Source organism: Cibotium barometz, chromosome 55 (genome assembly GCF_041138505.1).
Source record: "Cibotium barometz isolate CiBa-2024 chromosome 55, ASM4113850v1, whole genome shotgun sequence".
Taxonomy (NCBI): Eukaryota; Viridiplantae; Streptophyta; class Polypodiopsida; order Cyatheales; family Cibotiaceae; genus Cibotium; species Cibotium barometz.
Window position 1 is genome coordinate 2115356 of NC_141100.1, and position 112134 is coordinate 2227489.

The window sequence follows — 112134 nt, forward strand, 5'->3', positions numbered from 1 at the left end:
TCTTTTTATCTCTCCTCTCTCCTGTTTCAACTAGATCCAAAAAGTGGACTAAACTGACCCAAAAATGGTCAAAAAATTGACCAAACTGATCTGGGAAATTCTAGAATCAGTTGGCTTGGTTAGAAGCTCACTTTTTCCTATAAATAGAAGCCTTCCTCTTTGTTGAAGCTTAATAGTTTTTTTGCACTGTTACCCTACTTCTCCCAAGAGCCGAAAAACTATAAATTTACTCATAATTCATTAGTTTTTTGACCTTCCATCTTCTAAAGATTGGTCCACTCTTGTTTCAAACAAGAGTAGAACCCTCAAACCATCAAGCCAAAGGAAAGCTCTCAAATTCCTTCGTAAGTTGGAGATTCTTCTCTTTTCTATTCATTTTATGGTTTTTTATGATTTTTGTCTTCTCTAAATTGAATATGATGTTATGCCTCATTTTGAAAAAAGGCATTCCCCTCTCTTCTTTAGTAAATCCAACCATTCTTATCCTAGATGAATGATTAATGGATAAAATCAAGTTTTTTATAATGTTTCTCTTTGATAAAGTAGAAAATACTTACATTAGAATGATTTAAATACTCTTGGTGAATTTCTAATTAATTTTAGAGAGTTAAAAACTGAAAAATGGTCAGCCATATAAAGGAGGTTATGGCAAAATTTTCTAAAATTGCGAAAAAAAAGTTTTACTTTTTTTAAATTTCAAAAGAGTAATTCCCATCGTATATGTATTCTTAAAGTGTTATTTTTCATCCTAGGTATAGAAAAATGCATACTAAAAATATTTTATTAACAAAGTGTCACTTTCTTTAGAATTAAATTCTATGCATAGAAGGAAGCATATTGAAATTGTTATTTTGATTATAAAAGTGTTATTTTCATCATAAATGATTTTTATGCATAAATGGATGCATAAAAGAAATTCTTTTATATTAAAAGAGTGATTTTCATCATAAATGATTTGTATGCATAAACATATGCATAAAAGAATTTTTTAATATTAAAAGAGTGATTTTTATCATAAATGATTTATATGCATAAACATATGCATAAAAGATTTTTTTTATATTAAAAGAGTGATTTTCATCATAAATGATTTGTATGCATAAACATATGCATAAAAGATTTTTTATATATTAAAAGAGTGATTTTCATCATAAATGATTTGTATGCATAAACATATGCATAAAAGATTTTTCTAATATTAAAAGAGTGATTTTCATCATAAATGATTTGTATGCATAAAAGATATTTTTTTATATTAAAAGTATGATTTTCATCATAAATAATTTTATGCATAAATAGATGCATAAAAGAAATTCTTTTATATTAAAAGAGTGATTTTTATCATAAATGATTTGTATGCATAAACATATGCATAAAAGATTTTTTTTATATTAAAAGAGTAATTTTCATCATAAATGATTTGTATGCATAAACATATTCATAAAAGATTTTTTATATATTAAAAGAGTGATTTTCATCATAAATGATTTGTATGCATAAACATATACATAAAAGATTTTTCTAATATTAAAAGAGTGATTTTCATCATAAATGATTTATATGCATAAACATATGCATAAAAGATATTTTTTTATATTAAAAGTGTGATTTTCATCATAAATAATTTGTATGCATAAACATATGCATAAAATCATAAAATATATTTTTTTATTAAAAGTGTGATTTTCATCATAAATGGATTTTATGCATAAATTAGATGCATAAGAGAAATTCTTTTATTCTAAAAGTGTAATTCCTACTAAAATGGATTTATGCATGGAAAGATGCATAAAGAATTTATTTTAATCCAAAAGTGTTATTCTCATCAATTTTGATTTTATGCATAAATAGATGCATAAAGAATTTTATTTTTAATTCAAAAGAGTTATTCTCATCAATTTTGATTTTGTGCATAAATAGATGCATAAAGAATTTTTTTTTATTTTAAAAGAGTTATTTTCATCAATTTTGATTTTATGCATAAATAGATGCATAAAGAATTTTACTTTTAATTCAAAAGAGTTATTCTTATCAATTTTGATTTTATGCATAGAAAGATGCATAAAGAATTTTATTTTTAATTCAAAAGAGTTATTTTCATCAATTTTGATTTTATGCGTAGAAAGATGCATAAAGAATTTTATTTTTAATTCAAAAGAGTTATTCTTATCAATATTAATTTTATGCATAGAAAGATGCATAAAAGATTTATTTTTATTTCAAAAGTATTATTTTCATTTAAATTAATTTTATGCATAAAAGATTTATTTTTATTTTGAAAGTGTTATTCTCATTTAAATGGAATTTATGCATAGTAAAATGCATAAAAGGTTTATTTTTAATTCGAAAGTGTTATTTTCCTTAAAATTGAACTTATGCCTAAATAGATGCATAAAAGGATTTTTATAAAAGTATTATTCCTACTATGTCTTTATGCCTAATTAGATGCGTAAAGAATCTTTATATCAAAAAAAATAGAATTCTCTTACATTCAATAAATAGATATGATGAGATGTAATAGGAATCAGATAGATGTAAATGGATGGATGGAAGTGATATAAATCAGATAAATGTAAATAGATGAATGGATGAGGATGTTTGTGAATGTGAATGTGAATGTGAATGTGAATGTGAATGTGAATGTGAATGTGAATGTGAATGTGAATGTGAATGTGAATGTGGAATGTGGATATGGATGTATGAATGAGGATGTGGATGTGGATGTATGAATGTGGAAGTGGAAATGGATGTGTGGATGTATGAATGTGGATGTGGATGTGGATGTATGAATGTGAAATGTGGATATGGATGTATGAATGTGGATGTGGATGTGGATGTATGAATGTAGAATGTGAATGTGAATGTGAATGTGAATGTGAATGTGAATGTATGAATGTGGAATGTGGATATGGATGTATGAATGTGGAATGTGGATGTGGATGTGGATGTATGAATGTGAATATGGATGTGGATATGGATGTGTATGTATGAATGTGGAAGTGAAAATGGATGTGTGGATGTATGGATGTGAATGTGGATGTGTGAATATGGAATGTGGATATGGATGTATGAATGTGGAAGATGGATATGGATGTATGGATGTGGATGTAGATGTGGATGTATGAATGTGGATGTATGGATGTAAATATGGAATATGGATGTGGATTTTGATATAGATGTATGAATGTGAATGTGGAAATGGATGTATGGATGTGGATGTAGATGTGGATGTATGAATGTGGATGTATGGATGTAAATATGGAATATGGATGTGGATTTTGATATAGATGTATGAATGTGAATGTGGAAATGGATGTATGGATATGGATGTAGATGTGGAAATGGATGTATGGATGTGGATGTAGATGTGGAAATGGATGTATGGATGTGGATGTAGATGTGGAAATGAATGTATGGATGTGGATATGGAACGAGCCATTGGATACTTTAGTCAAGAATGCCAAACCTATCTCAATGGCCGAAGCAGTAAGAATGGCGAAGGATTTCGCCAAAGCCTTTGATGTCAAAGTCCCGCCAAAGCCAGCACCATCACCTTTCAAAAGGTTTTTACTCCCAGAAGGTGATTCCAACCTTCCTCCGCCTAAGAGATATCAGGGTCAACAAACCCAGGATATGGGAAGTTCCAGAATGGAAGAAATGTCCTTTTTCCGAAACTCAATCCCCTGGATTTCAACTTCAAAAGTTCCACCCTTGAACAAGAGAGTGAAATGCTATAACTGTCAAGGGTTTGGACATCGTAGCATGGATTGCCCAACTCCTTTTGGATCAAGGTTTTCAGGGCAGGAAAATCAGGGATCAAGATTCCAGACTCTAGCCCCTTCCGTCCATAATAATCAAGGTTCTATCCGCTAAAATCGGGGAAATCCCACAGGTACACTCTCTATCCAACCTGCAGTTTCAATCCAAGGTAATGCAAGACCTCCACCACAGAATAGAGGAAGTCAAAGAGAGTTGTTCCCGAATCGGCCGTCCACTTTCAAAGCAGTAACGCTGGAAGTGATTAAACAAGAAGAAGAAGAAGATGAAAGAGATCATACTCTGCCTGCGAGATGAGGACATCTCGCATTTTTAAAGTAGGGTAGAATGTAAGATTCCTCCCCAGCCTCTCAGGATGTCCAGTATCTTCCCCTGTAATCAAATCCCTCTTCAGAAATATAAAAGATCTTGTTTCTACCAATTTTGGGCTAGAGAGAGAAAATCTTCTAGAGAGTGATAATTCAGTTTTTAAATATTTTTGGATAGAAAAATATCTCATCTTATTCAAATAAGTTCCCCTGAAACAGAAGTTCAAAAAGATTTTCAGAAGGTGCATTAGAAATTAAGTATAATCTGTTCAAGAGGCATTATCCTAAGGGTCCAGATTTTTAAAAATTTTTAAATTAAGGTTCCTATATACCAATAAGATTCATCCAAATGTAGGGAGGAGATAAATAGAAGAATAAAAGAAAAATCTCCCAAAAATGAGTAAATACTCACATAAGATGAAGAGTTGACTAAGGACAAGGTTAATAGTTAAAAAAGAGAGATATTTAGATGAAATGATGCATTTTTGACACCTCAGTATGGGGGAATTCCCCTCATGAAGGAGGCGCCTATTTCATATGTGGGAGAGTTTTAAAGTCCCAAATAATGAGATATTTTTATCTCTCCTCTCTCTTGTTTCAACTAGATCCAAAAAGTGGACTAAACTGACCCAAAAATGGTCAAAATTTGACCAAACTGATCTGGAAAATTTTAGAATCAGTTGGCTTGGTTAGAAGCTCACTTTTTCCTATAAATAGAAGCCTTCCCCTTTGTTGAAGCTTAATAGTGTTTTTACACTGTTACCCTACTTCTCCTAAGAGCTAGAAAACTGTGAATTTACTCATAATTCATTAGTTTTTTTACCTTCCCTCTTCTAAAGATTGGTGGCCACTCTTGTTTCAAACAAGAGTAGAACCCTCAAACCATCAAGCCAAAGGAAAGCTCTCAAATTCTTTCGTAAGTTGGAGATTCTTCTCTTTTCTATTTATTTTATGGTTTTTTATGATTTTTGTCTTCTCTAAATTCAATATGATTGAAAAAAAGGCATTCCCCTCTCTTCTTTAGTAAATCCAACCATTCTTGTCCTAGATGAATGATTAATGGATAAAATCAAGTTTTTCATAATGTTTCTCTTTGACGATAAAGTAGAAAATGTTTACATTAGAATGATTTAAATACTCTTGGTGAATTTCTAATTGATTTTAGAGAGTTAATTTGAAAAATGGTCAGCCATACAAAGGAGGTTATGGCGAAATTTTCTAAAATTGTGAAAAGATACAGCAAGCACAAGAAGAGGATAAGGCTAAAGAGATCAAAGCCAAACAATTATTGAACAAAAGACTGATACATGTCAACATGGCTTCTGTGACCCTTTTGAACAAAGGGGAACTAAACATTGAGCCAACACAACTCAAGGGGGGACTTACTACAGCTAAAGGCCATACAACAAGCATTGCATTAATAGTACAGGGTCAAGTCATGACTTGATCTCATATGAAACTTGGGTAGCATTAGGTAAACCACACCTTGAACCCACTGATGCGCAAGTTCTTAGCATTCAGCCGAGGGATTTTTAAATGTTAACATTTCCATAAAAAATAATTCCTTGGTTTGGGAAGGTGTTTGTCATGCCTGCATGTTCCATGGAAGAAGAGATGATTCTAGGAAGATCCTGGATCTATGCCAGTAAATGCAATATCCAATGGGAAGAATGAACAACATCGATAAGCATAGACGAGAAGGTCATGTCCATACCCCTATGGAGCTTGACAAACAGAGGGAAGCACATCATAACTGATGAACATACAACAAGGGAAATGGCCACACCTCAGAGGATAGACCCAGAAACCATTCCGCGACGCTTACCCACATAATACTCTACATCTGAGGGTATATAGGAGTGGGTGCCCAAGAATCAACTAAAAGATAAACCAAACAAGATGGACACCATAAATGATAAAAGGAACCCAAGAAGAGCCTACAAACAATTCAAAAGTGAGACCTTGTAGACTCAAACCAATTGGCAGGACTCTAAGAATCCAAAGAGACCTCAAGGAGCCCGTGAGCAATGGGTCCGAAAGGATTTACTGTGGCGAGCACAAGGATACTATCAAGGCAATGAAGCAATATGGGTACCCAAAACCCACTCAGTGGGGCCAATACCACAAACAGGGCGAGTCATAAAAAAGAGGATGGTAAGAGCGTGCAACATGAACTCCCGACTCAAGCCAACACCACACCAAACCTTGTGTGGAGGAAAAAGCAACCCCAGCCAAATGGGTTGGGAATTTTCAAAGCAACAAAAGTATCCACTTTTGCTCTATAGAACTGAACAGGGAATTTAAGGGTAAACACAAAGAAATTCAGCAAGGAGATGCAAATGGAAGCCCTCCACAACTAGACACAACAACAAAATTGTTCATTTGGGTGGAAGGAACAATAAAAAATCTCACAGGGAACTAAAACGACTGCATATCAACAAATGCCCAAAAGTGCCCAGGTGACCCCTTGGTTCTCATGGCGATAAACAAAAGGTATCCAATGATTGCACAAATGGGTACAAGGTAAGCAATGTATCATTCACTCATCATGTGCATGTTTGACTAGCATAAAGGAAAAAAATGAGAAAATTTTGATCTTATGCATTTCACGTGAAACTGCAGAAAAAGGATTCACGCCGTGAACCACATTACAGCCATTCACACTATGAACCACCTTACAGAGTTTCACCCCATGAAAGAGTTCAAAATAGCTCATGACATGAAACGGTAATTTTTTGGTAGCCAATCACGCAGTGCCATGTGGCATTCTTCATTAAGATAGCCGCCCTGTATGATGGCTGCGTTTTTCATTAAGATAGCCGCCCTGTATGATGGTTACATTCTAAAATCGACTTTCTTTCCCTTTTTGTCATTTTGCATTGTGTGCATCTAGTGATCGTTTGCATTCGCTTCCCTGTGCATCTTCCAAGCTCGCCATTTCTCTTTATCGATTCTCGACTATTCATTCGAGGTGAGAGCTTGATCCTCGTTTTTTCTTTACTTTTATTTTTCTTTTTTGGTTGTTTGTTTTTGTTTTTGTTTTCGTTTTGTGTTCTTCAAAACACAATGCACATTAAGTGGTAACACAAATGATCGGGCCTTCACGATTGATTCAATCAAAATATTTACAAAAGATTGGTGTCTCCTCATACACCAAACAAACTTAATCAAATGATTAAAAATATTATCTGTACTTTCACGAACAATATGTCTGCACTTTCATGAATAATATGTCTGCATTTTCACGGCCCGAGCCTCACGGCCAGAGCCTTTCATAGAAACTGTGCCTGCACTTTCACAAAATAGCTTTTCACGGCCTGAGTCTTTCACGAAAACTATTCTATGTTTGCATTTTCACGGCCTGAGCCTTTCATGGCCAGAGTCTTTCACAGAAACTGTGCTTGCACTTTCACGAAATAGCTTTTCACGGCCTGAGCCTTTCACGAAAACTATTCCTGCACTTTCATGGCCAGAGCCTTTCACGAAAACAATTCTTGCACTTTCATGGCCAGAGCCTTTCACGGAAACAATTCCTGCACTTTCACGCGTGAGCCTTTCACGGCCAGAACCTTTCACTGACTAACACTTTCACGGACTGAGCCTTTCACAGAAACAATTCTTGCACTCACGCCTGATCCTTTCACGACCAGAACCTTTCACGGACTAACACTTTCATGATTGACACTTTGTTATGGCTCACCCTAACCCTCCTTGAAACACATCCAAAAAGAGATAACCTGATGAACTGCAACTGTCTGAGGATCTTTCCACCAATAGCCAAGCTCGTAACCCTTTAGGTCTCCAAGCTATACAACTCCTTGAGAAGTAATTCCACCACGTCTCCCGCGAGCGTTGTCACACCGTTGTGTTGCCTGAGATTCTACAGCTGGACTACACTGACTAGTCCACACCTATCCACTCCTCTTAGCGTGTTCACATTATGGACCGCTTGTATATAGTCTATTATGTGTGTTAGTCACTTTATCTTCTTTACAAACCTCTTTTTGTTGTGTGAAGAAGAAGAAGAATTTTCAGCCTCTCACCTTGTGTGTTCTCTTTTGGGGTTTGTGTGAGTGTGTGTCTGCTTGCAAGAGCTCAAGCTCTCTTCTCCCCTGCATCTTTTCAGACATTCCACCATAGAGATGAACTTTCAACGAAATAGTTGGTAGCATATTTGACTTTATCCTTCTCAAAAACATTTCCCCAGAAAAATAATCGTCAAGTTGACTAAGCCATGACAATACGATCTTTGGTTCCTTCTTACCATCGAAATTCTGAAAAGTGAAAGCTTTGTGGCTAATCTTGCTTTCCTTCTTTCCTGCTTGTGCTTGGAAGTAGCTTGTATTGTCTTGCATATATGATGCCCCTCAAAATCTAAAGAATCGAATCCAAAAGACAACCTTCTTCTTTTCTTGCGTGAAATTCTTCTCTCAAGTTCTTCTCTTTGACTACGCTCACTGACGAGTTGAGCTTGAAGTGCATTTAATTGACCTTGGATATTTGGTGGTAGAGGATAGGTTGCCATTATAGAAGAAGCAAGCAAAATAAAATGGGAGTGAAAAAATAAAATAGAAAAATAACAAGATTATATGTCCCCCGTGTATTATTAAAAGAAGGTTTGTTGAAGCGCTCGAAGTCAATAGAATAATAAAAATAATAATCCAATATTGTCTTGATGTCGATAATTCAGAAAGAAGCCTAGAACAATAGTTTTTGTACCAAAATTTAGAAATTGGAGAGTCAAGAACAAAGAAAATTTTATGGCATTATGAAAACTCTGTAGCACGATTGAAAAGAAACGAAGAGAGACAGTTAACTTCTTCCTTTTGCCAATGGGAGGGACTATCCCTTTCTACAAAAATTACAACCTTTGATGACATCAGTAGTGATGACTCAAACCTGAACTACACCAAAGGGTGTTCCCACATTTCCACACAAGAGTACTTTTCAAACTCCAATACGTGGCTTTTCATACAACTTTAAGGTACCATCACACCCATATGTATATGGGATAACTCACATACGCACAACCATGATTACAACTCATATATCCAGGCAAACCACCCTGCTATACATATACCTCGAGTCATAAGAGTTCACCGTCTCGGTGAACAAGTATTTTAAAAGAAAGGTACATATGTAATGCCAATGCTGATTTCGATGTGACAAGGAGCACATCCATGGTGTTGAGATGTCAAGCTCAACATGAGCTGACACTCACGAGACGCCTGCATGACTGTTTGACATTTACATCACTGGCGAGTTTGGTAGCTGGCACCGACATATCTTCACAAGAGATTGCTCAACATGAGCTGACACTCACGAGACGCCTACATGACTGTTCGACATTTACATCACTAGCAAGTTTGGTAGCTGGCACTGACATATCTTCACCAGAGATTCTACAACTAGACTACACCGACTAGTCCACACCTACCCACTCCTCTTAGTGTGTTCACATTCTGAACCGCTTGTATATACTCTATTATGTGTATTAATCACTTTATCTTCTTTGTAGACCTCTTTTGTTATGTGAAGAAGAAGAAGAATTTTTAGCCTCACCTTGTGTATTCTCTTCTAGGATTTATGTGAGTGTGTGTGAGCTTGCAAGAGCTCAAGCTCTTTTCTCCCCTGCATCTTTTCACATGGAAGAGGTGTCCATGTAGCAAGAGATTGTTCGTGTGCAATCAAATTTGTAGGATCACTTAGGAGACAAAGGATAGAAGATAAACCATAATGCCAAATCAGACAGAGAGAAAGAAAAGAATATCCACCACAAGATATAAAGAGATGAGGGAAGAGAAATCCACCACAAGATATAAAGAGAGTGAGGAAGAGAGAGAGAGAATGTTAATCCCATTTTGGATTAACAAAGATGCTCCTCCAATTGAGGACATCAACAAGCGTGATATAAAGGCACTATAAAAGTTGTACATTTTAAGATACTGACCACCCAAGGCCTTAGTAAGTTTTGAACACCCAAGTGTGAATAAAGACCAGTTGTATAAAAGACAATTCTCATAATGAAATGACACAATCCCCCTTCGTGCTATGAGAGCTCGTCTTTGTCTTGAGAGAGAGAGAGAGAGAGACACACACACACACACAGAGACACAAAGACACAGAGAGTGTACTCTAGTGCATGTTCCTCTTTCATGCATGTGTGAGAGAGAGTGAGAGGTAGATTGCCTTGCATTGTGGTGCAAGCGACTCCACGGTGACAGCGTGGAAGTGGAGATCAGAGGAGTGGAGCTTCCAAAGCGAGCTTGGGGAGTCTCAAGGGACGTGAGCTCGAAGCATTGGTAAGTACCCAACGATTGTTAATACATGATCATCCAGCATTCTTCCACCATTGCGAGTCACAGACTCCTATTGTTACAATTACCCACACATGGAAAAGCCAACCCCAACATGGCTTCCCATCTTGCAACGCGTTCCGCACACTGAGCATTGAGAACCTGTCTTTGGTCAATGTGGTCTGAATAGGTTTGAACCTTGCAAACTGCTACCTGCCTTTGTGACATCGCCATCACTATCTCTTTTTAGCGAGTGATCGATCTACAACATTTCTCCACACAACACAACCACCAACCCACGATGTCAAAAAAGTTCAAAAGGGCAGAGCGAGGTTTCCCTCTTTTAACTGCTCAATAGACTCCTCTCTAGCATGGCCATTTTTTACTTCTTCCTTAACTTGACCTCCTTTCTTTTTCAAAGGAGGTATGGAAATCACATTCCACTAGGGTAGATTCAAACCCAACACCCCCACTTTGGGAGGCATGGGCACTACCACTGAGCTATAGCCCAAGAGGCTCTTATGATGCTCCACTTACTCAACCTCTTTTTGAAGCTCTCGAGCTCTTATGCAAAAATTTGTAGGGTTGTCAGCTTGCCTCTAGTGTTCAAACCCCACAACATGAAGTGGACATGACGCCTACCACTAGATTGACCCACCCTCTGTTACTCATTATACCATGCCATCATATGCACAAGGCTAAAATTGTAAGGATCATATGCACATAAGGCAACAACATGACCCTAAACAACTCTCCTCATGGCCTTGCAAGCCACTGCCCCAACAGGTGAACTTTTCTTTAGCCACATCAAAAGAGAAGGCTTTCCATGTGTTAGTAGGTGTAACATGTTTTTTATGTGGAAGCTTGGATAAGTCAAAAGACTGTGAAAACACATCCAAAACTCTAACTATCAATAAGAAACATGTGGTGTTCATTTCATTAAATTATGTTGACATAGAATAAGGCCCCAAAGAAGGGCTGATCAGGAGACCAATAGTTCTGTACACATTGGTGAAATGAAGCCCAGGGTAAAGGCTTGTAACAATAATCAAATATGATGATCAAATGAGCTTTGCAGATCATCCAATCTCTCGGTTTCGCAGTTAATATAAAACCATCCATAATGTGCAAGGAGGGCCGAAAAGAATTTTTATAAACAAACTCCTGCAAGAAACAGCAATGAGTCATTCCTCCATTTCCACTTTGAACACTAGGTCAAAACGGTTCCTGATTACTTGACAATATTTAAGGAATACCTTGATGAGCACCCCACAGCATACCGGCTATGGCAATGCTTACTTTGCTATGATTCGCTGCTGTGCAGATGACTGCTCCTGTCAAGACCTTGGGGCACATCATAAACATCACCAAATGGAAGATCAAAATCAGAGACCTCTTCCACGATACTACTAGTATATGCCCTTCGGGAATGCATCAAATCCCAAGCTCTTTCCTGATCCTCTTCGCTATCCAGAAAGGACTCATAGCTGCTTCCAGCAAAATGTCCGGCCCCATAGATAGGAGGTTCTAAGAAGCTTCCGGGAGCCATTGTTGATGGCTGCCCTTGGTGTAGCCACCACTGATGCACCTCATCCTGCTTGGGAAAAACGGAAGGTTGGCCCAACAAGTGCTTGTAAACTGCATGATCGGATGCTCCTAAGTGGACTTCTACCTTGTCCATGAGATTTTCTTCTTGATGCATCCTACTCATTGAAGAGAGAGAGGCGGCCTGGCCTGCCACAGTTCTATCAGGGTCCAAATCCTGCGCACAAGCTGAATGGTCCGATACTCCCACATGCATGCGTACCCTCTCAATGGTGTTTTCTTCTTGATACATCCTGCTGCTCATTGCAGCAGTACGTGATGAATCAACACAATAAGATGGATGACCCTCTTTATCTCGGTTGCTGGCTTCGATATCAGTGGCTTTTTTAAAGCCAATTTGACAAGAATGAGAGGTATAAAACCGATCAACAAGCCAATATAATTGATCTGGTACCAGCTTATTTCCCAAAAATAAGAAATCTTCCCTAAGCTGACCAGATTTCCCTTGCACATATTGCTCCTGAACACTGCTACTGCAGGATAGTGGCCATTTAAATCCATATCCAGGCTGCGTAAGTAGTGAAAACATGCTGTTGTCTAATCTAGGGACACGAGGTCTTGCCAGCTGAAGAGAGGGGGAAATATTGGCCAGCTGTGATTCGGTACTTTGGACTTGAAAATCGGCAAGAATGGAGAGAAACTTTTTTCCATTGAAATCCGGTTCCCAATGGAGATAGCTGCTTTGGAAACTGTAATAAACATATGCGGAAAAGTTAAACATAAGCAGAAAAGTTACATCTCAATACTTGATCTAAAATAGGAAAGCAAGACATAACGATGAGCCTTTGAAAACTGAAACAGCATTGAGCTTTTACCTTAGAAAAGATTTCTCCATTTTTCCCTGGCAGCTCCTCCTTGCTTTATTTGTGTGGAAAGGTGAGCCATAGTTTCGATTTCCATGGTGCTCAAAGTCAAACACGCTCAAGCTATAAAAGAAAAAAATGAACATGCAATCAAAAATGCCAACTTGTTACATTCTGAGCACAGCATCAGGCCTCAGCTAGGACAGAGCAGAAGGGGGTAAGACCTGACTCACTTGAACATTCTAGAGGATTTCAAAAGCAGGCATGTTTCTAGCGCAGTAATGGACACATTCTCAGCAATGCATTGGAGTTCAAGGGATATGACCCACCTGCAAACATCGCCAACACCCTCAATGTGCACTGTGAATTCTCGTATGAACTGCAGCACATCCTCTACATACTGCATACGCAAGAAGATAGGCAACAAAATATTCTTCACCTGTTATCTACAAGCTGAAAATGTAAGGCTTGAAACTCTAAAATAAAAGCTGTGCATTAAAAACATCAAGATGACAACTCTTGTTCCACTAGAATGAGAAGCATGCCACAAATCAGGTATGCATTCTCATCTCGACTTCAATGTTCCCCACTCGTGATGGAACCTCAAATTCACGAGTTGTGAGGCCCCAATTTACATGGAGAAGTTAGCGCATCCTTCTATTAGTCAGAAAAAGAACATCTGCTCCGAGCAGGACTACAAAACTATCAAGAGGTAACAGGTACATAGTTTAAACAAAGATTGATTTTTTCTGTTGTTTTTAGGGACCACAAACACCACGGCCTATGGTGCCAAGTAACACAGCCTTTCCCTTGGGTAAGGAAGGGGCCCAAGCTCCAGGTGCAGGAGAAGGCCACCTCGCGTTGCTACATCATCTGCTCCGAGAGTCGGGTATTCAAGGGAAACCAAAAGCTAGTTGATGACCTTATGATGCTCTACAAGGAGAATCTCACACTTTCAGAGGAGACCTTTGGCCAGCCAGACTACAATTGCTTGCTTTTTTGTTCAACTGCACCTACCTACTGGACATTTGATTAGAAGTCTAGGAGCAAAAATATGGCAGGTTGTCGCAGATGCTGGTGGGCTGCAAAGCAGAAAAGATAGAGAAGGACCCACAGGTTGCATAGATGGCCTTTTTGTGTGTTTGGAAACCAATATTGGAGCTGTGCATTGCCACTAAGGTTGGCCCAGTGTAGGACTTGTAGATCTGTGTTTAGCACGTAGAAGTCTACATTTTACCTTAAGGATACTAACACTCTCTGCATATGTTATTTTCTAAGTACAGAAATCCATTGAGCATCATCATGACAGGTGAAGCCAACCATAGAGCGAGAGTGATTCGTAATAAAAGAATGCATGAGAACTATAAACCACAGCTTGGTGAAAGGGTGCTACTAACTTGAGGCTCTCCTTACAACCCTTTGGGCCTTAGTAGAAAAAATGTGATCGAAGATAAGGGGGTTTCACTTTTAAAATGTCACTATTACACTTTTTAGGTGTAGCCTCTATATTGAGGGTCATGGCAGTATGTTCTTAAAAAAGTGCATCTTTTATCATCTTAAGAGATTTCAAGCGAAGGCATTTAAAAATGCGCCTTGATGCAAAAGTGAGCATGACTGGCAGATCTACTCCTAACATTAATGCTACATGCAGGAGTGTGTGCATGTGACATCCCCTCCATTTAACTGGCTAGAGAGAGGTACATAGACCCCTAATAGCAGGCCATAGTGGGATGGTAGTGGAGTCCTTGTCTAACCACACGACCTCACGTGCCTCTATCCTAAAACTTGGTCTGTTGTTCGGTTCTTCACTTTTTTCTGTCATGTTTCTTTGCTGTTAGCATCATGTCAATTATGCATTTTTTTTACAAAGTAGCATCATGTTAATGACCATCGTGGCCAGCTGCAGCACAAGCTGAGGGAACTGCAAAACCAAACAAGGACGGGTTTTGAATACTTATGCATAAAGATCTTACTTAAATTTTCCTGCTAGAGCCAGCCTCCCAGAAAAATTACTAGGTCTGAATAGGGCTGGCTACATACAGCCCTCTGGCCATCCTACTCTTCCTTGACTGCCCATAGCAAGGGCACATGTTGTCCACCAAACTACTTGTGAATTTGTACCTTAACCAGGCATCCTTTACTCAGACCTCGTAATGTTTCCTGCTAGAGCCAGCCTCCCATAAAAATTACAAGGTCTGGCTACATAACAGCCCTCTGGCCATCCTACTCTTCCTTGCCTGCCCATGGCAAGGGCACCAAACTACTTGTAAATTTGTACCTTAACCAGGCATCCTTTACACACGGCCTCCTTATGAAAAGTGGGACACAGTTCCCTTGTGAAACTTGGAGCCTTGTGTTGATCGGCTCTTCCATGCCTGCCCCCTTTGGCTGCTCTAAGTTTCCCTTTTGATGGGCACTTTGTTAGCAAGTGGAGAGAGCGTTTTTTTGTGTAAGTAGTGAGCCCCCAAGTTTTGATTGGCCATCCAAAACAACCTAGCTTCGTGTACCCAACATTAAATTTATATTTCAGAATAGGAACTCATTTAGGGCCCAATGCCCTTCATAGTCAACTACCAAAAATTGTGAGTGATCTCTGTTAATTGATCTATGAGCCAAAGCTTAGGTTGTTAAAGCACTCGTAGGGATACTTTGTGTATTGCCAATGCCAATTCCAAGTCGATCTTATACATAATGAAAAACAAAATAAGATAAAGCTCTTCAACTAGAATGCTTGGGCAGTTAGGATTGTGTTTTCTTAATCAGTATGTCCGTACTAACTTTTGTGACTTCATGTGAGCTTGTTAAAAATGATCATAGCTAAGCTATATTGTTTTTGGAGTAGAGGATTAGTTTTTCAGAGCTTCTCTCTTTGTTTTAATTTTTTCTACTACTCCAAAGCAAGTGTACACGTGTATTGACCCCCAAAAAAAGTGTTATCTGTACAGACTAATCCAAAGAGTATATACACCGCCCAAATCCATAAGAAAAGTACAGGAATGGGTGTTGGGGTATCCTGAAGAGGTATCCATTTCTCCAAGGCCTCTATAGAAAGCCTTGCACTCCAACATTTGTTCCCCTTGGTGCACGATGATGCGCAAAAATCCTGGAACATGGCGTTTGTATCACCACTAGCAACTTAGCTTCTTGCAAATGGGGTCTAGTGTTTTCTCTCATCGTCAAATTTCACCATAGTGGGAGTGGTCATGTTTTTCCCTGACCACAATAAAGCCATCCACTATGTGAGAGGTTGAAGGCAACAAGCAAAAGCAGAGAAGAGACTTGGAGTAGCCAACAATGATCCAACACCTAAGCAAAAATGATGAAGTTATTAAATAGCAAAAAACATGTTCTTATATACAGCACAAATAGCCAAGTCGGCCAAGAGAAGAAACCCACGATTGGTAAAAAATACCTACGACTTGGAAAAGTGCCTAAAAATGTGTGAAAAAATACCCATGACTAAGTAAAATACATCAAATAAAAATGCTGCACAAATGGTGCAATAAATGGAATAAATGCTAGAGATGAACACAATTCAACAACTCCTCTCGAGTCTCAACTCCAGCATAGTGGACTGACTCCCATACAGGTCAAGAGCTGATCAATAGAATCTCGAGGAAGAGGTTTAGTGAAGAGGTCAGCTAGGTTGTTATAAGAGGGACGATACTCCAGAGAAACGATGCCGTCAGCAACTAGCTCATGGACAAAGTGAAAATGGACCTCAATGTGTTTTGTCCTGCCATGAAAAGATGAAGTTCGAGCCAACGTCACGACACTCTGATTGTTTGTAAGAATGCAAACAGAGGAGTTTGAAAGAACATGAAGATTACTCATCATCTGCATCTCACAAAAAGTATCCAAATAGGCCTGGTACTCAACCTCAATAGAAGGAATTGAGACTGTATCCTGCTTCTTGGACCACCAAGAAATGGGAAGAGAAGGAGTCCACTCCTAAGAGGACTGAATTTAAGGATGCACATGCAGAAGAATAGGCTGCAGCAGATGCACGTTATGAGGATGTAATACAGCAGCCAGAAGAAACTTGGACTAAAGCTTGGACTTAGAACTTGGATTTGGACTTGGACTTGGATTTGGACTTGGATTCATTGGACTTGGAATCATTGGATTTGGATTTGGACATTGGACCTGGTACTAGCCCGGTGAGAGATACTTGTGGGTCGTCCCCGTGGTGTGCTCGACATCAGAGATCTTGTGCCTCAACATCGACAACGACTTGGATATCCTACATCAGCATATTTGTGTGTTTAGTATTCATTGATTGTATTGATCCTGGCCAACGTGCCCGTGGATTATTTCTGAATAAATTCCTGAAAGGAGGCAGGGCCTGTTCCACACTCAGTGTGGTGTTCTGTGCAAGATCCCTATTTCCTTCTTTCTCTCCCCTCTCTCTTTATATCTTGCTCACCAACTTAGGATTACGGAGGTTAGTAGAGGGATAACTCCCGTGTGTCCAGCCGACCGCTGAGCTACCGAAGAGAGATGCAGAAAAGAAAGGCTTTTGACAAGAAAAGAGAGGAATCTGGGAATCTGGCCGGCGCTTGAATCAACACAAGGGAAGGGACCTAAGTCGGCATTATATCTTTATATAGTTATCTCTTGGACACCTGGTTGCGTATGTCACGGCAAGCCCCGCTAGGTTTACAGTGGTATTAGAGCAAGATTTCTCTTGAAGAAACTTTCTTGAGGTGACAGAACCATGGCAAGAGTAGAGGAATATCAAGGGCCTAATGAAGGGAACAATAGTGAGGCCAACCCAAGACTTCAAGATGGAAACCAAGAACGACAATCTATTTCTCATGAGACAGCAGTCATGACACCGACAGAATACCGAGATTTTTAGCAGTTTAGGTACTTTCTCCAAGATGAAGAATTCCTAGCTTGGAGAGCCAAGAAAGAAGAGGACCAAAGAAGGGCTCAAATGTTTGAAGATTTCATCAAGGATCGAGCCACCAAAGCTGAAGGAGTTGAAGCTGCTAAAGCCTATCTTCGGGCCAAAGGAGTCACTATTGCAGAAGGATCTAGAGCTACCCGGTCTATTTCTCATAGAGGAGACAACTTCTTCAGGACAGGTAAGGGAAAGAAGGAACACTTGGCTGCAAGTTGCCCCGACAAGCCAAAGCAAGAAACCACAGAGATCGGAAGATCATCAAATTGACATCGTGCCAAGAAGTTCATCAAGAGGATTGTAGCGGATGCTAGACCATTGCAAGTTTTGACAAAGAAAGCCGTGGGATCTTTGTGGATCAAAGCTGAAACAGAACCCTTTTGAAGCATTGAGACTTTATGCTAGCAAAGGATTAGTGTTGGTTATTCTAGACCTTTTTGTGGTTGAACATGATGAGATTACATTGAACCAAGAAGGCCATGTTGTGGCCTATGACCGTCAAAGACAACAAGGTAGCAGATGCATTTTCTCGGCTTCACTTTGATGAAGGATCCTTATGCTACTAAAGAGGATTTCAAAGATGTTTTGGAACAGATTGCGTGTTAAGGAAACCCTACCCTAACTTGTCGTGGAAAGCTACCTATCCGCTGAGCTCGAGCATGGCTCAAGAGCTCCATCGTAGCCGCTTGTCACCGTCGTCCTCCCGCACTCCAGGTCACACCGAGGCGGTTGCTCTAATCCAACGGATGATGCAAGCCTAATCGTGTGGGATCTCCGCGGAAGAGGATCGCGATGGTTAGCCTAATCACTCAAGAGAGAGAAAGAAAGAAAGAAAGGAAGCTGTATTAACGTCTACTAGAGGCCGAACTCCACCTATGAGACAAATCAATGTACACCTGTCAATGTCTTCTGGATGTCCAAAAAAAAAGGACAAAATCAACATGAAATAAACTATGAAAGTACTGAGCTAGTGGGGGGGTGTGATGGATGGCTAGAGGCTCAGTAGAGAGAGAGAGAGAGAGAGAGAGAGAGAGAGAGGGAACAAGTGATTAGCAATAATCACTCCCAAACCCTAACCCTAAGCACACCACATGCTAGATTAGAGTTGCAAGAGAGAGGGAGTGTAAGATCCCTGTCCCCACGCGCAACGGATTCGGGGTGCTAGCAGTGGAAGTAGCACATCTTGCGCGGGGCAGGGTCCCACACTCGGGGCCTCGCCCACGGATATCCGGACAGGTGACTAATTCCTCGATTCTTCCAAACCGAACTCGAAAAAACTTCTCTTGCCCGGAAAGCACGGGCGATTCCACCAAGATAACTTTTCCCTAACGTAGTCAAAAGCCTTAACTAACTGAGCTCATCTGACATAACCCGTAAGTCCCATAGTCAGATCAGGGAAAAAGATTGTACTTAGATCATAAAGACCAACGCTTTTTTCCTCATTGAGAGGCACAGCCGTTGATTCTTTTCCATAGAACAATTTTTGTCCGAGATTTACTTCATCTATCGAACTAAACAGAAATTGAGTCTTGATTTACGGATCCATCAGTCCAGCCTAACCCCATCCAGTCCCATAGGTTAGCCAACCGCCTAACCACTGTAGTGATGGGATCCAATTAGGAATTTGGTTAGGTTTTGTCCCGAGTACACAGGGAAAAGAGTTCCCAGGCCCCCTAGCCGGATTTTCAAGCAAATTTAACTCCAGTCACACCACTTATACACCCAATATGAAATTGCCTTTTTCCTAGATTCAAATGTATTTAATTCAGTCATTTAATGAAATCATAGTATTACTGATCATAAACTTCCAAGTATCCGGTTGAATCTTAATTTCCAATCATTCCTTCATCGGAGTATCTATGGCATCATTGGTAACTAGAACGCTCACCACCTGTTCACTCAGGGGCCTTTTCTATAGTTCCTAGCTCATAGTACCCGACAGATAATCACTTATAAAAATCAAGATGGAATCCTCGTTGAAGATCAGTAAGATCAACCAACAGATCCATATAAGAGAGCTATGGACTCATCAGTTGAGGACTAGCAAGGTCAATCAACTAGATCTATACTCGGTTTCAGAAAACAACTCTTACTCCTTGTTCCAGTATCTTCCACGACGCACGTATGGGTATCTTCGGCGACCCAGAGCCCGAGCACTGTATGGTCAACACCCTCTAGGATCCTTCGCAGGTCACCTAGCGCTTCACTCATAGGCCGCTTCCTTGGTCCCTCATCCACGGTACCGGAAGCTCACCATTTAAATCGAACCGAGACTGGTCAAGACCTCGGCCGATCTTGCTACGCGAGACATCCTCCATTGACTCTCCGTCAGCAGTTGCAACTTTATCAGTTAGATCTCAACGATCTTAATCACAAGACGGTCAAAATGCTTCCCCAGCATTCTTGACATAAAACGGTCATTTACAAACAGGTTACAAATACAGTTTCTATAATGAACTCACGTCTTTCCAGATTGTTCACATCAATCCATATTACTTAACCCAAATCCAAATCATATGTGTATCCATTCTTATAACCAGATACATCATTTTCCATTCCATCACATCAGATTCATTCACTTCACATAACATCCATTCCTATCTTTTTTAATTTACATTACGTCTCATCACATCCATTTCTCATTACATCTCATTCGTTCACATCTTATATTATTCATTCACATTCTGATTCACATGACATCTCATCTCATCCATTTGCTCATATCGACTTCATATCCATTCACATACATTTTTGCATTCATTATTTCACACACATCCACATTCGTACTTCCACATTCACATCTATATCCATACATCCATTTTCACATCCACATTCATATATCCACATCGATACATCCATTTCCACATCCATATTCATACATCCACATCCATATTCATACATCCACATCTACATCCATACATCCACATCCATATCCATACATCCACATCTACATCCATACATCCACATCCACATCCATATCCACATCTACATCTACATCTACATCCATACATCCATTTTCACATCTACATCCACATTCACATCTACATTCATACACACATCCATATTCATACATCCATATCCACATCCACATCCATATTCACACATCCACATTCACATTCACATACATCCACATTCTTACATCCATATCCATATCCATATCCTTATCCACATTTCATATCTACATTCATACATCCACATCCATACATCCACATCCACATCCACATCTACATCCATTTTCACATCCATACATCCATTTTCACATCCACATCTACATCCACATCCATACATCCATTTTCACATCCACATCTACATTCATACATCCACTTCCATACACACATCTATATTCATACATCCATATCCACATCCACATCCATATTCACACATCCACATTCACATTCACATTCTTACATCCATATCCACATCCATATCCTTATCCACATTCCATATCTACATTCATACATCCACATCCATACATCCATTTCCACATCCATATTCATACATCCACATCCACATCCACATCCACATCCACATCTACATTCATACATACATATCCATATTCATACATCCATATCCACATCCACATCTACATCCGTACATCCATTTTCACATCTATATCCACATTCATACATCCACATTCACATCTACATCCATACATCCACATCCATACATCCATTTCTACATTCCCATTCATATAACCACATACGTCTTCACATCTATTCTTTTACATCACATCCATTCTCGCCATATCACAACCCATATACATCTTATCCCATCAGATACACTTCTTACCTCATCTCATACGCATCTTATCACATCCTAACTCATCTTGTCACATCCTAACTCATCCCATATGCATCTTAGCACATCCTATCACTTCTCATACACATCTTATCACATCCTATCACTTCTCATACGCATCTTATCACATCCTATAACTTCTCATACGCATCTTATTAGGCATAAGGACAACTTTACTAGGAATAACACTTTTATAATAATCCTTTTATGCATTTTACTATGCATAAATTTCAATTTAATGAGAATAATACTTTCGAAATAAAAATAAATCTTTTATACATCTTTCTATGCATAAATTTTCATCTTAATAAAATTAACACTTTTAGAATAAATCTTTTATGCATCTATCTATGCATAAAATCAAAATTGATAAGAATAACTCTTTTGAATTAAAAATAAAATTCTTTATGCATCTTTCTATGCATAAAAGCAAAATTGATGAGAATAACACTTTTGGGTTAAAATAATTTCTTTATGCATCTTTCCATGCATAAATCCAATTTAGTAGGAATTACACTTTTAGAATAAAAGAATTTCTCTTATACATCTAATTTGTGCATAAAATCCAATTATAATGAAAATCTCACTTTTAATTTAAAAAAAACCTTTTATGCATATGTTTATACATACAAATCATTTATGATGAAAATCACACTTTTATAAATAAATATTTCTAGTATACATTTTTCTATGTCTAGAATGAAAATAACCCTTTAAGAATACTCATACGATGGGGATTACTCTTTTTAACATAAAATTTAATTACTAGAAATCCTCTTTTTCTTAATTTCTCAATTATGCATAACATAAAAATCAATTTCTCCATGATTACAATGAAATTCTTTCAATTAATCTAGGATGATAATGTAGGCATATGCTCACTTATAGTAGTGCTATGTGTGAACAGGGCTTAACCAAGGGCACTTTTTCCCATGTGGTTTTTCCCCTTGGACATCAAGTGTGAAAGGACACTCAACATATAATATTTTGTACTTCTATATTATATGGATGTGGCACACATGCAAGGGTTGACTTGCATTTTGTGGATACCACACTTTTGGCTCTCTCTCTCTCTCTCTCATTTCTGTGTGTGAGCTTCTCAACCTTGCACCTAACCCTAATGTGCAGGTTTGTGTGTGTGAGTGTGTGAGTCCAACACCCAACATTTGGTATCAGAGCTGGGAGCTGGAGCTAGCCTTGGAAATCTGCTGCTGAATAAATTACTGCAAAATTCCGTCGACTGCGAATTTCCGTCGACACTGTGTTTTTCCGTCGACGGACGTCCGTCCGCCTGTTCCGTCCAGTTGCTCCACCGTCCGGCCGCCAGAGACGGGCGGCACTAGTGGGGAGCCCACCACCTCCGCCCAGTCTCACGGGCGGCACCGCCTCTGCATCCGGCGGTTACACTCCAGCAACCGGCGGCGCTCCTGTCCGGCCTCTGCATCCGGCGGCGCTCCTGTCCAGCCTCTGCATCCGGCGGTTACACTCCAGCAGCCGGCGGCGCTTTCTCTGCAGCCGGCGCCGGCCAGCTCCGTCAGCGCTACAGCCGCCGTAGTTCCGTTCCGTCGACGACTGGCACAGGCCCGTCGCCCCTCCGTTCCGTCGACGTCCCAGTGTCGCCCTGCACTCCGTCGAAGTAGCCGCCGGCAGACGACTCCGTCGCTCCTGCCCGGCTCCGTTCAGGCCGACTCCGTTTCAGCGCCCGTCTGCTCCATCGTCGACTCCAGGCACCGGCGTTTCCCCACCGCTCGACATTTCTGCTCCGGCCGCCGTCCATCCTCCAACAGTCGACTTCAGGCACCCGCACTGGTCCCAGCCCGCCGGCACACCCTGCCCGACTCCTACGCGTCCGTCTGCTGTTCGTCGCCAGCGACCTCAACTCCCAACGCCAGCAACTCGTCGCCTCTTGCTCGCCCGTTACAGGCCATTCTCGCTAGCCCACCTCTTCGCTAGCGATTCCAGCGCTGGCCTCTCTCTTGTTCGACTACAAAGCCCGCCTCTGCTGGTCCGCCACCACCGCCCAGAGCACACCTCCGCCAGCTGCCACGTCATAGGTGAAGAATCACCTGCAGCTCAGTGTGCTCTCCACCTGCATCGACTCCCTCCAACGCCTTCCCCTGCAAAACGACTCCCTTCAACAAGGTCTCTTCCCGGCTGCCCAGGTACTTTTGTTTCAGCAAACAGAACAATAAACATTTGGTTTGCAGGCAGATTTTGCCAGGAAGATTTGTAAGCTTGCAGGTGGTACAGGATTCAAGAAATTTGGGGGATTTCTCAATTTCAGGAAAAATTGATAAAATTGAACATGTTGCTTTGCCTACAATTTGGGGGTTTTTGAAATTGAGGTCAAAATCAGCAAATTGAACCTCTCTTATTTGCAGAAATTTGGGGGTTTTCAAAATTGAGGTCAAAATTGGCAAATTGAAGCTCTTACATTTGCAGAAATTTGGGGCTTTTCTGAAAATTGGCCAATTAGATGCACATTGAAGCGATTGGAGTGCATAAAAATTGGGGATTTTCTGATTGGAGCATGTAATTGGGCATTACAGCTGCGATTTGTCGCGTATGTATACACATTGAGTGTAATTGGACAATTTGGTGCAGGTTTACACTTGCTTTGGTTTGCAGGCATACATTTGCACAGGACATTTGGTTGCCTGGCAGTGCACATTGGTGCTTGGTTTGCTTGCAGATATATTTTGTTGACATGGCACAGAATGCTACAGATGTATTTGGTGTGCTCACCCAGGAGGACAAGCTGGATGGATCTAATTACTCCCTATGGAGTTTTATGATCCGTAATTTGCTGGTAGCCAAAGGGCTTTGGGGCATCGTGTGTGGTGATGACACACGCCCACATACCATTCAGCCAGCCACGCCTCAAAGGGGAGGTGCTCAAAGAGCTCCTGATGTAGATCCTGCTCCCACACAAGAGCAGAAGAGATGGGACTCTAGAGATGCACAGGCCATGTCATTGATAGCCCTTTCAGTGAAAAGGACTATTATTCCGCACATTCGTTCATGCAAGACATCGAAGCTTGCATGGGACACATTGGAAGCAATGTATCAGGTACGCAACGAGGCAAGAGTTGCCTACTTGAAGAGGCAATTGGATCTTCTTTCTATGGATGAGGGTGACTCCATGGCAGATCATCTCACCAAAGTGAAAGATTTGCAGGAACAATTGCTCAACATTGATGAGGTTATCCCAGACAGACAGATGGTCACCAACACTCTTCATTCTTTACCGCCTTCCTACTTGGGCTTTCACACCTCTCTCAACCTCTCGATGAGAGGAGGTGGTGATCCCGTCACTTTTGAAGAGCTCGTGGGTTTACTCTTGCAGGAAGAGCAAACGAGAGCAAACATATCGAGCAACCGTGGTGGAGAAAAGGCATTTACAGCCAAGGATAAGGGTAAAGCAAAGAGCTTTAAGCATGGGGGACAACAGTCTAGCAAGGCTGGTCGTGGACAGCCCTCTTCTAGTGGTGAAAAGTCTGACAAAGGGGATGCAAACAAGCCCAAAAAGAAGGGCAAATGTCACTACTGCCATAAGCCTGGACACTACATCAGTGAATGTAGGAAAAGGATTGCAAAAGAGAAAAAGAAAGAAGCAGGCAATGCAGTAGCAGACTCTTCGGATGACAAAGCACAGCAATCAGCTAATGTAATCCAGGAAGAGTACACTTTTTTGGTCACATGCACTAGTGACACACCAGGTGCTTCGGACACTGATATGTCTTGCATTGCATCTGACAGACAGAATGCATCATGGTATTTTGATAGTGGTGCTTCGAGCCACATCACATCATGCAAAGATGTATTTCAGCACTTGGTTTATGCTTCAAATGGCCGCACTGTATCATGTGCAGATCATACCACATATCCAGTAAAGGGAATTGGTAATGTCATACTTATTGCAGCCAATGGTGCCAATATATGTATGAAAAATGTATTGTATGTTCCAGGGATAAAGAAAAATCTGCTCTCCGTCTCAGCCATAAACGACCAAGGTTTAAAGGTTGAATTTGAAGATGGGAAGTGTTTGGTAAAAGACCCATCAAAGGGTTATGAAATAGTCACTTCTGGAACACGATACAAAGGCTTGTATAAGCTGGACAGCTATGACAAGCGCACTTATGATGCAAATACAGTGGCTGCCCACACTCCTGCTATGCATGATGCAGAGCTATGGCATGCTCGTTTTGGGCATGTAAATTTTCAGAGTTTGATGCTTTTGCAGAAGCATCATATGGTTGATAATATGCCGCCTCTTGAGTCTCCACCGAGACATGTATGTGAGGGGTGTATTTTGGGAAAGATGCAAAGAAAACCATTCCCCAAAGATGGAGCTGTTAGAGCTGAAAATAAATTACAGCTCATACATAGTGATGTATGTGGTCCAATGCGGACACCATCCATAGGGGGGCATCTTTACTTTGTCACATTCATTGATGACTACTCCAGGTTTGCTTGGGCTTACCCTTTGAAAGCAAAAGAAGATGTGTTTACATGCTTTCGACACTTTGTAGCAATGGCTGAAAATATGTGTGCATGTAAAGTCCAAACACTCCGCTCAGATAGAGGTGGAGAATACATGTCAAATGCATTCAAGGATTATATGCTTCAAAAGGGCATCAAACACCAATGTACTGTGCCTTACACACCGCAGCAGAATGGTGTAGCTGAGAGGAAAAATAGATCTCTCATGGAGATGGCAAGATGCATGGTAAAAGCACAAAAGTTGCCTCACAAATTCTGGATGGAAGCTATAATGTGTGCAACTCATGTGTTGAACAGGTGTCCAACAAAAGCTTTGAAAACCATAACACCATTTGAGGCTTGGTATAGCCGAAAGCCAACAGTGGATTATATGCGTACATTTGGGTGTTTGGCATATGCACATGTGCCAGAACAACTCCGAACAAAGCTTGATGACAAAGCAATTAAATGCATTTTTGTGGGCTACAGCAATGAAAGCAAAGGATACCGTCTTTATAATCCAACTACACGAAGGATTTTTGTAAGTAGAGATGTGGTATTTGCTGAAAATTCAGAACAGCCCATGGTCAGCTTGTATAAAAGCAATGATACAGGCATACAGGACATGTTTGATGGACTTTTACCCATTGCAATTAGGGGGGATTCAAATCAGCCAGCCCCTACACAAGAAAATCCACATGTAGAACATGTGGACCAGCCAGCCATTCAGCCCCCTTCTGTAGAAGAAGTGGAAGATCTTGTCAGGGAAGAGCAAACAGCCATAGACACAGCCAAGTCAGTGCCAAGATGGTTGCTGAAAACTTTGCAAGAAAGCAAACTTGCAGCTCCACTCACAGGTAGAACAAGGGCTAGTTCCAGCCATGCCTTGAATGTACATCGTGGGGAGTCTGCATTCGCAATGGGTGGTCTCTTTGATTCAGAAGAGCCTTCTTCTTATGAAGAAGCACATGAGAATGAGCATTGGTTGCAAGCTATGCAAGCTGAAATTTCTTCTATCATGAAGAATAATACATGGGATCTTGTGGAATTGCCTAAAGGCAAGCATGTAATTGGCACAAAGTGGGTGTACAAAGTCAAAAGAAAGTCTGATGGTACTATTGACAGGTACAAAGCAAGACTTGTGGCTAAAGGCTACTCCCAGAAAAAGGGAATAGATTATGAAGAGACTTTTGCTCCTACTTCGAGAATGACCACAATAAGATCAGTGATTGCACTGGCTGCCCATAAAGGATGGAAAGTGCATCAATTGGATATCAAAACTGCATTCTTAAATGGGGATTTACAGGAGGAAGTATATGTAAATCAGCCCATTGGTTTTGTAGTTCCTGGTGAGGAACATAAAGTATGCAGGTTGCACAAAGCATTGTATGGGTTAAAACAAGCTCCAAGAGCTTGGTATGATAAGATACATGCTCATCTAACCAGCCAAGGTTATGAGAATAGTCCAGCTGAAACCACATTGTATGTAAAGAAAACCGATGCCGATATTCTCATAGTCATCTTGTATGTAGATGACATGCTCATTACAGGTACAAGCAAAGAGCAAATTTCAGATTTCAAAGCTGATTTGAAAGCTGAATTTGATATGTCAGATTTGGGGCCTTTACACTACTATCTCGGCATACAGTTTATGCATACAGATGATGGCATTGTTATGCAGCAAACTAAGTACATAAAAAGTTTGCTAAAAAGGTTTCACATGGATGAATGTAAGCCCATTTCTACTCCGGTAGAACCAGGTGTACGGCTTACTATGCATGATATTGGAGAGCCTTTTGAGGCTGGCCTTTATAGCCAGGCAGTGGGATGCCTCATTTACTTGTGTAACACGAGGCCAGACATATCTTTTGGGGTGTCTTTGTTGAGCAAATTCATGCACAGCCCAGGCACAAAGCATTGGCAAGCAGTCAAACGCATTTTTCGTTATCTTAAGGGTACCCTGGATCTTGGTTTGTTCTATCCCAGGGGGGACAGCTTGCAGCTTTATGCATACAGTGATTCAGATTGGGCTGGTGATTACGATACCAGGCAATCCACCAGTGGGAATTGTTTTTTTCTTGGCAGCTCATGCATATCTTGGTTGAGTAAAAAGCAACCCACTGTTGCTACATCTACTTGTGAGGCTGAGTACAGGGCAGTCTTTACAGCTACAGTAGATTGTGTATGGTTGAGGAGACTATTGGCTGATCTTCGTGAGTGTCAGCAGACACCCACCACCATTCTCACTGATAGCCAGAGTGCTATGGCTGTGGCACGAAATCCAGTATTTCATGCACGTACCAAGCACATAGAGATTCATTATCACTATGTCAGAGAGAGGCTACATGCAGGGGAGATCAGTTTATCTTATTGCCCTACACAGGATAATATTGCAGATCTATTCACAAAGGCTTTATCTCGAGAAAAGTTTGAAGCTTTCCGCAAAGCTTTGGGCTTACTCTCATACAGAGAGTGATCTGCTACCTTGTACAGGTTCACACTTCCACTACAGGGGGGATTTGTAGGCATATGCTCACTTATAGTAGTGCTATGTGTGAACAGGGCTTAACCAAGGGCACTTTTTCCCATGTGGTTTTTCCCCTTGGACATCAAGTGTGAAAGGACACTCAACATATAATATTTTGTACTTCTATATTATATGGATGTGGCACACATGCAAGGGTTGACTTGCATTTTGTGGATACCACACTTTTGGCTCTCTCTCTCTCTCTCTCATTTCTGTGTGTGAGCTTCTCAACCTTGCACCTAACCCTAATGTGCAGGTTTGTGTGTGTGAGTGTGTGAGTCCAACACCCAACAGATAATTCCTAGAATATGGTAGGAAGTCCTCTTTTCATGCTTTGAATGAAATTATTTTATGTGTAATTTTTATAGAAATTTTGTCATAGCTCCGCTGTTATGACTGATAAATCTCAATTATTTTAAAGGATAAAGCTTATCATTAAGAAAATGATTAGAATGATCTCTAATTGGATCATTAACCCATAATGGATTGAATCATCAATATTCATCAAATACATAAACTAAAAGCATAGAAAAAAGCCATTAATTTGACCTGAAGCATAGATTAATCTTGGATTAAAGAAAAGCTTTATGAAAAGCTTCATTTGGATTGAGAATAGCTCATGACTTATTGGCCCATAGGAACCTTAATTTAAAATTTCGAAAAAATCTTGACCCTCGGGATAATGCCTCTTGAGCAGATTATACTTGATTTCTAATGCACCTTCTGGAAATCTTTTTGAACTTCTGTTTCAGGGAAACTTATATTAATAGGATGAGAAATTTTTCTATCCAAAAATATTCAAAATCTAAATAATCTCTCTAGAATATTTTCTCTCTCTAGGCCAAAACAGGTAGAAACAAGATCTTTGATATTTCTGAAGAGGGATTTGACTACAGGGAAAGATACTGGACATCCTGAGAGGCTGGGGAGGAATCTTAGAGAGAGAGAGAGAGAACACTCCACTTCTATTGCACAAATGAGAGAATGAGTTACAAACAAGAGAAATTAGCTTTTATAGTTCCAAGCCTTTTCCCACTAGGCCGCTCGGGAGTAAGTGACCCGAGACGCCCAAAACATAGTTACAAGACTTTTCTCTATGGTTTGGCCAACTAACCAAGATCCTCTTGTTTGTCCTTTGAAGCTCAATACTTGGGAACATCTTGAGGACGTTTCCCTCATCAAATGACGAGATTTACAATATAGCATGGACGCCCATTACATAAGTGTACGGACATAGTTGTCATAGGAATGTGTTTACCAATATGTGGTTAACATACTCCCTTCCTAAAGTCGATCGCGTCCTCGTGATCGGTGAGGGGTTGTCGAGGCACGCGGGGAAGTGTCGCACTTGGTTGGTTCTCCTGTCTCTCGGAAAATGAGAGGAGATGGGGAAGTTAGTAAGATGGAAAGAAGTTAGTGGAGTACTAGCAATTACGTATCCAGCGAGTCAAATGGGCTCTCATGAGTTTGCTTTTTTGTATGTGCCCAGTAGTACTCTTTTTTTTAAACCTTTATAAAATTGCCTTTGTGACAGGACATCCTCGTTAGAGGAGTCAGAGTACTTGAATGAGTAGACTAGCATGGAAAACTTAATGACCAATATCCCAGTCATAGAAACATGGGACGGGGAACGGGGACGGGGACGGGGAACGGAACGGGGACAGGGCAAAAGGCCATCCCGGGGACGGTGAAAAAAACGGCAATCTGAAAACGATTGTTTTTTTGCAATTTTTTTTAACACACTTGATTTACACTTAGAAACCAAGACATTAAGCACAAAACTGCACCAAAAAGAGGAGAAATGCATAGTCGTATTAGCAAAAAACTAAAAAGGGGCGCCGATGGCGTGATAAACAAAAGTGAGTGTACAATCTAAACAAAAATGCCAAATGGCATAATGAAAGGCCCAAGGAGGTGTACACTCAAGGCAAAATGGAGGTGTACACTCAAGGCAAAATGACTAAGTGCCAAGATACAAGATTGCTAGCAAAAAAGTGGAGCAAGAGTCGAGACTCCAGACTCTAGACTCAAGAGACTAGGCAAGAGGCTGAAAAGGGTGAAGATCAATCGTGACCTCCTCAGTGAAGTCCTCCATAGGCTGGTCCTCAAGTGGAGGCGGAGGGGGAGGTGGGGGGGACAATGCCTCAGGCACAACCTCAAGCTCCTCTAAAATCTCGGCACTCTACCGATCAGAGAGATGTGGATCCTGTTGTGCCTGCTCCCATTCGGTGAAAGGATCTGCCTTCTTTGTCAAGCCCTTGCAAAGCATTCGCAAGTTAACACTGACAAATACCAAATCATTTGCACGTTGTACACCAAGGCGGTTCCTCTTCTTAGAGGCAATGTGGCTATAAACTGACCAGAGTTGCTCTAGGCAACTGCTACTGCAAGCCTACGAGAGTACGCGCACAGCAAATTCCTGCAACTTTGGAGTTTCCGCACCATAATCCTCCCACCAAAGTGCAGACCCTATCTTGAAGCGGTCCACCTGTGCATCTGCCAAACCAAAAGCCCCCCGCTTCTCTCTATAAATCTGCAATTGGTCCTTGATTGTGCGGCGATCCTCCTCACTAGTGTAAAGGTGATCCAAGGTTTGTCGAAGGCCTTTGCCCACCTCTTTGTCCTTGTGTTGCCCTTTGCCTTGAAACTCGGGATCAACAATGTAGGCAGCAGCATGGAGGGGAGAGTGGTAGGCTTGCCACCTTTTCAAACATAGAGATTTGACCTGTTTATAGTGAGGCTTGACTTTGAACATTGCTTTTAGCTTCTCTATCATGCGATCAATTGCCTCGTACACTTTGCCAATGCATGGTTGAGTGGAATCCACTACCCTAAGGAGATCAATAATCGGTTGCACCATCTCCACAAGCGCCTTGGCCTCCTCCCACCATGCCGCATCGTCCGCCCTTTCCCTACAAAATTTGCCGACCGTCGTGGAAGCCTCTGAAGTGCGTGCAAACTCATCACTGAGGAAGAGTCCCCTCAATGCCGCGCTACATGTACACAAGCGGCCTAGCATGAGAAAGTTGAATGCAAACCTCGTCTCAGAATACTTAAGAAGAGAGAGGCTTGACTTCTTGGAAAACTCGTGCTGCACCCTTTGATGGTTGAGGACAAAGGTCACTATTTTGTTGGCACCCTCAATGACAGGTACAACCCAATCCAAGGCCCCTATGTCTTTGATAAGGTTGTTGAGGCAATGGGCCATGCAAAAGCACACGGTGAGCACAGGCAGCATGCTTGGGTAGCCAGAGGCGAGTGTCGCTGTCATAGTAGCCTTGTGCTCGTAATAACAGGTGGTCAAGGACTAGCCAACGTTGAAGCTTTATCTTAGGGTTGGTGTTTGTTGGCTTAGTTGGCTTTTTGCGCTTGGGTTTTAGAGATGGCCGTCTAGGGATCCATCGTTCTATGTAGCCATCGTAGAATCCCTAAGCGGCTAGAAGATTCTTGGATACCCACCATTGATTGTCATGATAAAGATATGAGGTCGGGGTGCTTGCAGTGTGGGTGGTCGAGGATGTAGAGTTGAGGAGCAATGTCGACGACGAGGCTGTCATTGGTGGGTGGTGTCCACAGTGGCCGATTGACCGGCATAAGTGAGGCATGGGATGGGGGAATAGGGGACACTACCGGTGATGCGGAGGGAGCGTGAGAGGGAAGGGCAGTCGAGGGTAAGGGTATGTGGATGATTTCCTCTTGGGGACACAAGAGGACTGTGGCCTTTTTACCATTGATTTTCATGGTGGTCGTTTCTTCACGCCAATTGATTTGGCAGTGAGTGACATCAATCCACTCTTTTCCAATAATAATTCGGCCTTGGAGTGCCCCTGCATCAATGACACGAAATCTACACTCCAAATGGTTATTTCCGATAGATATTTTAGGAATGAAATACCCAACACTCATTAGATGCATAAGTGTCTTCTTTTGTTAGTGAGGGTTTTCCAAGAGCTTCCCACGCCTTCAAGAATATGAGATTGGTGCGGACCATAGGATATATGTGGGCTTGCCACTATTGTAGACCATTCTCGGTCAAGAGTCCAATCCATATTCTTGGTGGGTTGAGTTCTGGTGGTAGTTCAGGGGCAGTGGAAGACTTAACGAGTTATTGTGGGGGGTGAGGAAGTACTCTTTGTGGAACTAGTTGGTGGGGGCAGAGAGTCGGATTCGATACACTCCCCATCCCAGAGGATCATTGTTACCTTGCCCTGTGGAAGCTTGAGGGTAGCTGTGTTGTCAGTGGAGTTGATTGTACTTGAGCGTTTTGGACCCACCTTCCTCCAGGGATAACTTCTTCTTTTGTTTCACATGTGGAAACCGTATAAAACTTACAAGCCAATGGGTTAGTTACATTATGTATAGTTTGTGTAAAAGACCTAAGGCTTTGTATGCGTTGTCCACTAGGCAATTGAACTTTGGCATGGGCAATTTTAAGAGATGGTATACCCAGAGAGACCCATGTTTCCCATGGCGAAAGATTATGGCTAGCTGTGGGACACAGCAAGGCATGTTTCTACAAGACGGGAAATCTATCCAGAACCGAAGGGTGGTTGTTTCAGGTTGTGAAGCTACACTTACACACTCAAGGTGTTAAGCGAGGCAATGGCTTTGTAGGGTTCATGAAGAGTTTGGCCATTTGGGAGCACGAATTGTGTGCCGAGTTTGCGACCTAGGAGGGTGTCAAGTGTAACAAGGATTTTAAGCCAATCATGGTTGACTTCGTCACTATTGACAGAAGTGACCGTGCATGACACCCGCGCGTCATCAAGGGCTCGATGACAAGCATCGCAAACCAAGTGATCATTGCTCCTGACGGTGGTCACAGAGTCTTCAACAAAGGGAGAGTTGGCCATGGGATGTGAGTGCCAGGTACATAAATTGACCTTAAGCCTTTGAGACTGTTTGCGGAGGTAAACATGATGCAGGTCCCAGTCATGGATTAGTCGAATTTGTCTCATGAAGGGTCGACCCAAGATGGCATCATAGGCAGCATTACGAAAGTCCATGACCACAAATGTGAGGTGGAATGCCATGTCATACACTTTGATCTTGAGGTCATGCACTAAGCCCATGGGTTTTGCAGAGTTCCCGTCCGCAAGCTTGATCACCAATTTGGTGGAGTCAAGGCATGGTTGGCCCCAGTTTTCCCAACATGTTTACGTGAGGATACTTAACACCAGTACCTCTATCCAGGATACCTTTGACCACATGTCTGTTATAGGAAATGGACAATGCTACGTTTGTGTCATCACCTTCAAAGTATTGACCCATCGCATTGACGTGAATTGTAGGTGTGCCTTTGGGTTGTGGGTTGTGGGTTGTGGATTGTGGTGATGGAGTAAGTCTGGATGACGGGGCTCAGATTCGTCCGAAGAATCTGGGTGGCACCCTCCTCCACAGAAGCCTGCAGTTTGTGTTTCATCCAATCCTCGATCATTCCATAAATTTGGACTACCTTTTAAAAAGGTTCCAATGGGCATTTGGATTTGGGAGGAAACGAAGGCAAAGAGGCCAGCTAAACTTGTACTCTGAGTTATTTTTTACAGGTTTTTGCCTTGTCTATCACTTCTACTTCTCCTACCCTATCCTCCTCAAGCTCAAGCAAGGTATGTCTACTGTTTTCATTTATCTCCTATATGTAAACAAGCTTTCCATGAAAGCTATCTTTTGAGTATTTCCTTTCTCTTCTCTCTCTTTTAAGTTTTTCTTTTCTTATTTTTTCCTTCTTCTTCTTCCCTAATTAAGAGCTCTCCATTAAAGCTTCATATGGTAAGAGATCTTGATTTTCTTAATACTTTTTTTCTTGACTAGGTTTAATTTTGGAGTTTTCAACACATACAAGCCTATCACTCCTTAACCCTCTTCTTTGCCCTCAAATTACTCTTAATTGGTGAGGAGTTTAAGCATGGGGATTTGATAGGTGGATTAGCAACGTTTATGCTAATCCAAAGACCAAATCAGTGCTAATTCTTGCGAATTAAGATCTAATTGGAGTAAACTAAGCATATATTTGAGTCAAGGCAAGTGTTTAGAACACTAATGCCACTCCAATTAGTCTAATTGCAAGCAATTAGACTCAATTTTATAGTTTTTTGCTCTCTTTAAGTCCACTAATCACACTAACCAATAGGTTATTAAAAATTAAGAGTTTATGGTTTTTTTTATTCTTTTGTTTGATTAGTATTCTATCTAGTAATACTAACCTATCTATGCAAAGGGATTAAGCAAAAGAAAAAGAATTAACCTAAAAATTAACAAAAAGAGTCTAGGTTTAAGCAAAAACCCTCTTGATTAAACTCTCCCCTTGCTTCAGACTCCCTTGGCTGTCCTCTCCCATGGAGTACTTCAGCACTTTGTGAATAATGAGATGATCTAACCTTTTGCTAGCCTATGCTTTTATAGGACAAAAGGAGGCTGGTCAGTTTGCTAAACTGGCTGTAAGTCAGCTGATAAAGCTCCATGACCTGAATTTAGCATCATAAAGGTGGCGCCTTTTCACACGTGGCCCCCAAGGGCTGGCCGACTATGGCCTGAGTGCCCAGATGTTGGCCGACTTGCTGCCCAGCCCACTATCGGCTGGTTGCTTGGGCATGGGGGCCTCGGCCCCTACGGTGGCCCACAAGGGCTGCCCACCTTGTAGGCAAGGCCCTTAAGGCCGTATGGGGTGGCCCATAGAACTACCCCTTTGCCTACCTGTCCACATACTAATGTATGCTTCCAACACGATTCCTAAACCCTAACACTGGTATCCCAGGCAACACTCAGTACACCTCTACATCATTCTAGAGGGTGACTCACAATACGGACTGGCACTGCTCGTGTGAGACATGCACACATGACCATGACCATGTACAGGAATCCTACACTGTAACATGCGGAAGCTTCGAGGTCGAATCGGTAACTTCAATGCTAAGAACTCAACAATCTTTTACGACGAATATAACGCACAAAATTGAAGTAGATGTGCAGAAAATAGAGGGAGGGAGGGAGAAGAGGACACAGTATTGGGTCCCAAATACCCTCTGTAGGGCCCCCACCACCACGAATGGTGTGTTTGCTTTATTAGAATGATGCAAATCAGAAAATAAAGACTGAATCTTGACCTTCTTGGCTGAGGTAAAACCTCTACCCTTGACCTTCAGAATTCACCTTGCGTTTACTCCTCCTTGGCTGTCCGGGCCCCTTGAGTAGCTTCAGCACTTTGTGCACAATGAGATGAATGAATCATTTTCTTGGCTGGGCTTTTATACCTTTTCTCTAGCCCTGGTCGGCCAGATTACTAGAGTCGGCCAGCAGCAAATATGCTCACAACTAGGGAAAATAGCCAAACTATGCAATTAAATGGTTTCACACGACATAAGTGGCTGGCCAAATATGCGCATGGCTAGGACAATGCCCAGGCTGCTGGGCAGCACAGCGCATGAGTGTGGGACTGCCCCCCACACCTGGCCGACCTGCTGGGTAGGGCTTATGGCCCTGTCAGCTGCCTGGCCAGGCCCCATAGAGCTGGCCGACAGCCTGCCCAGCCCACACTAGGGCTGGTGGGCTCAGCATGGGGCCTTCTTGGCCCCTTGGGGTGGCTCTAAGCTTACCCCTTCCCACTGCTAAGGCTCTAATCTCTGATCTGGGGTAGTCCATATGGGCTGGCCCCTTCTTTACATGCAACCTACATGCCTACACAAATGTCTGGCACCTGGGCAGACCAGATACTCAGATCACATATCATTCCAGAGGGAGACTCACAGCACGAACTGGCACTGCTTCATGTGCAGGACAATGCACACCTAACCTCGAACGCATAGAGTGGAACCCTAGCTGACTCGTCCCAGAGTAGGCTCACATGGGACCAGTTTCCACTCCAGGTCTTCACCTTCCTATTCAGATATGTCCACGTGGCATCCAAGTGCGGGATGCACGTGACATCCCCTTCTGCTTAACTTGACGGAAGCTGCATAGCCTCCAAATAGTCCATCAATAAAGCCGGATAGTCGTCGAAGAACTTTTTATCAAGCCATACCGCTTCGTGGGTCCCTTGGTCGTGAAACTTCATGAGAAACTATCTGTCTTTGGCCAAAGTCATGCTTGAAGCAGTGCAAAAGGATCTGTTCTGGAACCATCGCTTCGGCTTCGTCAACTATATCTGGTTCCACTTCGTCTTTCACTTCTGAAGGGATTGGACCTGCATATGCTTTTGGCCAACTGACATGGAACACACCATGCATAGTCCAACTCAGAGGTAGCTTCAACTTCATTGAAACCTCGTTAATCTTTCTCTGGATGGGAAAAGGTCCGAAGCTCCTAAATGATACTGTGGACATCGCTTGCCCACCTGTTTCAATCTTTGCTTCATGATCTAAAGATAGACCCAATCTCCTTCCAAGAACTTCATATCCCTTCGGTCTTTGTTAGCCTATCAAGTGTAGGCCTTTCTACTTTAGCCAACCTCTCTTTCACTGACTCCAAAATCTCCTGATAAGACACTGTTGTTCTGTTCGCTTCAGGTACTGAAGACGACGTTCTGGTCAATAGCGACTGGAATGGTCTTCCAACGCTGCTTCATATGGAGTCCTGCCAATAGTTGAAGAAAAGGAATCATTCAAAGCAGCCTGAACTAAAGGCAAATACGATTCCCACTTACCTTGCTAATCATGGACTTATATAACACTTCAGCACATCAAAGGCCAACTGCTTGTAGATTTCTATCTGGCCATCAGTCTGTGGGTGAAATGCACTGGAAAATTTTAATTTAGTACAAAAATTATCATACAATGCCCTCCAAAAATGACTAGTAAACTTGGCATCTCGGTCTGACGCTATGGTCCTAGGGATCCCGCCAATCGGGTACCAATGCCGAATGAACAAATAGGCAACATCTTCGGCGGTCACATTGACCCTGCAAGGGATAACAAATTCACTAAATCTATCAACAATAGTCAAGCACTGAGTATTACGCTTACCCAAACTAGGAAGCAAATTCGTAACAAAATCCATGGATATATCTTGGAAAGGTCCTTCAAGAATCGATAAAGGTTGTAACAACCCTATCTTCCACGAGAAGCTTTCACTTTCTGACAAATGTCACACTGTTGCACATGTGCAAACACATCTCGCCTCATTCTTGGCCAATAATACTATTGTTCTAACTTCTCCAGAGTTGAATTAATTCCCCGATGATGACCACCAATGATGGCGTCATGGACGTCATGGAGAAGAGGTGTCCTGAAGGACTTCATGACACAATGTCGGTCTTTGTAGAAAAGCCAACCATCGCGTATCAAAAAGTGGCATGGTCCGATGGCATCCAATGCCTTTTTCCACTGTGTATCGAATTCCTCAGAATCCACGTGCGTGTGCTTCATGTCATCTAGTCTCGTACCAGTGAGGTTGAGTCTAGTGGTCTGAATCAAAGTCACTTGTCCCTTCCTGCTCAAAGCATCGGCCACTAGGTTGGCCTTTCTCGATCATACCACCAAATTACTAGAAGATTTGGCTCCAGCGGTATTGTCGGTCACTTTACTGTGCACATAGCATTGTCTCAATCCAGCATACACGGCCATAAAGGAAATGTTTCCAATGTTTCAAGGCCTAAAAGACTGCTAGGAGTTCCTGATTGTAGACCAAGTAATTACCTATGTAGCCAAAAATCTTGAGCAATTCGTTGCACTCATACTCCTAGTCATGGGCGCCCTTCTACTTATCTTCGAGCTCCCAGCTAACGATTGCACCAACCAAAGCACTGGGATCCAAAGAACTAGGGACAACCGCTGGGATCTGAGTGGGAGCTAGGCTCACCACTGAAGTCGTGAAGGCAAGTGTCCTTTTGTATGATAAAAGGAGCACCTATCCTCCTAAACATACGAACCTCCCATTGGATTTGCGTATCCAAGCCATAAAGGAACTGCCCTTTCTTGTCCTTGACAAACAAGTCCAACTGCAAACATAACTTTGAAATCTTATTGGCAAACTAAAGGACCGGTTGCGCGTTTTGATGCGCCCCCCTAAACTCGTCTTCAAGTCGCTCAAGGTAATGGGGTGGTAGAAAACACCGCTTAAGGTCGAGGACAAAAAACTTGTTCCAAACATAAGCTATCATACCTAATCTGGTGTGGGCATGAGCCCACCGGGTCCACCAAGGAATGGCCTCACCTTGCAAATACCAACTAGCTAAGATCACTCTGTTAGTATCACTTTTTCGAAAATATGCTTCAAACTGATGCAACCAGGAATAAAGAGTTGTGGGATCAAGTTTACCATTATACTTATTGAAGTTCATTTTCTCAGGAAAATGACTCAAGAAAGTCCCTGGTGTCATTCTTGCATCCAAAGCCGCAAGGTATCTTTCGTATTCCACGCGTCACCTAGCGTCGTCTTGTGCAGCAGCATGGGATACTACCGCACGGTCTTCCATCTGTCGAATCTCCAATGCACACATCTACAACTCGAGCATAGAACTCAGCTGCAGTCGTGACCCTTCCAAAGCGCAATCTGACCATCCACTGTGTGTGGGAGACTTCCGAAGGCTGAAAACCAAGAGTCACACCGAAAGGGGGTGGTCCACCTGAGTCTAGAAACCAACCACACAAGCGAGAAAAAAAAATGGTTTTTTTCTGGCTGAATCTTCACACTTGAAGAAGGCTCTGATACCAATGTAGCATGCGGAAGCTTCGAGGTCGAATCAGTAACTTCAATGCTCATAATTCAGCAATCTTACAAAAGGTGTATTTGCTTTACTAGAATGATGCAAATCAGAAAATAAAGACTGAATCTTGGCCTTCTTGGCTGAGGTAAAACCTCTACCCTTGACCTTCAGAATTAAACTTGCGTTAACTCCTCCTTGGCTGTCCGGACCCCTTGAGTAGCTTCAGCACTTTGTGAACAATGAGATGAATGAACTGTTTTCTTGGCTGGGCTTTTATACCTTTTCTCTAGCCCTAGTCAGCCAGATTATTGGAGTCGGCAAGCAGTAAATATGCTAACGACTAGGGAAAATAGCCAAACTATGCAATTAAATGGTGTCACACCACATACGTTGCTAGCCAAATTTGCACATGGCTGGGACAGTGCCCAGGCACAACACATGAGTGTGGGACTGCCCCCACACCTGGCCGACCTGCTGGGTAGGGCTTATAGCCTTGTCAGCTGCCTGGCCAGGCCCCATAGAGCTGGCCGACAACCCCCCCAGCCCACATTAGGGCTGGTTGGCTCAGCATGGGGCCTTCCTGGCCCCTTGGGGTGGCTCTAAATACTCTAATCACCTGACACCATTCTAGAGGGAGACTCACAGCACGGACTAGCACTGCTTCATGTGCAAGACAATGCACACCTGACCTCAGACACATAGAGTGGAACCCTAGCTGACTCGTCCCAGACTGGGCTCACATGGGACTAGTTTCCACTCCAGGTCCTGCACCTTCCTGTTCAGATATGTCCACATGGCATCCAAGTGCGGGATGCCACGTAACATACACCTAACCCTAAATGCTTAAGAGTGAATCTCTGACTGACTCATCCTGGACTAGGGCTCACAAGGAGCTAGTTACCACTCCAAGTCCTACAAGTGTTGTAAAGGTATGTCCATGTGGCATCCAAGTGCGGGATGCACGTGACAATCCGGATGTAGCCATTACCAAGAAACTGCACATTGGGCTAAAAAGGTGCTCAATCATTGGCCCCTTGGCCAGGCTGATTTTGCACACATGTTTAGGCTTCCCAAAATGATCCAAAACTGCCCCTAAGTTGTAGGATTATGAATGTCCACCTGTCACCAAAATAATTGGTGCACGTGAGACCTTATCATCTCTTCTATGCAAAGATGTCTTGTTGTATTTGCATTCTTATACATCTGTATTGTAGGTGTGTTTTCAAAGGGCTTTTAACCAATGTTTTCTCATCATACCTAATGATGAGCTGTAACGCAATATAGCAATTAAGAACTCGCTTTTGCAGTTAAAGATGAAAAGCTTAATGGAAACAAGGTACACAAATTTATGAGATTTACCTTTGGGAGGAGGAAGAACAGGGTGTATGGAGTCACAAAGATAGAGATCAACTCCTCTAGCAACGTCATGCCAGTATACTGTAGCAACACACACACACACACAAAAAAGTTGAGTCTGCTTGCAAGAGAGGCTACCAAAGTCACTCCCTTGATTTAAGTGCAAATAAAAGTGGCCATGTGTGGTGCAGTATGCAATTAAGCATGTTCAAATATAATCTCACAATCAACCCACACAGACCCCACCCCACCCCGCACCCCCGCCCAAAACACACACACACACACACAAAATACTGGTTGCAAAACAGAGAATACCTGAAAAAGAGATTCAAACTCAGCCCGAACGCTATCTTTGTTCTCAGATCCTCGCCAATGTTTTGGCATGTAGTGAGTGAAACAAGCAACAAGCCTTAAAGATTTCTCAGGTTCAAAAACCTGAAATTCTTCTATTATAGCAGACCGGCTTATTGCTGTTATAGTTCCAAAAACAGCTGCAAACCAAAACAGGTTGCGGCCAAAAATCTGCAGGCCAGCAGAACAGTCAAATAAGTCAGCAAATCAAAGCAGCATTAAACATGCTTAGCATCACTAATTTGAAAAATTAAATTCATTCTAATCATCATATTATAAAGAGGATCTCAATGAAAGAAGGGCAAGAGTATACATGGGCCTCAAGAAGAGATTCATCAAGAAAGGCGACAATGAGCAAAATGGCTGCAAATCCTCCTGCCACAAAGGATAGAAACTTTGCGAGCAGTGATAATATCATAGAAGGAAACTGCTTCATATACTCCACTGCATGCATGTAGCTACAATTCAGCCTTTGGCTGAACATATGATCCATCTAAATCAAATTACAAGTCAAAACAAGTCAATACCATAGCCCCATGTTATTGAATAATGAAAAAACCCAAATTTGACACAAACAGACACAAAATCAAATATTTTGTAGGGGTGAGAAAAAAGGACCTCATTAAACTCTCTAAAAATCCACTTGGCCAGGTTGGACCATCTGCGTGAAGTCGCTGTGCTTGGATGATGATAAAATTCTTCCGCATGCCGTAAGAAGAAGTAGACAAACATGAATATTATGAGGAACGGAGACAAAAGCAGCATTGCAAACCCCACTCCCATCAATCTTCTCCGCAACCCAGTTGGGTTGTTTACAAAATCCTTCCGAACAAGGAAATTTCTGCAAGTGCTCCGGAATCAAAGCGTCAAATGTTTATTGCGATAAAATAAATATCAATAGTTAGGTAGTAGACAATTAGAAGAAATAAGGTATCTCAACACCAAAACTGCCAAGGACAATTAAGATATACACAAGAGAATATACAAGGATGAGGGCAAGATGAGTTGGAGAGGAGAGCTCGATGAAAAGAGCACTTTCACTTTAGTGTGAATAGATGTACAATCATCCCAACCCATGAAAGACAATCCCCCTTGGTCCCAAACTCAGCCTAGTGCCTTATATATCACACAGTCCACTGTAATAACATTAAAAACATAGCAGAACTACGAAAAGGTATAGCTGTCATGTGCAAGCCATGTGCATGGTCATTCCAGGAGCTAATCTCTGATTGACAACAGGAAAAACACATGTTTTGGGCATGAGCCAGACTCAATGGTGTCCAGGAGAACATAGGAGAGGAACAGGAACCTGCCGGCTGCAGCTACAGAGCTGGCCGACACAGTCTTCAAGTCGGGTTGATGATGATGCTGGCCAACAGCAGGTCGGCCAGGCCTCTTGCACCAAGAGAGGCTACAAAAGGGCTATGCCAAGTTATTAGGAATCATTCACTCCTCTAGGGAGTTGGATCAGTAGATTAGCACTCTATGAGTCAAGACCACCTTTTGTTGATGGCAGCCTATGGCTGGCCCAGACATGTACACCCTTCTTGTACTATATGAATATACTGAAACCCAGCTATCTCTCTCTCTTCTCTCCTTCTCGCTTGCTTGCGTTTTGCATTAAGTTGTTCCAAGATGGTGTTTAAGCTGAAAGAAGACTCCCAGAGCTTCCGCATGTGACAATAGCTACCACTAAGATTGTTGCCATCATACTAGAAGGATTAAAGATTTGAGAGGGACCTACTCAAAGTTTTGACAATCTTGGTGGAGCATCAAAGTTGGCTGTGACTTCCTGTTTGAAGGCAAGTAGGGGATGTCACAGGCATCTCATGCATGTGCCATGACTAGAGGCCATGTGCTGTTAGCAGTCATCTCCTGTCCGTACCATATTACTTAGTGAGGGCCTCTGTTGTGGGTGTGCCCGCCCAGGAGTTCTCTCCATTTTTTCCAATGTTCTTCCCTGTTTTTTGGTCATGCGGGCTGTCTGTTTCTGGCCGACTTGTCTTGTGCTGTTGGCCGACTTTGTCAGGAGTTGGCTGACTGATATACTGCTGACCGACTGGTTTTTCTCAGTCATGGCATATCCAAGGGCTGTCGGCCCAGTTGCTACTGGCCGACTGCATGCCCTAGATAGTATATATGCTTGGCTGTCCCCCACACCAATTTTTTGTACCGGATTTTGTGTATATAGCAGAGTTTATACAGGTTCTCTCTCTCTACACTTCTGCGTTTTCTTTCTCATTGCAGTTGTCTCATTTTCCGTTGTGCATTCCGACATGGTATCAGAGCCCCAGGTGGCTTGAAGCTTGGAGACAGTGAGACAGCTTGAGGGTTTGCTGTTTTTGGTGCTGATTGGAGAATTTTTGGGCTGTTTGGGACTTGGAGAACGTGTCATGTGCACAGTGTGTATCTACCGTGTGCTATACGCATGCAAGACTAGTTTCAAGGCTTGGGGAAGCTTGGAACTAGGCAGGCTGATTGACGAGCTGAGTTAGGGATATACTAACGGGCGGGCACCCAAGTATGGATGGGCAGGCGGCCAAGTGTGGACGCCCGATGACCGGCCAAGAGCCTATAAAAGAGGTTAGTTATTGTATTATAGAGAGTCTCGCGAGTTTGTGAGAGCTCTATGGTCTTGGAGCCTGGATCTAGTGCAGACGTGCACCTGCTTTATGCAGCCGAGGCCAACAGCAGTCTCGAGGCCCGCGAGGGCAGCTTCGTGGCGGTATGGGACGTCGCGAGGAGGAGATTGGTCGGTACGTCATCCTAGTTAGCTCAGCTCGTGGCTCGGTGGGGACAGCCAAGACTGTGGGCTTGCCCACGGCTGTCATGGTTGGGAGGTGAGTCAGGCCTGCACCCCCTTGCTTGTTTGTTTGTTCGTTTGTTTGCAGGATTCGAGTTTCGAACCAAGTTCGATCACGAGGGGATCCGTGGGGATTTGACAGTGGTATCAGAGCATACCTCGTGAACGAGCAAGTCGGTAGGTAGAGAAGAAGAGGTCGAAGAAAGGTATGTGTTAAAAAAACTTGCTGTTTTTTCTGTGCATACTGCAGTTTTCAGATTTTGTATGTGTTTTTTCTTCATCAAAGACACCCATGTTGATGGGGAGATGGTAGGTTTAGAAGGGTTGATTGATTTTGCAAAGAAGAAGCATGTTTGTGTGTGCAGTCGCATAAACTGCAGGGAGAGAAACAGAAAAACGAAAAAGCAAGTTTGCTTTTCGTTGATTGAACGAGCAGAGAGAGAGCAAGAGAAGTGCTGGATCACTTAATCGCTGACGAGTGGGTTGGCAGGCGGGAGTCTTGTTGACGTGTTGCAGGCGGCTAGACTTGCAGTCGGCCAAGCATGTGAAGGCGCCTAGGCCGGGTGCCCAAGCCACGTGGCCTTGTGGCCAGGCTAGCGCAGCCAGCCCAGGCAGTGCCTAGGCCAAGCGGGCACCGCCAAGGCCTGCCCAGGCCTACGCAGGCGCCCCAACCATGCCTACGCAGCCTAGCGCAGGCGGCTCAAGCCAGGCCGGCCAGCGCTCACGCCAGGCCAGGCCGGCGCTCTTGCCTCGATGCTCGGCCCATTCAGGCGCAGGCGCAGATTGGCGCAAGAAAGCAAGCCGGCAGCAGCAAAGACGGCGACCACGGCACGTGTGACGCCTGCAACCAGCCGACGGGCGAATCCAGGGGGAGAAAGAAAAAACACTAAGGAAAGCTTTCGTTTTTTTTAGCTTTCAGTTTTTTGAAGTTTAAAATTTTTTTAAAAAAAAAGTTTTAAAAGAACCTCCCCTCTCCAAGGTTTCAAAGGTTTTAAGATGTTTATTTTTTTAAAAAAACAATAGAATATATATATCCATATATATATATATATTCATATATATATATATATCCATATATATATATATATATTCATATATATATATATTTATTTATTTATTTATTTATTCAAGAAAAAGAAAAAAAACACAAAAGCTAAAGCAAAAGCTAAGCCTAGCTTTTCGAGATTTTTGGCTTTTGGGAAACCTTTATAAACCCCTCACGTGGGCTTCTTGCCACACATCTCTCCAAGTTCTCAAGTTTTCAAGCTCTCAAGCTCTCAAGTTCGCTCGCACTTTTGTTGTGCAAAGATCGAATTTTCTCTCCACGTACACTCTTCACGATGTCGACCCAAGAATCAGAGTTGGAACCCCTTGTGGAACGCGAAGGCTTGCCGGCTACAGAAGGAACCGATGCCGATCTTTTTGACGATTTTGTGTCAAAATCCGATTTCCAAGAGTTCAAAGTAGCTCTCGAAGCTTCTTCAACGAAACGTCAGGCACAAATCGCAGCTCAGATGCAAGCTTTGCAGAACTCCATCGCTCTATTGACCACTACCCTCTCTACTTTCTCGGGTATGGATACCTTGGCTTCAGCTTTAGGCCCCAATATTACTCCGGAACCGTTCGGAGGCGAGCAAAAGCAGCGAACCAAGGAGATCGTGGACACGTGGCTACACAAGTGGCAAGTTCACTTTCAGTTTCATCCATATGATGATGGAAAGAAGATCCAATTAGCAGCAGGTTTCCTGTCCGGCAAAGCTTTGCTTTGGTGGAAGGAACTGAACCCTAAGCCAACGACTTGGGCACAATTTGAAGATATCTTCAAGAAAGAATTCCTCAAGAGAGAGGATGACTACGATGTTGTTGCCCGGTTTTCAGCTTTGACCATGACCTCGCAGCACCGCACTTATGAGGTCTACCTCCAGAAGTTTCGTGACTTGCAGATGAAAGCTACAAAGATGGATCCCACTACTCTTTTGGGGTTTTTCGTAGCTAGTTTACCAGACTCGTACCGATTACAGGTTAAAAATAACAAATGTAAAACATTGGACGAGGCCATTCATTCAGCTCGTATCTATGATGATACGATGGTCTCTTCCAAGTCGAAACCCGTTACCGAGCAGGGGAACAAGTATAAAAGAAAGTTCTCCGCACCTATGGCTAACACGAATGAAGGCAAGTCTTCGGACCAACCTTCGAAGAATTCAAGTTCGACACCAGCGAAGAAGAAACGACTCCTTCGGGCTTTGAAGCTCAAGAAGGAAGGACGTTGTTTTATCTGCGAAGAAAAAGGACACATGCGTAACGAGTGCCCGAAGCAAAAGGGTGCCAAGACAAACGCAGGACCCAAGCCAAAGGCAGCTAACCAGTTCTCTTTGACAGGTACGTCAATTACTGTACTTTCTCGCCCTAGTACTTGTTCTGATTGTCTGTTCAATTCTAAAGTATTTGGCATGCATGATCTTCTCCGAGTTTATGGAGAAGTCAATGGCCATAAAATTCACATTCTGTTAGACCCTCGCAGTTCGCATAACTTTGTTAACTACAAACTTGTGCAGAAATTGAGTCTTAATGTCACATGCACTCTGCACTAAGTGCATGGTGACAAGATGGCTCATCATCAGAAGTGCATCATTTGTACAGTTGTAGAACCCAATAGGATGATATTTGTCGTACGCCGTGACCCCATTGTACATCCTCAGTCCTAGATAAGTCAGGCACGAGCTACGTAGGTCATTCCTCAGCCTTAGTGGGTCAGTCAGTCAGTCAAGTCCCTTAACCCACTTGGAGAGAATCATTCATGCATGTAAAGTCAGTAGAAGCCTTAGGGTTTGCATCAGAAAGCACTCTGCATCTTGCATCATATGCATACATATGCCTGTGCATCATTTAGAACATCCCCAAAGCCTTAGGGAATTTACTGGGATTTATCTGGTATTTTTCCCATATTTATTAGTATTTATTTATCATTATTTGCATTATTGGGCATTTATAAATATTAAGTTTATTAAATGACCAACCTCCAGTTAGTATAAATAGGCTTGCCTAGAGCCTCTTTTGCTCATTCAGTCTTCATTGTGCTAAGAGCTCTCCTCTCTCTCTTGCTTTCAGCATAAGACTAATCCATGCCCTAGTGCCCATAAGCTTTCTTCTCCAGCCCCTTGAGATCCATAGCTTCAGCCCAGCCTAGGTGCTTGTCCTTAGCATCAGTTCATACCCTAGAATCAGCATACATCCTCAGCTCAGTTCCACGCCTGAAAACCAGTAGCAAACAGCCTGCATATCTGCGTTTTGGTACAGCCTTACAGCAGTCTACCTGCGTTTTGCTCCAGCCGTACAGTTTCCAGCCCTACAGTCATCTGTTGCTGCTGCGTTTCAGTCCATCAACACTCCCAGACACCTGCGTTTCTGTCCACAGCAGAATCCAGCCTTGAAGCAACAGTTTACAACAGTTTCCAGCATTGAAACAGTTGTTTGCATCAGTGTCCAGCCTTCTCTGCATCATCAACACATTCAGCAGTCATCTGGTGAAGGTAACTCAGCATTCATATGTGTTTTCAGCATTCTAACAGTGTGTAGAACAGTCCACCTTCTTCTTCTTTGAGCCTCAGGTGTGCAGCCCTTCCTCATGCCCTTGGGAGGAGTGCATAGGCTCAAGATCAAGTCATTGAGGTGTTTCTACAGCAGTGTACAGATCAGCCATACTCCGATCCTCCGAGATCTTGCGTTTGGCTTATCTACAGTCCAAAGTCATTCTCTCTAAAGTAATAAAGCAAATACTATCTCGTTATCGGGATAGGGGGCCCTTCAGTGGGTAATTCGGGACCCAATCTGGTGTACAGTGTTCATATCTCTCTCTCAACTCTTTAAAGTTTGAAGTAAATGAAATGGATTGCTAAACTCACGAAACTCAAGATACAGAAGACGGTGTGAGCATATTGTGTGACAGGATCAACCAATACAAAGACTTCCGCTGCATATCACATTGGTATCAGATTCAGATAGTCCACACACACCGTATCCTAGCGTGGGGGCATCCTCGGATGGTTAGATTGCGTTCCGGCACGACCACCGACTTCAGCATCATGTCTACACGAGAGAGTACTCATCAGCCGGAAGACGTCTCCCCCGAAGGAGACCTTGCTCTTCCGCCTACAGCAGACAGCATAGCTCTTCTTAGAGCTCAGAACCAGCTACTCATGGAGCGTCTCCAACTCTTGGAGGCAGCAGCAGCACGTCCTTCTACACCTCCAGCAGCACCCGACTACATCTCCCTCTTCTTTCAGATGGAACAACAAAGGAGAGAGGACGAGGCCCGAAGGAGAAGAGAAAAAGAAGAAAGACGGGACTATGAGGAAGCCCAACGCAGGATCGAAGAAGACCGGCGTCAGGCTGAACTCGCCGCTCGGGAACACCAACGTGAGATTGATCGAGAACGTATGCTACTCGAACACCAACGGGAAAAGGAGGCCATACACTTGAGGTATCAGCAGCTCTCCTCAGTCTCCCCAGTCATAGGTGTCACCAGCCAGCAGCCCGCAGCAGCAACCACCATCATTCGCAGTCAACCGAATTTCAGCAAGTATGATGGTAAGTGTGATCATTCTTCAGTTAATCAATTTGTTCATCAATTTAATGCTCATTTTCCATTAGCTAGGATCACAGACCCTCAAGACAAAGTCCACTTAGCGGCTCCCCATCTCACTGGTGAGGCAGTCACTTGGTGGCAGCATTGGTCTAGTATTCATACTGACCAGGCCACAGGTGTCACAGCCTTTGACTGGGACATCTTTGTCCATGACCTGAAGACCAGATTTCTCCCGCCCCAGTACATGACCGGTCTGAAAGACGAGTTCTATGGACTCAGACAGAACGGTTCCCCAGTGCTTCAGTTTTCCGGTAAGGTTATTACTTTAGCACAGCAGTTAGGGTTATCTGAGCAGGCCAAGATGGTGCAATTCATTCGTGGATTGGACTCCAACATTCGGTTCACAGTTCGTAACTTTGAACCAAGTACATATGACCGGGCTCTAACTCTCGCTCAGAACGAAGAAATGAAGCTCAACGGGGGCAAGCCCAAGCAGACATCTCAGTCCAGTACCAAACCCCAGCAGCAGCAATCAGCTGCACAGTCAGGGAAAGGTAACGCATCTTCTAAAGATGCTAAGAAGGACAGCAGTAATAGCTCCAGTTCAGGGGGTAAGAAGGACAAAGAACCTAAGAAAACCCCTGATAAAAAGGCTAAAGCAGGCATTACTGGAGGTTATCTTCCTCCAGAGGAGCAAAAGAAGTACCAGTCAGAAAATAGATGTTTTTTCTGTCATATTATAGGGCATGGTAAGAAGGATTGCCACAAATGGCAAGCGGCACAAGCTGCCAAAGCTCCTTCTGCCACAGTTGCCACAGCCTCCCCAGCTCCTCCAGCCCCGCCTACTACCTCAAATGCAGTTCAACTTTTACCTTCCATGCATCCTATGCCATCCGTGGTATTTGATGCTAAGCAGGAGGGTGAGAGCGATGCTGCTCAGAAGAGCCTTATCCGAGCTTATGGCTCTGCCCAGGGCCGACAGTTTGTAGTCCTTTTCGATATGGGTAGTTCTGAAGACGCCATCTCTCCCCAGTTGGCTAATAAATTGAACTGCACTTTAGTCCCATATCATTTGGATGTGGACGGGTTTACACCTGGTCTTCGCACCCACATTTCCCAGAAGGCACAGCAGTTTGCCTTTGAAGTTCAGAAGGCCTCATTTCAACGAGATTTCATCGTCTCCCCTCTGTTAGGGTGCGACATGATCTTAGGAATTCAGTGGTTCCGTCAGTATGAGCCTATTCCCGATTGGGGGCAGGACACTTTTACTATTTGTAAAGGTTTTCCTGAGCCTGTCATGATTCGTGGGGATAGAAGCATTCTTGGCATTCCATTGATTTCGCATCTCCAGGCCCGACGAGCTATCCGCAAGGGAGCAGAAGGAGCACTCCTTTATGTTCGTGCTCAAACAGACCCTCCCTCATTAGTAGCATCCCTTACATCTTCAGTCCCTCAGTTAGCAGACCTCCTATCCAGACACCAGGACATTATGCTTAGGGACGATCTCCCACCCAGTCTCCCACCCTCTCGCCTTGAGGACCATCACATTGATTTGGTCCCTGGATCAGACCCTCCTAGCAGGTTTCCCTATCGTCTTTCCAAGACTTTAGAGGGCGAGTTGGAAAAGCAGTTATCTGAGCTTCTCCGAGCCGGATTTATTCGGCCTTCTTCCTCCCCATTTGCTGCACCTATCCTATTTGTCCAAAAGAAGGACAAGTCTGCACGCCTTTGTGTAGACTACAGGGCATTAAACAAACTCACTATCAAGAACAAGTTTCCTATGCCCAGGATAGAGTACATTTTGGAGCGTTTAGACGGTGCTAAATTTTTCACTAAGATCGACCTCAAGAGTGGTTACCATCAGGTCCGCATTTTTGAAGCTGACATTCCAAAAACAGCTTTCAGGACAGAGCGTGGTCACTACGAGTTCGTAGTCATGCCTTTTGGGCTTACAAATGCACCCGCAACGTTCAATAAGATGATGTCTAGGATTTTCGCAGTCCACATTGGGAAGTGTGTTTTCATATTCCTTGATGACATACTAGTCTTCTCAGCCACTGCGGAGCAGCATGAGAAAGATGTGGAGAAAGTCTTGCAACTTTTGCGAAATAATCAGCTCTACATAAACGCCAAAAAGTCTATCTTTGGTGTTAAGGAAGTTCAGTATTTGGGCTACATCATCGGTTCCGATGGGATTAGACTGGACCCCTCAAAGGTTCAAGAGATCTTAGATTGGGATATTCCTAAGACCGCCCAAGAAATCCGTTCATTCGTAGGTCTTTGTCAGGCCTATAGTACCCATGTGCATCAGTTTTCCAACCTTGCAGCACCTCTTACCGACTTACTCAAGGGGGTGAAGACTCGCAAGCAGAAAGTCTCAGTTACAGGTGAGGCACTTGATGCATTCCGTGCACTCCAGAAAGCTGCCTCAGAAGCACCTGTATTAAAGTTAGCATCATGGGACGAACCTTTTGAGGTCATCACCGATGCCAGCAATGTAGCCATAGGTGCAGTCCTCCAGCAGGACAATAGACCCGTGGCTTATTACAGCAGAAAGGGGTGGCACCAGTCTGGCTCCCGTCCATGTTATGCTAAAATATTGGCCCCTTCACATGAGACACTGGCCTGGCCTCAAGTGAACGAGACACAAATCTGGAGATGGACCAAATGGTCGGACAATTGGTGACACCACTCCCGAGTATCCTTTGCGGAGAATCTTCCAACCTCCTCCCTGCCTGAAGAGAATGAAACATCGGTGTCCATCACCTCCAGGTGCACAAAAGCCGGAGTTTTCATGATTGCTGTTGGGGAATCTTCACCCTTCTCAGACTTCCGCTTGGGACACTGCCTCCAATAGTGGCCTTTCTCGCCACAATCATTACAGGTCCTCTCTGCCTTTAGTTTCTCGCGGTCAATAACGGACTTCTTCTCAGAAGACTTCTCCGATGAAGCCTTCCCTTTGCCCGTGTTACGGCCTTTCGACCGTTGGTCAGTCAAGGCCTCCGAACCTCCACCCTAAGGAGGGTTCGTGAATCGTTCCTCTTGGTCCAAGACCATGGGCACAAGCTCCTCCCAGGTGATGGTACTGAGCCTGCCACACCACTGGTAATCGAAGACGAGTAAAATGCTGAGTACTGAGAAGGCAAGTGCGACAGCAACATTATGGCCATGTCCTCTGACGATATCTCCTTCCCAGCCTGCAGAACTTCCTGCTGAAGAGCTTGGAGCTTGTTAATATGCTCCCGCATCGTCGACGACTTTGCAGGGCTCATAACCCGCATCTGCACTTCCAAGGAAATCCTCTTCATGGGCGATACCCTATTGTAAAGAGAGGCCAAATGCTGCCATATACCTCTGGCGAGCGTCGTATGCTTAACATGATTGATTACCTGCCGTGTGCAGTTGAGAAAGATAAACGAATGGACCCTGGCGTTGACACGGTCCCACATCTGTGTCTGAGCCTCCCGGTCCTTTCGGATCGACGGTAACTCCCCTTCCTCTACTTCTGGCCGTGGAACCCCAACAACAACGAAATCAACGAGATCGTAAGACTCCAGAACAGATTCCATCATAACCTTCCATATGCCGTAGTTGTTCCCGTCCAACTGACGGTCCACCGGGAACGTGGGGAGTGTCGGGATCTTCACATGCCTCTCGGCCATCTCAAACATATCTGCCATTGTGGGGATGTACTCTGAAAAGGGTGGGTCAATGGGAACAAAGAAGAACTAACACCTGCAAGTGGCTGTCCAGCAAATCAGCCCGCCGTCCTCTTGCTTCTCCTCTTCTCAAACAACAGTCCCGAACAGTCCACCAATCAGCAACACAATGGTCCCCCTCTTGCTCACACAAATCCCAAGATCTATCTAGAGCCTAGGCTCTGATACCATGTCAGAATACGTAACGGAGATGATGACCAGATCTGGGAACACGAGCAAAACACAATGCAGAAAAATAACAGCACAAGAGATAGAGAGGTAGAGGCGTGTAACTCTGCTCTATATACCCAAAAGAATCCCGAAAATGATACAATAGTGACAAGGGGGCTGGGGGCCATTTTATATGCCCCCCCAACAGCAGTCGGCTTGCTGTAGGGCAGCCGACAGGATCATGTCCACACCACGATTGGTAATAAATCAGTCGGCCAGTACTGTGAACAGTCGGCCAGCACCAAAAAGGTGTCCACACAGTCAGCCATCACGAAGAAGGTGTCCACATAGTCGGCCAGCATCAGTAAACTAATGCAGCAGCAGTCGGCTATAGACAAGGATAAATCAGGGCTGCCACCCAAGCCACAAAAAAATAGGGAAAAATACGGGGAGTGAGGAAAAATGATAAACACCTACAGAGGGCGGGCACACCCACAACACAGGCCCTGGTGTACATATATAGACAGGAGATGACTTCTAACAATTGGGTATCTAATGTTTGTGTCTAAACCTCAAATGAACTGTTTGAGCTTAATTTCTTGAGTTTGTAAAACTTGTCCTCAAGATTGGTCATATATTGTGGTGGAAGAAGACGGGCTTTGAGGTTAGCCACGAAAGTAGCCCAATCAAATTGGAATCGGCCTGTGAGAGGGTCTGTGTGAAGTTGTGACCAGTGCTGCCACCAAGTAACAACTTCCCCAGTGAGTCGGGGTGTTGCCACATGGACTTTATCTTGTGGATCTGTAATTTTAGCTAATGGAAAATGTGCTTCTAATTGATAAATAAATTGAGTAATAGCAGCATGATCACACTTACCATCATATTTACTAAAATTTGGAGAGGTTTGTATGAGAGTGGTGGTAAGGGTGGTGAAGGATGAGGTATTCAGAGCTATCGAAGGGAGAGATGCCAGAATCTGTGCCATCGTCTGTTGATGTGGGATTTGCGTAGCCGTCTTTACTGAAACTCTCGGTTGGCGGCTTCCTGATGGCGCTGGTCTTCCTCATACTTGCGTGTGGCTTCCTTATCCCTTTGTTCCTCCCATAGTTGGAAAAAAACGTGTTTTTTTGAAAAAATAAAAAATGTGTATGTTTCAAAACTTTCCAATTTTTGGGACGCGTTTTTTTAATGGCAGCTTTTTTATTTAAAAAAATAAAAAAAAGTTAAATTTTCTTTTTTGTGACCCTTTTTAAAAAAAACAAGAATGCTCAATGTTGAATGGTCATTGGTAAATCAATATTAAAGCCGACATTGCTGCCACCAGACCCATGGGGACCTTGTCAGAATGCGCAATGGAAGACTAATGCACGTAGGAGACGCATCACCATCGAGCTGACGAGTAAAATGCTGAGTACTGAGAGGGCAAGTGGGACAGCAACGTTATGGCCATGTCCTCTGACGATATCTCCTTCCCAGCCTGAAGAACTTCCTGCTGAAGAGCCTGCAGCTTGTTAATATGCTCCCGCATCGTCAACTACTTTGCAGGGTTCATAACCCGCATCTGTACTTCCAAGGAAATCCTCTTCATGGGCGATACCCTGTTGTAAAGAGAGGCCAAATGTTGCCATATACCTCTGGCCAGCGTCATAGATTGCCTGCGGTGTGCAGTTGAGAAAGATAAATGAACGGACCCTAGCGTTGACACGATCCCACATCCGTGTCTGAGCCTCCCGGTCCTTTCGGATCGACGGTAACTCCCCTTCCTCTACTTCTGGCCGTGGAACCCCAACAACGACGAAATTAGCGAGGTTGTAAGACTCTAGAACAGATTCCATCATAACCTTCCATATGCCGTAGTTGTTCCCGTCCAACTGACGGTCCACTGGGAACGTGGGGAGTGTCGGGATCTTCACATGCCTCTTGGCCATCTCAAACAGATATGCCATTGCGGGGATGTACTCTGAAAAGGGTGGGTGGGCGGGAACAAAGAAGAACTAACACCTGCAAGTGGATGTCCAGCAAATCAGTCCGCCGTCCTCTTGCTTCTCCTCTTCCCAAACAGTCCCGAACAGTCCCGAACAGTCCACCAATCAGTAACACAACAGTCCCCCTCTTGCTCACACAAATCCCAAGAACTATCTAGAGCCTAGGCTCTGATACCATGTCAGAATACGCAGCGGATATGATGACCAGATCTGGGAACACAAGAGGAAAACACAATGCAGAAAAATAACAGCATAAGAGAGAGAATGGTAGAGGCGTGTAACTCTGCTCTATATACACAAGAAGATCCCGGGAATGATACAATGGTGACAAGGGGGCTGGGGGGCCATTTTATATGGCCCCCCAACAGCCGTCGGCCTGCTGTAGGGCAGCCGACAAGATCATGTCCACACCACGACTGTAAAATACACAGTCGGCCATCAGCAAAGGGGGTCGGCCAAGCATCAGGGAAGTCCACGACTCATGCAAATCAGTCGGCCACCTCCAGAGTCTCCACAGATGCAGTCGGCCAGGAGGTTCAAGGTCCTCCTGCCACTACAAGACTGCCTCCCATGCCACAGAAAAATAGGGAAAAATGGGAAAACACCTAATAAGAGCGGGCACACCCACAACAGAGGCCCTGGTGTATATGTATAGACAGGAGATGACTTCTAACAATCATAGCCTCACAATGAGCTGTGGCTCTCCTAAACTACCTTGCACATGTCGGAATGCATAGCGGAAAATGAGACAATTGATCTGAGAAAGAAAACGCGGAAGTGTAGAGAGAGAAAAGCTATATAAACTTTGCTATATACACAAGATCCGGTACAAAAAACTGATGTGGTGGGTAGCCAAGCATATATACTCTCTAGGGCATGCAGTCAGCCAGTAGCAACTGGGCTGACAGTCCCCAGATATGCCTAGGACTGAGAAAAACCAGCCGGCCAGCACTATATCAGTCGGCCAGCTCCTGACAAAGTCAGCCAACAGCATAGGACAAGTCGGCCAGAAATAGATAGCCCCCATGACCAAAAAACAGGAAGAACATGGAAAAAAATTAGCAAAAAATGGAGAGAAATTCTGGGCGGGCACACCCACAAGAGAGGCCCTCATTGAGTAATATAATACAGACATGAGATGACTGCTAACACCCCCTCTCTGCTCCTGGATGTGGAACCAACCCCAGTGAGCTGAAGTGTTGCCGAAGCATCGCCTGAGGTAGAGACTTCGTGAAGAGGTCCGCCGCATTGTCCTCCGTTGAACAATAAACAAGCAAGATGTCACTAGCCAAAATCTTCTCACGAACAAAGTGATATTGTATCTCTATGTGCTTGGTCCAGGCATGGAAGACTGGGTTTTGAGCAATAGCTATACAGCTCTGGTTATCGCACTGGCTCCTTCTGTGGAAACCCAATCTTGCCAAGTAACCTCCGCACCGACAACCTCGCAAGCAGCACCACAAGCAGTCCGGTACTTTGCCTCTGTAGATGACAAGGCAATAGTTGGTTGCCTCTTGTTGCTCCAAGAAGTAGCTCCTGAGCCAAGGGTAAATCCGTAGCGTGATGTAGATCTCCTTGTGTTTGGATCTCCTTCCCAATCTGAGTCACTCTAACCTTGGAGTTTGACTCGTTCCTTCGTTCCCCCTCTAGTGTCATAGAAAAGTCCAAGATGCTTTGTACCATGCAGATACCGCAAGATCCGCAATCCTACGTCCTAATGAGTCTTCAAAGGTGTCTGCATGAATGAGCTCAATAGTCCACTGGAAAGCTCAAGTCCAATCTGGTGTTTAGCAACCAAATCAATGAACCCCAAGCTTCCGATACAAGGAGACACACAAGGATCATTAACTATGAGTTTGGTATCGGGTCCATCGGTGAAGAAATAGGCTTGCAGTTCTCCATCCCAAAGGTCTCTAGCAACTCATGAACATACCGTTGCTAGGAAACAAAAAACCCCCTCTGGGTTTGCGAAATCTCCAGTCCCAGAAAGAAATGGAGTAAGCCTAAGTCGGTCATCTCAAACTCCTTTGACAAGGCAGCCTTCGTCACAGCTATGTGCTCCACATGACCACCAGTGAGAATAAGATCATCCACATAAAGGATAATCAATGTGACCATAGCGCGTTCCCGAAAGAGATACAAGTTAGGATCTGCAATTGATCTCTGAAAACCTTTCTGTAGAAAGAAGGAATCAATCTTCTGATTCCAAGCCCTGTGAGCGTGCTTAAGACCATACAAGGCCTTCTGTAACTTGTAAACCATCCCCTTTGATCCTGGAACCTCAAAGCCTAGAGATTGCGGCCACCGTTGAGAAGAGGCAATGTACAAGAACTGTCCGAAGTGCGGTCATCCTCGCTGTCGGTTTCTCAATGGCTTCAAGTTTCACTTGCATGGCCTTATGTTAGCAGTCATCTCCTGTCTGTACACTATATCAGGGCCTCTGTTGTGGGTGTGCCCACCCGTTTTAGTGTTTTCCCATTTTTCCTCACTCTCAATCTATTTTCCCCATTTTTCGGAGGTGTGGTTGAGTTGTCGGCTGGCCCCAGATGTTGGCCGATTGCATGCTCGGAGACAGTGGGACGTCGAGGGTTTGCTGATTTGAGGTGCTGATTGGAGACTGTTTGGGTTGCACGGGACTTGGAGATCGGGTAGAAGACTGCCATCACCGTTGGACAGCCACCTTACATATTATTTGTAGCCTCCTCTTCTTCTTTTTTCCCACCCACCCTGCCTTCACAAGACCTTGTGAACCCTTGAGATGGCTGAGAAGCACGTGAAGATCCCAACACTCCCCACATTCCCGGTGGACCGACAGTTGGACGGGAACAACTACGGCATATGGAAGGTAATGATGGAGTCCGTTTTGGAGTCTTAAATGCACAAAAGTTGGAGTCTTTGTAGCCAGCTGAAGAATCAACACTTTTCTCGGTACTCTGCTAAGCACACTTGCTCCAATAGTGACCCTTCTAGCTACAATGGTTACTGGTCCACTCGGCCTTCAAAGCATCACACTTTGAGTTGGGTTTCTTCTCAGAAGACTTCTCCGATGAAGCCTTTCCTTTGCCCTTGTTGTTGTTGCGGTCTTTCGATCGCTGGTCAGTCAAGGCCTCATAACCTCCACCCTGTGGAGGGTTCGTAAACTGCTCTTCCTGGTTCAAACCATCGGCATAAGCTCCTCCCATGTGATGGTGCTGAGCCTCCCACTGGTGATCAGAGAGGAATAGTAAGCGGAATACTTAGAGGTCAGATGAGACAACAAAGTGATGGCCATATCCTCTGAAGATATCTCCTTCCCAGCTTGAAGAACCTCCTGCTAAAGAGCGTGGAGTTTGTTGATGTGCTCTAGCCTCCCGCGTTGTCGAGGACTTTGCAGCATTCATCACTCGCATGTGCACTTCCTAGGAAATCCGCTTCATGGGTGATACCCTGTTATACAGAGAAGCCAAGTGCTGCCAAATCCCTCGGGCCAGCGTCATGTGTTTGATATGATTAATCACCTGGGGTGTGCAATTAAGGAAGATGAAAGAACGCACATGGGCATTGACACGATCCCATAACTGTGCTTGAGCCTAGTAGAAGGTAAGAGCTCCCCATCCTCCAACCAGTGTTGCAATGAAACACGTTTCATTCCATGTGAATGAAACGAAACGTTTCATAGGAAAGAAACGCGTTTTTTTCATGATGCCCGGGAAACCTACGTTTTTTCAACGTTTTCTATCCAAAGAGCACGTTTTTCGAAAAAACGTCTATAGGCGACTGGGAATGATTGAAGGAGCTCTTGCCTTGCACAAATCAGCTCCTACCAGCTCCTCCCGCACTTCCGAGGTTCCGTGCCCGCTAACTCTCAGGTTAGTTGTGTTGATTTGTGCTTTTTTCTTCGATTTTGTAAAAAACACAGATTTTGAAATTTGGGGGTTTTCATGCCAGGGTGCCAATCCAGCCCTGCTTTTGTCAAGATGCCTCGCAATAAGGATGCCATGTGGGCCCATGTCACTTCCCTATCTAAATATGGTGGTTCAGGCACACAAAAGTGGAAATGCAATTTTTGCGGGATTTGATCAGGAGGGTCCATAATCCGTGTTAAGGCCCATTTCACAGGTTTAACCGGGGAAGGCATTGGTGCATGCAAACTTGTGCCTGCAAACATCAAAGCTGAGCTACAAGAATGGAAAAGACAGCAACTGACAGGACGTGGTTGTGGGCCTATGCTTGAGGATATTGGGGTTAGTGAGGATACATGTGAGGCATCAAAGAGAACACGGTTGGGTTCAGAGGAAGATGCACAGAGCCAAGGAGGATTTGGGGGTGCTGGTAGTTCCACTCCAACGGCAACACGAACTCCTTTGCCCGCAGCACCCAAAGCCTCTCTAAAGAGAGCAAGCATTCAAGCAAGCATGCAAAAGCAAGCAATTAAACATGCAACTAGGGAACTCACTAGGCTTTTCATCCGATGTGCTTTGTCTTTTCACATTGTGCGCACACCACGGTGGAAAAAGGCCATGAGGGCAATCAGCCGCATTGGATGTGAGTGGGAGGGACCCTCCTATGAGACCTTGCACACTAAAGAGCTCAGAAGAGAGCAACAAGCAGTGGAGGTGGAGATGGAGCCATTAAAAGCCACTTGGAGCAAGTATGGTTGCACATTGTTATGTGATGGGTGGTCAGGTATGCAAGAGGAATGTGTACAATATTTTGGTGTCCTCTTGCAAGGGCACCATGTTTTTGCGTGCCATTGATGCATCTATGCCTGGGACTGGTGACAGGAGCATTTATATGGTCACACCTCCACGAGGCTATCATGGAGATAGGTCCACAAAACATAGTGCAAGTGGTCACAGTCTAGGCTATGGACTCCATGTGCATCCCATAGCCTAGACTTGCTCGTTGAAGATCTTGCCAAGATTAGGTGGATTGTTGACATCTTTGACACTGTGCGTAGCTTGGTGAAGTTTGTTACCAAGAGGCCCAAGGTCTTGGCAATGTTTTGTGCAAATAGTGACCTTGAGCTTTTGAAGCCCTCAAAAACCAGGTTTGCATATATGTTCATTGTGGTTGAGAGGGTAGTGAGAGTCCGATAGGGACTCATGCGCACAGTGGTTAGTCGAGAGTGGATGAGCTGGGAGGACCATGAGCACCCGAAGGCAGTTGCTTTTGCACGCAGAGTGATGCAAGAAGATTGGTGGAAGGAGGCAGAGGCTTTATTGAGAGCTCTTCAGTGTTCTTCGCATCACTGACATGGAGGGCAGTACTCTTGGACTCTTGTACGAGTTCATGGACCGGATCAGAGAGGCTCTTAACCGATGCACTCTCTTGACATATGAGAGGTACTGAACTTCCAACTAGTTGCCTTCTTGTTGTGACTTGTAAGTTGTATCGTACTATGATCTATCGTAGCTTTGATCATTCATGGCTAATTTTCAGGGTTGAGGACATTCGACGGGTTTGGAATGACCGGTGGGATTGGTTCCATAGACCAATCCACGCGGTTGCCCACATATTGTACCCTCTCTGGCGTAGTGAGGCCCAAAATATTAATGAAGAGTTGGAAGATTGATGGCAAGATTACATTCAAAAATGGACAGGAGACGTGGAGCTCATGAGACGCTTGGAGGATGAGCAGCTAGTGTATCGGAATGCCAGCCACGCATTTGGTAGACAGCCTACATGCATGCGAGAGACACAGCTTCAGCCAGTCTCATGGTGGGAGAAGTATGGGATCAGTAGCCCTCACTTGGTGAGTACAACTCTAAAAGACAAGTCCGTTATTTACATAATACATTGATCAATGATGATTATACTTAGACTTTAGTACCCTGTACTTACAAAGTTTCTGTATTTTAATGGCAGAAACGCCTTGCCATTCGAGTCCTCTCACAGGATTGCAGTTCGGGTCCTGCGGAGAGGAACTGGAGCACATGGGCCCTCTTCCATACAAAGAAGAGGAACAGGTTGTCTACTGCTCAGTTGGAGCGGTTGGTGTATTGCCATTGCAATCTCTGCCTAATTGAGCAAAACTTCTAGAAAATGAATGAAATGTTTATGAAACGCGTTGCATGAAATGCCTGGCAACTATGCCTCCAACTTTGGCCTTGGAACACCAACCACAATGAAATCAGCCAAGTCATAGGACTCCAAGACAGACTCCATCATTACCTTCAAAATGCCATAGTTGGTTGGTTCCGTCCAACTGTCGATCCATCAATGTGGGGAGAGTGGGGATCTTGACATGCTTCTCAGCCATCTCAAGGGTGCACAAGGTCTTGTGAAGGGAGGCTGGGTGGGAAAAAAAATGAAGAAGAGGCTACAAACACTATGCAAGGTGGCTGTCCAACAATGATGGCCGCCTTCTACTCGTTCTGTCAAATCCCCACGGATCCCCTCGTGATCGAACTTGGTTCGAAACTCGAATCCTGCAAACAAACGAACAAACAAACAAGCAAGGGGGTGCAGGCCTGACTCACCTCCCAACCATGACAGCCGTGGGCAAGCCCACAGTCTTGGCTGTCCCCACCGAGCCACGAGCTGAGCTAACTAGGATGATGTACCGACCAATCTCCTCCTCGCGACGTCCCATACCGCCACGAAGCTGCCCTCGCGGGCCTCGAGACTGCTATCGGTCTCGGCTGCATAAAGCAGGTGCACGTCTGCACTAGATCCAGGCTCCAAGACCATAGAGCTCTCACAAACTCGCGAGACTCTCTATAATACAATAACTAACCTTGGCCACCCTTTTATAGGCTCTTGGTCGGTCATCGGGCGTCCACGCTTGGCCGCCCGCCCGTCCATACTTGGGTGCCCGCCCGTTAGTATATCCCTAACTCAGCTCGTCAATCAACCTGCCTAGTTCCAAGCTTCCCCAAGCCTTGAAACTAGTCTTGCATGCGTATAGCACACGGTAGATACACACTGTGGACATGACATACTCCCCTTCCTCTAAGAGCTCACTCCTGAGCTCACTAAAAAGCCAGGGTAATCTCTCTGAAGAGAAGTCAATGTCTCCCATGTAGCGTCCTCCTCAACACGATCCTTCCACTTGATCTTGTATTCCGTGATAAGCGTACTACGCAATCTTCGTTCACGAAATCCAAGAATCTTTTCAGGTTCGTGCGGAACAAATGTCATGTCCTCGACATCTATAATTTCTTGAGGAGTAACTAACTGATCTGCTCCACCCAGTACTTCCTTAAGTCTACTGACATGAAATACAGGATGAACTTTCACATGAGAAGGCAAATCCAATTCATATGCAACTGAATCAATCCGTCGTGAAACACGAAATGGTCCACAGTATCTAGGGGATAATTTCGGAGATCTACCTGTCCGTAAAGTCTCGGAATCTTTCGGAACTCGCAAATACACCATCGTTCCTTCAGAGAACTCTCTAGGTGAACGATGTCTATTAGAATAAAACCTGTCTCGGTCTTGAGCACTTCTAATAGATTCCTTTCCAACTTGTAACATTTCCTGCATATCTTGCAAAAAATTACGTGCTGCATCATGCTTAAGTCCTGAGAATCCTACTGTAACAGGTGATCTAGGTTGAAAACCGTACATAAGCATGAAAGGACTAAACCTTGTACTCGTATGCTTAGTACTGTTATATGCAAATTCTAACATAGGAAGATAATCCTCCCATGAACTCTGTCTTTTGGATACATATGCCCGAAGCATATCCTCCAAAATCTGATTCACTCTTTCAGTCTGGCCATCAGATTGAGGATGATCTGAGTGTGAGTGAGAGACAGTGTGGAGCACGCGAAGAAACAGAAGAAAAACGTGTGGAGGCCAAGAGCAAAACGATGGAGCTCAAAATATGAAGATAAGTTTGTTACAAAACTTAGGGCATATAATAACCCTAACTGGTGCCCGTTTCACATAACGGTAAGTTGGGCGCCTTATTGGGCGCGGGGAAAAAACCTCACTTAAAGTGAGTAAAAAGTGCCCGGCCGGTCCTAATACATTGGCCACTGCCCATAATAATGTCAGGACATTATTTCTAACACCCCCCTGCAGTGCCAATGTGGGTACAAGGCATGATGTCAATCACCAAAAGGAAGTAAGCCTAAAGCTTTGCGGAAAGCTTCAAACTTTTCTCGAGGTAAAGCTTTGGTGAAAATGTCTGCGACATTGTCATGTGTTGGACAATAGATCATGCTGATCTCCCCTGCATGAAGTTTCTCTCTGACATAATGATAATGTATCTCTATGTGTTTCGTTCGCGCATGAAACACAGGATTCCGTGCTACTGCAATAGCACTCTGACTGTCAGTGAGAATCGGAGTAGGCTCCTCCAATATAGGATGAAGATCTGCCAAGAGTCTGCGTAGCCAAACACATTCCACTGTCGTTGTGAAAGCTGCCCTGTACTCAGCCTCACAAGACGAGGTAGCTACTGTAGATTGTTTCTTGCTCAACCATGAAATGCATGAGTGTCCCAAAAAGAAACAATTACCACTGGTAGACTGCCTTGTGTCGAAGTCACCAGCCCAATCTGAATCACTGTATGCATGTAAATGCAAGTCACCCCCCCGGGAAACATCAAGCCATAAGACTTGGTGCCTTGCAAGTAACGAAACACACGCTTTACAGCTTGCCAATGAAGCTTTCGTGGGCTGTGCATATATCTGCTCACCTGGGATACTGCATACTGAATATCCGGTCTGGTGTTGCACAAGTAAATCAGGCACCCAACAGCCTGACAATAGAGAATAGCATCAAAAGATTCACTGCCATCATGTACTGTAAGTTTCAGCCCTGGTTCCATAGGAGTGGAAATAGGCTTACAATCTTGAAATTTGAATCTTTCCAACAGTCTCTGTACATACTTCGACTGTAACATAAAGATACCCTTCTCACTTTGTATGAACTGTATGCCCAAGTAATAGTGCAACATACCCATATCTGACATGTCAAATGCAGATTTGAGTTCGGACTTAAAATCTGAAATTTTATCCGCATCAGTACCTGTGAGCAACATATCATCTACATAAAGAATGATTATCAAAATATCCCCCCCATCTCTCTTGATGTAGAGGGTGCTTTCAGTTGGACTGTTGGTGAACCCCTGGCTAGTCAAAAATGCATCAATCTTTGCATACCAGGCACGCGGTGCTTGTTTTAAGCCATACAAAGCTTTCCTCAACTTGCACACCTTGTGCTCTTGACCAGACATAGCAAAACCAAGTGGTTGTATCACATAAATCTCTTCCTCAAGATCACCATTCAAAAAGGCTGTTTTTATGTCCAACTGATGTACAAACCAGCTATAATGTGCAACCATAGCAACAACAACACGGATGGTGGTCATCCGAGAAGTGGGGGCAAAAGTTTCTTCATAATCTATGCCCTTTTTCTGAGCATAGCCCTTAGCAACCAGCCTTGCTTTGTACCTGTCAATGGTACCATCAGGTTTGCGTTTAACCTTATAAACCCACTTTGTACCAATTGCCTTCTTGCCAGGAGGCAAATCCACCAAATCCCATGTATGATTCTTATCAATAGAATCCAATTCAGCTTGCATGGCCTGCATCCAATGCTGATTTTCACTTGCATCTTCAAAACTCTCAGGTTCCTCTTCATCCATAATAGAACTCACCCAAGCTGACTCTGAAAAGTGAGAGCTTTCAGCCTCACGTGTACTCCTACGTGTCCTACCTGGTAATGGAGCAGCAAGTCTACTCTCTTGAAGAGTCTGTATAGCCCAACGAGGAATGGTTCTAGCTTCTTGCAAAGCTGTCCTCTCTTGTACAACAATATCCTCTTCTGCTTGCTGTATGTCAGGCTCAGCCTGGGGCTGATTTAAAGCATCAAACACACGAGGTGGTGGCTGCAAATTCTGAAATTCAGCCGGTATATCAGCTGTGGTTCCTATGTCAATGGGTAACAACCCTTCAAATACATCAAAAGACTCCTGACGTTGCTGAAATTTAAATTCAGCAATGGGTTGTGCTGAATTCTCTGCAAAAACAACATCTCTGCTCACAAAAATCCTCCGTGTAACAGGATTATAGAGACGGTACCCTTTACTTTGACTGCTGTAGCCAACAAATATGCACTTTATGGCTTTATCATCAAGCTTCCCACGAAGCTCCTGTGGTACATGTGCATAAGCTGTGCATAAGCCAAGCAACCAAACACACGAAAATAATCAACACTAGGTTTCCGATCAAACCAAGCTTCATAGGGTGTAACAGATCTGAGTGCCTTTGTAGGGCACCTGTTCAACACATGAGTGGCACACATAAGAGCTTCCACCCAAAACTTATGTGGCAATCCCTTTGCTTTCAGCATACACCTGGCCATCTCCATGAGTGACCTATTCTTTCGTTCGGCTACACCATTCTGCTGAGGTGTATATGGTGTAGGACATTGGTGTACTATGCCCTTCTCTAAACAAAAAGCATCAAATACTTTAGATAAGTATTCCCCCCCTCTGTCAGTTCTGAGAGTCTGCACTTTTTGTCCTGTTGCATTTTCAACCATGTTGACATAATGTCGGAAATGCATAAAGACATCAGATTTGTTCTTCAAAGCATACACCCAGGCATATCTGGAAAAGTCATCAATAAAAGTAACAAAATACCAATGACCTCCCAAGGATTGTGTCCTCATTGGACCACATACATCACTGTGAATGAGCTGCAATTTGCGGACAGCTCTAACAACTCTATCCTTTTTGAAAGCCTGACGATGCATCTTTCCCAAAATACATCCCTCACACACATGTCTGGGAGGAGTCTCTAAATTAGGTAGGGCATCTACCATTTTCAGCTTCTGAAGTGCCATGAGACTGCCATAGTTTACATGCCCAAATCTGGCATGCCACAACTCTGCATCCTGCATAGCAGATGTAGAGGTAGAAGCAACACATGCACTGTGCCTCTCATAAGGATCAAGACGGTACAAACCGCGACATAAGGTCCCTGTAGCAACCAAAGCAAAGTCACTTTCCCTGTCACGGACCATACATTTAGTATCCTCAAAGGAAACAACCAGCCCTCTCTTTGCAAAAGAAGACACTGAGAGAAGATTCTTCTTTATCCCAGGCACATACAATACATCCTGAAGGAGAAACTCTGAGCCATTAATGTCTGTAAGCATAACATCCCCTGTGCCCTGAACTGGATAAGAAGCATTATTTGCACACGTAACCTTTCTGCCACAAGAAGAAGGTACCATCTTGCCAAACAAATCCTTTCTGGACGTGATGTGCCTTGAGGCACCACTGTCAAAGAACCATACATCACCACTTTCACTCACACTGAGTGAATGAACCTCATTTGAGGGATCATAGCTGCAAGTAAAGAAGCACCAATCCTCTTCCACAAGGTTGGCTGTGGCATCATCTTTCTTGTTATCCACATCTGAAGAGTCTTCAACTGAATTACCAGACTCTTTCTTCTTTTCCTTGGCTATCCTCTTATAACATTCATGAATATAGTGACCTGTCTTCTTGCAATAATGGCACTTACCCTTCTTTTTAGGTTTCTGTGCATCATCCTTCTCTTTACTAGATGGCTGTCCTGATTCTGACTTGGGCTTATATGCACCAGATTTTCCTTTGCCCTTGTTCTTGGCAAAGAATGCTTGCTCACCACCCCTATGCATGACATTTTTCCGAGTCTGCTCTTCCTGCAACAAAAGTCCAACCAATTCCTGAAAGGATAGAGGGACAGGATTACCCCTCATGGACAAGTGAAGAGATGTATGAAAACCCAAATAAGAGCTCGGTAAAGAGTTAAGTGTAGTGGTGACCATCTCAGCATCAGAAATGATTTCATCAATATTCAAGAGCTGTTCTCTCAAATCCTGAATCTTCGTAAGATGATCCTGCATAGAATCACCCTCATCCATGCACAAGTGTGATAGTTCCCGCTTCAAAAAGGCAACTCTAGCCTCATTGCGAGCCTGATACATGTGCTCCAAAGTATCCCATGCAGCCTGAGATGTCCTGCATGAACGGATATGCGGAATAATGGACCTCTTAACTGAAAGTGCAATCAAAGAGAGTGCCTGAGCATCCCTGGAATCCCACCTAGTTTGTTCCTGTGTAGGTGCCTGAGGAGCTGGTAGTACAACCTGCTGCCTGCCATGTTGTGGAGGGGTAGCTGGGGCCACATGCATAGGCCTTGCCTCAGCTCCACTTACATAATTCCACAAATTCTTTGCAACTAGCAGATTCCTGAGCATAAAGCTCCACAGGGAATAGTTGGTTCCATCCAACTTATCTTCCTGGGCTAAAAACCCAAACACATCAGCAGTGTTCTGTGCCATGAGAGCAAACTGTAACCTGCAAAAGAGACTGACTGCACAAGAGTCCACAAATATTGCTCGAGACTGTCTGTTTCACACAGATAGACAGCACAGCAACAAAAGCCCCAAATTTCTGGTGGCTCAAATTTCTCTGATTCCCACAAAAAACCTGTGGGAGCTGTCACAGATTGTGCAGCAACATAAAAACAGCAAAAGCCCCAAATTTCGGACTTGATTTGCTGACAAAATTCACAGTTAAGCTCCAAAATACAGCAGGTAGACTCACCCGAGTTGCTGCTGCAGATTGCTGGGTATGAACTGATGCAGAAGACAGTACAATGCTGTACGGAAGGCTGTACGGACAGCAAACAGCAACCAGCAGGTGCTGTACAGAACTGTACGGACAGAAAACAGCAAATAGAGCTGTACGACAGCTGTACGGCTGCTGTACGATCAGAAAACAGCAGCAAAACTGGTCGTACAGACCTGTACGAGCAGAAAAACAGCAACCAGCAGCCACACGTGCTGCACAGATGCTGTACGGCCTGTAGAAAAACGACCAGCACTGCTTTTTGCACCAGAACAGTGCCCGAGACACACAGGAAGTAGTCGCCCAGGTCTGTAGGAGGAGGGCGACCTGTTTTTCAGCACCAGAAGCAGGCGACCAGCACAGTAGAGAGTGTTTCTTCGCGACGAAAGTGCTTCACCAGCAGTAGGGAAGGCGGGAGCAGGAACAACAACCAGCTCTGATACCAATTGTGAGTGAGAGACAGTGTGGAGCACGCGAAGAAACAGAAGAAAAACGTGTGGAGGCCAAGAGCAAAACGATGGAGCTCAAAATATGAAGATAAGTTTGTTACAAAACTTAGGGCATATAATAACCCTAATTGGTGCCCGTTTCACATAACGGTAAGTTGGGCGCCTTATTGGGCGCGGGGAAAAAACCTCACTTAAAGTGAGTAAAAAGTGCCCGGCCGGTCCTAATACATTGGCCACTGCCCATAATAATGTCAGGACATTATTTCTAACACTGAGGAACTCAAATTCAAAGTTGTTTCCAACTTCTCAAAAACAAGTTTCCAAAAGTCACTCGTAAACTTAGAGTCCCTATCACTGACTATGTCCTGCGGTAACCCGTACAGTCTAAACAATTGCTCGATAAACTGCCGAGCTAATTGCGTAGCTGTAATAGTCTTCCGGGTCAGTAAAAATCTAGCCATTTTTGTCAAGCGATCTACCACAACCCAAATAGAATCGTGGCCTTGATGTGTTCTTGGCAATCCGGTAATAAAATCCATGGAAATACTTTCCCATTTATTACCTGGGATTTGCAAAGGATGCAATAACCCAGCCTGTCTAAAGCGTTCAGCTTTATTTGCCTGACAAATTTGACACTTGAGAACATAATCTTCTACATACCCTTTCATCTTCAGCCAATAAAAAGTGTGTTTCACTAATGATAGTGTCCTGTGTACCCCAGGGTGTCCAGCAGAAGGGGCGTCGTGACACTCCCTCAGAATCTTGGACCTAATGTCCGGGATCTGTGGTACACAAATTTTGTCATTACGGAATAGTAAACCATTCTGAATCATCCACTGACCTCCTGCAGCCTGAATGGTAGACTGCGCAGTCACCGAGTCTTGGTCAATCAATGAGCTCTCGTCCTGGATCTTCTGCCAAAATGGACCAAAATAACTATCAGTCCTGCAAAGCCCTCTCAATGACTGAAATAAGTCAGTAGAAATCTCGGTGAACGACAAAGTATTCACCTCTCTAATCCGACTAAGCGCATCTGCAATATTATTCATGGACCCTTTCCGATAATGGATCTCAAAATCAAAATCTTGCATTAACTCTGCCCAACGAGCTTTCCTTCCTCGAAAAAACAACAAAACCGCGAAAAGAACGAAATTGTTTCACTGTTCGCGGTATAGGCCAGTCCAAAACCTTCTGAACTCGGTCATAGTCAATGCTCAATCCATCTCTAGTGATCTTGTGTCCCAAGTAAATGATGTCGGTCATAAAGAACTCACATTTACTGAACTTAGCACATAGTCGATTCTGTCTCAAAATAGATAAGACAATCGTGAGGTGTCTGACATGATCCTCAAGAGTACGGCTATATATCAAAATATCATCCAGGAACACCACCACAAATTTCGTTCATGAAAAAGATCGTTCATCATTTGCTGGAAAGTGGCTGGAGCATTGGTTAACCCAAAAGGTAATACGAGAAACTCGTAATGGCCATACCTAGTCCGAAAGGCGGTTCTTTCGACATGCCTTTCATGAATACGTATCTGGTGATAGCCAGTACGTAAATCTATCTTCGTGAAATATTTCGCTCCTGCTAACCGGTCAATTAGGTCATCTGATCGAGGGAGAGGTTAACGGTTCTTAATGGTCAGCTTGTTCAATCTCTTGTAATCTATACACATTCTCCAAGTATTGTCCTTCTTGCTCCTAAGTAATACAGGTGCACCCCAAGGTGATTTACTTGGACGGATCTGGCCCATCCTCAAATAATCTTCGAGTTGTTTAGCCAACTCATCTTCCTCAGCTTGGCTCATCCTATAAGGTGGAATACTCACAGGATGAGTACCAGGGATCAAGTCAATACGATGATCTACTGCCCGTTCAGGTGGTAAACCCGATGGCAGTTCCTTAGGAAATACGTTTTGAAACGAATCAAGTACCTTCTGTAATTCCTTGCTTTCAAACACACTTAATTCATTCACATCCATGGAAGGGATGAGAAAAGAAGAAAGTGGAATCAATACACAATGGAAAGCGGTATACAAAGAAGAATTCATTATATTTCCAAAATCAATTGTATTTACAAGAGGTCCCTGAGAGGGATGAATACAATCACCTAAAATACTATACTTGGTGTCTCTATGCTGAAAAGAAAAAATATGACTAGACCAATCTATCTGGACGTCAAGAGTCTTAAACCACTCAATCCCTAATAACAAGTCTACATTTTCCAGATGCATGACATAGCATTCCAGAGTATCTTTGTAGTCCTGAATCTGGATTGGAAGCATCTCGACCTTGCGATCCCAAACTTGTCTTCCCGCAGGTAGACGTACCTCATAGGTATAGTCACTGAGTGTCGTGTCAAGTGTGATATGCAGCGGAAGTCTTTGTATTGGTTGATCCTGTCACACAATATGCTCACACCGTCTTCTGTATCCTGAGTTTCGTGAGTTTAGCAATCCATTTCATTTACTTCAAACTTTAAAGAGTTGAGAGAGAGATATGAACACTGTACACCAGATTGGGTCCCGAATTACCCACTGAAGGGCCCCCTATCCCGATAACGAGATAGTATTTGCTTTATTACTTTAGAGAGAATGACTTTGGACTGTAGATAAGCCAAACGCAAGATCTCGGAGGATCGGAGTATGGCTGATCTGTACACTGCTGTAGAAACACCTCAATGACTTGATCTTGAGCCTATGCACTCCTCCCAAGGGCATGAGGAAGGGCTGCACACCTGAGGCTCAAAGAAGAAGAAGGTGGACTGTTCTACACACTGTTAGAATGCTGAAAACACATATGAATGCTGAGTTACCTTCACTAGATGACTGCTGAATGTGTTGATGATGCAGAGAAGGCTGGACACTGATGCAAACAACTGTTTCAATGCTGGAAACTGTTGTAAACTGTTGCTTCAAGGCTGGATTCTGCTGTGGACAGAAACGCAGGTGTCTGGGAGTGTTGATGGACTGAAACGCAGCAGCAACAGATGACTGGCTAAGGACAAGCACCTAGGCTGGGCTGAAGCTATGGATCTCAAGGGGCTGGAGAAGAAAGCTTATGGGCACTAGGGCATGGATTAGTCTTATGCTGAAAGCAAGAGAGAGAGGAGAGCTCTTAGCACAATGAAGACTGAATGAGCAAAAGAGGCTCTAGGCAAGCCTATTTATACTAACTGGAGGTTGGTCATTTAATAAACTTAATATTTATAAATGCCCAATAATGCAAATAATGATAAATAAATACTAATAAATATGGAAAAAATACCAGATAAATCCCAGTAAATTCCCTAAGGCTTTGGGGATGTTCTAAATGATGCACAGGCATATGTATGCATATGATGCAAGATGCAGAGTGCTTTCTGATGCAAACCCTAAGGCTTCTACTGACTTTACATGCATGAATGATTCTCTCCAAGTGGGTTAAGGGACTTGACTGACTGACTGACCCACTAAGGCTGAGGAATGACCTACGTAGCTCGTGCCTGACTTATCTAGGACTGAGGATGTACAATGGGGTCACGGCGTACGACAAATATCATCCTATTGGGTTCTACAACTGTACAAATGATGCACTTCTGATGATGAGCCATCTTGTCACCATGCACTTAGTGCAGAGTGCATGTGACATTCCCTCCTGATTAGCTTGGCGGCAGGTTCATGGCTTCCAAGTAGTCCGCCAATAACTGGGGGTACTCCTAGAAGAACTCCTCGTCGAGCCATACGGCTTCGTGGGTGCCTCGATCTCGGAACTTCGTATAGAACTGACGAATCCGTCGACCGGAACCATGCTTCCATCGATGAAGAAGGATCTGTTCAGCTCAATAACTTCTGCCTCGTCTACCACGTCTGGCTGCTGTTCATCTGAAACATCAAACACTTCTGGACCAACATATGGTTTTAGCCAAGAAACATGGAAAACATCATGCATTGTCCAACTGGCAGGCAACTTTAACTTCATTGAGACATCACTTATCTTCTTAACTATTGGAAAAGGGCCAAAACTACGGAAAGAAAGCTTGGGACAACGTTTGCCCACTTGTTTCAATCTCTGCTTCATGATACGCAAATAGACCCAATCCCCTTCCTTGAAGTGGACATCTCGTCTAGATTTATTTGCCTGTCTGCTATATGCTTCCTGAGCTTTGGTCAAGCGGTCTTTGACTGACTCAATGATCTCGGAAAATGCTACCGTGGTTTTATTAGCCTCTAAAGATGGAGACACCATTCTCGTCAAAAGAGAAGAAAAACGGCGACCAAAGGCTGCTTCATATGGAGTCCGTCCGACACTGGATGAATGCGTGTCGTTTAAGATAGCTTGGACCAACGGAAGATAGTGCTCCCATTTGGACTGCTGGTCATGACAATATGACTTGAGGACATCAAAGGCCAACTGATTATAAATTTCTGTCTGGCCATCTGTCTGGGGATGGAATGCACTAGACAACTGCAACTTAGTTCCAAAGTTTTCAAATAATGCCCTCCAGAAATGCGAGGTAAACTTGGAATCTCTATCTGATGTTATGGTGCTAGGCAAACCACAAATTGGATACCAATGCTTGAGAAACAGACGGGCTACGTCCTCGGGTGTGGCCGTATGCTTGCATGGGATGAGCATGCAGAACTTACTAAAGCGATCCACAATGGTAAAACACTGAGTGTTACGGGATCCAGTGGATGCTGGTAGAGGCCCTACAAAGTCCATAGATATGTCGATGAAAGGTCCGTCGGGGATAGGCAAAGGTTGAAGTAAACCTGCCTTCTTTGTATGGGGAACCTTGACTTTTTGACAAATCTTACAGGCTTGTACATGTGCATAGACATCACGCCCCATCTTTGGCCAATAAAAGGACCGTTCTAATTTCTCGAGGGTACTGTTGATACCCCTATGTCCTCCAACTAAGGAGTCATGGGCATCGTGGAGAAGAGCGGAACGCTTTTCTCGAGTAACACAGAGACGGTTCTTGTAGAACAACCAACCGTTCTGTACTGAATAGTGGCCAGGCTCAGAAGTGAGGGCCAAACTATACTGAGTACCAAACTCAGGGGAGTTGACATATTGGTCTTTCATACTATCTAAGTCCTTCCCCGTGATTTCGAGAATGGTAGCTTCTTGGACTGCCTGGATGCTGGACTTTCGACTGAGAGCATCTGCTACTGGGTTATGCTTACCAGGGATGTATTCAATCATACCTCCGAACTGTTGGAAGATTTGACTCCACCTGGCTTGTCGATCACTCCACTGGGCACTTGGCATAGTCTGAAGCCACTTAAGTGCTTGGTGGTCTGTTTTCACTGTGAAAGCCTGTCCATAAAGAAAAGGCTTCCAATGTTTGAGCGCTGTGATCACACCCAAAAGCTCTTTGTCATATACCGAATAATTCTTTTCGGCGACATCTACAGTCGGCCAACGCTAGAGGCTCTCCACGACTGCATAAAGCAGTCGGCCAGCAGCAAGTGTCTCCACGACTGTAGGAAGCAGGTCGACCAGCCACCAGCACCTCCACGATTGTGAAACAGGTCGGCCAGCCACCAGGAGCACATGAGGTGCAGTCGGCCAACACCATGGGCTCCTGCCAACCATCTGGCATCCATCCACACCATGGAAAAATGGAAAAAAATAGGAAAAAAATACAAGGAGTGAGAAAAAATGATAAAACACCTATACAAGGCGGGCACACCCACAACAGAGGCCCTGGTGTATTAAAATAGACAGGAGATGACTTCTAACACCCCCTCTCAGCTCCTGGCTGTGAAATCAACCCAAGGGAGCTGGAGTGCCGCCTGAGCGTAGCCTGAGGTAAAGACTTCGTGAAGAGGTCCGCCGCAATGTCCTCCGTCGAACAATAAAGTAGCAAGATGTCACCAGCCAAGATCTTCTTGTAGGGTTTGAGCTGTTAGGGTTAGGGTTTGAAAGGCACTTCAGCAGGAGGCGTGAGAGTGTGAGAGAGGAACACGACTGCTCATGTATTGATTGTTGATAAAATGAAGTACAATAGCCACATAAAAGAATGTGACCTAATAGTGTGTTCACATGGTCCGGCCATAAATAGTGCCGGGTGGACCAAATCATTTATAAACCTTTATAAGTGAAACTAAGCTAAAACTGGGGGAAAAAACCTCCACTAACTGAAGTAAAAAGTGCCCCAGTAACCTATTGATGATCACTAGCACTACCCTCGGTGCATACACAGCATAAAACCCAACAAACCCCCCTAGAGTGATATGTGATCACTGTACATCATCCACCAAAAGGAAACAAATTCAAAGCAGTGCGGAATGCTTCGAATTTCGGACGTGGTAGTGCCTTGGTGAAGATGTCTGCCACATTCTGATCTGTAGGGCAATAAATCAGACTGATATCACCTGCCTGGAGTCTCTCCCGAACAAAGTGATAGTGAATCTCAATGTGTTTCGTGCGAGCATGAAACACAGGATTCCTGGCCACGGCAATGGCACTCTGACTATCAGTATAGATAGGTGTAGGCTCCTCCACTGAAATATCCATATCAGTCATAAGACGACGCAGCCAGACACACTCAACGGTAGTAGTGTAAGCTGCTCTGTACTCTGCCTCACAAGACGAACTGGCCACTGTGGTCTGTTTCTTGCTTAGCCAAGAAATACATGAAGAGCCAAGAAAGAAACAATTTCCACTAGTGGAATGTCTGGTATCAAAATCACCAGCCCAATCTGAATCGCTGTAAGCATATAGCTGCATGTCACCCCCCTCAGGATAAAGCAATCCAAGAGACAAGGTACCCTGCAAATACCGAAATACACGCTTCACAGCTTGCCAATGTGACAATCGCGGGCTGTGCATGAATCTGCTCAACTGAGATACGGCATACTGAATATCTGGCCGTGTAGTACACAAGTAAATAAGGCACCCAATAGCCTGAGCATATGTAGTGGCATCAAATAAAATACTGTCATCTTGTAGTGACAGTTTCATCCCAGGCTCCATAGGAGTGCTAATAGGCTTGCAATCCTGAAATTTAAACTTCTCCAAAAGTTTAGCAACATACCGAGATTGCAACAACCCAATGCCTCTGTTATCTTGCACAAACTGTATGCCCAAATAGTAGTGTACGAGCCCCAAATCAGACATGTCAAATGTCTGTTGCAGTATCTCTTTAAAAGCTGCAATTTTGTCATTATTTGATCCCATGAGCAAAAGATCATCTACATAAAGACTGATGATACTGTATCTCTATGCGCTTGGTCCAGGCATGCAATATCGGGTTCCGAGCAATAGCTTTACAACTCTGGTTATCGCACTGGATGACTGTGGGCTCCTTCTGTGGAAACCCAATCTCGCCTAGCAGCCTCCCACACAACCTCACAAGCAGCACCACAAGCAGCCCGGTACTCTGCCTCTGTCGAAGAGAGGGCAATAGTTGGCTGCCTCTTGCTGCTCCACGAAATTGCTCCTGAGCTGAGGGTAAAACTGTATCCTGAAGTAGATCTCCTCGTGTCTGGATCTCCTCCCCAATCTGAGTCACTCCAACCTTGGAGCCTGACTCCATCCCCTCCTGTGTAAAAGAGTCCTAGATCCTTCGTACTTTGCAGATACCGCAAGATCCGCAATCCTGCGTCCCAATGAGACTTCAATGGCGTCTGCATGAAAGAGCTCAACAGCCACGAAGAAGCTCAAGTCCAATCTGGTGTTCAACAACCAGATCAATGAACCAACCAACTTCCGGTACTGCGAGGCATCAACTGGCTCACGAGGATCAGTAACGGTTAACTTTGTGTTCGGGTCCATCGACGAAGTAATAGGCTTGCAGTTCTCCATCCCAAAGGCCTCAAGCAACTCATGAACATACCGCTGCCAAGAGACGAAAAACCCCCTCTGGGTCCACCAGATCTCCAATCCCAAAAAGAAGTGGAGTAAGCCTAAGTCGGTCATCTCAAACTCCTTTGACAAGGCAGCCTTCGTCACACCAATGTGCTCCACATGACCGCCGGTGAGAATGAGATCATCCACATAAAGGATGATAATCGTGACCATGCCGCGTTCCCGAAAGAGATACAGGTTAGGATCTGCAACCGATCTCTGAAATCCAGTCCGAACAAAGAAGGAATCAATCTTCTGATTCCAAGCCCTAGGAGCCTGCTTAAGACCATACAAGGCCTTACGTAACCTGTAAACCCTTCTGATCCTGGAACAATAAAGCCTGGAGGCTGTTCAACATACACCTCCTCCTGCAGGTCACCATTAAGGAACGCAAATTTTACATCCATTTGATACACGGGCCACCTCTAAGAAGAAGCAAGGGCAAGAACGGTCCGAATAGTGGACATCCGTACGGTCAGTGCAAAGGTATCCTCGTAGTCGATGCTTGGCCGCTGAGCATAACCTTTAGCCACAAGTCTGGCTTTGTGTTTGTCCACCGACCCATCAGACGCATATTTGGTCTTAAAGACCCATTTGACACCAATGACTGACCGTTTCGACGGCCTCGGTACCAACTCCCAAGTGTTGTTCTTCTCGATGGCATCAAGCTCCACCTGCATGGCTTGTCTCCAAGTATCCTGTGAAAGGGCTTCCTTGATGGAAGTGGGCTCCTTATCCCGCATAATACGAGACATCAGAGCATAGTTTACCTGAAGAAGCTCCGTTGTATTGCTTTTATCTCGGACTCTGTGTGATCTTCGAGGGCCGTCCTCTGTGGTCCACTCGGAGGGTAACTCCGTGACACCTGACTCCCGAAGGGTGTCTAACAACCACGTAGGTACTCGAACAGATCATGGAGCCTCCTGTGGTCGCGGGGGCTCTACTCCAGCTACGGGCTCAACCTCCTGTACTGCCTGAGGTTGATCAACTGGAATAATGGTCTGGGAATCATCATCAGACTCCTCTGGATCTCCAAGAAGTGGCGGCTCCTCGACAGTGGATACTGGAACATGCTCGTCAAAGACCACATCCCGGCTGACAACAATCTCGTTCCTGTTTGGATCATACAATCTGTATCCCTTGCAAAGAGAATTATACCCCACAAATACAAGCTTGCGGGACTTGGAGTCAAGCTTCCCCCTCTGCTTCTTCGGAATATGTACATATGCGTCACTCCCAAAAACACGGAAGTGCGAGACATCGGGTTTCCTGCCAAAATATGCCTCAAATGGAGTCATATGGGGTACTGAAGTCGTCGGAGATCGGTTGAGGGTATGGACAGCCGTTGCCACAGCCTCTCCCCAAAGTGGACGAGGAAGATCACGATGCTCCAGCATGGTCCTCGCCATCTCCACCACAGTCCTGTTCTTGCGTTCGACAACTCCATTCTCCGAAGGCGATCTTGTATTGGCCAGTTCCCTTTTGATGCCATGATCTGCACAAAATCTGAGAAATACAGTCGAGGAGAATTCACCTCCTTTATCAGCCCTGAGAGTCTTGACCTAAAATCCAGACTCTTTCTCCACCATCACGTGCCAATCCTTGAACCGTGCAAAAGCTTGGTCCTTCTGGGAAAGAAAGTAGACCCACGTGAATCTGGTACAATCATCAACAAGCAGCATAAAGTAGAGAGATCCTCCCAAAGATGGTGTCTGCTGAGGTCCACACAAGTCGGTGTGAATCAACTCCAATGGTTTCGAAGCCCGCCTGGAAGCCTGCTTCGAAAAGGATTCCCTGTGCTGCTTACCACGTATGCAAGAACTGCAATGCCCTTGCCTACTGCCAACATCTGGCAAGCCAACCACCATCTGGTCTCGGAAAGCTCGCCTCAATGCATCCACATTTAAGTGGCCAAAACGAAAGTGCCACAAATCTCCAACCTGAGAACCTGTCAACGAGGAGAGTGCACAGAGCTTGTAGATACCATTCTCCACACCACCTCCCCAAACAACCTGGCCAGTCTCACGGTCCCGTAGAGCAACTGAATGCTCCTCAAATTCCACCCGAAAGCCAGTCTTGCATACCTCATGCACTGACAGAAGATGAAAACCTAAAGCAGGGACATAGAGAACACGGGAAGCATGCTTGCCCCCCTTGTGGTCGGGAATAATCTCCATTCGGCCCTCACTATGTATCGGAATAGTGGAGTTGTCGCCAATAAAGATGCGACCTGACTGTCGTTTCAGATCCAAAAAGAAGTCACAGGATGGAGTCATGTGCCTGGAAGCACCACTGTCAAGAATCCATTCCCGGGTATCCTTCGCAGTGAAGCCAACGGCCTCCTCGCTTGAAGACGATGAAGCGTCAGAGTCCATCATCTCTAAGTGCACAAATGCAAGAGTCTTTGCAGCTGAGGATGAGGAATCAGCACTCTTCCCTGTCCACTTAGGACACTTCCTCCAATAGTGGCCTTTCTCGCCACAATCATTGCAGGATCTTTTGGCCTTCAGCTTCTCTCGTTCTGAGTCAGGCTTCTTCTCAGAAGACTTCTCCGGTGAAGCCATCCCTTTGCCCTTGTTGTTATTCCGGCCTTTCGACCGTTGGCCAGTTAAGGCCTCCGAACTGCCACTGTGAGGAGGGTTCGTGAAACGTTCCTCCTCGTCCAAGACCATTGGCACAAGCTCCTCCCAGGTAATGGTGCTGAGCTTGCCACTCGTAATCAACGAGTAGAAAGCAGAATACTCAGCAGGCAAGTGGGGCAGCAAAGTGATGGCCATGTCTTCAGATGATATCTCCTTCCCACCTTGGAGGACTTCCTGCTGAAGGGCCTGCAGCTTGTTAATGTGTTCCCGCATCGTAGAGGACTTTGAAGGGTTCATAACCCGCATCTACACTTCCAAGGAGATCCGTTTCATGGGTGATACCCTGTTATAAAGAGAAGCCAAGTGTTCCCATATGCCTCTAGCCAGCGTCATGTGCTTTACATGATTGATCACTTGTGGTGTGCAGTTGAGGAAAATAAATGACCCGACCTTGGCGTTGACACGATCCCACATGTGTGCCTGTGCCTCTCGGTCCTTCTTCATCGACAGTAACTCCCCTTCCTCTGCTTCCGGCCGTGGAACCCCGATGATGATGAAATCAGCAAGGTCATATGACTCCAGCACAGACTCCATCATGACCTTCCAGATGCCATAATAGTTCCCGTACAGCTGACGGTCCACTGGGAACGTGGGGAGAGTCGGGATCTTCACGTGCTTCTCAGCCATCTCTAGTAAATCAACCATCGCGGGGATTAAAATGAAAAGGGTGGGTGGGTGGGAAAAAAAAATCTCTAAAACCTGCAAGTGGCTGTCCAGCACCTTAGCCCGCCTTCCTCTTGCAACTTCTCTTCCCAAACAGTCCAAAACAGTCCACCAATCAGCAACCTAACTATCCCCCTCTAGCTCAGAAAACTCCCAAGATCTATCACGAGCCTAGGGCTCTGATACCATGTCAAAATATGCAGCGGAAATGATAACCAAAATTGGGTTCACAAGAGCAAGTACAGTGCAGAAAATAGACAGCATGAGAGACACAGAGAAATAGGCGTGTAAACTCTTCTCTATACACAAGATCCCGCAGAAAACTGAATGATACAATGGTGAGGAGCATGGGGCATATTTATATGCCCCATGGATGCAGTCGGCCAGCGCTAGAGGCTCTCCACGACTGCATAAAGCAATCGGCCAAGTAAGTGTCTCCACGACTGTAGGAAGCAGGTCGGCCAGCCACCAGCACCTCCACGACTGTGTAAAACAGGTCGGCCAGCCACCAGGAGCACATGAGGTGCAGTCGGCCAGCACCATGGGCTCCTGCCAGCCATCTGGCATCCATCCACACCATGGAAAAATGGGAAAAAATACGGGGAGTGAGGAAAAATGATAAAACACCTATACAGGGCGGGCACACCCACAACAGAGGCCCTGGTGTATTAAAATAGACAGGAGATGACTTCTAACAGTATGGACGCGAGCCAGACTGGTGCCACCCGTGTATGACCTGGACTGTGTTCTATCCATGGGATTGTCATGCCATGGAAGAGCCAGTATTTGTGCCGTGTCTTGCCTATGGGACTGTCACTCAATAGGGAGGCTCGTGCCTGGATCTTTGTCTTACCTATGGGACTGTCACTCCATAGGAAGACCGACAGTCCCATAGGTAAGACATTTTTGTGCCCGACAGGTGTTTTGTACTTGTTCCATGAATGGGAGATATGTCCATGATACTATTTGCACATGCATTCATGTTTTGCATGTTTGGAACTATTTTCGAATGACTTGTATTTTTGTGTTTTGCCACTTACTGAGCGGGGACGCCTGCCAGTGAGTGGTGAAGTTTGCTCTATCTTCTGACGAGTTTTGTTGCGTGTGAACAGGTGGTAAGTGTATTGCACTTGTTTGTTTAATAGCTTTCTTTCTAACCTTTAATTTTATAAGGTTGTAAGTTCACATTCGTTTAAAAGTGGGCACCCACGTGTGGGCCAAGGTGGGGAGGTAAACCCCCCTCTTAAGTTTTAACCCTTTATGTGTGGGGGTGGTTGCATGGCCACCTACCCACACCCCACCTTGAAACTGGCCGCTCCCATGCAAGCTAGGGGAGCCGGCCAGCTGTGGTCGTGTTCTCTCTCTCCAACATCTACAAAGGAGCTCTCAAACAGCTGCACACAAGGCATCTGTCCGCCTTCTTCAGGTTGCTACACGTTGGTGGGCTGCTCTTTCTACACAGGCGGCTACGTTCTCTCCGGCAGGCGGCTGCGCTTGCTCACCAACAGGCTGCGCTTCCTCTCTAGCAGGCGGTTGTGCCTGCTGCAGGCGGCCACACTTGCTCTCCAGCAGGCTGTGCTCTCCTCTCCACAGGCGACTGTTCCCTCTACCTTGCAGGCGGCTGCGCCACCCCACAGGCGACTGCAGCCAGGTGGCTTCTGTGCTCTTCAGCTGGCGGCTGCACCTCCTCCTCTCCAAAGGCGGCTGCGCCTTCTCCTCCTCCCTTGCAGGCGGCTGCACCCTCTCCACAACAGGCGGCTGCGCCCTCTTCTATAGGCGGCTGCGTCGCGCTGCGCTCCCCTCTACAGGCGGCTGCGTGGGGTTGCGCCTCCCTTCCATAGGCAGCTACAGGCGGCGGCTCTGCGCCTCCCCTCTTCAGGTGGCTACACCCTCTACACACGCAGCTGCTGCTGCTCCTCGACAGGCTGTTGCGCCACCCATCTCTAGTAGCTGCACACAGACGCCTCGAGTATTTGTCTTCCACTAGCGAGCTACAAGTAAGTGGATTCAGATTTAAGTAAAGGATTTTGTTGTAAATCTAATAAAGGATTCTCTCTACCGCTAACACCCGTTCAATGCCAGGTAGTCCAAGCTTTTTGAGAACCATGGTCCATGGGTGCCGAGATCGGGAGAGCCAGGCGTTAGTACAGAAGCGCCTGTTTGTGCGTGGTCTTGGAACACCAGTGGGGCGCTCTCCACGGATTCCAGTGAAGGCACAGGACCGTAGAGACTTGACCACTTAAGTGGATCGCTCTCCTTCGAACGTCTACTTCGAGTCTCTTGTTTGGTACTGTATTCATCTCAGTTGTACATGGACATCATCTGGTTCATTGAACCCATGGAGCATTGTCTTTGTTAAATACTCCCAATAATATATCATATATTGAGGGGGGGGTCAGCCCGTTCCGGCCCCAGTGCTAGTGTCCATTGATCAACATTTCATTTCATTTCAATTTTCAGTTGTTATTAAGTTGTCCATTCAAATTGTGATATTTAAGTTGTGCTATTACGCGTGTGGGTGTCCAACGGAATCTATTCCCACTTGACGGGATCGGTTTCATTGGTATCAGAGCACGGTTATTTCCCTCTTCTTAGTGCGGAAACGAACCTGTGTATTGGACACCCCGCTTCTAGCACACTTAACACAATGGACAACCAAGGCAACCCTTTGGAAGTGCCTAATTCGAGGGGCCCATCAAGTGCCTCGCGTGATTCTGATGCTCTACAAGGAAAGCACAAGCCCCTGGAGAGAAGGGTAAATGATAGTAATTCAAAGGAACAACTGTCTCGAGGAAAGACAGTCATGCAAGAAGAAGAGCCTGATGCGATGAGGGCTGAATTGGAGCATATGAGAAAGCTTTTGCAGGCACAAGAGCAAGAGCTAAAATTTTTGCATGAAGATCCCCATGTGCAAAGTGCCATTGAAGCAAGAAAAGCCGATGCAATGGTAGACGTGACTTTTGAGTCCATGGCACGAAAAGTGGGCAAGAAGCCAAGGGAGTTGGCACTTTCCTACCTCCTCCACAAAGGTGACATCAAAGAGGGGGAAGATGGAGAGCTGAAATTCAGAAATCCACCTCGCTTGAAGCATGGAGATCCCCCATCTCAAAGGTTGAGGTCATTTATGCAAAGGGAAGAGGTGACAGTCACCTCTCGTCATGCATCTTCTCCACAAGGCACAAAGGCTGACAGGTATATGTATGCTAGTGCTCATGGAGGACATAATGGTCACATGCATTCAAGACATGTATCCCATGGAAGGGGTGACAGGTCTCCCACTAGAAGAGCCTTGCCTACTGAGTTGTCTCATGGAGAGACATTGCCTTATGCAGGAAGGTCACATGCATCTGATTCTCAGGTTCGTGGAGCACATGCCACCATGCTTTCATGAAACTTCCATGATGGCCCATGGAGCCCATGCAGATAGGGCTGCCCCGTTGGATAAGGGGAAAAGAAAAAGAGAGGACCATGAGCCCCATGCCAGAAAGCTCAAGGAATTTGAAGCAGGTGATAAGTCTGTTAAGTTTGATGTTTTTCATGGAGAGCATGATGCTTCCAAAGTGTTAGCATTTGTGGCACAGTTTGACATTGCTTTTAGCGATGAGGACTTCACTGAGAAGTCTAAAGTACGCCATGCTAGCATGTTTTTGAAGGGGACCGCTGCTCATTGGTGGATCACTGAAAAGATCACCAAAGACCCCATTTGTACCTGGAAAGAGTTTAAGGAGAGATTTTATGCTCAGTTCTTGCCACCAAATGCGGAGCAAACTCTCACCCAAAAGTGGGATAGACTTGAGCAAAGAGATAATGAAAGTGTGTAACAGTATGTCAACAAGTTTTGGAAAGTGTTGCTTGAGCTTTTATGCAAATCACTGAGGATGAAAGAAAGAGGAAGTTTCGCTCCGGATTGCAACCAGCTTATCATTCGGGCATTAAATTGCACCCGAAACATACTTTGCAATAGCTTACAGCCTCTGCTCTTGCTACGGAGCAATTGGTGCTCAAAATTAAGCAAGATCAAGGCGGTTCAAAGGGGAAAGACAAGGCTGTCCTAAATCTGCAAAAAGGTGGACAGCCACCTAAAAAGAACTTCCGGGAGACCCACAAGGGAGGTAAAGCTAAAAATACCTCATCTAAAGATCAGGGCCCAAAGAAAAACAAATTTGGCTTGACCCCCGAGCAAAGAGAGCAATATGCCAAGGAGGGAAAATGTTTTTCTTGTGGCAGCAAAGAGCACATGTTTCGACAATGCCCTGACCGCAAACCAAAGCATGAGGACATGCAGACTAAGGCTAATGTGCATGCAGTTCCCGATGTGCAGGAAAACACAAAACATGATGCAAAAGAGCGGATGGTATGCAAAGCTTGGGATCAAATCAAGGATCAACCCGCCTTATTCATGTTTGATGATTGTGCAACCGATAACTTCGTCTCTATACAAACAGCAGCTGCCTTGGGTATTGAGGTTGAGAACATGGGACCTCAGATTGAAGCAGAAACTGCCTTTGTTGGCAAAGAGGTGCAGGTTACCCCACTAATAGGGAAGTTGCGCATACATATCCAGGGCTACCTTGATAATGAACATTTCTTAGTTGCACCACTAAATGGATGTATTGTTGGGCAAGCCATGGCATCATAGGCTTGAGCCCCGCAAAGAGTACAAGACCAACATGATTTCTTTTATGCATAGAGGCCGCATGCATTTCATTGATGCCGGCAAAGAAGGGGATTCCATCCCACTTGTATCTCACATCCAGATTAATAAAGCAATGAAAAAGAGTCTTTATGCATACTTGGTTTTTGTTCGTGATAGCATTGTACCAAATCAACAAAATGTGGATGCTATGAATTACGATAGGCTGAATTTTCTTCATGCATTCAACGATTGTTTTGCTGATGCATTGCCAGGTGCCCAAAGGCCCGAAGATCATCGCATAGACCTTGTGCCAGGTAGTTCTCCACATAACAAACCTGCATACCGTGTGAGTACCGCACAACAAGAAGAGATCATGAAGCAGGTAAATGAGCTTTTAGAGAAAGATTTGGTTCAGCCTAGTTCATCACCTTATTGCTCTCCTGTGCTTCTTGTTTTCCGCGTATTGATGACATTTTGGATAAGCTTGATGGTTCGGCTTGTTTCAGCCGTCTTGATTTGAAGAGTGGTTATCACCAAATACGAGTGGTGCCACAAGATGTCCATAAAACTGCATTCAGGACAACCTTTGGATTATATGAATTTTTGGTGATGCCCTTTGGTCTCACCAATGCTCCTGCCACATTTAATCGTATGATGGATAGGATATTCCGACCCCATCACAAATTCAAAGATGTATTCTTTGATGACATCTTGGTTTTCTCCAAGAATGAGCAAGAACATAGAACTCATTTGGTCACAGTGTTCGAAGAGTTGTGGAAGCATAAACTTTTCATTAATGCCAAGAAAAGTGAGTTCTTCCTTTCAGAGATACATTATTTGGATCACATTGTATCCAAGGATAGAGTAACAATGGATCCTACAAAGATAGAAACCATTCGGAATTGGCCAGAATTGCAAAACGTACATCACGTACGTAGTTTTTTGGGATTATGTTCATATTATAGGCGTTTCATAAGGCATTTTTCTATGATAGCCACCCCTCTACATGATCTCACCAAGAAGAAAACCACTTTCAAATGGACTTCAAAAGAACAGGATACTTTCTTGCAACTCAAGCATGCTATCATATGTGGACCCGTATTGATTGTTCCTGACTTGCAAAGGTCATTCCTAGTAGAATGTGATGCTTGTGGCGATTGTATAGGGGCTGTCCTAAATCAAGAAGGGCATGCAGTTGCATATGAGAGCCGTCGTTTGCATTGTACACAGGAGGGGGATTGATTGATAGAGTCCGACTCCACGGTTGGAGTGACTCAGTTTGGGGAGGAGATCCGGACACGAGGAGATCTACTTTAGGCCCAGGAGCAGTTTTTTGGAGCAGTAAGAGGCAGTCATCTTTTGCCTTGTCAATGATGACAGAGGCAGAGTACCGGGCTACTTGTGATGCTGCTTGTGAGGTGGTGAGGCTGCAGAGGTTGCATTGCAGGATTGGAGGAACCCATGGTCATCCAGAGGCACTTTGTCGTGAACAGATCGGTGCTGATGACATCTTGCTAGAGTTCTGTTCGACGGAGGATAGTACGGTGGACCTCTTCACAAAGTCGCTATCTCACGATTTGCTCAGGTGGCACCCCAGCTCCCTGTGGTTGGTTTCACAACCAAAAGCTGAGAGGGGATGTTAGAAGTCATATCCTGTCTATATATATACACCAAGGCCTCTGTTGCGGGTGTGCCCGCCCTCTATAGGTGTCTTATCATTTTTCCTCACTCCCCGTATTTTTCCCCCATTTTTCCCTATTTTTCTGTGGCTTGGGTGGCAGCCGTGAAGTGGCAGGATGTCCTTGTCTATAGCCGACTGCTGCTGCATTAGTTTACTGATACTGGCCAATTGTGTAGACACCTTCTTGGTGCTGGCCGACTGTGTGGACACCTTTTTGGTGCTGGCCAACTGTTCACAGTACTGGCCGACTAGTTTATTACCAGTCATGGTGTGGACATGATCCTGTCGGTTGCCCTACAGCAGGCCGACTGCTGTTTGGGGGCCATATAAAATGGCCCCTAGCCCCCTTGTCACTATTGTATCATTTTCGGGATTCTTTTGTGTATATAGAGCAGAGTTACACGCCTCTACCTCTCTATCTCTTGTGCTGTTATTTTTTTGCATTGCGTTTTGCTCGTGTTCCCAGATCTGGTCATCATCTCCACTGCGTATTCTGACACCAATAAGAAATTTTGAACCTCAGACTTATGCACAGGCATTGACCCTCACTCAGAATCAAGAACTAATGCTGAACGGAGATAATCCCAAGTAAGTAAAGTCTAATCCTAAGCCCCAACAACAATCATCTACCTAGGATAAGGGGGCTCATAACAGCAAAGGCCAAAAGGACCAAAAGACGAATTCTCGGGGTCAAGTGGGCAATAAGAAAGATTCTACGCCCAAGAAGACTCCTGAGGAAAACGCTAAGGAGGGCATCAGTGAAGGTTACCTCCAGCCGGATGAACAGACACGGTACAAGACAGAGAACCATTGTTTCTTCTACCACACTATGGGACACGGGAAGAAAGATTGCACTAAGTTTTAGGCTGAAAAGTCTACCAAGGCATCCACCTCCACAGTAGCGCTCGTAGCATCCCCATCCACATTTGAAGATCTACACCTCTCCCCGTTCTACATATCTCCCACACTGTGGGACACGGGAAGAAAGATTGCACTAAGTTTCAGGCTGAAAAGTTTGCCAACGCATCCACTTTCACAGTAGCAATCGTAGCATCCCCATCCACATTTGAAGATCTACACCTCTCTCCATTCTACATATCTCCCACGAGTCCTTTGGAGAAGCCATCCAAGGAAGAGAATACAAGTGTAGAAGAACAAGAAATTCAGCCCAAAAACCAGCAAACGACACAGTTCAGTCTGAGACTTCCTATTGCATCAGATATCAGCAATTGAAGAAGGCTACATAAGCATAGTTGCCAAGTTTTTCATGAAATGTGTCTCATAGAAATTTCAAAAACGTTTTAGAAACATTACATACCTTTCCAAGACGTTATGTAAAGAAAAAGGGGCCAGAAGGTTTGTTTTGGAGGTAGAAGGGGAAAGGGAAGGCTGCAGTGAAGGCAATACCTGTCAAACATGTGCTGCAGTATGCACCAATTCAGACTCCACTCCAAAGTCTTGGTTAATAGAAGCCGTCTTGCAGTGCCATCTCTATCATGTCGTGCTAGAGGGCCTGATCCAGGTAACCATGCAGGAAGTGGGACAGCAAGCATGCCCTTGTTTAACATTCCAATCAAGTAGTTTTCCCTGCGCATGATGCGCATCACCACATCATGAGCCGATAGCTCACGGACAATACAAAGGCGCTGATGTTGTTGGAACTTGACTATCTTGTCCAGAAGAGCTGGCCAAGCTGATGTCTGCAATTCCCTGTCACTGACACACAAACTGCAGCATCCCAACAAGTGTTTCAATATACTTCAAGACAGATGTTCTGTTATCTCTTGTGTGACCTTTGAAAAGACAGTATAGTGTAGAAAACTCACTGATGACGGTAGAAGCGCCGGGCATCCAGTGTCTCCCTCAGTTGTGTGAAGAAGCGAAGAAAGCAGAAGACCCAGTACAAGGAAAAGAGTGTCAAATAGGTCACCACAATACCCTTTGAGAATGTGAATGGATGGAGAGGGTGTTCCTTCACAACCTCCCTTACAAGATCACAAGGTTCAATGGCGTGAACACCACACGTACGAAGCACCTGCCAATCAACTATAAGCAAGAAGAAGCCAGAGAAGCAAATGGTGAATCCAAGGCTAAGAAGCTCAACCACCCATTGAGTAACAATGCACCAGAGACCCTTCCCACAATAATACTTATATAACCTCTCAAAGAATGCATCTAAATCAGCAATGACTTCAGACTTTGCCTTCTCTCCTTGGAGAAGATTTCTGGGGCTCAAATTTTCATCACCACCTGATAGCCTTTGGTATTCAGATAGCTCAACCTCGATGCCTTCTTGTCCCAGCCCTGTAGAGGCTTCTTTGTGCAGCATAGTCCAAGGCCATTTATCTTCATGTCGTCTCCAACCCCACTCACTGAACATCTTCTTCAACCAATCCCCCCACATATATCCATCATTGCTTTCTACTTGGTAGGCAGGGAAGCTGAAAATTCAGTCATAATGAAGCTGCCTGTTCAAATGCCGGTGACATTGAGGGATGAGCATGTAACTAATGGTGACGAAATAGAGGCAAAGATAACATACACAAACAAATGAGAGTTCAGAGCTCACATAAAATTCTGATCCAAATTTTTGCATCCTCCACACAAAATCTAGTCAAGAGTAAATGAATAGGGTGCTTTTGAAGTAGATGATTTTAAAATAGACTTTACCATCGGAATAAAAGTCCGATACCTTTGCACATCATCCGCTCACTTCCTCAAAACCAGACGTTGCATAAAAGGCAAGGCCAAGCAAACGCTCAAAAGCAAAGCCAACTACATCATATTCACTAAGTGTCAGCCTAAAGGCCAGCCAACCATCCATTACAGTCATGTGGTGTTCGGGATCCGAAACCACATGATCACGACATTCCTTTTATATATTTATTTGGCAGGACACAAGAGTTTACCATAAAACTGTTTGTTCATACTAAGGTCATGTGGTGTTTGGAATCCCAAAACAACCATAAAACTGTTTGTTCATATATTTATATATTTATCTGGCAGGACACAAAGTTCACCATAAAACTGTTTGGTCATACTAAAGTCATGTGGTGTTGGGAATCCCAAAAACACATGATCAGGACATTCCTTTTATATATTCATTTGGCAGGACACAAGAGTTTACCAAAATACAAGCCAGATCACTCTGCTTAGAAATCAACTGGGAGTGGCCTCGCAAGAGGCGAGTGTGTGGTTACAACACAACCCAACGGCATGATGTAGATAAAAGCATGGCAAAGCGTGTGCATTACTGTAGAGGAAGAAAAGCAGAGAATCTTTAAGAGGGCAGGAGAATTTGTAAACCCTAAAAAAGGAGATCTTCTTAACAATCGGAGAGAAGGGATGTTCTGACCTGTTGGCGATCAAGTGTTGCCAATCCGAGAAAATCGCGCCGCCCAACTGTTAATGTGGGTGTGGATTGTTGAGCAAGCGTGCCTGGGCACAGTACTGCAAGGTGCCCACCAAAAAAAAAAGAACCTGATTTTCTGCTTTTCTCCCAAACCGCCTACCTTCGTCTTCTCCTTCCTGCAGAACGCCGGGACAAGTGTGTTGTATTTTGTATACTGTTGTTGCCGCTGCTGATGATGTCTGCGTGTATGATGATTGCAATTCCTCAGTTTATTCCAGTCATTCTACCGGCTCCTGCCCGCTGCGCTCACCTACAGCCGCCGGTTCATCTCAGAATAAACATTGCTTTAAAAAAAGCAAACGTAAGTAAATAAGAAAATTCATAACTAAACGTTCTCAAATTTCTAAACCTTAAGGTCATCCTCAAGGTAAGTCTTTTCCCCTTTTAATGTCTGTATTTTGGTGAGGAATGCCTATCTCACCTCCACCCCCTCAAAATTGAGGATGAGTGCACGCTCCTTTGTGGTGTCTTTCCCCACCCTCCATGCCTCAAGAAAGGGAGTGTCGGGAATCTCCATCTTCCTGCATAGAGCTATGGTGTCTTCCTTTGCCGAGACCCCTTCCTTCCATCCCACCACTCTCACATTGAGTGCTCGGATCTTCCTTCTCTTCTCTTCTTCATGCGTGTCGTTGATGATATTCAGGATTGATGTGGGTTTCGTTGCCTCTTGGAAACCTCAATCCAATTGCCCTCTTCTTTGACTTGTTGCTACATCTTCTTTGTCATTTTAGCCCATGTATCTGCTTCATTAGCCTTCTTCACCTCTTGGGCTTGGAGGGTCTGCACTTGCTCCCGAAGTGTATTCAACTCCTCATTGAGGGATGGTTGAATTTTGCCTTCTTCATATTGGGTGTGTGCCCTCAAGTGGTTGTTTTCCTCATTAAGTATGGCTACTTGAGCCTCTAAATCCAAGATTAGGGAGGCTTCTAGCATCTTCTAGCATCTGAACCATTTCCTCTTGCACCTTGTTGAGTTGGTCCACCATGTGGGCCTACATCTCTTCCTTCCACATGTCCGTCTCCTCTTACATAAGAGGTGTGCAGCCCTTGTAAGAGTTCGTCTTGACCCTTGTAAGAGTTCGTCTTGACCCTTGTAAGAGTTCGTCTTGACCCTTCTCCAAGCCTCTTTTGCAAGCTTTCTATATCTGTATCTTGTAGTTCGCATATCTCTTTCATGGTTGTCATGCATGTTTTAGCATGGGGGTCGCTGATTTTCTATGTATTCACCCATACAGTGCTATATTTTCTCTCCTTCTCACCCCTAGTTCTTGTACATACCTGGAGAACACTCCATGTTGGTATGTAGGTAACAGAAAACTCACCTTGGTAAGAGAGAGACAGGATCCAAATGGGCTGCCTTGCTACCTTGGGGACCTGATCGAAGGGTGGGCGAGTATACAGGGGAGCCATAAATACAGAGAATGGCGGGCGGCTTCTCATCCCCTTTGGTGCTGTCCCCCACTGGAAAATGCTTGTAGAGATGGAAGCATCACAAGGCTGAAGCTAAGACATAGTGAACAGTTGAGTATACAGTGCTTTGCTAATGACTCTTTGCTATTTCTAAGAAGTGAGAACAACAATGTTAGACTCACCTCTAGACATTGTTCAAGAATTTGCAAATGCTTCAGGACCTAGATGTAATATCCAGAAATCTAGAATTATTAGTCTGAATTCTAAGATAATGATTTTGACATGCAAAGTTGGGGGTGTGAGGTGGTGCATAAGGGACAAATTGTAAGATTGTTGGGAACCTCTTTTGGAGTTGGTGTCACTAACAAACAACTGATTGGCTAGGCTATTAACAGGTTCTTGGAGAAGTTAAGGAAATGGGAGGGTGTTACAGTTCCATTTCATAAACAGAATTGACATTTGTAATGTTGTGCTAAATGCCTACATAATGTTTTTATGCCCAGTCTTGGATTTTGGGAAGTGCCATTGGAAAACAATAATAGGTCCTGTCAAAGATTTTCTATGGAGGAATGGCAGAATGTCTAAAAGGGTCCCAACTCGGTTGGCCTGGGACAAATTGTCAGTTCCTAAAGGGGAGGGGGGTACTGGAATTTTACATATGCCTACAGATGGGTAGCAAGGAGTGCCTTATTGCTCCCTAAATGCCTGCTTTTTATTGAATCTTGGACCATAATGGTTAGGGAGCTAGTTGAATCATCTAAGGTGTATGCTAAAGGCAAATGGTTAGACTTGGGATGGAAAGATAAACTATTTTCTTATGCTCCTCTGAAAATAGCAAATTCTGCATTTTGCAAGATGCTATGCAAAAGATGGAAGGATTTCTTGTATTTGATGACTTGGGAAGGGGGATGCAAAGTAATTGGAAACTCTATGCTCAGCCTGGGAATATGGTGGTCATATAAATTCACCCCCCCCCCTTGGGGCTACTTCACAATACTTTTGCTAAGAAGGTGAACAATAAAGGGTTAAGGTGTTTGAATAATTGTTGGGACTATACTGTGGTTGTGGGTGGAAAGATTTGGATCATCTTACTTATAGGAGTTTCATTTCTCTGAAAGAGAGAGAGACGTGGTTGATTCAGGATTTTGAGCAAATTCAAAGGGGGTGGTGTTCTATTGCTATAGATGAGACTTGTTGGATCAAGGATTAGACTTGGATAAATGGTGTCAAGCTAGTAAATGGCAAAACCAAGAATCTCTACTCTGTGATGAGAAGAGGTGAAGGCAATGTTGAATACTGCAATAAGATTTGGAGAGTGAGTTGGAGTTCTGATACTTGGAAGAAGAGATGGAAGCGGCTGTGGGAGAGTCAGATCCCAAGGAGGTTCCAGGTGTTTTTGTGGAGGATAGGCATGTGGGCCCTTCCTATTAGCTCTAAATTACTTCAAAAGAATATCTCTAGTGGATGTTGTCCCACGTGCAGATCTGCAATTAAGGATGGTAAGCATGCCTTTTGGGAGTGCCCAGCTATTAGAGGTGCTTGGGTTAGGATTGCCAAATGGGTCAAGCAATGTTTGGGAGTGCAAGCCTATTGGGGGGACTAGATTCTTGGAAAATGTCCTATCATCGATGAAAGTACAGAGCTATTGTTTAACATAATCAGGGCATGTTGTTTTGGGCAATTTGGAGGACTAGGAATGTTGTTGTTTTTTCAGAAGGTTTCCTTTGTTGGTATTGATGCAACATATGTTATACATAGATGTGTGTGCATGTGTTGGTCTATATGTAATTTGAATAGGCTGAGAGGAGATGGACTGGGTCTGCTCCTTTTGAATCTGCAGAGGACCATTACTTGATGTATGGCTTACTTTGGGTGGGACCTCAAGCATACTGGGGGGGCTCCTAAACCTTGGCTTATCTTTGCAGGAGAGACTGTGTGTATGCTGGAAATGCAGACTGCCCAAGACCAAAAGATGGTACCTCAAGGAAAAACATATTGATCATGCCTTTGTTGCATTCATTGAGAACCCGGTGGGAACAAGACCCACATTAAAAATTTGGTCAAAGAAAGGAGGTAGATTAGAAAAGCAAACCCCAAGAGGTTGTACTATAGAAGAAATGATGGAGGCTTGCATCATGTTGGGTTATCAGATTTCTTGGGAGCAGTCTAGCTTTTTGTTAGAAGAAGAGAGATGGTCTTTGCTTTGTAAACTTCTTAATGAAGTCAAGAGTGAAAATTAGTGGTTTGTAGTGAGGAAGGTTTTGATGTTTTTGTCTTAAAAGTGTATTGGACCTTTTTCAGCACTTATATATAAGTATATATTATTGATCCCAAAAAAAGAAGAAGATGATGATAAGATACTAGCCCTGCTCTTAACAGTCACTTAAATTTGCAATGAGCATATTTGATACCATGATCAAATTTATAGGGGTTAGCGAGGATCAAAGTAAAAAATTAGTTTTATGATTTGAAACTAACACAATGATAAGAAAAATTAAATATGGATAGTCTTAAAGAGTAAAGGCTAATTTTATTGCAAATCCCCTCCCACCAAAGTGACTCCCAAGTACAACAATTTATATCTTCAAGAGCATTAAATGCACACATGCCTTGCACTCCATTGCTAACTAGTATTTTGCATGTCATTGGCTCATTACTATACGTCCTCTATGACCTCATTGATCTACACTTTTTAACCTTTTTCTCTCTTTAACTTTATTCGTCTTTCTCTAGTAACCTTTGAGCAAATGAACCATTCAACAACGCATGCATGTGTGTGCGCAAGGTCGCACGCGTGCACACACACACACACACACGAAGAATCCTTGTCTCCCCTCAATTAAGTAGAGGACACACACACACACACACACACACACACACACACGAAGAATCCATGTCTCCCCTCAATTAAGTAGAGGACACTTGCCTCCCCTCAATAAAGTAGAGGACACTTGCCTCCCCTCAATAAAGTAGAGGACACTTCACACACACACACACGAAGAATCCTTATCTCCCCTCAATTAAGTAGAGGACACTTGCCTCCCCTCAAAATAAATATGTAAAGATTTTTTGCCCCACACCAAATAAAAAATGGGAGTGAACCCTGGCCACTAACTAAAATGCATACCCAAAATTTAACATGATTTTCTATGTTAGGAAAAACTATTAGTGACCCACTTGTGAATCATACAAGGACAAGTTGATTATTTGGATGTAACTGAAAACTTGAAGATCACACTTGTACATGATATACGTATCATTTCAAAATGGTAGGTATACCATTTTTGTCATGGTTAATGATCTATTTTATCATTGGCTAATCTTAATGAATTGTATTGTTGACTGCCCCTTTTAAGTTAGTGATATTGCTTTGTATTTTGCAAAATTATTGAGGCACCCTTGTACTTAACTTTGAACTTATAGTGAGCATGTTTAGGGTGTCCAAGCATGAAAAAAATAATCAACGTAATCTCAATAGCTTACACCTAGCTAAATAATGTAAACAAGCTAAGAATGACTTGATGTTAATCTACCAAGATAGATCTTAATAGGTACAAAAAGGCAATTGTTGTATCCTACCAATATTACCAAAGTAATATACCATCTAGTCTAGACATGTAACCACTATAAACAAGTAGTTCACATGTTATGCAAGTTTCTTGGTTGTAAATGAAGATATTCACCCTAAATCAATGGTGAGTATATGATGACATTTATCCTAAAGCACTCCTCAGTAGCCCTCATGGAAACCTTAGACTTAACAAAGTCTAAAGGCATGGCAGCCAATGAAATGTGGACCTCACCCAAACCGGCCTTCTCTTTTCATGACAAAAGACAACCCCCCCTCTCTCTCTCTCTCCCTCTCCTCTTTTTGTGTGTGTTTATATTGTTTTGTTTTTTGCGCAAAGGGGGGGGGAGGGGGGGCTCCTCTCGCTAGTTTGACCATAATCTTGCACTCTCCTCAATTTCAAAAATTTCCATTTCTTGTGCTCTATTTATTATTGATTGTTCCTCCCTTTTCCCCACATTGTTTCAAATTCATTTTGAAGATTCATATCATGCTTTTGATTTCACAATACTTTTGCCTCAAGCTATGCATCTTTTGTTAGTGAAAAGTTAACCTTTAAACATAAAAATCAAGGGTAATATAAGGTTTTGGAATTTAGAAAATAACTTGTAAGAGCTTGGGGGAGACATATTTTAATAAGCAAAATCTTGCACATGGTTAACAGAAACCATGTGTGGCAAAAAGTCTTGTATCGTAAGCCACTGAGACGATTTTCAAATGCTAAGACGAGTGATGATTAATGTGAACATGGTTTTCTTGCTTTTTCTAATTAACATTTTATGAGCACCTAAAACTATTAAATATAGAATAAAAAATGCACCAATTAGTAAAAATGGATTAAGCTCATAATGCCACAACGTCGCGCAAAGATGTGAAAATTGATGTGGTTGAACATACTCATTTGGACATGTGGCCATTGCATACATAAGTATATACAAGAAAAAGGTAATAGACATGATTGTTGTGTGTGTGTGACATAGAGAGAGAAAGAAAGAAAGAAAGAAAGCTTTATTAACGTCTACTAGAGGCCGAAGTCGGCCTATGAGACAAAACAATATACAACTGTCAATGTCCTTTGGGTATCCAGATAATAGAAAAAGGTATAAGGTACAAAGCTGAAAAGCAAAAAACTGAAAAGCTAAGGATCGATGGGAGAGTAGACCATCAAAACTAACAAGGAATAGATGGAGCTCTATCACTAGGGGCTCAATGTGCAGTACTGTATGCATCGGGTATACAATCATGCTATGCAAATCTAGCTAGCTCCATCCAGTACCATACTGGGGATGTAGGATGGTGTACATTAGTGGGGGAGGGGCAAAGACCTCATGTAGGATCCTTCCTAGATCTGATCGAAAATGTGTGAGCCTCTCCTGGACATAAAGCTGGTGGTGGCGAGACCGGATCTAAGTGATCTCTCTCTTATGAAGTTTGGGGGTCTGGTAGCCTGGTGCTCTTTATCTCCGTCGAGCTCGGAGATCCTCTACGTGCTGAAGTGTGACCCCCTGTTGTGGTGGTGGTGGTGGTAGTGGCATAGCTCTCTGAAAGAAATCTATAATCTGGGACTGCTGCCTACCTCCGTGTGTCGTCTGTGTCTGTAGTAGTTTCTCTCTGTGTCGCTGTATCTCTATCAGGAACCGCCCGAATCGACGCTAGTTTGCCGACTCCATGATCTGGCGCAATGAGTGGGGCTCCCTAAAGAAAGTGGGGTATCTCTCTCAGACATTGCTATATGTTCTGCATCTACATACAAAGTGCTCCTCGCTCTCTATCTCCTCCTGATAGAGAGTCTGCATATCCTCTCAGTGCGAGGGAGGCGTGATGCTCGACCAGCCTCTATCTCAAGCTGATGTGATGATACTCTAAGCTGACTAATGGCCACTTTGGCCCTATGTAGCATGTATGTATCCATGTATCTAGGTCTCTGTACGAATCCATCCGCTAAGATACACATAAATTGATCTCTGTAGTATAGCATCTTTGGCGGTAGAGGCTGATTGGGTGTAATCCAAGTCTCTTGAGTGTATCGTTGCCATAAATCCTACCGAAGGACTCTGTTCCTCTCACTGTGAGAGATCTGGATGTGTGGTGCATGTATATCATACTGGAAAGGTGGCATGTGATCTATGTTGAGACCATGCTGAGTGAGCCACTGTATCATCTATGAATACCATGATCTCCTATCTCCAGTCTCTGTGAGCTGCTTGGACGCCTCAAAAGCTCTATGTGAGAGTTGATCTGATGGCATATCTTTGATCCTCTGTATGAAGTAGATTGTCTGGAGGAAGAGGGCCTCTACTAGCATAGGAGGTACAACAAACTCCGCCCGAACAATGTCATGTGGGATAGAGGGTGTGCTGCGGATCATATGTGAGAGCATGAGAATCTGAGGCCTCTCTATCTGAGACCATGTGGAGGTGGCGGGCCCAGGTGCCCATATTGCTGCTAGCAGCATACATCAAAGTAGGGGTGACAAGTGTGTCAAAAAACCACCCCTTCGTGCGGGGCTCCTGGAAGTGTGCAGAGCATGGCCAGAGCTGCATATCCTCGTGTGAGTCTACTATCCCTGGCTGCCTGTGCCATAGTAAATCTTCCTGGCAGAGTCGCAAATGTAATCCCCAAGTACACATATGAGTCTACCACCTCTACTTGTCCTCCTGCTAGTGTGAAGATGGCCTGTGTCGTCGAACCGGCCCTGAGGTGTGGAAAATCATGACCTTGGTTTTCCCAAGGTTCACTGTAAGTCCCCTTTGTGTGCAGAAGTCATCAAGTGCATGGAGATGATGCTGTAGTCCCATCCGCGACTCAGAGACCAAAATAATATCATTTGCATATAGCATAATGTGGACTGTGGTACCTGAGATGTCTACCTCGTCCCCACCACCATGAACAATGAAGTCAGCCACCTCATCGATGTATAGCCCAAATAGTGTAGGAGAGAGTCGGCTGGGCATCCTTGCTTCACACCTATGGTGCTAGCAATAACATCAGATAGCCCCCCGGGGCATCGTATGCGCCCGAGGACATGCTCATATAAAGCATAGATGCCCTCGTGGCACCGTGTCAAATGCTTTACAGAAATCCACAAAGCAGTATAATCTCCTCTCCCGCACCCTAGCCTAATCAATCAGACATCTCAGAGTGAATATATGGTCAATAGTGGAGAAAGCTCATCGGAATCCAACCTTTCCTGATGCTCTCAGTCCCTCCTTCTCTGCATATGAGCTCAACTCTGCCTCGAGCACTGCGCCATAAAGTTTGGCCAATGTATGACCAATCATGATAGTCTTGTAGTTGCTGGGGTCTAGCATGTCTCCCGCTTTGTGGAGAGGCACGAGGGTGTGCATAGTCCACTTAGCTGTGGTAGGCCCTCCACTAGTGTCCTATTAAAGAGGTGAGCATACCAATGTGCGAGGCTCTCTCATCCTGCGCCATGCAGTGGCTATATCTCTACTCATGAGTAGGTGGTATATATCCCAGTACTATGCCTCCTCATATGCACGCCTGTTACGGCGTGTGAGGGTCCTTATCTGTCAGCTCGCCTGTCTCTGTGTAACGGTCCCCAGTGCTCTCTGCACTCATCATCATACCACCAATTCTGGGGCATGCTCCCAGATCTATCTGTGTGCAATGTGTGTATGATGGGGGGAAGCTGCGGTGGCGGGTGGCGGCCGTATGTAGTAGAGATGATAGCTGAGTGGTGAATGTGTCTAGAGGTGACAGGGGATCCATCTGGAGTAGCCCATCATATACATGATGCTCACATATGTCTGCCAAGTCATGGGTGAAGTAGAAAGTGGTATGCAATGCCTGTGTGGGCTGTGTGGGTGCTGGTGTGGAGCTCGCCACTGACAACAAGAGGTACGTGTGATCCGCACCAATAGGACATGGGGGGACGGTGAAAGATGTCATTGCCTATGTGGTCTCCATGGACCCCATGATGTAGTCCACTGTGCTACCCCCTGATTGTGGAAAGCATGTCAGTGCTCCTGAATCATCCTGCCACTATCTCATCCCGTTATAAATAACGAGATGGTGTTGAGCTCCCAACTCAAGTAAGTGACGACCATATCTAGTGTTATCCGGCCCCATGTCCTCTAACACCCTACAAGATCCCGTGTCCTCCACTTCTAGTGTCGAATGTTGAGGCGGTAGGCCTGCCTCATCTTCTCCTCTTCAATGGTGGTGTGAATGATTTGGTGTTCTTCCCTTTGAGTCTCCTCATTCACTTCTTTACGGATGTTCTGACACAGGGAGTCCCTTTTGGACCAACAGTATTTGACAGAGGAACAGTATAGAGAGCTCTCACCCACTTCTTCCAGACTAGAGTGACGAGGGCAGATTCACCTACACTACACCCAACCTTTAGGTTGATGGCGGGAGCTCAACCAAGAGGAGTGACACTAGACAGAGCCATTGAGCTATGCAGAGCCCGACGCCCTCGACCTCATGGTCCCCGCCCACACACGCGTCACTACAGGAGGATTAGATCCCGATGCCCTCATGGCCCGCGTCACTATAGGAGGATCAGAGCCATCATCTCCCACCACCACTGGACTTTCTCCCACCGGCCTAGCTTTACTACATTGGGTGCCATGTCGTAGTGTCCTATGCGGGATATTTTAGGGTGATATGAGAGTCGCACACTTTTTGTTTTGGGATCAGATCTAACATTTCATCTCTTATTACTTTCTTTGATTTTTATTTTTAGTACGCATGATGATGTATTTCATGGACATCATGTAACTTTTTGGTCTCATAGGTCATTTTGGCCTTTTGTAGATGTTAATACAAATTTCTTTCTTTCTTTCTCTCTCTCTCTCTCTCTCTCTCTCTCTCTCTCTCTCTCTCTCTCTCTCTCTCTCTCTCTAAATATACTCCACAACTGTCTTTTTCTTTTTTCTTGTCTATATGTCTTATAGCTTATTTTGGGACTATCATATCTATTTCATGAGTTAATTTTCACATCCACATTTGTTCCAAATTTAGCTTGTTATGAGCTTGACCAGTGCTATTAATCAACGAAGTACCTACTTGGATAAATTAGTTTAAGGTAGCTTGTCATACTACTTTATCTTCCTAATCAATACACAAAGCACAAAGACCATGTACATATTAACCACCATAAGCCTTCTTGGTGTTGTCGCTTATTTTAAATGATGTCTCCATTCCTCATATCACATGGCCTTTTTACCACACATATGTTTAATTGGAAAACCTATGTAAGGGTTTTGCATATGAAACATTTTCAATTGTAATCAAGAAGCGTGCATATAAGACATGTGTGCTACTTTATGAAAAACAATTGTCTAAACTACATGGTTCATGACTTTAGCAATATTAATTTTTATATCTAAATAAGGAAGCCTAAATGCATTTGCATTGGTATAATCTAGATATTACCCTTTTGGTAACTAGTGAACTCTATGTTGGGGGATCATCATTAAATCATTCATAAATATGCTTATATTATTTTTTCTAGGTGACCTCCTCGATTTTGAGCAAAATCCATGAGATTGAATAATAGATTATATGGCACTAAAACAACATTAACGTTAGAACCTAAATGGTTTTGCATAGCATAAACTAATGAAAGGGGAGTCAGCAAGATTTTATTTTTTTAAAGTGTTAATTTCTTACAACCCTTTAACAAGATTTGTCATAAAGTGAGACAATGAGAACATCACACACAATTCAATCATTTTAAAATGATGTGTGTTTAGTTATATACATTATCATCAAGTTATGTTTTGAATTTCATTTACTACGATGCTTATCGACTTGCATTGTAAGCATTCATAAGGTCATTAAAAGCTTCCTCTAATTTTGCATGTAGAAACTTAAAGTGGATTATTCAATCCTAAATAAATGGCTTCATTTTTCTTTTATTTACATAACTATGCTAGCAAGCCTTTGGGTAAATTTACATTAGATCTAGTATTTTTTAACCAATTTCATTTATGGAAGGTGTTGAATTTATGCACTATTGGAACTAAACAATAATCACTGGAACTAAACAATAATCACTCTACTTCAAAACACCTAGTGTGAATACTTCTTACTTCTTGTAAACGGATGGGAAAAATGTAGTGGCTCCCTTTGCAGATTTTTTCAATGTTTATTTTTCTTATAACTATATTCACTGATTGCTAAGCATATTAAAATTGCTTTGCCAAACTTAAGCTCATGAAAGGAAGAGAAAGTAGATTCATTAGCATTAATTTAAAATACCTTTGGTTTTATAAGAATGCACCATGGGCTCCTCATGCTAGTTCAAGAATGCACCATGGTCTACAACATTTCTATAAAAAAGAAGGGAGTTAAATTTTCATGCAATCATGCCTTTGGATCTAGGATGGATCTCATTTTCAATATACTCCACATATAATGTCTTTCTCTCCCTCCTATTTTTGAATATACTCCATATATAATGTCTTTCTCTCCCTCCTATTTTTGAATATACTCCACAACTATCATGTTCTTTGTGTATGATATGGCCACATGGCCATGTGAGAATATATGAGTTATATAAAATTTTGGGGCTTTCACATATATTTTATTAATCAATTTTCACATCCTCTTTCATTCAATTTTATTGTCATGAGCTTGACTTGACTATTATTGTTATTAACTATTTGGAATATAAGTTTAAGGTAGCTTATTTTGTTACGTTTACCTTATAGTTACTAACAAAAAAAGGCCAAAAGTGCACATTAATCATGGGTCTGCTTAGTGATGTCAAGTATTTTGAATATCTCAATTCCTCATGTTACAAGGGTTTTGAACCACACATATAGCTAATTTGGTAAAAAATGTTCGAGGGGTTCGCTTATGCTTATATTTTTTTTTCACTTGGAATCAAGAAGCTTGCATAAGACATGTGTGCTACTTATGAAGAGTAGTTACATGTCTTGATTATACATAACTTTGCCTATACTAATATAATAAGGAAGGCTAAATGCCTTTGCATAATAGATGAAACAATTACCCTTTGGGTAATGTGTAAATTTTTTGGTGGGGGATCATCATCAACAATTCATTCATAGACATGCTTAGATTATTATTCTAGGTGAGATTCTCAAGCATGAGCATAATATTATGAGCATAATGTGCTTTGTAGCAAGATTAAATATTATATTAAAATATGCTCATGCCATGTCTTGCTAGAGGCAAAGGTGTAGTTAATTTGATGTCTTCCAATGTCTCCACCAGCCATTTTGGCATTCTCTTGGGTGCTTATATGGCTGCCCTTTCTTCATCCACGATTGCCTCATCACAATAGGCTGAAATTTGAGCTGATTGTTGACCGGTATGGGTTGATTTATAGCACCTTATTAAGCATTCAATTGCTCCACATATATGACTGCCCAACATTGTACAAAGATAGGAGTGTATTGAAGATGTCATGTGAGCATACATTTTGCTATTTTTTGCATAAAAGCATGGGCTAAATTGAGTTCTCAATTTGAACTGACTTAGTCACCAAAATCCGCTTTATGGTGGCGAGTCTATACCCTTTTCTTTTTAGGTTGTATCTCGTAAAATTACATTTTATTAACTTATCATCTAGCTTCTTATCATCTAGCTTCTTATTGCGTTGTTACTTAGGCAATAGAGCATAAACAAGATAACTTGTTGTGTATCGAAACCTCAAGGTATTGAATCATGCCATGTCCACTCTCACCATCCTTTGAATCATGCCATGTCCACTCTCTCGGGTCCTATTAGAGACGTGAGAGGCCAGCCCTCCCAAATCCATAACCACCAGAGTCTCTCTCTAGCCACCTTAGCCAGTGGAGGGTCAATGTGCCACTCATTTGCATGAAAACCAATCACCCTCACCCTCTACAAGGTGTATCTCTTGAAATCATCTAAGGGTGTCTCCACTCTTTTGAGTATGCCATGAAGTGCAATAGAGAAGGTAAGGTAGAGCTCTCATTTACACCGTAAATTGCCAAGGTTATATTGTGCCTAGTGGACACTACCAGCCACACCACTATAGGGTAGAAGGGTTCGGTATTAGGCCCAACAACTTGGAGGGATGGAGGAGTCTATGTCAAGGCTAAGACTGTCTCTACCCCTGTAGGCCTTTGGGGGTAGTAGCTATCTAAATGTAAGCTAATCTTCAAGTGACCTAGTGGGGCCTATGCTTAAAGCTCCCCCATGATACTTGCAAGCGAGCCCCAAGCATGTGACCACTAGGTAGATTGACCATAGGGTTCCAGATCAAAGGCTATTGGAGACACTCCTCAAAGGTTACTGGATCTGATCATTGAAGGGCCGACCTGATCCCAAGCATGCAAGAGACTGGCTGCAAATCATTCCTTGAATGCTAGGCTAAATCCATATACCCACATCTCTATGAAAATCCATCTTATGCTCTCTGCGGCCAAGTGCCTCCCAGGATCAGGATACAAGCAAAGATCCCAGCTAGAAGGAAGTTATTCCAAGGCTCACCACCAGAAGAAGACCTCAAATAATCAACTTGCCCAATAAGGCACAGCTCTACATGGAGAGGTTGATAATGCCTAGGCCCCCTCTATGTCACAGGGTGGCTGAATCTCCACCTTGGCCTGGTTAGGTCTCCTAGCCCATAGAAAGTTTCAGATCACACACTAAACTTGACCAATATAGGCTCAAGAGAAAGACCAATAGGAGGTGATGTACCACATGATGGCTAGAAGAACTTGGTTTGCCACCACAACCCGGCCATCTAAGGAAAGCCAGGTAAAACTCTAGTATAGCTACTTCTTCCAAATGCTCAAAAGAAGAGGGGCTAGCTGCTACTGCTCAAGGCAAATGTCAATGCCAGCCTGCCATCCCAAACAACAAATTGGACTACCAAAGCCTTAACTCGATGCCAAGTCGAAGCATGCACGATGAGCCAACCCAAATCCACATAACTTTTACCAGTTGATCTTTGCTCTGAGTGCATGACATAAGATTTCAATCACCTCAGCAAATCTTTGGAGGTTCCCCTCATCCCCCTGATAGGCATCTTACTGTGTTATTGGCAAACTCGAAATCAAGCAACTCCTCCTATGCACAGATAGGAAGACATAGATCTTGGAGCTTGCTGATCTCCTAATCAAAGAGAAAACTACTCATGGCCTCGACGATGATAAACAGGAAGAGATAAGGTGCTAGATGGCACCCCTACTGGACCAAATAAGAAAGTGAAAATCTGTCACCTCTAGCTTCTTAAATAAGGACCTGGCTATGTGAAGCCAAGTAGAGTGTCGAAACACCTCGGACCCACCCCTCCAAGAAACCCATCCTATACATTGTCCCCTCCAAAAAGCCCCAAGCTACTCTATCAATGCATCCTAGCCAATGTGGTCAGATCCTACCAATGCATCCTAGCCAATGTGGTCACCTCTTAAAAAGTGAAGATCTTGAGTCCTAAACAAAACCCATCTGTGTGTACCATGAATCAAGTCGGGGAGAAAGGGCTATAGTCTTTGATGGTGGACTTAGCTAGAATTTTGTAGGTAGTCCCTACCAAATCTCCAATCTCTCACCACCCTCCTTGGGAATCAAGTGGATTAATCCCTTAGAAAGCCTCTCCCAGCATGGCTCCCGTAACCATTATCTCATTGAAGGTAGCTCTAAGGTTGCCTTCCATGAGATCCCAACAGTGGAGGAGAAATGAAGGCAGTCAAGAGGAAAGTTTGGAGAGCATGAGGGACCACCTCTCTTATATGCCACCAAACGGCTCCCGTGCATCTAGTAAATGTGGGGAAATGGGGGCACTTGTGAGAAGAGTGATGAAGAAATCTATGGCAATGGCTCTCACATGAGAGGGCTCTACAAAAATCAATCCATCTTGGCCTCACAACCTATGGATACCCTCTCTCCGCCTGTGTGGGCTTGTAATCTCAAAGAGATCCTCAGTGACCCTGTCTCCCACCTACATAAAAAAAGAGGCTTTGCAATGGTATTTGTACTCCACCTGTCGCTCCTCTATGGATATGAGCCTGATGAGTGGCAAACCAACTGACTCTCAATCCATGGGCTATCTGGTGCACTCTCCTAAAACCACTATAGAGAAGCAAGACACTTATGAATGTTGAAGCCAAAGTTGACTCTCAATCCATGGTGTTAACCACAGTGGTTAACATTACTCAAAGCATGGTTACACTTCATGTAATTTATTTTTATGCAAAACTACGCTAAGCGTTTTGTGTAAAAAGACATGGGATGACTGAGCTTACGACATGTGTGATGCTGGCCATAAGCAACAAAGCCTAGGTGTACATAGAGCTACAGAACCAATTTTGGGCCCCCAATTGTTAATGGAAGGTCAGCCATTATGAAAAGAGAGCTTATGTATATAAATAACTTATGGAATATGAAAAGGGACACAATCCCATCATCACAATTGAGTCTTCTTCTTCTCCCTTCTTACTCTCTTGTGGATATGGTGGTAAGCTTGTGTGTTGATGCTTGCTTGATTGCGAGTGTGTGCTTGTAGGTGATGCTTCCTTCCTTCCCTCTTTCTCTTTCTTTGGGGCTCTCTCTCTCTCTCTCTCTCTCTCTCTCTCTCTCTCTCTCTCTCTCTCTCTTAACATTGAGATAGGAGTTGAGCTCTCCATACTCCTTCTCTCATTGCTCCCTACCTAGCTTAAGGAAAGCTCCACTTGGGTGACACAAGTGGTGGTGGAGTGAGCCCCTAGCGGCTTCACATCAAGGAGTTAACCCATTTAGGGTTGGCTAAGTGCATGTTCCTAAACTGACCCTTGTATCTTCTCTCTTCTCTTCTCCCTCCCATGCAAGGAGAATGCTTATGTTGTCAGGGACTGACCGTTGTCCTGAGCAATCTTTTGAGTGACTCTGGTTATGCATGTAGCATACACCAATCGAATACGGATCAGGCACAAAACGATAGACAAAGCCTATTGGTTACAAGCAACTCCGTAGTGAAAGAAACTACTAAGACTGATTGACTTGTGCGGATGATCCTAATCACTGCATGAAATACCGAAGACTTAACAGATAGAATCACTCAGAAATAATAATAGACAAGACTATTAAACAGAAAGACAAAGCGACTCGACAAATGTATAGAGATGATACAAAAGTGATCTTCCTTTATTCCAAAGAGATAATATAGAAGCAACAACCTTTACAGAGTTTTGATTACATTCTTTTATACTGCTTATTCACAGTCATAGGGTGGTACAGAGATACCTTTGTGCTCTGAGCATGGCTAGTTTACAAACATAATGACCTATTAACTAGTGTTAATGTGCGCTAGCTTTGACATTCCAGTGGCATCGCTTTGGCTTGATGGCTATCTGGCCCACAAATATTTGGTGGCTGTCCAACTCGTGGCCAACGGCCAACACCTGGCATGCCTGGTGGGTTGGATTCATAATCTGATGACTCGAACCTTGAATCATGGAATCTTCTTGATGTTAGATGCTCCTTAGTATGTTATTGAAGCTATCACCCAGAGATGGAGACCATGTTAGATGATCCGCTACTCTGATCGGGACTTCACCAAATTCCAGTCGAGAAGATAGGTAATCTGCCACTGTATGGTCTACGCTCGGGGTGTGCACTATGCTGAACTCGAATTCCTGTAGGATAAGCATCCACCTCGCCATCTTGCCTGCTAAGCTCTTCTTATCCATAAGATAAAGCAAAGCAGAATGATCCACATGGAAGGTAAACTTGTTGCCCAACAAATAGTGGCGAAACTTACCAAAACTGAATAGATCATGCTAAGCACTTCCCTATGTGTGGTGGAGTAATTTCTCTTGGCATGTGACAGTCAGCCGACTGGAGTAGTAAATGGGCTAAAACCATTTTTTGTTGGCCTCCTACATCATGACACTTCCTATTGCCACATTTGAGGTATCCACAAAGATGTGAAACGGCATTTCCCAATTAGGGTCATGTACTACTAGTGCTTCGAATAGCATCAGTTTGAGGTGTTGGAATGCAATGTTGCATTCCTCCATCCAGTCGAGGTTGTCTTGCTGCAACAACTACTGAGTCAATGGCATTTTGACCTGGGTTATTTGCTGGTTTAATGGGACTGCTACGTGGGCAAGATATCGGAGCATTGGACTATGCCATCTGACTTGCCCCAAAAATATTCTCAACTGCTTCACACTAGTCAAAATCGAAGCTTTTGAGATTACTTCCACCTTGGTTGGGTCTATTGCAATGCCTTCCTGAGATACAATGTGGGCAAGGAGCATACCACTTTGGATGACAAAGGCACATTTAGCGAGATTTAGGCTCAGTTTGAAAACTCGACATTTGACCAAGTACAACTGCAGGTGCATTAGATGTTGAGATGCTTTCCTGAAGACACTAAAATCATCAATGAACACCTGTACGAAGCTGGTTAAAAATTTGGCAAAAAACTCTTGAACCATCTGCTAGAATGTGGCAGGAGCATTCTTAAGCCTGAAGCTCATGACATTGGATGCAAAGGCTCCCCATTCAGTGATACAGCTGCTGCTGCTTTTTGTTGAAGTAGTCACTCGTTGGCGAAGCTTGAAAGAATTACGTCAACTTGCGAGGATTGGATAGATATCTTCACAAGGATTAGATTGTGTTGTGAAGATTCTAGTTTTGTTTGGAGAGGTTTTGCAAGTTGAAAGAAAATTCTAGGCAATGGGTTGTACCATTGACTAGGCTTTCGCCCACCATAGCCACCCCATCCAGAGATGTACCTGGAAAGTTGTCAATGGTGAGGCTTTGGTGTAAATGTCCTCCAGTGCATGAGTATGGATATGTACTCATGGAGCAGCTGCTACATTAACTTAGCCAAAGAATAGTAAGCTATAAGATTAACAAAAATGTAATGGGGCTATTAAAGATCATTGGGAGTTGCTTGTGATATTCTACCATTTTTAGGTATTTCATGTGTTTGTGTCTTTTTCTTTTCTTTTCTTGTCTCTTTTTTTTAAAAACCTAGCGAGCAACAAGTTCTTGTGTCTACTCTCCTTTTTGAAAGAATAGGTTCTTACGTCTGTCGCATAGCTTCTTCACTGATGCTTCACATCCAGAGGGGTGAAAAGAGTATTGTGAGTTTGTCTTTGATGTGCTCATAAGTCTCCGTTTGCAGACGTAGGAATTGAATCTTGAATTTGTGACTCAATTGTTATCAAGGCAGTGGGTAAGGTTTCTGGTTGGTTACCATTGAGGTTGATTGAACACACAAGTTCTTATATATTTATTGAGTGGCTTGCTTGGTGTTGCTTGGGTTTCCATTCTTGTTGAGCTTTAGGTGAAGCTGTTGGGGTCGATGGTGAGGCTTTCTTTACTTTGTTTGATTTTGGCAACCATATGAAGGTATTACCATCATAGTACCTTTGTTATTGAAATGTGTTCACAGGCACCCATCTTTGATGAACATTATAAATTGGTGGCTAATGCCTTTGGTGCTAAGGTTTCTTTCTTTGTGCAAGCTTAGGGGACTTTTTGATGCACTTGGAAATCCAAGATTTGGTAATACCTTAGTAGTATCGTTGTGCTTGTTGTAATCTTTTTGTTACCCACACTTGTTGACTTATTGGAGTTCTTTGAGGAACTTGCATAGGCTTTTGTGGATACTGTTGTGGAGTACTTTTATTTTTTCCTTGGCCTCTCAGTGCTACATTGAGGAAGAGGCTTTGATGATCGAGGCACCCAAATTGGATTGGTGCCTTTATAGTAGCCTTGGGCTACAAGTAGCTTCTTCTCTACCCACATTTTGATACCATTAAGATACCTTGATTTTGGTTATCATGGTGGAATTTTCTTTTTGGATGAAGCGAAAGGAGTGGAGAACTCCTTCACATTAGTTGGCACTGTGATTGTTGTTGTGAGACTCATGGAAGTTGTTGATAATGAGGCTAGAGGCTCTTGTGGAGTGGCTTTCAAAGATGAGGGTTTTGAGTATGCAACCATCTCCTGTGGTGAGGGTGGTGGTTGAAGAGGTGTGGAATCGGAGGATTTTCTTGTGAGTTCCTTTTTAGAGGTAGATGGTTGCACTTGGGAAACTTTTTTGGGAATAGCTAACTGAGTGCAAGGTTGTGGTATTAGACTTTGTTGGTGAGGATGGAGCTAAAGAGGTAGATGCTTTATCGGAGTCGGTCATTGATGCAAATGGTAGGTCATTGTGTAGAGGGGCTTTAGTGGAAGAGCCTTGTAACTTTTTGCGTTCAGAATCATATAAATCCATTAGGGTTGGATTCTCTTCATGGTAATAGGGTATTGTCAACTTTGTGTTGTCGATCATCATGATGACCCTATCACTAGCAAAGCACAATGGTGCTTAGGCAACAATAGTCTATTTATGCCCCAAGATCAAATCTGCTTCCAACACATACTTAACCAAAAAAAACTTGCAAGTAAGGGGGTTAGTTTCAATATACATTGTATGTTCAAAGTGCCCCAAACATGGCATGTTCAAGTCTTGTGTGAATGGAATTCTTTCAAGATGAGCCATGAGTGTTGGTTGACCTAATAGATCCCATAACTCGAGGATGATGAGATTGTGTTCTCTTTGTGGAAAAAGCTGTGCTTGGATTGTGGTGAGTTTAGTGGAAAGTTCTAATCCAACCATAATTCTTAGGATATTCTCAGTAAGATATGTTGGAAGTTCCAACTCCTCCAAGGTCTCTTTCTCCCATAAAAATAGCAATTGCACAATGCCTGTAGGAGTGTTCAAGGTGACTATTTGCAAGGATTCATCAATTGAATACAATGAGTCACGTATCTAAGTTCCACCAAGGATGACATCATACTCAAGGGAATCTAGGATAACATGGAATCTAAATTCCACATTTCCATCGATTGTTTGAGTAGCATAGCTAAAGTAACTTGAAACTTCAATGTTTTGTCCCCATTAGTACCTCTTGCAAGACCATTGTCTTTAGGGATGCTTTTAGGTTGTCCCAATGACACCCAAGTGTCTATTGTCATGATGTTATGACTAGCTCGAGGGGGGATAATCAACGCACGTTTTTGCTTAACATCATTGCCCATAGGGAAATCTAACCATACTATGATAGAATCTTCAAGAGGAACCATAGAGGTTTTAGTATTTGTTTCAACTTCAGATCCCATTTTGGTTTCATACTCCCATTCACTTTCAGCCTCTTCTTGGCGTTTAGCCTCTTCAAGAGTGTCCAATGTGTATAATGGCACACTTGGTTCTCTGTCAATTCTAACTGAGGTTTGTTTGAAAACTTGTGAATCCTCATAGTCCTGTTATATGTAGCTCTTGATGTCTTAGTATAACTCATGTTTACCCTTTAAAGGTGAAAGTGCTAATGCTATGCTGGCTTCACCACATGAGAGAAGAGCACTCCTCTAAATGAGGATTTAAGAGATTGCTTTAATTTCGTAAGGGATTCATCGAATTCCTCATGTGCTTTTTCAATCGCATAATTCGTGCAATCTACCTCTAATGACTCTTTTGTAGAGAGTACGTCTTCTTCTTGAAAGAGGAAGCGATACTCCTTTGGTTTTTGTATTTTGGTTGCTTTTTTAAGATTGTCATTATGAGCTTCAATCACAAGCGGTGATCCTATATAACACTCAACAATGCTAAGCATGCTCTCTTGAGCTTGCTTTTTATGTTCTGCACATGTCATGTGATCATGATTTTCAATTTGGGGTGGTTGGGTGGGTTTTAGTTTCTTGATTGGTCTATTTGGTGCAGTGAGTGACAAATTAGAACTTGTCTCATCCTCACTTAGCGATGCACTAGAACTTCTTTCATCTTCTGACTTTCTTTGGATTGTCAGGTTTTCATTATGTTTATCCATGCGAAGAGAACAAATTTTCTTTTGGGCTTTTGTATTTTGTGTCACGCATGTGGGTTTTGTGGTTTGAGTGATAGCCATTGAGGTGGATGCTTCTGCATCATGCGTAGCTTTTGGCTCTTTTGGGTTTATGTCATGCACAAGATCTTCTTCCTTGTCCTTTAATTCAACCTTGGTGTCGATGGTTTGTTGCCCCTTGGTTTTCTTAGGTTTAGAAGGTTTTACTTTTTCTTTTGGTTTCTGCTTTAAAGCATGTTCCTCTATCCATTTTGAAGTGTTTCTGTTGCATTCTTTTTTATTGTTTCATGTGCCTTGGCTTGTAAGCATGTAAGCACATTCAAGGGTACCGTGGACAATTGCCCGTTTTGTACACTTAAGATGTTAAGAGTTGTATTTTGTGAGATAGGTTGTAGTGAAGGAACTCGCCTTGGGCAATCTTGGAATATGTGATCGATGCCACATCATTCACATATGGGTTGCAAAAGGTGTCAGTGATTGTGGGCATGTAAGTATTCCAAACCGTGCAATCTGTCACCTTGTACAGTCTACGACAATAGAAACACTGAAGTGTTTGCTTAACTGCTTCCTGAGCAGTTTCTACCCTTTGGACTATTTCTGTGTTTGGTGTATGGGAGATGGAGGTTTTGAGTTAATTGTAGATGAATTGGGACATTGGGTAGTGTCATGACCAAAGGTTTTGCAATATATGCAATACATAAAAATAGGTGCCTTGTACGCACAATGGGGATTAGGATGGAGGAAGTGATTGCACTGAATATAAGGCATTTCGCTGATCACTTGGAGAGGCATTAAGGATGTTTGGTTTTGAAGGATCTCATCCTCTCTTAGAGACGTCGGTTGTTGCAAGCTTTTAAGCAAGGCTGCATAGAATTTGGGGAATGACAATTTCAAAATCAATTTTTATTTAGCCATTACTTCACTTGGTTTAGATGAGGAACATCTCGTATCGTGGTCATCTTCCATCATGTTGTCATCTAAACGTTTTGCTTCTTTACAACATTGATTGAATGTTTTCGTATTGGATATAATGATCAAGTTTTGTAAGCTATTATTCTTTAAGCCCATCATGAACATGTCTTCAATTGAGAATTGTTTAATTTTTTCCATGCCTCACATCGTGAGTCCAATAGTTTTATCCGAAGGATAAAGTCTCTAATGGTTTCGTTTGGTTTATGCTCAGTTGAATAGAGTTCTCTTACTACAATCCACCGATCACCTTGTCTTGAGAAGCTGTGGATAAAGGCTGTTCTCAAAGTCCTGAAGTTCGTCTCTCGACTGTAGGCATCAATGTGATGAACCATCACCTAGCCTTTCCCACTAAGCATAGTTCAACGTAGGCAGTTTGGATTTCCAAAGGCTTCACATCGTTGTTCATCAAACATTTGTATGAATTGAACAGGATCACTCGTTCCACCATATTTGTCCATGATTTTGAAAATTTGTACGGTCGTATTTTTGTATGTCACTAAGGCCATGTGTGGGTGCTAATGTGGGTAGGGAATCACTTAGTCCTTGGGCAACCCCCCTTCCTAGATTAGTCAGTATATCCAAGGTGTGGGAATTTAGGGGTTGCAGAGGGTTGGTACCTAGCATGTCTAAAGGCTTAGGACTTATGATAGTGCTAGGCAAGGGACCAAATCCCGATGGGATTGATGTGACAAGGGGTGTAAAACCCGATGACACGCTTGTTGTAGGCATGGCAAATGGTATTGCGAGGTGTATTAGGGGCATTGGCCTCAATGGCTTGAAGACATTAGCCATTGGGTTCAGTCTGGGTCCACGTAGGCCCTCTATTATTGCCATGTCTTGACGTTGCCAATTGCTCCTTAATGAGAAAACACACATGTTTTTTTAATAAAAGGTTTTATGTTAGCCTGTTTTATAGCCTCAAGAGGCTTGTCGTACTCTTCATTGGGTCAAATGAGTGTCCGTTTGTCCTAATTAGCTTAGGCATTACACGCATGTGAACAACCTCTTACAGCTATATTTTCGAAGAAAGTGTGTGCTAGTAGCATCCCAGATGGAAGAGGAGGACTCAAAACCTATTTTCCATCACTGTCTAACGATGCATTTTTTTCAAGAAGATTTTTCTTGTTTCACTGCTCGTTTTTTAAGGTGTTCCAAAAGGAATTTGGAAAAACTCTATATGAGAGAGTTGTATTTTTAGAGTACTACAACTTTGTCTCTCTGAGGTTTTGGTGACTTTGTTGTTTAGACACTTAAAAAGTGGCCATGGTTCGCAATCATTTTTGCACTGTTTTGTGTGATTTTTAGTGCTTTAAGGACTGTTTTTTGTCTCAATTTTTGGGTCAAATTTTGAGGCTGCCAAAACAATGTCCCCCCCCCAAATAAGGAAATCAAAAAATGTCCCCCCCCCCCAAATTTTTGAGAGGCCAAAACAATGGATTTTGCCCTCGGACCCTCAAGACCGATTTCAAAGAGCTCGATGTTGGCTTTTTAATGAGAACCAGAGGGCGTTCATGAGGTTCATAGTTTAGGAGATACAAGCCTCTAAACAGGGTTGTTTTCGAGACGACAGGCGTGAAACCCTTAAGGCGTCAAACATATGGTTTTTTTTTTGGGTGCTATGAGACCTTAAGGCATGAAATGTCCATTTTTTTTCCCTGCGAGAGTTGTTTCACGGCGTTAAAGTTCAAGTTAAGGCGTCAAACATATGGTTTTTTTTTGGGTGCTATGAGACCTTAAGGCATGAAATGTCCATTTTTTTTCCCTGCGAGAGTTGTTTCACGGCGTTAAAGTTCAAGAATGGTTCACAGCATGAAACACGTGGATCACAAAAAATATTATTATTATTATTATTACAAGAATTATTTTACAGTGTGAAATACGTGGATCTTAAGCACTTGGACAAGAGGAACGAGTGAGTTTTGCCGGTGTCAATAAGAAAATCGAAACTTCTAGAGGGAAATTCGAATTTCCTTATTTGGGGGGGGGACATTTTTTGAATTTTAAATTAGGTAGATGTTGGCATTTTTCCAAAGGGGTAAGTGGGAATAAAAAAAGTCAACCTTTTTATGACACACACTTACACCCATCATAAATATCCCCCAAAATGGATAATTTGACAACTCATTGGCATCCTTTCTTTCAATGCTCATTAGCCTTAATGAGTTATGTAAAAAAGTATTTAGAAATTAATCAAAGATTAATCCTTGCATTAATCTTTCCCTCTTTTAGACTAATCAAGGGCTCTAATTAACCACTAATCACTAATTTATTCACTCCATCATTGAGCACATCATTGGATAGATCAAGGAATTGATAAGCTATGTGCATCAACTAATGTGTAAATTAATGTATAAATAGAGATTAATTAAACTCTTAATTTTGGTATTTTCTCTTAATACAAAATTAAGCAAAAGAGA

At 43.6% G+C, this 112134-nt stretch overlaps 2 protein-coding genes and 1 pseudogene across 6 annotated transcripts; 1 reads left to right on the forward strand and 2 right to left on the reverse strand.

The window, feature by feature from the left end:
• Positions 1–11289: 11289 nt before the first annotated feature.
• LOC147607245 (autophagy-related protein 9-like) lies at positions 11290–88301 on the reverse strand. Of its 5 annotated transcripts, none has more exons than XM_086790707.1 (12): positions 87924–88241; positions 86819–87036; positions 86395–86603; positions 85976–86296; positions 41467–41689; positions 41162–41341; positions 40813–41019; positions 40501–40578; positions 13119–13189; positions 12802–12912; positions 11638–12675; positions 11290–11545 (listed from the first exon to the last, which is right to left on the reverse strand). In XM_086790707.1, exons 2-11 carry the CDS (start codon positions 86918–86920, stop codon positions 11685–11687), a joined length of 2493 nt encoding a protein of 830 aa, XP_086646833.1. In that variant the 5' UTR covers positions 86921–87036; positions 87924–88241; the 3' UTR covers positions 11290–11545; positions 11638–11684. The 5 variants fall into 5 exon arrangements, with proteins under 5 accessions (XP_086646833.1, XP_086646832.1, XP_086646831.1 ...); XM_086790706.1 differs by having other exon boundaries at positions 13023–13189; XM_086790705.1 differs by having other exon boundaries at positions 86395–87036; positions 87924–88301.
• LOC147607246 (uncharacterized) lies at positions 57301–61895 on the forward strand. Its single transcript, XM_086790700.1, has 2 exons — positions 57301–59827; positions 59941–61895. Exons 1-2 carry the CDS (start codon positions 59690–59692, stop codon positions 60112–60114), a joined length of 312 nt encoding a protein of 103 aa, XP_086646826.1. The 5' UTR covers positions 57301–59689; the 3' UTR covers positions 60115–61895.
• Positions 88302–94414: 6113 nt separating the features above from the next.
• Positions 94415–95208, reverse strand: LOC147607247 (uncharacterized; annotated as a pseudogene).
• Between the last annotated feature and the right edge of the window lie 16926 nt (positions 95209–112134).

What these genes read in the sequence shown, in the direction of transcription:
- LOC147607246 (XM_086790700.1), top strand. Translation starts at nt 59,690, where the DNA reads ATGAGACGCTTGGAGGATGAGCAGCTAGTGTATCGGAATGCCAGCCAC. An exon ending in GGATCAGTAGCCCTCACTTG is followed by an intron (nt 59,828 to 59,940) that starts GTGAGTACAACT and finishes TTTTAATGGCAG; the next exon opens with AAACGCCTTGCCATTCGAGT.
- LOC147607245 (XM_086790703.1), bottom strand. Translation starts at nt 86,972, where the DNA reads ATGTGGGGGGATTGGTTGAAGAAGATGTTCAGTGAGTGGGGTTGGAGA. An exon ending in CTGCAGCACATGTTTGACAG is followed by an intron (nt 41,690 to 85,975) that starts GTATTGCCTTCA and finishes GAGCACTTGCAG; the next exon opens with AAATTTCCTTGTTCGGAAGG. An exon ending in AAATCCTCTAGAATGTTCAA is followed by an intron (nt 12,913 to 13,022) that starts GTGAGTCAGGTC and finishes TTTCTTTTATAG; the next exon opens with CTTGAGCGTGTTTGACTTTG.